Here is a 129,645-nt window from a genome sequence, read left to right as displayed (position 1 = left end):
TACCACAAACTTATCCAAATACTCCATAAAAACTTTATTCATCAGATACATAAAGTAAGCTGGAGCATTCGTCAATCCAAAAGACATAACTGTATACTCATAAAGTCCATATCTGGTGGTGAAAGCAGTCTTTGGAATATCACTAGGTTTAATCCTCAACTGGTGATAACCTGACCTCAGATCTATTTTGGAAAACACACAAGCTCCTTTCAACTGGTCAAACAAGTCCTCTATTCTAGGCAAAGGGTATTTATTCTTAATGGTGACCTCATTCAAAGATCTATAGTCTACACACATCCTCTGTGTCCCATCCTTCTTCTCTACAAAGATAACTGGAGCTCCCCAAGGTGAGGAACTAGGACGGATATACCCCTTAGACTGTAACTCCCTTAGTTGTTTCTTAAGTTCTTCTAACTCATTAACAGCCATTCTATAAGGTCTCTTAGATATGGGTGCAGTACCAGGTAATAAATCAATAACAAATTCAATCTCACGTTCAGGTGGCATACCTGGCAAATCCTCTGGGAACACATCAGGGAACTCTTTCACATTCTATTGACCCACTGCTCAGATGGTAAACTGTTCCTTCACTACTAGGTGACATAGAAACTCTGACCTCAATTCTGTTCCCACTAGGTGCGGTTAGAGCTACTGTCTTCTCAGCACACTGAATAGTACCCTTAAACTTGGACAACCATCTCATTCCCAATATCATATCTAAACCTTCTGAACCCAACACAATAGGATTGACAGGAAAATCTACCCCCCTTATTTTAATGCTCATTCCCGGACACAAAGTATTAGTATGCATCTTTCCCCCAGGTGATTTAACTATCATGGTGTTTTGCATGGTACAGGTGGCTATACTATGTTTCTCAACAAACTGTGCACTTATAAAAGTATGTGATGCTCCAGTATCAAACAAAACAGTAGCTGGGCAAGAGTTGACAAGAAACATACCAACTACCACATCTGGAGCCTCCTCCGCAGTTTCCAACTTCACATGATTCACCCTTCCATTGTTGTTGTTATTCCTCTGCCTCTGGGGGCACGCATTCGCGTAGTGTCCAAGCTGACCACACTTGAAGCAGGTATTTCCAGTGGGGGCGGGGTTGACATTGGGCTTCATTGGGACAGTGTTGGAGTTCTGGCGAGAGCCTGATGGTGCTGGGGCATTCTGGCGAGGCGCCTGACTAGCGGGGCGCTGCACTTGGTTGTTGTTGTAGCGCTGGCTCGTCTGCTGACTCTGGTTGCTGTACCTGACATTCTGTTGCTGTCCTTGGTTACCAGACTGATATGCAGGGCGAGACTGAGGGCCCTGCTGATTGTTGTAACGGGGACGACTGGCACCAGCCTGCTGCTGAGAGGAGTTATACTTCCTCTTCTTGTCCTCCATCTTACGGCGCTTGCTCTCAAGCACCAATGCCCTGTCCACCATCTCCTGGAAACTGGCATACTTGACATTCGACATCATGTAGGACAGACCATCATTCAAACCTTCCAGAAAGTGGTCTTGCTTGTCTTCATCATTCTCCACTTCATTGGGGCAATATCGCGACAACTGAGTGAACTTGTCACGGTACTCACAAACTGTCATGGAGCCCTGCTTCAGAGACAAAAACTCCTTCTTCTTCAGCTTCACCAATCCAGCAGGCACATGATGAGTCTTGAAGGCGACCTTGAACTCATCCCAAGTGATAGTATCCGGGTCCTGATGTGCAAAGCAGTATGAATCCCACCAGTCCTGTGCGGCTCCCTGAAGCTGCCCAGAGCCATACAGAACCTTCTCCCTGTCATTGCACTGAGCAATGACCAGCTGCTTCTCCACTGCCTTAAGCCAATCCTCAGCTTGCATAGGATCAGCTGAGTGGGAGAAGAACGGTGGACGTCCCTTCATGAACTCTCCACGCTTGTCCCTAGGTGGGGCAAACGCGTTGTTACCTCCTTGATGTTGGTTCTGATTCTGGTTTTGGTTCTGCTGCATGTGGTTCATAATATGAGCCATCCCTTGCATCAGTTGAGTCTGCATAGTCATCAACTGCTCTATGGTCATGGGCTGATTCCCAGGAGGAGGAGGGTTGGCATTAGTCCCGCTGTGATCATTGTTGTTGTTGTTGGACTGCCCATTGTTTCCTCCATTGGTGTTGCTCCTGGTGTGGACAGGCATCTGATATATAGAAATAATAAAATCAGATGTAGTTCATATGTGTAAACCTGAGCTGTAATGTAAACTGCAATGTAATAATCTTTCCTCAAAGTATGACCCAGCTGATAGTTACTTTCCTTTCTCAGTTGATAAACACAGTACTCACAACAGATGTAATATATAGATAATGAACTGATCATGATAGTGTAAGACTGATAAGATAAAGCGATGTGAAATATGATAAGGCACAAATAAAGGAGAGCGATGATAACCCAAACTATCTCAAATAAACTTAATACTTAATCTTATTCTTGATGCGTTGTGGACATAACCCACAACTCATCGCACTCATTACAAAGAACCAAATCACACCATTAACACAATAATAAATCAAGTTCTCACACAGACCAAGCAAAGCACACTAAGCAACGACTAAGCACTAAACTCGCATAGCTAAGATCGTGCTAACGTTCTAAGCGTGGCGCTATTTATTACTAAGCTGGGAATAGCTCCTATTCTATAGTAGTACGAGCGCTGGCATCTCCATAGGCTGGATCTTCACGAGGCGGAGAGAAAGCAGGCCACTTAGGTGAAGGCGGTGACACTCCAGTGATCTGAGCCTCCAGCTGTGCTATCCTCTTCCTGGCGTCGTCCAACTCCTTCCTGACTTGCTTCAACTCCACTAGTGAACTGTTGAGCTCGGTGTTAGTGACCGCCACCAGCTTGACAGTCCTGTGCATGCGGGGGTCTTGCTCATCAGTGGTGGAAGCAATAGTCATCGCCAACTCTCCACGGCGACGGCGAGGGTAGTAGCGACGCTCATCCTGGCTGATCTCCTCGAAGAAGTGATCACGGTATGCGTAGAAAGCCTGGCGAGCAGCATCATTAATGCCCGCCATCTGGGTAGACCTCTCAGCCACAGCCTCATGTATGGACATGATCCTCAGTGCCCTCAACGTCGGGTTAGGCCTGCCGACGTGTGCCCAGACCTTCCAGTATGCCGGGTAGTCTGGGTGACTCCAGTGCTCGCTGCGGTACTCCACTGAGAACATGCCATGTCCCAGCTGCTGGTCAAGGAGACACTTCAGCTCGCTGTGGAAGAAACACTCTCCACCATCCCTGGTGCAGACTGTCACAATCCACCCATCATCAGCAGCAAAAAGTCCATCTTGACCTCCAGGTCCTCCAGGTCCACCGGGTCCTCCGGGTCCTCCAGGTCCTCCAGGTGCATCCTCATCATCATCATCCTCATCATCATCATCCATGTCATCATCACCGAAGGGATCATCTCCTCCAGGTGCCCAGCAAGGCGCCCTTCCATGCACCACCAGAGCTTGAGGTGGTTGCTGTCCTTCATAGGGTTCCGCGTCTTGGAGGTTAGCACCGTCATCAAGATGCTGGTTAGGCTGGAACACGATGTTATCCACGCGACCAGTCAACGAGAACTCCACAGCTTGAACGGGGCGGAAACGAATAACGCTCTTGCGGCAGGTCAGGTGGCGAGTCATCTACTTATGCATAAGATCATAGACATGCAGGAAACGGTTAATAGATCATGACAATGATAGGTAAATGAATAACATAAATGAAGGTAAAAGTGTATGTGTAATGAAGATGAACCAAGATTATACAATGGATGGACAATATGAACTTTGTTGGTATTTATGGTAAGATATAAAAGCAAGTAATGAAGGTATAAAGTGAAAACAAGGTAATGGAATTTATTGTCAAGGCAGAAATAAAACATAACTCAAGTAATAAATGAAAAACAAGGAACAAGAAGGTAATGTGAGTAAAATGATATTAAATGACAAGGTATAAAAGAAAGGTTCAAATAACAAGTAGTAAAAGTTGAAACAAGAATATAAATGCAATATGAGAAATAGAAAGCAATAAATGATAACAAGGTAATAAATGCAGGAAGTAAGTGAATAAACCTAGCTGTTAGTAAAAGTAAGTAGATAAGGCCAATAGATAAAGTCTAATGAGACAGGTTAGTAAGGTAGTTAATAGATCCAATGGTGTATTCTACCCAAAAGGGACAATCTAAACGGCTGTTTCTAACTAGGCTGCGTGATCCTACGGTCAACACGGCTTTGGTACCACTTCTGTCACACCCGGATGTAAGAGAGCATTCGGGTGCCAAATCACATGTGCGCCAGGATCTCAAATTCACACACATGGACCGACATCATCAATGGTACAAAACACAGTGTTCAAACGAATTACATAAATGAGAGTAAATGTACCATTATTACAAGCCAAAAGTTTATCAAAGTGCGGAGGGGAAACATAAACTAAACTGTTCCATAAATAAAGGGGAAACTAAACGCCGACGTAGCAGGACCACCTTGCCACAGGAAGGTCGACGACAGAACCACACGAGCCTAACAACCAGGAGACTCAGGGTAGTCCTCAGGGAAATCGCAATTGTACTCCTGATCGTCCGAGCAACCTTTAATGATTATAGCAAGGGTGAGCTCATGTCGAACTCAGCAAGCACAGACGGAAAGTAATGACATGCAAGGCTTAAAACAAGGTAAAGCTGATTTGGTTTGACTGTGGTAGCATTTTAGTTGAACACTTTTAGTTATGACTATTATTAGAACAACCTATTACTAATTATGAGTAGCATAAACCCAACCCTTATTTAGTGTAAGTAGTAATTAACATCTTTTAGAAGACTATCCTAATTATTATAGTAATCCAGGGAATCACCCCAATTATTAACACAGGATAGCAATCCTGCCAACACGGAATAGCCATTCCGCCAAAATCACGAGGTAGCAACCTCGCCAAGGTCCATCTCCAAGTAACCAGTGAATCCAATTTGCTCATCAAGTGAGGGTCTGGGCCGCTCGTGACCGTGAGCACGGCTGATATATCAGTTTTACACTCTGCAGAGGTGTGCACGTTCACTCCAAGTCGTGATTCCCATTTGCCCGGGGTCGCGACTCCCCAAAACACTACCAAGGTGAGCAGGCAGGGTCTCACTACGAGACCTTTCACAGGGTCCAACTAATAGGATGCCACTCGCAAGTTTTCGCCGGGGCGCTCGATAGTCGATACCCATAGCCATGGCATACCGATCAACCGACAACTTAATATTCATTACCCAAGTTACTTCCTCACACCTACCCGGAAAGTAACACCCTACTAGTGGAGGTCCTGCTAATTAGTCAAGCCAGAGCCATATAGCTTGGAGCTGCACTGTAAGTCCCAGGGGGCCGCTCCCTGTCTAAGTCCTTACGGAGAGCAGAGACGGGTACGCCCGGCAAACCGGACCACCAATGGTACCCGCTCCCCCTGTCACCACCATCATCACGATGCTCATAAGCATCCAACATCGCCATCACCGCAGTGACCAAAGATTCAGCACAATTTAAGCATCAAGTTGAGTAGAGACTAATACTTGTTTAGGCATGTGTATAAGATGAGTAGAGCAGCTAAGCAAACCTAGTATAGCCTAGTCTACCCAAATACGTAACCCCAGGTGAGCAAGGAATATTAAGTAAAGCTAATCATGTCCTTAGGGTTTGCATTCATTGGACACATGCATATAAAGTAAATGACATTAATGAGTAGGTTCAAAATGATCAAATGGTGTCTGCACTTGCCTTGATCGAAGTCGGGTTGCTCGAACTCGGCGGGATCCTGTACCTCTTCCTTCACGAACGTCTCGTTGGCTAAACGCGACAATCATCAATCATAGGAACAATACATGCAAGCAAACAAACTTAATCAGAAACAGTACACCAAAGCATGCGAAAGCATAAAGCAACTGCACTACTGTATTCTACTCGATGGAACGAAACCATAGCGACCAGAATCACCTAAATCGGAGTTACGACGCAAAAGTTATGGCTAAAACAAGTTAAATGGCATTTCTGTAGATAAACTGAACTATTTTTCGTAATAAAACTAATTAAAAACTGAATTAAAAAGCATTTAGGATTAAATATATAAATTTTAACGGGTGCAGGGGCTAAACTGTAAAAGCAGGGGCATAAATTAAATAAATCTAAAACTAAATGGAGCGCGGGTTGATTTCAAAGAAACCCAGGGGGGTTTTTGCAAAAACGCAGGGGCTCGCGGGGACCGTGGCCGTCCTGGCCACGTGGCGGCCGGCGATTGGCCCGGTCCATGGCAGCGCTGTGGACCGGGGGGGCTCGGGGGGGACCACCGGTCCATGGTGGACCGGGGAGAGGCGCGGGGGCGGCGTGGACCTGGTCCACGTGGACCGGGCGTGCGGGCGGCAGAGCCGCGGTCCATGGTGGACCGCGCGCGGGCAGGCGAGCGGCGGGGCGGCGTCGGGCAGGCCGGTCCGCGGCGGCGCTCCATGGCCGGCCGCGGCGGGCTTGCTGCGGCGGCGCTGCGGGGCACGGCCGGCCGAGCCGAGGGTGCTGGTGGGGTCGGCACGACGAGGCGGATCCAGGGCGCTGCTCACCTTGGCGAACGGACGGCGGCGACGAGAAGTCGACGGCGGCGGCGCGGGTTCGGCGAGCTCAGCGGCGGCGCTGCGGAAGTCGGCGAGTCGGCTAGGGTTTCGGATGCGGCTAGGGCACGTGCGAGCGGCAGAGTGAGGCTATTTAAAGCGCGGGTGAACCTCGGGGCGCGGGTTTTGCGCGGAAGCCGAGGAGGAGGCGGCGCGGCGGTTGCTCCCGTCCGATTCGGACGGAGCTTGGGGATGACAGGTGGGTCCCACTTGCGGGACCCACTCGTCAGCGGGCGGCAGAGGGAGAGCAGGGCAGGGGGCGCTGCTGCCGTGCGGCTGGGCCGCGGCCCACTTGGGCGCGCAGGGGCGCGGGGTGCTGGGCCGATAGTCGGCCCAGGCGGGGGCAGGGGCAGGGGGCGCCGCGGGCTCTGCGGCTGGGCCGCTGCTGGGCCTTGCGGGGAGAAGGGGGGGGGAGGCGCGCGCGGGGGCTGGGCCGAGAATCGGCCCAGGTGAGAGCTCTCCCCTTTTCCTTTTTTTTTAATTTTCTTGCTCCAAAACAAAACAAAACAAGCATCAGCAAAATAAATAAAATCAAGAAAAATTATGCAGCAGCATGAATGCAAAAATCAAACACGTTTTCTACCTTATATTTATTTTAATTAATTTTGTAAATTATTTAATAATTCTCCAAAAATTCAAACTAAGCCAAAATTAAATCAAATTTAAACTAAATTTGAAATTCAAAAATTTGGAGTGTTATAATAGTTAAGAATTTCAGATGGAGAAGCGACCAAAAAAAAGTTATGCAACTTTGTAGTTCATAAGTCTTTTATTTGAAGGCGTTATGATGTTCTGCTATTTGATTTGCAAGATTTTATCGATGTTGATACCAACTAAAGCCATATTTTTCATAGTCATAAATGATCGTGTAGTGGTATTTAAGGATCTCGGATCAAGTGACCAAAACAAAACTTATAGATCTCGAAAAGTTATGCAACTTTGTATTGATAATTTTTTTATTTTAAATAATCTATCTAATGAAAATTACGTTTGATTTTTCAAAATTAAAATTTATTTTTTAAAATGACCTTAGATGGAGAAACGCCCAAAACAAAAGTTGTATATCTCGAATAGGTATGCAACTTTATAGTTATAACTTTTTTATTTGAAACCATCTATCCAAGAAAAATTACGATTGAATTTTCTCACATTTGAAATTAAATTATTCAAATAACCTCGGATGGTGAAATGAACGAAACCATAGTTGTAGATCTTGAAAAATTATAAAACAAGTCACAATGCTTCACAACCATTTCTTTTTTGGGTTTTCTAGAAACCACATCAGTGTTGGTTTATAAAAGCCGGCATTGTGAAGGTTCAAAATCCAACATTGAAGGTGTCTAGGGTAGTGGTATTTAGGCACTACGTAGGTAATGGAGAATTATCTTACCATAAACAAGTCACCTCTCTGCTAGTCTATTTACGCCATGGGATGTCGAGGCATGGCACACGATGTTGACGATGAATTCCAGGCTGCCAAAGGAAAAGAGCGTGGTCCATGGGGAAGTGGAAGTCCCATGAGCACAAACTGATCATTGGGCCAAGAGCAATGTCGTTGATGCCGTCGTTGTTGCAGAAGCCCATCCAGTATATTCAAATTGATGCCTGAATTCTCCTACCTTGCGCACTAATTCTTTTTTTTTTAACGCCGATCAGTAGTCACCGAGACACAGATTTACGATGGTTTAAACAAAGAGTGACCTACGTCTAGAGTAAGTGGATCTATATGCGTAGTATGCAGGGTTGCAGATGCATTGATTTAATGTGACGATTAGGGGATTTCTAGTCTGTTTGTAGAGTTGTGCTCCCTGATTCTGAGCTCCGATCATTGATTGTCTAATAGAGTGATTCTAGTTCATTCTAGTGAGGAGCAGATAAGAAATAATTCTAGAATTGATTTTGGCGAGGAGCGGTGAGGAACTCTTTGCTCACAACTCTTAGTGTAAACGGAGAAGTGATTTTTGTTTGCTTTCTATCAAAACTTGTGCGGAATTTGTTGTTTAGCTCAGGAGTAGTGATTCTTATAGAAAAGTTGCTCCAAAGAGGGCTGCCATGCCCCTTTATATAGTTGGGAGTTAGTGTTATATATAGAGTTTCAGCCTAATCGGTTTACAAAGGTAGATTTTCTAGTAGTTTATAATAGATTATATCAGTTTTTGTATATATCTTGGCTATGCCTTATTTGCCTAAGATTTGTTTAAATCGTCTCATCTAAATTTTAGAGCTTTAAAAACTTTATAACATTTTAGCTTATTTTTAACGTCTAAAGCTCTAATGTGAGCTAGGCTAAAATTTAGAGCTAACTTTAGATCATCTGTTGGAGCTTTAGGTCTAAAATTTAGAGAAGATAATCCAAACTGATGGGGAAGTATTCTAGGTTGGAGTTTTCCTCGGGCAGTTGCTCTAATCACCCCATTTGGAGATCAAGTTATAGGTTCGATGAGGATACCCAGTGCCCTGTAATCGACAACGGCTATATATATAGTGTGTCCTTAAAAACATTTTCAACAATCAGTTGTACATTTCATAAAGAAAGAAGATCGGTTGTACTCTTTTTTTTAACAATAAGATCGGTTGTACTCCTTCATTGCGCTGCAACAATAGGTTTGGGGCTTGTTTACTTCCAAAATTTTTTGCAAAATAGGAATAGTAGCACTTTCGTTTGTATTTGACAAATATTATTCAATTATGGCTTAAAAGATTCGTCTCGTCAATTCCGACCAAACTGTGCAATTAGTTTTTATTTTCATCTATATTTAATACTCCATGTATATGTCTAAAGATTCGATGTGACGGAGAATCTGAAAAATTTTGCAAAAATTTTTAGGAACCAAACAAGGCCTTGTTCACAAAATCAAACCTATATAAACGTAGGTTCGCAAGCCCACCTGTATTCTAGTTAGGGATGAGATGACGCCGGGATGCTGCGGCCTGCTTAGCTGCACTGCTGCACCACGCTTCGGCCTTTGGGGTGGACAACGGCCAACAGCGAGCCCGGCTGCCCGGGAGGTACTGTGTTCTTGTGTTGGGCTACATCTTTTTTCTGTTTGAGCCTGCCTTTGTGGGCCTGGGGCCCCAGTACGTCATGTGCAGTGAGCTTAGCGTGGCGAGTTTGGGTTGGTCTGTTGATCAAGTGTAACACTTGATTATGTGATTGCAAGTTTGCAACCAAAGTGATTAAAAAAAGAAGAAGTTTGCAACCAAAGATTGTCGTTGTCCTCACTCTGAGCCTCTCTCTCTCATCCAACTGATCGTTAAGTTGTCGTAAAAGAAGAGTGAAACATAAGGCAAATACATTGGTCTCTCATAGGCGGTTTTATGTAGCGTCACATAATTTTAAGACTTAACCGACATCATTTTTTTTGCGATGGTTGTTTTAAATCGGTATAATAGTTATTTTTTAAGTTATCTCGTAGTAACTTAAAATTCTTTAATTTATATACAAAATATAACCATGCATTGCTATGGGAGAATGATCGTATGGGTGGAAACTGCATGATCAATCTTCCTACTTACCGGCGCCGCCTCCAATCGTGCTCTCGTTTGCGTCCACTACCTCATACAATGCCTCCCTCTCCATTGAGCTTCTAGCACTCGCAGTTGACACCTCATACAGGATCACTGCCTCACCAACCTCCCACGACACCCTACCCTAATCATAAGGTTCCTGTCTATCATTCTAGCATGACGCTCCCGCCGCTAGACTTACGTAAACTCTTATAATTGTTTGCTAAGGATTAAAAAAGTAAAGAACGATTTTATTTATGTTCTTGATTTTCTAGTATCTAGGTAGATTTTGGTTCGTCAGGTGTTAGGTTCAAGTTCTCGGGCTTGCGTAATTTTTTTCCTAATTTGTTATTTATGGGCGGACAGAAAAAATAGACAGCCTGAAATTTTATGATTAAATATTAAGTAATTTGTTATTTATGGGCGGACAAAAAAGTGGACAGACTGAAATTTTCATGATTAAATATTAGATAAAGATTTACACGTTCTCTGTTACAACAGATTTTTATTAGCTGGATGCATTGCTGCCGTGATTAATTTGTTGCATCGTTGAATTTTGGAAACGGATTGGACTCCGTATTCTGCTCGAACTCGACCCGGCCGGGCTGTGTTCATATACTATGGACGGACTGAAAAAGCGGGCAGACTAAAATTTTTATGATTAAATATTAGGTAAAGAATCATAGTCCTATACAGTCGATTGGTGAACAGAATTTCATAGTGAACAAAATTTTATGGTGACCTAAAACTTTTACAATTTATTACTAGGTATAAATAAAAGTAAAGTTCTAAGTTACATTATAAAGACACTCACAATGCAGACTCTATCATAGAGTCTAAAGTTATTTATTACCTCGAACAATGTGGACTTGTAGTCTAAATAAGACTTGGAGTCTTATTTTTTCTACCTCTTTCTTCAATAAATATCCTGCCACATCAGCAAAATACCATAAATAATATGTAATTAAGTGTCTTGGACTCTGTGATAGAGTCTTGCATTATGAGTGTCCTAACAATGACTCATACAAATGGTAGAATAGTTATCTCGTAGTTCTAAAATTTAGTTCATGAGGCGGCGGTTGCTTCGCGAAACAATGGCCTTGTTCTTTCTTCTCTCTTTTCTCCCCATCAACAAAAATCTTACATGGCACTAAATGAGACGGCATACAAAACCATTGATATGTAGTCAACAAGTCAAATATTTTATAATTTAGCATGGACCCAGGCCTAGTTTAGTTCACCTCAAAAACAAAAAAAAAATTCAAAATTCTCTGTCACATCAAATATTACGGCATATGCATAAAACATTAGATATAGATAAAAACAAAAAATAATTACATAATTTACCTGTAAATCGCGAGACGAATCTTTTAAGTCTAGTTACTCCATGATTGGACAATATGTTTCAAATAAAAATAAAAAAGCTATAATATTAAAATCTAAAAACTTTATGATCTAAATAAGACCCGAGTAGTAGTGTACTAATGTACCTGCCCTTACGTAGAGTTTAGACTTGTCTCAATGCATGTTTTAAGGGAGTGTCATGCACATTAAATAGGATGTCATATAAGCAATATTACTGACTTGACAGGGTCATTAAATGAAGGAGTTTTATCATATAAAGAGAGAAGTTTCATCTCCATAAAACTCATATGGCTCGGTTACCTAGTTTATAGTTTTGTTAACTGTGTCATGAAATTATGTATTGAGACAGACCTTAAATAAGACCGGTCCATATCAGATTCTTGGGTGAAAATGGTGAAAGTACTACTCCAGCACTGCCTTGTTTAGTTCTTTGGCGAATTTTTTTCACGACACTGTAGCACTTTCGTTTGTTTGTGTTAATTATTGTCCAATTATGGACTAACTAGGCTCAAAAGATTTGTCTCATAAATTTCGACTAAACTGTGCAATTAGTTTTTATTTTCATTTATATTTAATACTCTATGCATGTGTCTAAAGATTCGATGTGACGGAGAATTTTGAAAAGTTTTTGGATTTTGGATGGAAGGAAAAGTCAGGACATCGACGTTCGCCTCACTAGTACTACTCCGGCAGACCAGTTATTAGTCGAGAAGTGACATACGAAGAGGTGATGTCGTACGTACGTGCATGAGCAAAGCCCGCGCTTCGAAGGGCCACATGTAATGTAACGAGCCATGACCCAAAGAGCAGTCACTGACGGATGGGCCTCCGGGGAAATATCTTTGACCTGGCTGGCTGGCTTGTTGTCTGGCAGTTGATGGCGGCTCCCCGGCCCGGAGCCCCGTAGAGTCGCCCATGCGGCCGGCGGCAGCCGGCAGCGGCGGCCCACCACCACCACCACCGGTGATCCCATCCTATGCATCCATCTCCGTCCAGCCCGCCCAACCAACCGCGCAGCCGTTTCGTTGAGTTCCGAGGTGGAGACTAGTCAGACGACGGCCCTCCGCCCTCCGAAAGGCGAAAGCCGCCGCCCCGCCCCCGCCCCTCGCCACCGCGCGCCTCGACACGCGTCCCGTGCCGGCACCGCGCGTGTCGTCCGCCCGCGCACCCCACGTAGTACGCGCGTCCACCCTCCAGCGTTGGCACCGGCAGCAGCCGCCGCCGCGGTTTCGCGGTCGCGCGGGGCGGGGGCGACCGGTTCTAGCTCTCCAGGTGGTGCGTGCGTCGAGACGGGCCCGCCGCCGTTTACGTGTGTGACATCACCACCGCTGCCGTGTACGTCCTCGGGCGGGCGGCTAGTAGCGCGCCTAGCGGCGGCAGCCTGCAGGGCATGGGTCAAACGCAGCGCGAGATGGCTCCTGAGCAATTGGAGGGGTACTCCTCTCCTGTGTAGCAGCGTGCATCTCGAATCTGGACGGGACCTGCTCTGCTGCACGCGCGGATGGATCCATCGTTTTCTTTAATTCTTATCACGGGCAGGAGAGGAATATACTGGAGTATATACAGTTGGAAGGTACTGTGCATGACTGCATTGCCCTTTAAGGGTATATGCCCTCGCTCTCTCACCTATTGGATTCGCATTGAGAAGTGTACAAACACACATTTCAAAGTAGTTTCGTATTGAGATGTGTGTTTCCACACTTCTCAAAACGAATTCAATGGATGATTGATCGAAGACATATGCCCTTGGGAGTCGGTGTACGTGTCCAAGAATAAGACCTAAGACCTTGGGTATATTTGCGCTTCCGGCGATCGGTTCTGGAGTACATGCAGGTTACGCGTACGCACGCGACTCCAGCGTTTGTATTTCACGACAATTGTAGCATAGTTCAACCTTTAATAGCACTATCTACTAGAAGAAACAAAAATGAGATTCAAGAGAGGAATCCGTGGTCAAATATGCCGGTTCGTATGGATTTGGGTACACCTTCATGCGCGTGAAAGGTCAAACACGAGTGGGTATGTCCTCCAAGCGTATATCCACGGTCCATAGATGATGGCATTTTTTTATTTTATTAGATACCATCATATTTGACCATTTGTCTTATTTAGCCTTTTTTAATAATTAAATTAATTAATTATTATTAAAGTATCTTTAATCATAAAATAAGTCATAACAAAATAAATAATATTTATATAAAAAAGTTGGATAAGACAAACAGTTATGTCTAAAAGTAAAAAACAAACATAATCTATTTTGTGAGAGAGGCGGTATTTAATTCAATCAACACGGCTCCGTTCGCTTGCCTTAGGTTTGTTTAGTTCACCCAAAAACTAAATTGTTTTCAAGATTCCTCGTTACATCAAATCTTACGATACATGTATAGATCACTAAATGTAATAAAAAAGTAACTAATTGCTAAGTTTATCTATAATTTGTGAAATAAATCTTTTGATTCTAGTTAGTCTATAGTTAGACAATAATTGCCACATACAAAAACAAGTGCTATAGCGGCCCAAAAAATTTCCCAGTGGAACTAAACAAGGCTTTATAAGTCGTATTTTTCCTGCGAGCCAACAGTGTTTTTCTCTCACAATAAATCAGCGAACAGTTTCAGCCGTGACTTTTTAGACAAGCGAACAATATAGGTGATTAATTATAGTTTATTTTTTGTGCTTGCTCTTATTAAATAGCCTATTAATTTAATACAAGGAGTATACGGAGTACATAAGTATTAAATGTGCTAACTGTCTATTCTCGAAAATGTATTCTTATATATCACAAACTAATTAAGTTGTTCACCGGTCACCACAGATCCATACCCTCCACGTTGGCTTCTAGTGCTCACTTGCTATGTTTGTTGTCTCCCCTCACAAATAGGATCTAGATAGTGAACTGGTTATAGATCAGCTAATTGGATTTTTTTATGGTGGAACATGCCTTGTATTTTTTTAAAAAACATATTCTAGAATTTAATGGCGCTATGTTTTCAGTGGTAGACAATGTCCCTCTTGATAACGAGACACTTGTGGTGACTTCGTGAATCTTGTGATATGCCGGCTCAGTCCTTCGGAGGTACTCATATGGGTAGGGTTTGCATATATGTGTTCATAGGGCTGAATGTGCGGGCGTTCTAAGTGTCTGTGTGGTACTATGTAATTCTAAAAAAAATCTAGATAATTCCAGTTCTAAACATATTATTATATTTTTAGAAAATATTATCTTCATCCCAAAGTAACTGTTGTTGTCATTTATCGAGAAATAACTTTAACTAATTTTATACAAAAAGTATTTACATTTATGGTACATAACTAATATCATTAAATACATCGTTGAATTTATTTTTATAACATATTTATTTGGAGATACAAATATTACACATATTTTCTATAAATCTAGTCAAACATACAACATGAAAACAAAAAACAACAATTATTTAGGAATAGAGGGAGTATATGGTAGTGATTTCCTATTTTTGATGTAAAATCTTTATAAAATAAAGCATTTTTAATTACAAAATAGAAATTTGTAACCACCCAGTGTGGATTTCTTGCTAAGCATTCTTATCATGTACATTTCAACATAATTTTTTTTTTGCAAAAGCTAGTGTTAAGTAGTGGTCTTTGTGCTCCAATGTGGACAACCAACGTCAACAGTCGGTGGAAATGGAAGCAATCAGACTTGCAGCGGATTAAAACACGGATAGGGGGGCTTCTGCAGCGGATTAAAACACGGATATTGAAATTTCCAGTCCCTAGCGGAATTTATGGAAAATTCCGATGGGGGACCAAATTTCTGAATCCCGAAGAAAAGTGAACTTAACTAATTATGAATTGAAAGGCTCAAAAACTAAATTGAGTTCACCAACGTATAGAGTAGTTTTGCTAAGTGAATTTATGCCTTTTCTTGCTCCATCACCTACACACAATATATATTGTACCACCACAGCAAGTAATACAATCACAAGGTCATAACACACACAGAGACACAATATTTCTCCCAAGATTCGGCCACACCAATAACTTGTGCCTATGTCACCATGATTCCACTAGAGCCCTTTACAATCACTTGATCGGAGCCGGCAACAATCACCAAAGCCACTCAATGATCCTCTATTGCCTTCAGCTATCTAGTTGATGGTAACCACCAAGAGTAACAAGAATCTCGTAGCTCAACTCCATCACTAGTGCCACTAGATGCAAGAACTTAATTCAAATGCACTAGAATCACTCCCAATCTATATTTAGATCAAGCAATAAGCAAAGAGATGAGTGGGAGGTATTTTCTTAGGCTCACGAGGGTATTCAATAGGTTAGTGTGACAAGAGAGCCACCTTAAGGGGCGGCCACCTTGTACTTATAAGCCCCCTTGGAGCAAATAGTCATTGGCTCCTCACTGCAGCAAAATTGGGGTCGTCAAACCGGTTGACACACCCGTTAGACCAATGGCCATGGGTCTGATGCCCTCACAAGCCACCGTGTGTTGGCGCCCAATGGCTATGGCATGTAGATGGATCCATCGAGGAGGAGAGGAATATACATAGTACATAATACCATATGGAAGCCAGAAGGTACTATGCATTGGGAGTCAGGTCGTGCTAGCGTCCGACCAATCGGATAGAAGCCGCACGCCAACATTGTTTCTCTTCCCGGCCTCACCCTCTCCCGCTCGGCCCATACATCCCTTCATAGCCCACCTGACGTCCGCTCGGCCTAGGTACTGATTATCTTCCTCGCCTCGCCCTTTCCCCTGCCCCCGCTGCGGGCATGGCTTTAGCACGTCGAAGCTCTAGCGAGCCCTAGCGCGCTCGCAATAGCCTCCTTCTTCTACTCCCCACACCTACTCCTATCGTCACCGCCATGGCCATGCTCATCGGCGACCTCGACACCCCTGCCCTAGACCTAGCCCGGCTGTCGCAACTGCTGCCATCTCCCCTAAACCGTCCAACCACCTATCCTCCCAGCCTCCCCCAACTCTCTTCCTTCTAAGCCCACTGGAGTTGGAGACAACCATACGAGGGAGGGAGAGAGCTGCCAGAGATGGAGCTGAGGGTGGCACCGACGAGCTCGACTAGGGTCGCATATAGATGGCTTCTGGGCTGCATCACTGTGGGCCATTTCGTGGGCTGCAGGCACGAGCACGATGCGTGAGGAAGAGAAACAATGCACATATGCTTCCCACGCGCTCTTTTCGGAGAACATATCGGGTCCAAACATTAGGACCCGATGATTTGCTTCGGGAGTCGGTGTATGAGTCTAAGAATAAGACCTTTTGTATATTTGCACTTCTGGTGATCGCTTCTGGAGTACATGCAGGTTACAGGGTATGCACATGAAGCTAACACAAGCGTTTGTTTAGTTTCACGACAATTGTATAGTTCAACCTTTCATAAGTCTACTACACAGGAAACAAAGATGAGATTCAAGAGAGAAATTTGTGGTCAAATACATCGGTTTGTGTGGATTTGGGTACATCTTCGATGCACGTGAAAGGTCAAGAGAGAGTGTGCAAGTCCTCTCGGCAGATATTTAATTTAGGCAACGTGATAGTGGTTCCATGATTAAATGTTGAAGCCAATTTATTTGCTAAATATATGCTCACCGGTCAATATATCAGGATGGTTATTATCTATGTAATGTAGTTTCTGATGTATTGTTTTTTAAATGTGTTGAAAATTCTAGTCACTATGATGTGTTTGCAATATATGATAAGGTATATCTCTAACCATGAAAATTTTTGTTTCATTAAGCTGCCTGTAAATTTTATATATTATTTAATTTGTTTAAAATTTTATTTATTATATGACATGTATGCATTTCTTTAAACAGCACCAACTTTGAGGACATTTGCATGCATGTTACACTATCCTAGAGCAAATTCGTGCTCATACTTACTATTCATTAGATAAACATTTTTATTGTCGTTGTACTCCCTCCATTGTAGTAATTCGAGTTATCTTGGGCAAGGCATGAGTTAAATACTAGAAATATAAACCACAAATAACTTTTAAGTTGTCGAGTTCGAAAATATGAAAACCATATAGATAGATTTGTCTTGAAAAGTTCTTTCATAAAAATATACATATATCACTTTGCAATAATTTTTTATAAAAATAAGAAGTCAAGGTTATGTTTTTGAGAACATGTTATCCAAAATGACTTGAATTACAAGTATGGACGAAGTATATAAGTTCTTAATTAGTCTGTTATTTTATACTTTGCAAACCAAACTACGTGACATTGCTAGGACACATCAAGAAAAGATTTCTTATATGACCATGCTAATAGTGGGACACTTTGCACTAGTTTCTTGTTTGAAAGCCAAACTATTTATGTGTTGTTGGCATTCGTGCCATAAACCGAGTGGCCAAGGAAAGGGTCAGATTTTAGGCACAAATCAAGGCTTCTAAATAGTGTGAAGCTGGGCTCGAGCACGTGCATATGCTACTGAGCAACATTGGAATGTTGGGTATCAATGATGGTCAAAACAAATACACAGTTACAAGAAGAACAACAATCCCAACATGATGAGCTTAATTAGTTCTTTGTGTCGAACAAAAAGTGGAGAAGTTAGTGATAGAGCAACTTGATCAACAAATAGCAGATTTCTTTGCACGCATTCATTCTGGTGCTTAGCCGTCTCCATCTTAGAGTTTAATACCAATAGTTGGATAAATTATTTGAGATTTGACGGTAGTGGGTGCGTTATTTTGAGAGTCTCAAGTATAATTAATTTTTGTATATTGCTTGATTGCAATATTTTTCATAGATAAAGAACTATTGAAATAAATATTATTGTTCTGCAGTTGAGAGAATTGTATTGCTACAATGTATATTTGTCGAGCTATTTTTTGTCACTACAATAGGGATGATATGATAAATTGTTTGCCACAACATTTATTGCTTTACACAATTGAGACTTTATCTTGTGACAAAATTGGTCATAACTAAGATTTTCACAAATGATATGTTTTTGCTGATGAAAGGAAAAATTTTTGTGTGAAAATTTTTCCTCTTCACAAAAGAATCAAATTGTGAGGAAAAATTTTGCCTTTGTAATATATAGGTGAGGATGAGTTACATCACAAATAAAATATATTTGTGTAGATAAGGTGTCACTTCTTCCCAAATAAATTGTAGCGATCAACTAGACACATATGGAACTAAAACAGTGAGAACAAATATTAACTCAATAAACTTTTATAATGATGAAACTTTGGTCACTGATATGTAGTCTATAGTGACCATATAATTCGTCACTTTTACATATAAACGTGATGATCAAATTGCTATAAATACTCTATAGTCGTGTCAACTATTATCACCAGTAAAACACTATTAGTGGCAGCTTTTTTTTGTCACTAATACATATGTTTTGTGACAACGAATGGGGCCACAAATGGCCATTTTACTAGCGACACCACAATTCATCACTAATGAGTAATGAGTATGGCAATTTATGGGGGAACAAAAAGTATCTTTAGAGTATTAGTGAGGCAGAGTACTTATGGTGACTAGTGGCGATTAAAGAAGTCGTCATAAATGTTGGTTTGTGGTGAAAAAATAATCTTTTATGATAAAAATTTTCACCACAAAAACCCTTTGCCCTTGTGGTCATCACCATAGGTTATATTACATTTTGAGGCATGCACTGAACACCTGTAGTAATTAATGGTGATGTTTTAAAATAAGTTAAGACCATAGGTTGTGTGTTGTTTCTAGTACGAGAGATCTACAAGAAGTATGACCTTCTATGATGATTTTCTCGTGACGACGCTAAATTTGTCGCTAAGCCATCTGTTTTACGATGTTGTTTGGTGGGAGTATGACTTTACGATGGAAATTATGTGTCCGTCACTAAGATCTAGAAGCAGTCGTCGTAAATGGAGGGATTTCCATACGACGAGCTACAATATGTCATGACATGGTAACAAACAATCATCACAATTTATGATTTGAATTTTGACGCTCAACTCCACGTATACTATTTTGAATTACAATTTTTTAAATTGTCCAAAATACCGGCCGGAAACAACCAAAACTAATGTTCTATATCTCGATGAGACCAATAATGTCTAGAAAAAGTCAATATACTAAGTTAAAATATCACCCATACAATCTCAAATGTCTTTGGGGTTTGAGTGGTTGGGAGAGCTACATGCGAGGCTACCAGTTGGAGTTTCAAATCCCATCAAGAATCTTGAGAATTGGGATTTCAATCATGTTTTTATTTTGAATCCTTAAGTTTTTATATTTTGAAAAACATTTTCAATTTTTTTAGAATTCAAGGGCAAAGAGCCCCAGTCTTTTGTATTAATCAAAAGACCAAGAGTCATTACAGCACAGGAAAGAAAACCTTCAAGTTTGTCCACCAGGACAGAGCAAGCCACGTTCACTAAAAAGCCTTGAGAACGTCCAGAACCAGCAGAGAAAGAAAACCTTTAGACTATTACCCAGACTAAACAATTGGAAAGCTACATCAGTCAGACCATATTAAGCGGCCAGTTCAGAGACCTCCACCAAGGCATGCCTCTATCAAGCACCAGATCTTCTGATTTCTGAAAGTCGCAGATCTCTTCACCACCATCTCCCTTTAGCATCTTCACGTGATGTTTAGCTGCTTGTAAGGTATCCAAAGAGTCTTGCCAGCTTCCAACTTGATCTTGTTGATGTACTCCATCAGTACCTCCTTCTTGTCTTCTAGACACAAGATTACCCAATTCAAAAGAAGCCCAGTAACCTTGAACAGAAGCATCTCCATGCTCCTCCACCCAATTCTCTGAAAATATAAATCATTCCTTAGTTTCCAAATAGACCAAATGACAGCAGAAGTCATCATATTCACCAGAACATGTTTCTTATTACTTAACCAAAACTTCCCTATCTCTAACATGTTCCCACCAACTTTGCAGTCTAGGATATCAGACATAATGACCCAACATTGCTTAGCAACCACACATTCAAAAAAGGTGCTGAATAGTTTCCTTTTCGGAACAAATTAAAAAAGACAACTCTCATCATCTAATTTCCTCCTTTTAGCCAAATTATCCCTAGTTAACGTTTTATTCTTAATGATTAACCAGAGGAAAAAATGTACTCTAGGGGGAATTTTAAGACACCAAACTGCAGAAACATGGACCGGTTTAATACCCCTAAAATTAATGATCTTATAAAGGGACTGAGAAGAGTAAATGCCTGACGATTTAAACTTCCAAAATCATCTCATCTTCCTCCGCAGAGAACTGCACAGTAGACACTAATTGTACAATCTCAAGCCAAGAGTTATATAACTCTTTAGAGACAGCCCTTCTAAAGGTACATTTTCAAATTTTTTAATCCTAAAAAACTTTTTTTCTTTTCCACCCCTAATGTTTTTCTATTCTAAAACAATCAACCCATTAGACCAGCTGTCTCATCGAACCCTTGTTAAATCCTGAAAATTTTCAATCAAGAACTATTTATTTTATGTGCGACATTAGTTTAAGGACCTAGATGGTCACGTTTTAACTGGAGGATCTAGGTGATAGTTAACAATAGATTGAGGACTTAGGGCCTGTTTAGATGTGAAAGAGCATCTAGGCCCCCTAATGATTTCGGTGATTAATGACATTGTTGATTACTATGACTAACGTGTGTTTTGCAGAGGCAAAGTCATAGGTAAGGTCATGGTAAATAGGTACTCGATGGACAGGGACGTATATGCCTACTTAATAGTGGAAATCGTTTCGGTTTTCAAATGATGGATGGACATCGTCAAGACTAGACTAGGTCTAAGTGCCATATGGTGAAGAAGGGCACTTAGAGTAGTTTAGGACTTGTTTTTCCTTTGACCGTACTATTAAGAGGGGCTTTGATCTAGTAGCTTGACTTAGGCAAGGCTTTAGGTTTAAGTGTGGTGCACACTTGGTAAACCTAGCACTAGGCAGCTCAGAGATAGTCCTTAGATCGAGAGTTTTAACTTCGTTTTGGAGCGATCGCGTTTTGACGAAGTTAGGGTGCCCAAGGGGGCACCGGACGCTGCACCAGACGCTCAGTGAGTGCGTCTAGTGAGGTCCTTAGCCGTTGGAACAGTGCCGTGCTTAGGGTTAGGCACCGGACGCTGGCACCGGACTCACCGGGCAGTGTCCGGTCCCTTACCCATGGAGGTTGCAAACCTGCCCTGTGCACCAGACGCTAGCACCGGACGCACCGGGTAGCGTCCGGTCCCATGCGCAGGGAGCATGTAAGTTTCCCCGGAGCACCGGACGGTGCACCGGACGCTGGAAGTTAGCGTCCGGTGACCTGTCAGAAGCAAGTACAGTTAGCCGTTATGGAGCACCGGACGCTCGGTGCAGTGCGTCCGGTGCAACATAATGTGCGTCCGGTGACCCCGTTTTCAGTGGAAAACGGCTGGCCGACCTTTGGACTTCGTGGGTAGTATTTATACTCCTCCACCTCGTCCATGAGAGGTCTCTTGCCCATTTGAACATCAGAGAAACTTGTTGTGGAGCAAGAGAGTAGCAAGAACCTAGAGAGGATTGAGGTTTGAGTGATTTCTTGAGAGAATCCTTCTCTAGTGAGTTCCAAGAGTCAAGTGTGCATCCACCACTCTCTAGAGCCTTGTTTGGGTCAAGTGAGAGTTCTTTGCTTGTTACTCTTGGTGATCGCCATCACCTAGACGGTTCGGTGGTGATTGGAGGCACGAAGACCGCTCGGAGGTCTTGTGGGTGGCTCGTGTCAAGCTTGTGAGCGGTTTTGGGCGATTCACCGCGACGGAGTGTCAAAGAATCAGCCCGTAGAGAGCACTTGGTCCTTGCGCGGACCAAGGGAGAGCAAGACCCTTGCGCGGGTGCTCCAACGAGGAGTAGTGGAGAGTGGCGACTCTCCGATACCTCGGCAAAACATCGCCGAGCACTTTCTTCCACTACTCCTTTACATTCTAGCATTTACTTTGTGTTTTTACATTCTTAGAATTGCCATGCTAGAATAGGATTGGAACTAGGTTGCAAAACTTTTATCCGGCAGCTCTCTAGATCACACTAGGCACAAGGGGTTGAATTGAAGCTTATAGGATGCTTAAATTTTTAGAGAAGCCCAATTCACCCCCCTCTTGGGCATCTTGATCCTTTCAAGATGCACTCAAAAATCCAAAAGTTTACAAGATTCTCAGTCACATAAAATCTTGTGGCTCATGAGCATTAAATATATATTAAAAATATGCACAGTTTACTTGTAAACTGCGAGACGAATCTTTTAAATCTATTTAGTCCATAATTAAATAATATTTATCAAATACAAAAGAAAATGTTACTGTGTCAAAATCTTAAAAAAAATTGCATCTAAACAAGATCTTAGATTATCACTTTTTTAGTTCGAGGATCCAAGTAAGAATCTATAAAAAGTTTAAGGACTCATGCATGTCATTGATGAAGCTGTGTGCGCGTGTGTCATCTGCTTGTTTAGAGTTGACCATTAGAGATGTTTCTAGTGAGATAGTGGAGTGCTTGTTGTTTAGCGAGACGTGTTTATTGATTATTCAGTTGACAAAAGCATGTAGTGTATATATATATATATATATATATATATATACGACTGCGACTGTGCAAACTTTGCGTCATATAGATAGGTAGTTGCCCTGCTAGCCCTACCTAAAGCCGTCACTATCAACTAAAATTCCTATATATCTCCAGGTGATGAAAACGACATCATCACGAAAATTAGGCCACCAGAGTAGCTGTTGCCGTTGCCGGTTTCTCAGGATTTGGAAGCCGCTGGATCACATACATGCATGCATTCACGTACTACGTACAAATCGTCTCCCAAGCCACGGTCGTCGAGATGTTTTCTTCCCTGACGATCCACGGATCGGATCCGCCGTAAATTTCTCTTCAACTCTGCAGCAGCTGAAATAATGCTCCAAGGTGTTGGCGCGTAAAAAGTGTTGGATCTCGCGGTCTCGCCGCCTGTGTGCAAGTTGGCAAAAGCTGCGCAGGGCGGCCGGGCGGGGGGCATGCGAACTCGATGGCGCTCGCGGCGCGCGCGCGGGGAGGGCCGGCGCGAGCAGCGGCCCGGTCGCACGGGCGAGCGAGCGGCGCAACGCGGCACGCCGGGGGGCCAGCGCAGGCGGGCGCGTGGCCGGGGCGTCCGCCACGTCGCGGCGTGGGGGCCACGTGTTGCGGTGCGGGCCCGGGATGTGGCGGGCGCGGCGAGGACACGGGCGCTGGGCGCGTGCGAGGTGTCCCCCGCGGCGTGCGTGGCGCGTGCATGCATTCCTGCATGGCCGCTGCTCCCACGTACGCACGCGCACTTGCAGACTCCTCGCCGCCGTCGTTCCCGCCCTTGGCCTTCGCGTTGCATGCGAACGCGTCACCTGCAGTGCAGGTCAGTCTTATTTAAGAGTGGCCTCAGCCTCGTACCACCCAGCGGCGATCTCTCTCTCTCTATTCCTTCTCCTCTGATACCTGTGTCTCCCCCCTCCCCTCTCCCTTGCTTTGCAGCAATACCTGAAGCTTTCTTCTACATCGCGTCAAGATCTCAGCGAGCTGGGTAGACGTGTTACCTTCAAGCAAGGAAAAAGACCCTCTCGATCGTGGGTAAGCACTAAACAGTAGTATAAACATTAACAGTGGTCTTCTAATCTATACTGTTAACGTGTACAAGGGTCCAGGGCATGCATGATCGATCATGCAAAATATCTGAGAAAAAATAAATATCTGTGTATAGATACCCGCTTGCCAGACGTACGCCAGCTAAATAGTCGATCGAACTCGTATCTTGGGAAGTGCAGCATGCACACGTCGTGCGGAATCGGCGGCCGGTCGACGTCGTGCGTGCATGTTTCTTCCGTTCCATGCATGCATGCATCCCAGCTAGCGCATCACTTGCTCGTCGTGGAACCACGGCAACGTGCGGTGTTAGTTCTGATCTGTGTTTCCAACGAGCAGCATTGCCAACCGGCCGGGTGCGGATGGCGTCTCGGGAGGGAGGAGGAGGAGGTGCTGCGGCGGCGGGCCGGCCGGCGCTGCGGGTGGGGCGGACGCGTGAGTACCGGACGGGCATGGAGACGGAGCTGCTGTCCATCGACGCCGGCGCGTCGGGCGGCGGCGCGGCGGTGCGCCTCTTCGTGCTGTGCGGCGACCGCTTCGAGGCCGCGCACCTGTTCCGGTCGGGGGGCCTGTCCCTGAGCATGGCCCGCGTGGAGGGCCTCCCGGTGTCCATGGCCACCTGCACCGTCGGCGACCACCAGTGGATGCTGGCGCGCGACGCCCTCGTGGCGCGGATCGACGCGCGCGCCTTCGTCTTCGAGCTCCCAGGCTTCTTCTACGCCGTCGTCGTGCCGCCCGACGCCGCGGGTGGCGCCGCGGACAGGAAGTGCGCCACCATGGCGGACATCTTCTCGCGGTTCTGCGCGTACCACGACCTTGCCGCCGCCGCCGCCGATGGTACGAATTGAATGTTCAAGTCCACGGCCACGATCGGTACTTTGGAATTATGCCATCAATGCATCTGACAAATTTCGTTCTTCTAGGTGTAGACGAACCTGCTGGTGACCTGAACACGAACCCGTGGGTCCGTGCCCACGCCAGGATACAGCGCCTCAAGACGCACGCCTCGCCGGCGGGACAGGCCGCCGCCGACGCGCCGTCCGACCGCGCCAGGCAGATGGAGCGCGCCGTCCGCACGTCGGCGGTCGTCAAGCTGCTTACACGATCCCTGCTAGCCGGCGTGCTCCAGCCCGGCCGGCACCTGACCATCACTACCGGCGGCGGCGCCGCCAATGCCGGCACCAGCTCGCGGCCCTCCACGGCAGCGCTGCCAAGCAAATCGGTCGTGTCGGACCTCCTCGACGCCATCGAGACGAACCGGGCGGCGCCACGGCGCGACGCCGCCCGCCGTGGATCCGGTGGCAGCGCTGGACTCGGGTGGTGGAACCTCAACGTGGAGGGCATAATGCTGCTGCTCAGGGTCGTCCAGGCGGTCCGGGGAAGGAGGCATCTAGCGGCGCCGGCGGCAGGGGAGAAGAGGCCACGGGATGAGGGACCCGGTCGCGACACCATGAGAGGCGGCGTTATGGGAGGCGGCGGCGCGGCACGGCGGTGGTGCGGCGGGAGGTCGAGGAAGATTGGGAATACCGTTGGCGCCTGCGGGAGCTCTTAAGAGTCTTCAGCGCTCAAGGAGTAGTGAGAAATTACTACTGGTAATTAGCTAGGGGTTTAGGGAAATTATTAGGGAACGGTTTGATTTGTTGATCTGCTCTGTTGTACGCATCAAATAGATGCATGCTTGACGATCGGTATGCTTTCAGAATTCAATTATTTATATGAGTAGTTCTCGTCTAGACCATCATCAATGCTTGCTTGACTATCTTTCACAATACTCACACCGTCTCAAAATAAATTAAAGAAATAGACTTGTTTTAAGTCAAAACTTTTTTGAATTTGACCAAATTTATAAAAAGTACTAATATTTATGAATCTCAGAATAAATTAACTTCTAGACTTCTAAGTTAACTATTCCAGATTTAACCATTTTTTGTAAAAAAAGCACCAAATTAATGTGATTTTTAGATAGATCATAGAAAGTCATAGATGGTATTACATTTTTCTTATAAAGTTAAAGATAATCAGACTTAAGTTAGTTTGACTTTTGGTAATTTTAGAAAATAGTTATTTTTAGATGACGATAGTATCCAATTATTTATGATCTCATCGAGAACTATCGTTTAGCCCTTATCAAGACGGTTGAAATGCATATGCATATATTATTTATAGTCTAAGAAAATTAGCTTTTGAGAAAATCTATACCCGTGGAAACTAAACAGGATGGTTTAAAATTGGCCAACGCGATATTGACAACCTAAAAACTGAGTTAAGGATTGTATTTTGTCAGATTTTTTAAGTTTTGACTTTTAATAGGGTAAGTCCATGACATCCTATCTCTATCTAGTATTAACGAGTTGTTAATGGTCACTAAATGTTTCAATATCAACATTCCACCAAAGTCGAGATAAATCAATATCACAAGTAGCAAATCTTGTTTATAAGTGATCTAATCCTGCTTGTACTTGGAAAGATATTTAAATGCAGAAATTTTGGTGAAAACTCATCGTATAAAAGGCAAGTGCATATAGCAGGGGCTCCAGGTCCATTTGGTAGGGTTGACTAACCACCATTTGGTGGGGTTGACTGACCACACCTAGTGTCGCCTGATGCCGCCTGGGCCCTGCCACATCACTGATTTATGAAGAGGAAGAGGCCAAGAAACACGCCTTGGAGCATACTCTGACATGTTGATCTAATGTTGGTTGCATCCAAAGTCAAGGTAAATCAACATCACAAGTAGCAAATGTTGTTTATAAATGACCTAGTTTCGCTTATACTTAGAAAGATATTTAAATGCAGAATTTTGGTGAAAACTCATCATATAAAAGGCAAGTGGATATAGCATGGGCTCCAGGCCCATTTGGTGTGTTTGGCTAACCCCACCAGGCGGTCTCCCGGCGCCCCCTGGGCGCTGCCACATCACTGATTGAAGAAGCCAAGAAACACACCTTAGAGCACACTCTGACATGTTGATCTAACATCGGTTGCATCTAAAGATCTTGGTGGAGTACTGGAGTGTTACATTGATTGATGGCCCACCTTCAAAAATAGTGTGAAAACCTTTTGTGAAATGGTTTGTGAAAAATCTAACATGGACATAAGGTGGTGTTTTCTCGTGGGGCAACACTTGAGGCTAGCATGTTTTCAAATGTTTGCAAAACGTCTTGAGAATGACTAAAATTGGTTGTGAAGATGGTGGTGCAAAAATAAGCACTTGGCTAGTTGCTATAGTGTTGGGCGGTGGAATTGCTAACCGTGGCGGTAGGACCGCCAGGTGCACTCGACGAGCACTATGTGGCGGCCAGTGTACAGAAAGAGGTGTGTGTGCCGTGGACCTTAGCCTACTATCTAGGGTGGTTGGACCCCTAGTCCTACGGTGGACCACGGTTGGGCCAGAAGCATGGAAAGCTAGGCCGTTTGAAAGAAGGTGCACTATGGGCCACCGGCTTGGCCACTGTGATATTCTACCAGAGAGGTTGTTTTTTTGACGTATTGGACTTAAATCCCACTAGAAGTGTCCTGTTTTGGGCCGGATGGCCACATCGAACGGGCAGCATAGATTTGTTTGTGTGCTGGTTGCACTAGGCATTCGGACCGAGGTGAAGCCCGGTGTGGTTGCCAGGTGGTAACGCTGGCTGGTGGAGCCTTCGAGGTAGGTGGCAGAATGGGAATTTAGATGCATATTTTGGTGGTTACTTTATGTTGTTTCACATAATAACATATATGAGTAACTATTTAGAAAAAAAGTAGATAGATCTAATGTTATTATTATCATGATGATTATTAGAGTCTACCAATGAATGTTTATACCTCTTCGATTTCTATGTGGATTTCTAGTATCTCTCTTTTTTCCTGGTTAGTGTACCTAAGGACGATTAAGAAAGAGGTTCCTTTGGGGCTTCCAATTAGCTATTATCAATATCAATGATGATTAGGTTCTGCCAATACCAATTGATATCCATATCTTTTGTATTTTTATGCTGAATTTCAGGACTCATATTTTTTTCTATGAGCCTTGCTAAGTTACAAACAGTACTCTATAGGAGATAAGATTTCAAATAAAGCTTAGCCCTTGATTTTTGATGAAATACATGCAATAATTAAGTAACTAGTAATTAATTAAAATATTTAGAAAAATAAAACAAAAAATGCAACCAAATAACAAATGTGTACAGGATATCTATTTTAAGAATTGCTTGTTTCTTGCCATATGCGGGTGCACGTGTACAATATGAGCATATACGCATGCAACAGCACCATACTCCAAACTGGTGTAGCAGCCTTGCCAGACGTGGCACCGTATAGTAGAGGTATGTCATGTACATGAACATGTGACATGAACATATCTGATGGTATAAATCTAATAAGTGTCAAAAGCTAATGACTAATCATAAAAATACCAGTGTCGGGATTATAAAAATAATAATGCCAGGATTATATAAAATACTAATATTGGGATTATAAAAATACTAATGTTTACATTTGCAAAATACTAAGTCATAGAAATACTAATGTCAGGATTATAAAAATAAATAAATAAATAATTTAAATACCAACATGTCCTAATTTTTTTAAATAAACAACTATGTCTCGCGAAAAAAATACACCTCCATTTTTGTTACATTTGTACAAAAAAAAGGCTAACATTTAGATACAACTAACCTTGACATCAATTACAACTACAGATAGGTCAATTTAATTAAAGAAACATCACATGTCATGTTATGACTTCAAGGAACTAAGACCAGTTTCAATGGAGTTTCATTATAATTTAATGCATATTAAATATACTGATGTGACACTGTATTAGTGAAGAGAGAGATGATTATAGTTTTATGAGAGTAGAGAGAGTTTCATGAGAATAAAACTCTTCTGCACTATTTCTAAAATATAGATACGTTGGAAAATAAGTCATGAAACCTTCAGGCCCTAACCATACAATTAAACTCACACGGTTGCATGTATGATAGATCCAATTGATAGATATTTTTACCTAAAATTTGCTTACTTTCTTATTTCTTAAAATAAAAATATATATTTATGTATAAGAGGTAATATGTGATTGTAGCCATCAAGATCGACGGTCCACAATTATTTAGAGATACCATAATAAAACTCTTTTTCTATATCATGTCTTGTGATCAGACTTACGTGGAGTTTTTTTTTTTTGAGAAACCTGGAGGGGCAGAGACCCTACAGTAAAATTACATTATAAAGATTAGAACAGATTTTGGCGCCATGTATCAAAGCTGTTGATAAACTGGACTTGATTCTGAGAGAAACCAGACCTATCTCCTTTGCAAAAGTTCTCTTGCAGTCCATGAGGCTTGATTATTGTGTTCCTTTAAAAATCAAATCACATTTCTTGCGCCCCAGATTACCCAACACATGGTAATGATTGCCATCATGAAGAAGGTCATGTGTGTTTGGTCTTTTACAGTCTGAACCACTGGGAATTATTATCTTGGTGCGGTGAAATCAACACATAGAAGTCCCCAGCAGGCAATTGCAAAGGGACAATTGAGAAAGAGGTGATCCCGTGTCTCTTCAACATCATTTTGGTAGAGTACACAACTATAGGACTCAAGAAACTTACTTTTCCTTCTCAGAATATTTCTTTTGCTTGATCTGTCTTTCAAGAGCAGCCAAAAAGACACTGTGCTTGGGCTGGCAAGAGGATTTCCACAGCCATTTGAAGGAAATGTGGTGCTGATGCTGTCCCACCAAGGCCCCATAAGCTTTTGTTGCTGTGTAGGTATTGTTGTTCCCCAGATGTCATTAGCATCTTCAAGCTGTATGTCAGAGAGGAGTTCCAGGTTCTGGAATTGCTGAAAGTCAACTTCTGACAAAGGCAGATTGAAAAAATGAGAAAGATGTTCACAGCTGCTAGGTTTGTTCACAGAGATCTGATCATTCTTATTAAAGGAATGGAGCTCAGGGAACTTCAGCTTAGCAGTACCATCTAGCCAGTTGTCCTTCCATAGCAGATAGGTTTTTCCATTTTTGATCTGTATCTTAGTTAGACTTCTGTATTTTCTTAAAATTTTCAGATTTGCTTTCCACCAAAAGCTTTCTTTCTTCTGATCTGAGGGTAATTTTCCATTGGGATAGTGTTCCTCCCAAACCAGAGAGACAACACGGAGGTTCTATTGAGGCCTCTAATTAGTAATAGCAAGATAAAATAATTTTCAGAAAACAGAAAGCAATAACTCTGTTTTTAGATAAGATAGCAGTAAAGCAGTCTATTACTCTCTCCTTAGACTGTCTCCAACAGCTCATGCAAAACCAGAAGCAAACGCAAAATAGGTCACGCATAATGTATTTAGGTGTCAAAAACAGCCTCCAACTCAATCAAAGCATGCATTTTGGGTACCGCACGAACCGGTAGGCATATTTGCGTTGTCTCTCTCCGCGACGCAAAGCTCCGACGCCTGTAGTGGTGGGCCGTAGGAGGCGATGGGGTGGACAGAGCTGTAGTGGTTGGTCGCAGAGGTCCTGACAAGATAGGAGCTCAATGCTGAGTTGGGGCGGCTGTTGGAAACCGGAAAGTTTAGGTTCGTGACCCTTTTTTCAACTGAGACCCAAACAGGTGAATGCATGTCGTATTTGGGTAAGGACGGTCGGAGACAGTCTTAGGCATCCATTGTACAGATGCACAATTTGCTTAATGGAGATAGGCTTCGAACCATGTGTCACCTCAAGATTTAGGCTGACAAGCGCCCATGGAGGACAAGACGAGTAAAATCACTCGCTGGCGTGCAAGAGTGAAGACCCCTATAAAGTAGCACTTCAATTTGGTGACGGGATGGATAAAATTATTTTGCTGAAAAGATGGATAGATCTGATTTAGATGCGCTGCTTTCCCAACAGATTGATAATGTGAGCCCGTCATCAGATAGCTAAGATGATAGCAATTGGCACACACTGTAGCAGTGATTCGTCGATCATGCCATTTAAGGGATAGATTGCCAAGCTTCTGTATACACCGATCTTGGAGTTGAAGATGACTAGAACCGTACCAATCCAAACTCCAGCACCCCCCTCCATCTTCCCGGCGGACATTGGACGACATGATTGGAAGCACGACGGCGAATGGCCAGAGCGTCTCCATCGATCACCGACGTGGAGTCCAACTGGATCTCCTTGCCTGATGAGCCGCGCTTCATCATCACGCGTACGTCCACGGATAGATTCCTCTTGGCTTGGCTAGCTAGCTACTCCGATGGGCGATGGCTTCTCCAATCCGATGCCGATATCCAGCCACCAGGAGGTAGCTATTAGTGGGTGGGGGTGCCTCCGCCTCCGATATGATATGACCCGGCCCCTTTCAACTTTTCATGGCTTGGCTCCAAAGCAGCACACAAAGTGCGCGCACAACAGCATTATCCTCAAAATGGTAAAAATCGTGTGCGCCCTCGCTCTCGTGGCAGGCGTTATCCAAGATTCCATCGCCGTGTTCATCATTGGTGGCTTCTTCGTCTTTTGATGTGGTGGTGGCCAATGGTGTTGCAAAGCTGGATCACTTCAACATCAGGTTTCAGCTTTGAATCAAATCAGCAAATAGTGTGCAGTGGATTAAAATATCATCAGCATATTTTAAATCAATCCCACGCACTGATAAGTGATGAATGAAAAAGACTTGGCATTGGAACACACACATATACTCCTATATGTTTATCGAAATTTGTCTAGTGCCAGTGTGCCACTGATATTCTGATATTTACTAGTAGTATATTAGGACGTAGGCCAGCTCTCTTATAGTTAATTGCATCGGGATTTATTGGACCCGGATTATTTCAGTGCAGGTTGTTGCGAGACTTGCTTTTCTGCGCACACACACATCAGTTCCTACGTGTACCTGAGACTAGCCTGGTGAAAGGTAAATGCAGAACACTCCTACCTCTAATCCCTTTACGATGCATGCTTGGTTAAAAAAGAGAAACATTCTAGTAGTTCCTCTTCCTGGCCTGTAGTTTGTTGGCAAATATCAAGCCTAATGATTGTTGCTTTGGTTGTAGCTTAGTGCGGTTAGGAAGAACCAACCAACAGATTGAATCATGGTAATAATGGACGATAGATGCAGTGCATAGTGCTGGATTGTATTGGCTGCACTAATCATTGCTTAGTGTGTGTCGTCCCACAACTCAATCATCTACTGTGGACGATGCAGTGCATAGTGCTGGATTCAGATATGTTTTGGCACCCAGCAAACTGTTCAGGTACGAGGTTCCTAGGTAGCATGATAACTTAATTTTTGGACCCTTCATGTGGGAGGAGGAATTATTTGTAGGTCATGTGGGGGGAGATATAACTTATTTTGTTGTCCATGTCGTGACTTGAGTGAGAAGGTACATAAGTGCATATGTCTCCAAGGACAAAAGAGTCCCTTCAAGATGATTCAGCTGCAGCAAGCTGTGAATGAACTGAAAAACATTTGGAATTGGTGCTACTGACTCTCTGGCCTATATGAACGACACACACACACCACTACCTAGTGTCTGCAAATTCATAATGTTCTTTTCTTTTCCTGTATATCGTTATGTGTCACTTATCAGTAGTAGTTATTAGCATGTGGCTACTGATCGAAGGAGCAATGATAATGACCGACACATGGATTTGGTCCTATTGATGCAAACAAATTAGTCGTCAGACCATCAGAGAACCGAACGGCTCCTACAGTGACCGCCCGTACGCAATGAAGCTTCACTCCCACTGTCGTACACACAAGAACTGGACAAGTCTGCAGATGGCACTTCGGGGACCATGAGAGGGACATGACAAGAAGACAAAACCGAGTACACGTTAGATCCATCAGAAAGGGCGGCGCAGGCCGTAGTGTCACGGACATGTGAGCCAGCGTACTAGCTGTCCTAACTCCTAACAAGGTCAATTATGTAGTCTAGTGGATCGGTAACCAATTAGTCATCACGCACTATTTATTTTCTTCCACATCTAAAAGCAGATCATCTATGTTGTTCGCAGAAAACTAGACACATACATAATCTAGTTAGTGTTTGTCATGGTCTCGACTATCCTATCTTGTGGTATGTTGTCTGTCGTTTTAGCTTTATTCTAAGTCAAATAACACTTGTCTAACTTTAACAAAGTGTATAGATAAATATATTAACAACTAATATCTGATAAATACACCATCAAAATATCGTTTCATATTGTATCTACTGAACTAGAATATTATTGTAGTTGTGTGTATTTTTTGTAAACTTGGTCAAGGAGAATACAATGTAACTCCCTGATAAACTGTCCAACACGGAACTTTCCCTCCCATATGCTGCTACTCTTCGAGACAAAACCCACAGGCCTAGGGCCGCCACCCCACCCCTCTCTCTTCTCCCATCTAGCTAGAGCATGAGCAAGATCCGACAACCATGGTGGTGGTGGTGGTGGTTGGCTCAGCGGCTTCGATGTGTAGATTCATCTTTTCCCTGACAGGATCTATAAGGGGAGGTCGGATCTGGTGGATCGATGTCTGATTCCCGCCATTTTGGCCAGGGCAGTGGTTGTGGAGGTGCCAACGCAACAGCTCAACATCGGGCATATATATGCAAGAAGATGTTGTTGTGGCATGACGACCCTATGGCAGCGGCACAGAGGCAGTGCAAAAGCCACGTGGCTTTGAGGCTGTGTGCGGGGCACTATGACCACCAACCACTTCTTCTCCAGAGGAGTCTACTTGTTGGGTGGATTTGAGTTTGTCCTAAGATGCAACATCGCACCGGTACTATAAGCGGGTGGTGAGTGGCACTTTCTAGATCTTTGGCCAATGGCAATGGCAAGGTAGGGTTGTCAAGGCATGCACAAGGGCAGTTGTGGCTTGTAAAAAAAACAACTGCAAGGCATCGCGTTGGAGCTCCTCTCTAGAGAGGGTGTACAATCGGGTGGTGCTCCGGGTAAATTCCGTATGTGGGGGGGGGGGGTAGAGGATGGTGGTGTCGTCATTAGCAACATATTTAGAGGCAGATGCCAGAAGAGTATGGTGGTGGATTGTTTGGCGGCAATGACGGTGCTTCAATGGTGTTGATGGTCCCTCTAGAGGCTGGAATTGAATCGAGAAGGGTGGAGGTCAAGTTGAGGACTCGAAGGATGGATGTTCATAATAATGGAAGGTTGTCGTTAGAAGGTGTTGTCGTAGAAATAGGAGGGTAAGACTTCTACATGGCAATTGAGGGAGACTATTTGGTGGGTCCATACGCTAGTGGTGTCTGCAAGGTTACCAAGGAGGGCGGCGTTGGAAGAGGTGGGCAGTAGAGGTGCGCTGTCGAAGTGACCTTTGTGGTGTAGCGGTGGGTGGTCCGATGCAAGGAGACCTCCTAATGTCTTTTGGACAACCCCATGTGCATCTAATGCTTTTTTTGCAAGGCGGCATGGCTATGAGAGCCACTATATATGTATCAGATCTCGGTGGAAATGGACGGCATGATTATAGGTAGATGCAAAGCTCATGTATCTGTGTGGCAGCTTGCAATGAACCATGTTGGCTAGCCATTCATGGCAAGGGCTACACCGATGTGTGACAACATCGAGAGATAGCAGAAGCTGTTCCAATGGCATGACTCTACACAATTTGCAGCAAACTATGATGAACATCGTCGAAAATGATAGTGCAAGCGATGGCAGTGGCTTTTTGACTCCCTACTTTTTGCCATCTGGTGATGGTGATGCAGTGTGGCCACCGGTTGTTATTGGTATGGGGCTAATGGAGTGGCAAGACGGTGTTGTGCACGCATGTTTAGACCCTTGTCCAACCATCTATTGCGTGTTGAGACTTCTCCGAGGGTGATTATTGACTTGTTGTACCGCTCAATATGAGCTTTCTCTCGTTTTTAATATAATTGATAGTTTTTATGCTGGATTCGTTTTAAAAACTCTATGATGAACTAAGTTAATGGGAAGGGTTGTAAGGTTTCTATCGGTAGAATCTATAATTTTGCACTTTTAATAACTTTGATCGAGTGTGATCTATTATATTACTATAGGAGGACCAATTTGGTCCATGCCAAATATTGCGAAGCGTAGAGAGTAGCTTGGGCAAGTTTTGCATAGTAAGCCTAACATTTGGTCCCTTGGTTTGGTCAAGCATTACAAACTTTTTCTTAGCTTGGTTCCTCGTTCTACCAAGAAGCGTTTAGTATTTTTGAAACAACTTACCGAGGCAGGAGCTCTGCCTCTGCGTGTGGTCATGTCAACAGAGAAGATAGCTATTCTAAGCCCTTATGGCCATGTACAAGATGTGGCAAGACCCTTTAGCAGCAGTTGCATACTTGCATGTCTGGTTGAGAAATGTAGGCAGAGTACAAATCCGCATTGCAGGTTTCGATGCTTCATCAGGAAGCTAAGGCTCGTATATACCCTATTTATTCTCTTATAGATACGTCTCTTTCAGCGTCTGCATTGTACTTGTACATGGCCTTAATTAGTTCTGCTTGTATGCATCCACATCAGGGAAGAAACTGGCTTTTCACAACAGTACAACACATTCACAGAAGCAAACTGATGAATAATGAATTGGAACGAGACCATAGTTTTAAATATCCCGTTATTGCTGCCGCTATAGCCCGCTATAGCCTTTTGAGGCAGGGTACCGCTATTTGTGTTCATGTACAATTTAGCCGCTATATCCCGCTATAGTCCGATTTAGCTCCGCTATTAGCTGTTTTAGATATAAACCGCTAAACACCTTAGCCCGCTATTTAAAACCTTGAACGAGACATAATTTTTTCGGTCTTCGTTGCTTCATATATTCTTCCCTCTTGTATATACTGTACTACATATATATATATATATATGTAGCATATAAGTTAACTACTATTAGGTAATACTAATGTACATGCATGCTTGTTAAACACTTACACACACGCCTAGCAGAGGCCAGAGAGGTTCCCAGGGAACACGTACAGAGAAGGGAGAGGAAAACAGATGACTACGGGACAGTAGAGAAGACACAATACAGTGCCAGATTCTCTGCCATTCACGATTTCACGTAGCAGGATCTCTTAATTAGCACCTGACAGTTAGCTTGATCCGTTGCGTCGTCCATCTCAATCTCATTGCAGCCTGATGAGCCTTGCCCTGGAGAGTTGCTTCCACTCGACGAGCCGCAGCAAGAACTCCATCACCTGCGCATCATCCACAAGCAAACAATCAAGCAAAATCAGCGGCGGCGTAGTAGTTAGGCGACGCGCTTTTCTCACCAGCACCCACGGGAAGGCCGTGTCCGTGTGAGAAATTCAAAAGCGTCCGGAGAGAAAGCACAGGCGCAGCATGGTTCGTCACTGACCTCGGCGGGCTCTTGGAGGGAGTAGGAGGCGGACGTCTCCTTGGGGTGCTTGGACACGAGGATCCCGACGCCGTGGCCCTGGCCCCGGCGCCGCAGCACCTTGAAGGCGTCCTCGTCGGTGCGGTCGTCGCCGATGTACACGGGCAGGACGTTGCTGCAGTCCGCGAAGCCGAGCGACTCGAGCAGGAACTCGAGGGCCTTGCCCTTGTCCCATTTGATGGTGGGACGCACCTCGAACACCATCCGCCCCTGTGTCAGCCGCAGCTTCGGGTACTCCCGCAGCACGCCCTTCACCGACTCTGACAGCTCGCCCCACATCTGAGTGAATGAATCAATACGATAACATCATCATCATCATCACCATCTCAGTTTACGTACTACAGTATTAGCTATGACGATGCGTGGAGGCTACTAGCTAGTGCTGGATTTGGAGTTGCCGTTATACACTGTACTACTAATCTGCCGATAATCTACAATGCAGCGGGGTTGGGCACGGGCGACGACAGATAAAAGCTGAAAACGGCAAGAGATCGAAAAACGACGGCCACTAATTAGTAATTACTGGGTGGCGAGCGAACCTTTTCGTCGACGCATCTGAAGTGGACGGAGACGCAGAACTTGTTGTTCTCCACCTTGGCCCCCGGGATGCAGCGCGTCGTCTCGACAAGGCGGTCGTGCACCTCCTCGATCATGGGCAGGAACTCGCTCGCCGGCTGGAACAGAACGCCTTTTGCCTTGGCCTTTGCGTGCCGGGAAGAGGCCTTGGCTGGGCCTCTGATGTCCATGCCGTGGCTGCCGGCGTAGTACAGCTCCGCCAGCTTCACGAACTCGAACACCTTGTCCCGGCACCGCCCGCTCACGATCGCCGTCGGGAAATGCTTGGCGACGCTACGCACGGCCATCCGCATCTGCTTGTAGTAGTAATTAAGAGATAAGTAATGGCCACTTATACGCAACTAGCGCTTAATAGTCAGTTCGTTCGTCTATCTAGCAGCTCTGCTCACCGTCTCGCTCATGAAGGCGGCGTCGGGGTCGTCCACGATGGGCGACAGCGTGCCGTCGTAGTCGAGGAACATGACGATCCGCTTGCCCTCGGACGCCGCCACGATCTGCTCGAACTTGCCCAGCGCCGACGGGTGCCGCACCGTCCAGGCGGCGCGGCGCTCCTCGTCGACGCCGGCGGCGAGCGCGGCGGCGGCCTTGGCGTGCGTGGGGGACGACGCGCGCATCGACTCCACGCCCCAGCACGCGCCGCCCAGCAGCGGCCCGGCCGCCCCCGCGCCGAGCTCCACCTGCAGGCACTTGCGGCGCACGACGGCGGCTGTGATCCCGGCGCCACGCGGTGGCGGGTACGGGAACAGCGTCGTCGCCTGCGCTGCTGCTGGCACGCCAACAACCTCCGGCACCGCCGCCACGCTAGGCTTCGCCATCCCGATCGCGATCGGTCGACTGATGATTATCAAGAACAACGCGATCGATCAGTTTATTAGCAGCAGCAGAGGCTGGAGATTTGTTGGAAAGAAATGATTGGTGTGGAGTGCGTTGAGGAGGCGGGAGGAGGGCACCTCGCATTTATTAGCTGCGGCTACCGGCTGCGGGCTGCGGGGGACAAGCTTGGAGGCGAGTAGGCGACGACGGGGGGGTGACGCGGATCCGGCGTGGGCCACTGCGGGCGGCCTGGCCGCGTCCAGCGCGCGCGGCCCAGCTCGGCGCCAGGTGCCCCGCGCGCGTGCACGTGCCGGGCCCGCCGCGGCGCATACGTGTGGGCCTCACGCGCGTGACACCTTTGGCGTTTGCTTCCACGACAACGCTCTTTCACTCGTTATTACGCGAGCTGTTTGTTATTGTGCAAGTCGAGCTTTACAGCCCCGTTTTCTTTTGTCTCGTTGGGCTGAAACCCGTGCCTTAAATTATTCGTCCTGCGAGAGGTTTCTGCTCCAGGTTTTGTTTGCGAATCGCCAGTTTCTTGACCTATAAATAAGATTTTGTCGGTAAAGTTTGCTTGGTTAAAAAAACATCAATAGAATTTTGAAGTTCCGGAGGTTCATTCATTACTCGATCCTTTTGATACCAAATTTGGGTCCATACTACGGGACATCCATGCTTTGCCGAGTGCCACACTCGACAAAGACCACACGACAAAATTTCAGCCGGCAAAGCGGTCTTTACCGAGTGTTATTTTTTGGCACTCGACAAAAGCTTTGCCGAGTGCTATAAAAACGAAAAAATTCAAAAAAAATTCAAAAAAATCCGAAAAAAAAAGAAAAAAAATCTTTTTTTTCAGGAGGCCAACGCCCACCGCCCACCGGCCTCTTCTTACCAGCCAAGTTCTGAAATTTCCTCTCGCTCGCGTGTACTCGCTCTTAACCACTGCACCACACTATGACTTGTGCTTATATTGCATTTCGGTCCCTCAAATATTATACCAAATTATGTGTAAAATGATTATTTAAGGTCCTAAATGATTTCAAATCAAAAAGTTGTCAACTACAAAGTTTCATAACTTTTTAGGATCTACAATTTTTATTTAGGGAGTTTCTCCGTTCGAGGTCGTTTACAAATTTTGAATTTTAAATTTAAAAAATTCAAACATAGTTTTTGCATGACAAGATGATTCCAAAACAAAAAGTTGTCAACTACAAAGTTTCATAACTTTTTGAGATCTACAAAGTTTATTTAGAGATCTTTTCCATCCGAGATTGTTTAAAAAATTCAAATTTTAAAATTTTCAATTAAAAACGCGGTTTTGCATGACAAGATGAACTCAAATGAAAAGGTTGCCAAATACAAAATTTCATAACTTCTCAAGATCTACAGAGTTTATTTTGGTTATTTTGTCATATATTTATCTGACATGGCGAATCTTATATATCTCTCTTGTAATTTCATTTCATAAACTATAAGAGAGAGATGTAAAATTTGCAAACAAATTTATTTTTGCTTTGTCAAATAAAGAAATGATCAAAATAAATGTTGTAGATCTTGAGAAGTTATACAACTTTGTAGTTAAAACCTTTTTGATTTGAATTCGTTTAGGGCTTCAAAATTCGATTTAAAATTTTTTTGCCGAGTGTTTATTTTTTGACACTCGGCAAAGAAGCGCTTTGCCGAGTGTCAAAAGAATACACTCGCAAAAGAAGCTCTTTGCCGAGTGTCAAAAGAATACACTCGGCAAAGAGTCTTCTTTGCCGAGTGTCAAAAAAACACTCGGCAAAGTCTTTGCCGAGTGTTTTTTTTTACACTCGGCAAAGAGCTTCTTTGCCGAGTGCCCGAAAATAAACACTCGGCAAAAGTATTTAACACTCGGCAAAGATGCGGATTCCGGTAGGAAATTTAGATTAGATAATCCAAAAGCTCAATTGGACTTTCCCTTTGTTGATGACTAAATGTAGACTTGGATGTATATATGGAATTGAAATCCATATGTAAATAGGTAATTGGATATACCGTTGTGCTTGACAATCTGACGACATACCGTTGTGGGTTTTAGTTTAGTAGTGAAGGGTCATGAATCACTCTGATGAGAATCCATACTCTAGATTGTTGTCATCGACTCGCTCTAGATTGTTATGTCCCAGCGTGACTTTAGGGGTTTTGAGTCTATACAATATGCTCATGTTGGAGTGAGATCCACGACATGGCAAATTGTAGTGTTGTGTTTCATTCTCTTTCGATGGTTGCTAGCAACAAGGTGACCAACCACCTCAATCTAGCATCCTTTCACGCGTCTCTACATGTTCATGACGGTTGAAACACATTCAAGCCTAATTTGGGTGATATAGTTTTAAGAAACCGTGGTATCAAGAACCTACAGTTTCAAAGACATGCAGGAGTGTGGTTTAGAAAAAGAATAGATTGAAGTTTCACAAGAAATAATTCAATTTCACATGAAAGACATAGAAATATGTAAAACCTATTTTTTTTGAAACATGAGTGCTGTTTTTAGAACTTCAAAAAGACTACAGCTTGAATAATGTTGTAGTTTCAAAACAATGAATTTTGTTACATCAAAAACTTCGTGATGCCCCAAAACCCAAATATTTTTGTAAAACCACAAAAACATTTAAAATGGGCCGACCGACCAACATGAATAATTAGGATAAGTAGCAATTGGCTTACCATCCTTTGTCTTATGTTGTTCCCTTAGTTGGATCGTTGCATGAACCTTGGACTTGTGGTGGGCGGATAGGATTGGTTCAGAATGGACTTTCTTCAACTTAAATCGGATGGGATTGGAAGTGGACTTCACATCTTTTTTATTTGGTTTCCAATCTTTTAATTTGTTGCCTCTAGTCGATTTGGACCTAGGCACAAAAAAAACAGAAATAATTACTTTGACGTTAATGTTCGTGACCTACTAATGACTACTCCCTCCATTTCAAATTATAAGTCATTCCAAGAATCTTGGAGAGTCAAACTTTTCTAAGTTTGACCAAATTTATATGATAAAATAATAATTATCATGATACTAACTAAATATCATTAGATTCTTACTTAATTATATTTTCATAGTATACTCACTTTACGTTATAAATTTTAGTATTTCTCTCTATAATTTTGGTCAAACATGAAAATGCTTTGACTTTCTAAGATTCTTGGAATAACTTACAATTTGGGATGGAGGGAGTACATATTTGATTCACATTTGCATTCCGACTTGTACACATATTCAAATTCAGGCCTTGTTTAGTTCGAAATTTTTTTGTTTTTGGCTACTGTAGCATTTCGTTTTTATTTGACAAATATTGTCCAATCATGAAGTAACTAGGCTCAAAAGATTCATCTCACAAATTACAGATAAACTGTGCAGTTAGTTTTATTTTTGTCTATATTTAATGCTCCATGCATGCGATTAAAGATTCGATGTGACGGGGAACAAGGCCTCATTTAAGCGCAGAAACATGAACAGTTTGGCCGTTCCATCTGACCCATTTCTCAGCCGTTTTAGGGCCTGTTTAGATTGGTAACGAAAATTTTTTGGATGTCACATCGGATATGTCGGAAGGATGTCGGGAGGGGTTTTTAGAAACTAATAAAAAAACAAATTACATAGCTCGTCAGGAAACTGCAAGACAAATTTATTAAACATAATTAATCTGTCATTAGCATATGTGGGTTACTGTAGCACTTAAGGCTAATCATGGAGTAACTAGGCTTAAAAGATTCGTCTCGCGATTCTCAACTAAACTGTGTAATTAGTTTATTTTTTTATCTACATTTAATGTTCCATACATGTGTCCAAAGATTCGATGGGATGGATGAAAAATTTTTAGGTGGGAAACTAAACAGGGCCTTAGTGGTTGTTCAATAGGGTGGCGGTAGTACTAGACTACTAGTAGTAGGCTAGTATATAGCATATTTCGTAGGCTGGTACCATCGTTGTGTTGGTCCGTTGGTGGAGAGAAGAACCATATTCAGGAACAGGAACCGTGCGCGCGGGTGCATGCATCTCGGGGCGCCAATTGGCCGGTCCAGGTCCATCCCTACGCGACCTGCTGGCTGCCCCTGCTGCCCTCGACCGTGCCAGGACAGGAGTCGAGTCTCCCTTTCCACGTCGAAGCTGCGCGGAATTGGTTGGCGCATCGATCGCATGATTAGGTGCCCCCAGCCCCAGCCCCAGCCCCAGCCCAGGCCAAATAATTTAGCGGCCGTGGGGGGGCACATGCTGCCGTCGTTTTCCGCCCTAGGTAGGGAACCCGCGGTCGCCGCCGCCGAATTGCTTGGTGCCCGACGAAACAGAGGGCGCGCGTGCGCGCGCTCGCTCGCACCGGCCGCTGAAAACCGCGCGCCGAGAAAGCGGCGGAACCAGCTGCCTGAGCACGTATACACTGCCAAGGACGGTCGTACTACGAATAATACATAATGTTAACATTAACAAACCGGACGAGGAATCGTTGACGGCCCGTCGGACACGGCGTAGCCGAGCAACAACACATCCTGCCTGTTTGTTTGCTTACAGCCCCATACACTTGGCTGCAAAATCATAATAGAAAATATGTTCACCGTACTGCTGAATGACTGATAGCCTCTGCAGCGAATGATAGCCCACAATGTTTTGCACCAACTGACAAAACATTGTGTGATGTGGCTGCAGTAGCGCTTATTTAAAGGTGAAGCTTTGTTTTTTTATCTTAGAATAACTAGAGTAAATTTCTTTTTAAAGACGATCTTACAGCTCTCTACCGAGAGTGGAATGTTGGTGAAAATGGCATCATAGCTTACGGAGAGAGTAAGACAAGCGAACCAGGTTTTCCGAAAACTTGTTTTGCACAGATGCACAATCTGCATATATGTACTCCAGGTCCCTTAGCTAGCTAGGTGGCTATATATATACAGTATAGGAGACTAGTAGTAGTAGTATATTTCTTTCATGATTTGAGTGGCAATCATCGCAAAGCAAATTCAAGGAATACAAATCATGGTACTGATTCTCTGGAACCTTTCTCCCCCATACATAAGCCGTCCAGGTGAAGGCTCTGTTTCTTCTGGACTGAATTAATCTCGTACGAGATACGGTTACCGGTGCGCGGAAAGGAGCTCCATCACCCAACACTCATCACTCGTGCAAGTTGCTCAGGTCAGGCAGATTTGTGGTAGTATAGGCTCGACCGCTGAGATATTATAGAGAAAGAAGATTCTTTTCACCGATATTCAGAGAGGACAGGCTCAGCGCTGTCTGCTCACACAGTCATACAGATGCAAGCTGTGCATCTATCCATCATGAGCGTTTATGTCGCTGATCGTAGATCGAACTGGACATAAGCTGAGCGTTTATGTGACCAGCTGAGGGGGCGGCGGCGTTGGTGTTGGAGTTGGTGAATCGCCGGTGATCGCAGGACCCTAACAACAGGTCCGATCCATCACTGTTCAATGGCCTATAACTGAGCGCACAGTACTGATACTGATACGAGTACAAGACAGTACATACAATGGCCACATAAATGGCATGATGCGTCGTTTCTCAGGACCAGAAAGAACGACCAATTCGTGAGCTCGTGTCCTCTGTGATGGATGATCTATTGTACCGCCAGTACCTTCTGCATGCCTAACCTTGATGAAACCTGATCTGTTTGCTCTTCATCATGGAACGGCGGGACACAAGCACAACTGTATAAGTAGCGTCAATTCCACTGACCGTGGCAGCTGTCTGAATTGACCTACATACATGGACTTCGACTCCATATCTAAGGCCTTGTTTAGTTCCCAAAAATTTTCCCCGTCACATCGAATCTTGCGGCACATGCATGGAACATTAAATATACATGAAAACAAAAACTATTTGCACAGTTCATCTGTAAACCGCGAGATGAATCTTTTGAGCCTAGTTACTCTATAATTGGACAATGTTTGTCAAATAAAAACGAAAGTGCTACAGTACCGTTTTTCACAAGTTTTTGCGAACTAAACAAGGCCTAAAACAATCTCGGGCCATGTTTAGTTCCATCACGAAATTTTTTCACGATACCGTAGCACTTTCGTTTGTTTATGACAATTATTGTCCAATCATAGATTAACTAGGTTCAAAAGATTCGTCTATTAAATTTTGACCAAACTGTGCAATTAATTTTTATTTTCGTTTATATTTAATACTCCATACATGCATCTAAAGATTCGATGTGACAGAAAATTTTGAAATTTTTTTGGATTTTGGATGGAAGTAAACAAGGCCTCGATACTCAGGCCTTGTTTAGTCCACCTAAAAAATCAAAAACTTTTTTAAGATTTTCTATCACATTGAATTTTACGGCACATGTATGGAGCATTAAATATAGATGAAAACAAAAATTAATTACACAGTTTATCTGTAAATTACGAGACGAATCTTTTAAGCATAGTTACTCTATAATTAGATAATGTTTGTCAAATAAAAACGAAAGTATAAAATCTAAAAACTTTTTGATCTAAATAAGGCTTAATTTCCACCGGAAGCGTCGAGCTATCGGGAAGTATATATGCGATTTTCACATTCCTATTCACCTTTTTGTCTCGTGCACGATGAAAAAGGAACCTTAATCAACGCGGAATATTTTTTTTCATGCAATGCACAACCTTAATCCTAACCAAATCAGCTGATCTTGTATGATTGATGCCACTGCGCATAAAACTAAACTTTCTGTGACTGAGCGATGGATCTCCATAAACACATTCTCTGATGCCCAAATCTTTAGGATTCCTGACTTTAACCAAGAAAGAGGAAAATTAGCCCTGCAACTTGTACTTCGTCCAGATGTATGATGGAGTACCAACTAGCAAGTGGGAATAACCTAAAGGATACTTTTGATGAAAAAACAGTAAAGACAGTCTCAATGGACGAAACTACACACGTTTTCTATAGTTGCCACGTCAACAAGAAATTATCTATAGAAACTATCTCATACAGTAGAGGTTTTCTCGTCTAATAAATGCTGCCTTTTTTGCTTCTCTTTCTATGGTCTTTTTCCTAGCCACCATGTGTGAGCTCGTGCTCATGATGAAGCAGCCTGCGTGGATGACGAGCATAAAAGGAGACTAGACGACGAGCATAGAGGATAGCAGTCTACACGGACAACAAGCATACATAAGCCTCATGATGGAGCAGCCTGCACATGGACGACGAGCATGGAGGGTTGCGTGCTCGCTCCTGTCATCACCGTGGAGCTAGACCTCGGCTAGAGAGTAGCATCGAGTGCGGCGGTCAGCGTTAAGAGCGGTGGCGTGGGCGAGCGAGCGCAGCAGTCGGCAAGCCAGCGCGACGGCCGGCACGGGTGAGCGAGCGCAGTGTGCAATGGCTGGTTGCCTGGTAGGCTAGCGCGGCAGCACCGGCAAGCGAGCAGTGCGGATGTGCGCAGCGGCCAGCAAGCAAGCTAGCAGTGACGATGAGCGTGGCGGCGCATGCGATGCGGGTATGCAACTACGTGAGCGCGGCTAGCGCAAGCAAGCGTGGTTGGTGCGGTTGAACTCGGCGGTTACGCGAGCGCAGCGGCACAGGCAAACGCATGCGGGACCATCACATAGACACGGGCGGTTTCTTCCCAACGCAGAACTGGTGGTTTCTTCGTTCATCGGGTTTAGTGAAGACGTGGTTTCTTGTATAGGAAACGATTTCTTCATTTTCTCTTCTCTTTCCTCACTTATTAGACTGCCACATCCGCATTTTGCTTAGTTGGTAAGTTATTCAATAGAGATAGAAACCATCATTAATACCCCATTGGACTGCCCTAATAATATAATAATAGACCGAGAGAGCTTGAGTGTTTGTGCCCCACAACACGGCCGCTGCCGGCCAGCAAAACACAAGTTAAAACAACAAATTAGACACAGCACATCAAAATTTGTCCGAGCCAGTTTACGCAGTGAGTGCTTTGCTGGCAGCCAAAACTATCATGGGCCAATTTCGTAAATCGGTCTGGGCTTCAATTGGTTCGGTTCTTTGTAGTGGAATCTGTCCATCACATTTAAATTTTCAATTTGGTATAAGTGCTCGTATGTTTCTAGATCTATTTCAGAATTTATCGGCGCTATGCTTTTGGTGGTAGACGATGTCTACGTCGACAATGAGGTGTCTATGGTGACTTCGTGAATCTTGAGATCTACTGACTCAGTCTTTTGGAGGTGCTCAGGGCACTCACAATGCAGACTCTATCATAGAGTCTAAAGTTATTTATTATCTTGAACAATGTGGACTTAGAGTCTGAATAAGACTTGGAGTCTTATTTTTTCTACCTCTTTCTTCAATAAATATGCTGCCACATCAGCAAAATATCATAAATAATATATAATTAATTGTCTTGGACTCTGTGATAGAGTCTTGCATTGTGAGTGCCCTCATAGGAGTATAGTTGTTCGTACGTGTGTTCATATGGGTGAGTGTACGTGCATATTTAAGCGTTTGTGTTGTACTCTGTAATTTTAAAAAAAATCAGCCTAGGCTGATTTTTCATCACCTGCACAAAAACGCTCCACGTTGCTTGTTTCTTCCCTCTCGAAACCAATGCCTTCGGTGTGGTTCAAGTATTTTTAGCTTATCTATTGTTAACACCCAAAAATCTCTAAAATATATAGTGGACTCGGTCATCATGTTTCTATCGTCGAGATGGTCAGAAAGCATATTTGGATCATCACATTTGAAGCCCAAACGAGAAGAAAACAACTTTTCAGGGTTGGGGGGGGGGGGGGGGGGGGGGCTGGCCCATTCGACACCATCTAGGTCTTGTTTAGTTCATCCCGAAATCCAAAAAGGTTTTAAGATTTCCTGCCACATCGAATCTTATGACACATGCATGAAGCATTAAATATAAACGAAAACAAAAACTAATTACACAGTTTGTCTGTAAATCGCGAGACGAATCTTTTGATCCTAGTTAGTTAATGATTGGACAATATTTATCAAATAAAAACGAAAGTGCTACAGTAGCGAAATCTGATTTTTTTTTCGGAACTAAACAAGGCCCTAGCATGATTCCCAAAACTGGCCAGACCAGTTTTCACAACTTTCTCAAACACAAGAATGTGCTGCACCATTTTATTCCTCTCATCGAGCTAATCGAAAAGTATATATGGATCACCTTGTTTTGGAGTTCGGATGAATTAATTGTAATTTTTGAAACATTTTCTATGCTGACCCGCAAGAAAACAGGCCAGGCCGGTTTTTATGGACCAGTTCAAATCTAACCCGTGTTTTGTAAAGGGTTTTCGACCTCTTGCAGGATACTCCACCCCCTCCTTATTAATATAAGGGCCACAGCCCATTGAGATGTCCAACACACACAATTTGGACACAAAAATCAATCTACTACCTCTTTTTACCCTCTTTTCCCATCCAACCTTTCAAGTATATATTGATCTCATGTAAGGCATAAAATATTATTAGTGTTCATCTTTATGAGAGTGAAGCCTTGTAGCTCAAAAACTTTAAAGATATGTTTATGTGCCCTCATAATCTTTGGTGAACTGAAACACGAGAGACCTTGCTGACCATGGGTGACATCAGACCCTTTCACCTTACATGGGCCCCTTGAGCGGTTGCATTTTTTTGTTTGAAGAGAGTATAGCTTAATAATGTATGTTCGTTTATCTGAAAAGTTATAGTTGAAAGTATTGTTCGCTGATTTATTTGAGAGAAAAACACCGTTGAATGGCTACAGATTCGACAGATAAGTTCAAGCAAACAGATGAGTAGAACCATGGCGACTAAAAACAGATATTGTGTGATGTGGATGTATCCAACAAAAACAGAGCATCTTAGCCAAGGTAAACCTAACATTTAGGTCTTGTTTAGTTCGTGATTTTTTTTGGATTTAGCTACTGTAGCATTTTCGTTTTATTTAGTAATTAGTGTCAAATCATGGACTAATTAGATTCAAAAGATTCGTTTCACAAAATTACATATAAATTGTGTAATTAGTTATTTTTTATCTATATTTAATACTCCATGCATACACCTAAAGATTTGATGTGATGAAACAAAAAGAAAATTTTTTGGAACTAAACAGGGCTTAGAGATGCAAACAGTTTTTACTTGCTTTTCTATCTCCTCTGGTGGAATTGTGAGTTCCCTGCATGGAAGGTGAGCACATCTGGCATGTTTGGTAGCGCTGTCAGTTGCTGCAGGAGTGGTTTCACCCTGTCGCGTGGAGCTCCGCAATTTGTGTTGATTGGAGCTGAATGCGGGAGGGTATTGAAGAAATAATCTTCACATAGTTCTATCATCCTTTCTTGCAGCATAGCCCCCAAATACCCCTCCTCTGCCCACATGGGATGAGGTGCGGCAGCAGGAACACACATTCTCCTGAGTTTATGAGTCCCGGTTATTTAGTAGTATTTTTTTAATAATAATTAGTATAATACTTTCAACCAAAGCTTATGGTTCAAGCGAACAGAACGTGCCTGGCATACAACAGTGAGGAGGTGTAGGAGCACGGCAGTAGGACAGGTCACATGCGAGTAGTAAATGGACGAGACACACAGGATGGATGGGAGAAAAATAAAAAAACTAAAGTTATTAAAGGAGAAATAGATAAAGGAAGAAAATAGAAAACAAAATAAAAAAAGACAAGAAGGATGTTATGAAGGCCTCACCATTTTTATGTACCATGACTACGTGAAATGTTGTTTTACCAAATATTTTTTTTGTAAAAAATCTAGAAGCAAGAAAAGTTATTCCACAATAGAAGCAAGAACACTCTGTTTTGGTTGCACCCAAAGTTCTACCATACGCACCTTAAATTAGTGGAGGAAAAATGGATTTCACGTCATAGCTGCCCTAAGTGTAGGGATGAGAAGGGATGAAAACGAGTTTGAAAAATCGTCTCTCATAAACAGGATTGGGTTCACAAAAGCTTGGATTAGAAATGGGATCGGTATATTCAGGCATGCAGAAATAAATAGATACGACCAAAAAGCCAGAAAAATAAGTTATGCATGTATAAAGTCACACATCAATAAACACATATGGACATATTTACCTACATACTGCGTTAACACATTAACATGCATAATTGACGATTAGTAGGGTTACTAACATAACATAAAGGCTGATAATTGTTAGGTGAATAAATGAAAAACATGATAAATATCAGTTCTTCCCTGATGAAAACAAGATCCATAAAAGTAGGTAGAAAACACAATCTTCCATTTTCGTATTTATAGAAAGGAGATTTCATAAATATGAAAACCGACGGGACAAAAGTAGAAAAAGGGTTAGAATTGGATGGGATTTTTTCTATCTATTTTCATCCCTACCTAAGTGACAGAGATAGAGGCGGTTCTAGCACTAGGACAGCCAGGGCTCGAGTCACTCCTACCACTGTTGAAAATATAGAGCCATTGTTAAATCCTCAATACAAAAGTTTATAGCCATTGAAGTTTTTAAAAAATAGTTATATGCACATGAAAATAAAAGGAGAACGAGTCTCCTCCAGTACATATGAGTGTGTTTGGTTGGGTGGCCAACAATCGGACTAGGCTCCACAAAACCACCTTAGAGTTGTTTAATTCTCCAAATGGACCATTTAGCCAGATCCAACTCAGCCACCGACCACTCCTTGCCCTGGCCAGCTGGAAATGGATTGCCACATCGTTTTGTCTATGCGCAGCAATTGTTCTTAAAGATGTGCATGCAGCCCGTGGGCCCGAGGCACGATAATTTGGCCTGGTCCGAGCACGGCCCGACACGGTGGGAAACGGGCGCGTGCCGGTCCGTGGCACGTAGCAGGCCGTGCCTGGGCCGATGCCTCGACATGGCGAGCGGCACAGCCCGGCCCGCTAACAACGGCCGGCCCGTTAGCGGCCTAGGCCAGTATATAAGCCAAGGGGAGGGGGTGCCCTAACCCTAATCCCATTCGGCGCCGCTCCCCCTCTCGGCCTCCCCGCCCGCGCCGCTGCTGCCCCCTGCCCCAAACCCTAATATCCGCCTACACCGTCGCTCCCCACCGGGCACCAGCCGTCTTCATGCACTCCGGCGAGGTCTCCACCTCCAGATCTACAAGATCCTCGTTCGTCTTCCACTCTTCCCCGTCTCCGCCACTCGTCTGCTCTATTTCTTCATCACCGACCTTCATCTCTAGCTATCCACCACTCTTCTTCTCCATTTCTCCAGCGCCGGGCTCCGTCTCCGAGCAGGTAAGCACCTCGTCTCCGCCGCTCGTCTTCTTCTTATCCTTCTCCACCTAAACCCTAGATCCATCTAACCCTATTCTTCTTCTCTGTTCGCAGGTCATCGGCGTCAAGCCGGTGCCGCCGGAGGCGTTGAGGAACGGTGCCGGGAGGTGAAGGAGACGCTGTGGTGGCCATGGCGAACAATGATGGTGAGGACGGCTACTCGTACTTGCCAACCTTGGCCGATGAGCTCAGGGGCTGTGGGTTGCCCGGAGAAGACGACGACGACATGACAGATGTTGCTGACCTTTTGTTCGGTGCAGTGCCATCGGCTACCTTTGGTGCTAGTCGTGCTTCTGCTACGACTAGTGCTGGCCGCGGTCGCACCTGTGGCCGTGGCCGTGGCAGTTGAAAGGTCCAAATGGCTAGAGGGGGGGTGAATAGCCTATTAAAATTTCTACAAACTTCACTAAGCAAGTGAGTTAGTAAAACAAATGGCGAAGCAATTCTAGCACTAGCTCAACTAAGCTATGCAAGCCACCTATATAAACTAGTACAAGGCTAAACACGAAAGCACAACAACAAGAGAAGGCTAGTTACACTCCTAAAAACAAGAAGACTAAACTAAACAAGCTAAACAACTAGCAAGGTATACAAATAAGTAAAGGAGTGGAGAGTGATTGTTATACCAAAATTGTAGAGTAGAGATATATCCAATCAATCACTCACAATCACAAGAGAATCCTCGGCAAGAGATGACACAAGATTTTTTACCGAGGTTCACTTGCTTCCCGGCAAGCTAGTTCTCGTTGTGGCGATACACCCACTTGATGGATCACGAGCTAATTGGCAATCCAAAGCCAAACCCTCAGCGAGCGTCGCACATCCACTCACAAGATGGGGATCCTCTAAGTCACGAGCAATCCACTAGAGTAGCCAATTGCGATCTCCCGCGGGGAAGGCTCAAGAACCCCTCACAAATCACTTGGTGAGGCTCGAAACAATCTCCAATCACGAGCTCAACACCACCACTACTCCAAGCCGTCTAGGGCGTCGGGAAACACCCAAGAGTAAGAAGAAATCCACAGCAAACTCAAGAATCAAGTGCCACTAGATGCAACTCTCAATGCAAAGCACTTGAATCTCACTCAATCTCACAAAGATTAGCAATCATGCAAGGAGATGAGTGAAGGGAGTGTTCTCTAGCTCAATGTATGTCTCAAGTAATCAAATGTGCAAGGTTGACCTCCCAAAGCCGGCCACTTCCTATTTATAAGCCCCCTCAAAGAAACTAGCCGTTGGTTGTTTTCACTAGGCTGAAAACGGGGGCACCGGACGCTACTAAGTGATCACTGGACGCTCGACCCCCAGCGTCCGGGGCTTAGGCAATGACCACGTGTCCTACTTGGTTCCCGCGTGTCAGTTTCTAACGGCTACCTGCAACACACCGGACGCTCTGCAGGTCCACATCGGACTCATGCGCAGAGAGTTCGGCAAAACTGCAGGGTCACCGGACGTGAGCCACCGGACGCACCGTGAGCGTCCGGTGCTCACCGGACTTAAACACAGGGAGGGTTGCAAAACGCCCTCACACCGGACGCTAACCACCGGACGCTCTCAGAGTGCGTCCGGTGCTCAACCCTACCAGGGTCAAGCACACCGGACTCTGAGGCCAGCGTCCGGTGCCTCCGCACTCAGCGTCTGGTGAGTGTTTCTTAGTGAAAACCACTCCTGTGACTTCTCCAAATTTCCCACCGGCGCAATAGAAAATATACACTTATTTTTCTCAAAAGCGCCGAATACTGCCTCGCAAGCTCGGCGGGAGGGAGAGAGGAACCCACACCCCTCTCAACCATAGGAACTCCACCTTGTTTGTAAATGTGCTAACACCAACAAGTGTCCACCAAAGTGCATGTGTGTTAGCTTTTCACAAACATTTCACCAAAGGAGTTAAGTTAGCACTTTACTAGATCCTAATGCATATGCTCAAGATATGGACCTAGTAGCACTTGATTCGAGAGAAGACCGTGATTTCCCCTCTTGATAGTCGGCTATCTATCCTAAACCCGGTCAATCACTTCTCTACTCATCTTAGACCGGCAAAAGTAAAACCCTATGATTATACCTTTGCCTTGATAACTTTGCTCCTCGTCTATCGCCATGATCTTCACTTCATGCTTCATCCCTTTGTGATCATGTGGCCACCTTTCCATGCCACCATGCACCTTCATCACATGTGTTGCTATGCCTAACTCAAAACACTTAAACACAAGGCATTAGCAACTTGGTGTCATTAATTACCAAAACCAAACTTGGGCTTTCAGCAGTGGCAGCGGCAATGCTGCTGGCCGAGGCCGTGGTGCTCCTGCAGTTGCCGCGCTCGGCGCTCCTGCAGTGGCAGCGTCTGACACTCCTGTAGTGGAAGCACCCAGCGCTCCTGCACCTGCAGTGGCAGCGCCTGGTGCTCTTGCTCCTACTGCCCCTGCTCTTAGCGACGCTGCTTTTCTGGCATCATCGGCCAGCAACAGTAAGCGTAGATCTCCTGTGTGGGAACACTATGATGAAGTTCATGATACTGTTGATGGTGAGGATTGTTGTTTTGCTGTTTGCAAGCTCTGTAAGTCTTGTTTGTCTGCTAAAAAAATATATCATGTTGTGCATCAGCGCGTGCTTGCTACATAATTAATTTGATTGTCAAATCTGGCTTGAAAAGACTTAAAACTTACATAGAAGTTTTTAGAACTGCAATTAATTTTCTAAATTCATCTAATCATCGCGTTGCTCAATTCAAGAACTACTGTCTTGCTAAGGATATCAGACCTCGTAAATTCTGTTTGGACATGGATGTTAGATGGAACTCCACCTATCTTATGCTTAAACATGTGATGCCATAAAGATTTGTCTTTTCTGCTTTCATCAACTCTCAATCTGGATATGCACTCTTGAATGAACAACACTGGTACATTGCTGAAAAGGTGTTGGAGTTTCTTGAATTGTTCTATGATTCAACTGTTGCACTTTCTGGTGTGTACTACCCCACTAGTCCACTAGTACTGCATCACATTCTTGAGATTGCTACCCACCTGGTAAATTATGAAAATAATAACCAGTTTGGTGATGTTGCTGTGCCAATGAAGACTAAATTTCTTAAGTACTGGAAAAAATACCTTTGTTATATTCTTTTGTATTTGTTCTGGACCCAAGGGCTAAGATCAGAGGTTTGTAAAATGTGCTTGACTTGCTTTCTTAGTGTAACAATATCAGTTACATTGCTTATCTTGTTGAGGTTAAATTTGAGTTGCATGCACTGTATGACAAGTATGAATCTAGATTTGGTGCAGCTAGGCCAGCTAGGACTACACATCCATCTGGCCTGACAGGTAAGAGAAAGCAGGCATGGGGCAGATTTTTCGTAGCCTCTGACACACGGTTGGCCGGGAGCCTGATGGTGTTTCAAAAACACCCAAAAATCAACTGAAAGAGCCATCTTCTCCCATCTCCATCTCCCGATCCAATTATCAAAAATCTAAAGCAATTGCATCGTGTTCTGGAGCTACATGAGTGCTACAACATTGCTTAAAAGCTTCAGAGTTTAACTCGGATCAGAGTAGGAGGTAGAGAGCTCAAGAGTAGGGTACTTGGGGTACTTGCAAACTTACAGTTTAAGGGGCTTTACTGAATCATCTCAGGTTAAGTGATAATCACGATGAGTTTAGGGGCAAGTTGCTTGCATCCTCCATTGGGCACGTGATCTGATTACAGTGATAATTAAGCATTAGATGCTTGCACTCCTGGCCTTCTCTGGTTTTGAAGCAAAGATTTTTGCCTGATGCAGGCTTTTGCCTATTTATCAGTGTTCGTTAGCAATCTATTTTTTTCTCCTAAACCCTTCTTTGCCTAGTTTGTTACAGACAGGGAGGTTGCTTTTGGATGTGCCCCTCTTTTGCAGATTGTTAGAATGTGTGTCTCAGCTCATCACCTATCCTACCGTCTTTCTCGCACCTCTGTTACTTGTCTTAAAGGTGGTAACTTACTTTCTTAAAAAAGAGGTGACTCCATCCAAGCTAAACCAATCAATCAAACACACTAGATACTAGTCAAGCTTAGGTAGTTGCCAGCCACGCGTTTTAGACAGTGTAGGCAATCAAATAACTCTATCTTGACTTGCTGGAGACAGTCTTAATATTCCTAGACAGACTAGAAGGGAGCCAGGCAACCAAAACAGACCCTATATACTTTTAGATCCTGGGTGGCACTAGTATCATATCAGCATGGTTCTCCAACGCTACCGACGGACGACATAGAGTGAACGTACGCACTGAACCCAGCTGTTGGCGCCGCGGCGCCACGATGCACGTTCGTCGGGAGAGCCGGCAGGGTGGCGTCCCGGGACTGCAGCACGTTCAGAGCGTGCACGATGGACGGGCGCTCCCTGGGCACCGGATGCGAGCACCAGAGCCCTACTACCAGCATGCGCTCCATCTCCCACACGTCGAACTGACCGTCCAGCCTACCGTCGGCGGCCTCCAGCACGGCGCCGCGGTCGTAGAGCTCCCACACCCACTCCGGTAGCGCCAGCGTCTCCCCGTCGGGCATCTCCTCCGTGGCCGGCCTGCCGCAGGCGACCTCCAGCAGCACGACGCCGAAGCTGTACACGTCGGAGGCCCTGCTGGGCTTGTGCGTGGTCACCAGGTCCGGATCCATGTAGCCCATGGTACCCATCACGACCCTGGTGGTGCGCGGCACGACGCCGTGGTCGAGGAGCCTCGCCAGGCCGAAGTCGCCGAGCTTGGCGGTGTGCGAGGAGTCCAGCATGACGTTGCTGGGCTTGACGTCGCCGTGCACCACGCACTGCTCCCACTCCTCGTGCAGGTACGCCAGCGCGGCGCCGAGCCCCGCCGCGATCCTGTACCTCTCCGGCCACGCCAGGAGGCGCTCCGCGACGCCGTAGAGGTGCTGGTCAAGGCTGCCCTCCGCGACGAGCTCGTAGACGAGCAGGAGGCCGCCCCTGCGGTTGCGGCGGCTCTCGCACCAGCCGACGAGCTGGACGAGGTTGCGGTGCCGCAGCTGGCTGATGATCCGGACCTCGGCCTCGAACTGCCTGCGGCCCTGTGTGGAGGTCTCCGGCGAGAGCACCTTGACGGCGACGTGGCGGTCCTGCGCCGCGAGGTAGCCGCGGTAGACAGGGCCGAAGCCGCCACTCCCGAGCTTGTTCTCCTCGTCGAAGTTGCCGGTCGCCGCCGCCAGCTCGCGGTAGTGGTACCTTCTAGGCCCGACCACCCCTTTTTCGAAATCTGCTTGGTCACGGTCGTCGTCGTCTTCCTCGTCATCGGAGTGATCACCAGTTGCGTCGACACTGCCCGGCAGACGCCGCTGCCTGCTCCTCCTCTTTTGTCGCCGGAACAGGAGCATCACTGCCGCACCGCAGGCGAGCAAGGCCGAGAGCGGCGCAACCGTGGCGACGACTGGCGTCACCCACCTCCGCGACCTTGTTGTTGACGTTGACGGTGGCGGTGTGTTCATTTGCACAACGGAGCTGATCGAAATGAAGATGATGAACATACAACATGTCGATGTGGCAATAATTCAACTACCAATAACATCATACTACACAGTTGATCGACCTGGCAATCGTGAGAGCAGGCTGCAGGCACGTACCTGTTCTCCCATATTGCGAAATCGCTTCCACTGGTGGTCACCAGGAACCCGTCAGGAACGTACTTGCTGACATCATACCTAGGTCCGACCTTGGTTAGCACACTGCCGTCGATCTCCGCGACGTATGCGTCGTTTTCAGCGAGGAGAATCCGCAACTTGCTGGCCGGCCCAATCTTGTTCCGCGTCCTTATCTTCATCATCGTAGTGATCTGGTCTTTCATGCTCGGATCGAAGAAATGGTCGTAAAACTGCAATGTAAGAATATGCTCCTATACATAAACATTGATAGATAGAGGTTGGAAGGGTGATATAAATTGCTGTGTTTGTGACACTGTTGAAACCATCAATCATATGTTATTTAGTTGTCACTTGCCTCGGTTAGTTTGGGAGGTTTTACAGGATATCTTTGAACTAGATTTTTTACCTAGATCCATAGAAGATATGTCTGTGACCTGGTTACATGGCACGGAGCCTCTACCTAAGCGGTTGATGATGTTTTTCTTCGCGGGTTTTGTCTGGGCGTTATGGATTACGCGGAACAAGATGATATTTGAGAAAACTTTTATTAAAATGCCATGATGTGATATATATGGCGATATCATTTTTGCAGAGATGGAGTATCCTTTTGAAGGAGAAAGACAAGGAGCGCGTGTGGCAGGTGCTGGAGGCAATTAGACGCTGGCTGAAGAACTTTAAACCCAAAATTTCCATTGCTACTGATGTCTTCGAGATTTAACAGCTTTGGTTTCGTTGTGCTCTACATGTCGTCTTTACCTTCCTGTTTTTGGCTGATATAGCCGTGAATTGTAATGTGGCCGGTAACCCCAGCGAACATGTTACGTTGTGCTTTCTTAAAAGCAGAGTTGATTCTCTTTAAAAAAAAATAAACATTGATAGATCGATATATAGAGATAGAAGAGTAAAAAGTATATATACTAAAAGTACGTACGATGCAAGGGGTCCCTGGATGCGTGAGGATGTAGGCGTAGCCCTGCAAGATGTTGGCCGGCGGGAACGGCCAGAGCTGATGCGTCTTTGAACCGGTGTCGTGGTTGTCGACGAACGTGACGGCCTGCTGTGGGCGCAGGCCGACCAGACCGGGCGCCCTCCCCTGGGCGTCCTTCATCCACGACAGCTGGCTGTAGTTGAGCGCGGCCTGGAGGATGCCCTTGGTGGTGTAGTCGAACGCCGCGGCGGGGCCGCCGACGGCGTCCACCCAGTCCGCGAGGACCTGCCGGTGCGCGTCCTGGTCGGCGCGCGGCCTCCCGTCCTGCTCGTACGCCAAGTCCGTCCATATCTCCGCCACCGCGACGTCGGGCGCCGTGCTGTTGATGTACCCGCCGGCGACGGCCGGGGAGTAGCCGTTGGCGAAGTCGAGGCGCCAGCCGTCGAAGCCGACGGCGTCGCTCTTCAGCCACTCGAGCCACCCCGTGAGGTCGCTCCGGACGACGTCGTTCAGGTGGTCGAGGTCCGGCGCCGGCTCGTAGTCCAGGCCGGTGTCGGCGTTGCCCGTGCCGTCGGAGTAGCTGTCGTTGCGGCAGATCATGTGGGGGCCCCAGTCGAGGCGGCCGTCCGGCGTGCCGCCCTCGAAGATGCAGTAGACGCCGCGGCCGTCCTTGCTCTCCGCCGTGCGGTGGTTGAGGACGATGTCGGCGATGCACTTGACGCCCTTACCGTGGAACGCCGCGATGAGGGCCCTCAGCTGCGTCTCGTTCCCGTACTGGGACACGTTCAGGTCGTACAGCCGCCCCGGAAGATAACCCTGCGCGTCGACGGAGTGCGACGGCGGTGGTAGCCACACATGGGTGATCCCGGCGGCGGCGATGTCGTCGACCTGGCTCTGCAGGTAGTCGTACCATCCGGATCCTCCCTTGTTCCATGACTCCCAATCGAAGGCCTACCATTACCAACGCATGGATCGATCATCGGAGTCAATTCAAGTACTAGCTAGCAAACTCGATCTTTTGGGATTGATTGCAAATTAATATATACAGAAGAATTACTAAATAATAAGTAATATTGATAATCTTTGCTTTTACCTGCAGCAGGATTTGGCTGAGTGCAGCTTGGGACGACAAGCCCAGCAGGATTACCACAAGAATCAAGTTACCTGTTCCCACACGCATATTTACGAAACAAGAAACAAGTGCAAGCTACCTTCTTTGAATCGAGAATATTAAATATAGATGTATATATATAGTAGGAGTATAAACTTGTGGAAGCCGCAACTCACAAGTGGGGTGGGGGCGGCTAATGACTTCTGCTGGTCAAAGCGATGCGAAATGGGCAGACTAAGAACAGATTTTGCACATACGCACTACTTAAATGACATAACAATTGTTGCACTTGACCAGTCTGGAGCACGAGCGAATAGGATGAGACACGGTCGTTTGCTCGACAGTATATTTTCGGTTGAGTCAGTCTATCCAACATTCTGTTGTTGGATGTACTGTTCATCTTCTTCCTCTCTATGTCGCCGCTCACCGCCCCGCCTTTGGCACAAATCACAAATCACAAGTAATAATTTTTTTCTATAAAAGAGTAAGGACAAAATTTGGTGGGCGGCATTGGGGTTGGGGAAGAAGAAGCTCGCCGGAGCTGGGAAGATGCCAAGCGGGTGCGAGCATTTGGCGGCGCGCGGCCAAAATAATCGAGTGTCCAAAGCTGCTTTGCTAAAAATAAAATGCACCGTTGTTGTATAGCTTTTCTGTTTAAGTTTGGTTATATTGCGACTCGGTGAAAATCTTTTCCTCCGTATCAAAAAGGGATTTGTTACTATTCTTTCTTCTCAAAAGAATTATTGCTATCCGTTGATCAACCAAAAATAATTAAGGATATTGTAGTACTTGTACTCTGCTAATTTTTTATCACACTTTTACGCTTTAGATCGAATTTGGGGTTAAGGAAATTACATCTTTATTGTTCAGTCCGATTGATTACGAGAACCTATTAGGGGACGCTATCAAGTTTGGTGAGATGAGAAAAAAGAGGCTTGACGTCAAGTCTGGGCCATTTATGCAGATAGAGAGGTATATACAATGAAAGACGGGCGAATAAAAGAAAATATGCCTGAGAGGCCGGCTGAGAGGACCACGTGCCAGGCAACTTTTCTTTCAAGCTTATACTGTGTGCCTAATATATGATCTTTGTAGTTAAACTGAGTCTGTACTCTTTGATGGTTTTATAATTACAGAGGAACTAGGAAGCTAAGATATTCCTGCATGCATGCGTTGACAACCAAATAATTGGTGATGGCTTTCTATTTGGACAATCAGCAGATCAGCCAAGAGGATACTTCTAGCCTCTTCAGTTTACATGTAGCGAAAGTCTGTTGATGCAGTATCTATAGTCTGCAGTGTGTAATCACCCAGTCGCACGAGTTTGTAGATCCTTTTAGCCACACACCCATCAGAATGTGTGCAGTTTTTGGACGTGGTGTATATATATATATATATATATATATATATATATATATATATATATATATACTCCCTCCGTCCCTGAAAGAATCAATTCCTAGGATCCGTGGCAGTCAAACTTTTTAAAAAAGAGTAACAACATCTATAATATAAAATACACATTATATGAAAATATATTCTATGATGAATCTAATAATACTAATTTGATACTATAAATCTTAGCATTTTTTTCTAGAAATTTGGTCAAAGTTTAAAAAGTTTGACTTAGGACAACTCTAGAAATTGACTCTTTCGTGTACGGAGGGAGTATATATATATATATATATATATATATATATATATATATATATATATATATATATATATATATATATATATATATATATATAAGTCATAAGGGGATTTCTCAATGCAAAAGTTTGGGACACAAGGGCTGGCCCATTGGAGTCCAGGAAGACCTGACATTTATCGGCCGCGGCGGAGCCCATGGAGGCCATTGAGACGGTTTATATCTCCGCAACCCAGTGCTGCTGCTCTGTTCGGCTGTACGGTCCCGATTACGATTAGCATGGAACTCCATCTCAATGCCTCGTCGGCTCGTCGTGTGGCGCCGTGTCTGTTAGCATGCTCGTTTTGTTTACACTCTCTGAATTTATGCACAATGAGCTATATCAGATCAAAGCACAACTTCAGTGTTCTCTTTCACGCCACCAGTGTTCAGGTTAGCAAAATGCGAGCGCACTGCACGTCTGCACGTACAAAGACCATAGCGAGATGGGTTTTTCTTCACCAAACAAAAAAACGGGTGGGATTCTTTCTCTAATTTCCTTTCCTCGACGGTGCATGTGTACAATAGTCGAGTTATAATTCATTTCGATTTCATATCGACAAGTTGTATAAAATGATATCAGTATTTATATCTCTAAATAAATTTATAGTAAAAATATATTTTATAACTAATTTAATGGTATTTATTTTTTTCATGAGTGTTAATACTTTCTCGTATAATCTTAGTCAAAGTTTAAATTGTTTGACTCCTCGAAATTTAATAATTACATTCTTTTACAGATAGAGAAAGTTACTCTTACCACACACAGTTGAGGGTACACATGGTTGATGGTCCTCGGTCAGACCATGCTCTCAAGGGCCATGGCGCTGTCCTTGACCATCCCCGGCTTGTGCGAGTGCAGCACCTAGCCGCATGATGCCACCACCTCGCCCACCATTGGGAAGATCCACTCGTCGCCGATCTGCTACAACACCTTGGGACTGTCTTCTTCATAATCTCGCTACTTGGGTTCGCCAGCATGATCTGAATGAAAAACACATAGAAGAGCACAACTAAATCGGTCGAGGTTCATACATGCCATGACGATTTCAGAACTTTGTTGGAGTGGATAACAAATAAAACATTGAATCAGCTGAAGAGATTGGAATGTGTCATTGGTTGATGTTACCAACACCTGCAGGAGAGAAAGAGGCGAAGCTACAAAAAATTAGAAGATGGTGTACTTGCATTGTGGATACATAGACGTCTTATACGGGATATATATATATGGTGAAATTCTAATCAAACTCATATTTTTTGCAATTTTTTAGGGTGCATGTGCCCCCTATACAGAAGGCAGCTTAGCGCCGTGTTTCTGATGCACATCGATCAAGTTTCAAAGTTAAGAAAACTGTTGATAGCCCTTAACACACCTTTTTGCCATCAACATAACATCAAATAAGTGGTCAAAATCAACATATGCATGATGTTTTATGTCATATTTCACTTGGTTTCACTTGTACATGGAGGATTGTGAGTGCAGGGGCAGAACAGGTATTTTCAAGGCAAAACAAGGCGAATTCAACTAGAACGGAGACACCTGGCATACTTGGCACCTTAGTCACCGCGTTCCCGGGTCGATCGGGTCGAGGAACGGGGACAAGGAACGTGGTACGCCAATTTTTAATACTATTCGGAACGGCGAGTATACAGCTTCAGCACGTTCCAAATTAACATGGACCGTGATCCAAGTTAATTTGGGACGACGTTCCCGGAACGACGAGAAGGAACGAGGGACGCGTAACCCATGTTGTATGGATCGATACTGTTTGAAATTATACTTCAAATAAAAATTAACCAAATATCTTGGCTGACAGGTCACAACGACATACTCTTAGTTCATACATAACATATGGAATTAACTGACTTAATTGTCTAATACTCATAGCTAGAAAAAAACTAGCAGCATGATCCATGAGCCATGACTGAAGACTGATCACCGATGGACTCCTTAGTGACTTGAACTCCTGATGAACTCCTCCTGATTCCAGCTGACGTCCTGATACAAGAACAAGATCACAAGCACATGATTAACATTTCATCAACTGAACTTAAATCTCACTGACATACTGATACAATTAAAGACAAGAGAGTGAATATGCATTCAGCTACACACAAATTGAGTTCTATTCTACCTTTCAGTTCTTAGATGGTTGAATCGCTGGGATCTATGTCCCACTTAGAATGTGGCCCTTTTTTGTAACTCTCAGTGGCTCTTGACAGAAGGCGCAAATTGGAGTAAATATAGACAAGCTTATCTGCATTCTTAGCATTCAGTTTGTTCCTCTTTGCACTGTGGACATATTCATAAGTGCTCCAAATCCTTTCTGCTGATGAGCTACTGATGGGTTGAGACAAAATTTTTATTGCGATTGTTGCTAGATCTGGAGTTTCAGAGCCATAAGTTTCCCACCAATCAATTGCATCCATGTTGTATGCATCTTGTTTCACAGAGGACAGTGCATACATTCCCTTCTTGGAAATAAAATGAGTGAATTGCTCACGGAGGATCTTCTGCTCACTTGCATCATCTCCTATTTTTTTAATAGCTTCTAACACTCCTTTCATGACATCTGGATCTTTGTTTGGTGCCTTTCTTACAAAACCCCAAGGAGCTGGCTTTTCAATATACCTCTGATCATACTATTTTGGATTGAGAGCAAATGCCAGACTGTGAAGAGGAATATTCATCTTCTCCCAGCGGTCCATGTAACATCCTAAAAATTGCTTCTTTTTAAATAGTTGAATTTGATTTTTATAGTCAATTTTGTGAGCATTAAAATATAGGAAAAAAATAATAATAATAATTTTTGGGAAGTTAAAATTTAAATAAGGTTAGAAACTTATTTTGATGCATACATGCTGGTGCATTTTATTGTGATGATTGTTTTAAAAATAAAGTGTCAAATTACTCAAAAATTCAATTGGAAAATGTATTTGGAAAATTTGGTATAAAAAAAAATAAATGGAAGTTGGAATTTCCCCCTCCCTTTCGGCCTTTGGCCCAGAAACCCCCACCCGCGCCCCTTGCTTCTTCTTGGGCCAGGCCCAGCCAGCAGCCACCCTCCTTTCCTCCCTCCTCTCTCTGACGCGTGGGGCCCGATTGTCAGCTTCTCCCCTCTCCTCCCGCAACCGCCTCCTCCCCTCTCTCTCTCTGCAGTCGAACTGCCGGCCGCATGCCGCGCCCCCCGCTCCCACGCTCCCATTTCCCCTCCCCCCGTGTCTTGCCTTTTGGACGCGCCCAAGCCAGTCCCGCTGCTCCCACTCTTCATTCCGCTCCTCTCCACCTCAGTTTCCGTGCGCAAGCGCCGAGAGCCGTCGCCGGAGCGCCGCCGCGATTCACCGAGCGCCAACGGGCCAAACCGAGCCTCCTCTGACCCAGTTCTTCGCGCTGGTGAGCTCCCCTCCCCTTCCGCTCTCTCCCGGTCCAATTCCCGAGCATTTTGGGGCTTCCTAGCGCCCTGGCCACGCGCACCGCAGAGGTCCATGGCCGCCGGCCATGACGCGAGCCACGCGGGCTCGCCCCCGGCCACGCAAGGGTCAGGGATGGACTCGCCATCTCCTTATCTCTCTTCCGGTGCTCTCGGATTTGAAAACCTCGCACCATAGCGCCTGAACGGCCTTCGCCGGTGAGCTCAGCGCGGCAGCAATGGCTGCGCCGCCGTCTCCCTCCTCCCCTCCGGCGGCCGACCCCTCTCTCTCTTCCCCCTTCTTCTAATCGTGGCCGTCCATCGCGAGATCGATGGCCAGAAACGGATGATACCCCTTCGGCTGGCAGTTTTCCTAAAGAGACCCCCTGGTTTTCTATATTACAACCCGCGGTCCTAAAACGCCCTTTAGGAATACGTTTTCTGATTTCAAACACGTACTTCGTCTCGGTTTAGATCAAAATACGCTTTTCGAAATTTACAGATTTGCCACTGAGTTTGGTTTGGCCATCAAATATTTGTTTTAACTCCGATTTGACTCATTCAAATTGCGTTAGATTCGTTTTCGTGAGATCTACATGTTAGTAACCTTGTTTCACCAATTTTAAACATTTTAATTTCGTGACCCTATTTAATTAATTACTTTTCTAAAGAAAATGTTAGAAAATTCATATCTTCTCCGATTTAGCTCCGATTCGATCCGTTCAAGTTGCGTTAGTTTTATAATTTCATAAGCTTCGCGTTGGTACCTTTGTTGGCTAGATTCACCACTGTTAGATTCCCTAGTTAATTACAAGTCCGTAAACTGCTGTTGAAATCCCGTTAAAGCATAACTTTCGCGTCGTAACTCCGTTTTCCGTGAGTTTCTCGTTGACATGATCGTAGCAGCGTGTAGATGATTTTGGAAAACTTTTATTTACATTTATTTACTGCTGGTGTACTGTTCTAATTAAAGGATTGTTTGCTTCGTGTATGTCTGTCTCCGATTGTTGTGTGTTGATGATCGATGATCGAGTCTAGTCGGTGAGCTTTACTTCGGTAATCAAGATCAGAGCCTTGGAAGCAAGTAAGATCAGCAGGACCAGCAGGAGCAATTGGATTCAAGGCAAGTATAGCATTTGGGTTTTAATTCTATGACCATGATCTTGTGACTAGATCGATATAAAGCAACAAATGATAATAATGACTTTTTAGCAACTTGAGGATTTATTCGTAAGTGATAACCGGGATGAAAGTGCAACCATGAGGGCTATAATGGCTCTGGCTTTAGTCAAGTATGAGTAATTTTTCTAGCTTGTTAGAGGTTACCCGTGTGGCGCAAATGGGGGATAGCAGACCGTGGATTCCCTGCGAGTGGTAGAATCACACGGACTGACTAACGAAACCAAGCGGCCCTAACTTGTTAGACGAACCTTTGAAAGACTTCATAGTGATCCCTGCCGACCTACCTTGGCAGTGGGTTACGAGGCTGATCACCTCAGGCGAAAGGGTAAATCATTACTCATGGGTAAAGATGTACAACCTCTGCAGAGTGTTAAAAAAAAAACTGGTATACTAGCCGTGCTCACGGTCACGAGCGGCCTTGGGAACTCTTACATTAAGGGTGATGAATCTTGTGTTAAGAAACTCATTGATTATTGTTTAATGCTCTATATTATTTATGTCACATTGATCATGAGATTGTGGGATCTATACAATCTAGTTGTTATACTTGCGGAGTTCGTCTTGGACTCACTCTTGCTATCTCCCCCACACCTCAGGAGAAGTATTGGGCTTGTGATCAACCAGTCAGTTGGATCCTGTAGAGTGACGTTAACACCCGAAGTTTGGAGTTCTCTTCCGTGTTTGCTGCCCAAGGTTGTTTCTAATTCATTACCCAAGCTATATAACTTATGCATTGTCCTTTGATATTACCCCTTATTTGTAGCTATATGTGAGGTTTGTCTTCTAAAACTCACATATGGTGCATATCTGATTTTGTTCTTAAAATCGGGTGTTACAGTCCATAATTATTTCTTCGACCTCTGGATAGTCCAACTTGTGAGGGTTGTCACCTGGGTCATGATGTCTTTGATCTCTCCAACCATGTTGTCCATTCTCTCATATATTTCTCCCATTTTTGGACCTTCTCCATCACTGAACCTCAATACTGAGTATATAGGCTCTATGAAGGCAAGGATGTTGTCAACCTCATTCCAAAAGTTTTCATCATTGATTGTATCAACAATGGCCTTTGCTTGTTGCTGCTGATCACTACTGCAGGTTTTCACCCAATCTTTCCATTGTCTGGTTACTACAGTGGTGGTAAGCCCATCTCTCACCGTACGGAGCCTTTCCAATAAAATGTGATGGCTGGCAAATCGAGTTTTTGCCACCTTCAGTAGGTCCAAACGAGAATTATTTCTGAACATGGCTAGACAATGACAATGGCTCTGGAAAAAGTTGACAATAGCTTTACCCGCCTTGTAGGTATCTTCCATCCATGGGAATTTGCTCGCAAAATCCTTGAATATGAGATTCAAGGTGTGCACTACACATGGACTCCAAAAGATGTGCTCATGAACCTGAAAAAGATGTTTCAAAACTCTTACTTTCTGACAAAGATGTGCTTATATGGGAAAGTAAGAAACAAACAACAAATCAAATGATCTTACTTTCTGAATTTCCCTGCCTGCGGCTTTACAGTTTGATGCATTGTCGGTCACCACTTGAATGACATTTTTGGGTCCAATTTCTTCAATGGCTTTCAGTAAAAACTCAGCAATTGCTTCACTAGTTTTTTCAATTCCAGAGAAATCTTCTGCATATAAGAAGCATGAACCGACTCTATTTGAGGCAAGCACATTTAACAGTGGTTGGCCTTTAAAATTAGTCCATCCATCAGACACAACAGAGACTCCTTGTGTTAACCTAACTTTTATTAAAAAAAGATAAGAGATTGATAGTTAGAAAATATATCAGTAGCTTGTAAAAGAATTGAAAACTTAAAACTTACCAAGTATCTCTCACTGTTGATAAATCATTTTCTACATTCCTCTTGAGTGCATCTAAGAGAGTGGTTCTGGCCTTCTCACTGCCAGGACCTTTATATCCCTTTGGAGCATTATTTATAGCTGTAACCATCTCAGAATAATGAGGGATTCTTAAGACGTTGAAAGAGATACTGTTAGCTGCAATGAACTGGATTATTTTCAAATCAACAGCATCCCTTTGCTGCACCAAAGGCTTGTGCTAATGAATTGTTCAACAGCCTCCCTTTCTGCTGCACTGATTCTGAAGATGGTTCAGCTTCTTTAACCTGTTAACACCAACGAAAAAAATACATCTCTGAAGTCTGAAACTCTGATTCTAACAACAGGTACTATCTATTATGTACAGAAAAAGACTATCTACCTTATCCCGTAATTCCCAGGTCTTGGCTGCATCATTTAGGAGAATAGGACAACGTTGAATCTGTGGTTTCTTGTCTAGTTGAGCACCAAGAAGATGAACACGAACCCTAGTTAAGGTACTTTTGAATGCCTTCTTGCAATGGTTGCATCTCCAATGCTTTGTTCCACCATCATTCTTTGAGGCTTTTACCTATATGCCATTACAAAAGATTGACCAAACCAGGAGGCCACTAAAAAGATGTTTCGCACCGATGTGCCCAACTTCATCTTCGGCTATACTCGTATGCCATTCCGTCCTCATTCCGTTTGTTTTCTTCCATTTAAGGGCTCTGACACGTGGGTCCCGGATAGCACAATGTCTTTCTTGCCCTTCCAGTCATGGGAGTAGTAGTAGCGGAGGGTGGCTGTGTCGCTGCCGATGAGCAGCAGGATCTCGGCGACCACGTAGCGGCCGCCGCCGCCGGGGCAGGCGAAGAGGCCGAGGAGCGCCTGGGGCTCGACGTGCTCCTGCGAGGCTAGTACCACCGCAATGATGTTCTGCTGGAAGAAGACGAAGAGGAGGAGGAAGAAGACAATGATGCCACCGCACGGCGCCGTGGCGCGGGGAAGAAGCACCACCAGCTGCACGACGAGGAGTTGCGCAGGTGGTGGCGCGAGATCTACGGCTGCGGTCGGAGCTGATCCAGTACGGCGAGCTGGCATAGGCCTGCTACGACGCCTTCGACAATGACCCATCCTCCCGGTACTGCGGCAGCTGCAAGTACCCTCGGCGGGTATGCGGGTGCACTTCCGGTGCGTGGAGGAGGCAGCCTGGGCGCCGCTCTTCGAGCAGGTCCACGCCGTGCTCAGAGACTACCCGGGCCTGTGCCTCACGCAGGGCCGCAAGGTGCTCGAGGTCCGCCCCATGATCCGTTGGGACAAGGGCAAGGCGCTCGAGTTCCTCCTCACCGCCCTCAGCTTCGCCAACGCCGCCGACAAAGACGTCTTCCTCATCTACGTCGGCGACGACCGCACCGACGAGGACGCGTTCCGGGTGCTACGCGCGCAAGAGCAGGGCGCCGAGATCCTCGTGTCCAGGTTCCCTGGGTTCTGCAAGTACTCGGCGCGACGCCGCCGCCGTGAGCGTGGGTAGGAGGAGAATGGCGAGGAGGAGCAGTGGAGAGGTGGAGGCCTCGAGGGTGGCCGGTGATGGAGGGGAAAAGTTGGAGCCCGTCGCGGTCAATGGCACTGGGACATTAAAATTTTGTTCGGACCAAGTAGCCTAGGGGTATTAAAGTCTACTGCCAGGCCACTTAACTGCTGTTAGGCTTCAAAATGGACGGAATGGCATACGGGTATAGCCAAAGATGAAGTTGGGCACAGCGGTACGAAACAACTTTTTAGTGGCTTCCTGGTTTGGTCAATATTTTATAATGGCATACAGGTAAAAGCCTCTCATTCTTTCCTTTTCTCCTCCAAGCATAGTACTTTCAGCGATGAGAGGATTTATCTTACCAGCTGCTTGAGCTTGTTCTTTCTTTTCATCGTTGAGTTCGATGACCCCTTCCTCACCGGCGTCTATGTCTTCACCATCGGCCTTGACGTGTATGTCTTCATCATCCTCGGACCGCCTACGCTTCCTAGACCCCGATCCGAACGCCATTACAGATGAGAGGGAGAAGTGTAGGGACTAGGGACTGGGTACTGGAAAGTGGAAACTGGAGCAGATAAGAGGGACGAGGGAGACGGAGAAGTGCAGGAGTATATCAACCGACTCACCGCTTGATTAATGGGGGCTACTGACTGCTTGCGCTTCGCCTCCCTCACCTTGCCTCGATGCAGCAGACGCGCCGCGTGACTTCTTGTTCTTCCCAATGCGGCACTTGGCCTTCGGTTCCCGCGGCGGCGCGGTCGAGTTCCCCACGGTGGCGCGGTTGAGTTCCCGCGGGCGGCGGGGTCAAGTTCCGCCGGTGTTCCGGCAGCCGTCCCGGCGCGTTCCCATTCCGTGATTTGGGACGACGTTCCCGGGAATGAGGATCGCCGCATCGACCCGCGATCCCGGTGACTAAGCTTGGCACGCTGCCAAGTGGCGCCCGCCAGCCAGGAGGTGGCGCCCGTCTAAACCATCAGTATCTGAAAGATTTAAGATCGGAATTCCTTCCTCCCTTGGAGAATTTTGAGGTATTGATGGTTTAGGATCGATAGCTAAAGTTTGGGATTGAAGTGGTTGTGACCTGGCTATAGAAACTTCTTCTTCTTGTTTAGGAACGGGTTCTTTCTCTTTCTCAGGGATATAAATGCTAGGAAACTTTACACTCAATGAATCAATTAAATCCCTAGCTTCACTAGCAGGTAGGTGATAGAAGGATCCTCTAGAGGCTGTATTCAAGGTTTGCTTATTTTCCCTACTAAGGCCCTCAAAAAGTGAATTAGAAGAACTTCTTCTGGAATAGAAAGCTTTGGGCCAGTGAGAGTAAGGTTAATAAAGCGGTCCCATGATTTGCCAAGAGATTCTTCTTCCAGTTGTCTAAAAGAAGTAATCTCACGCCAAAGTTCCACCACTTTGGAGATTGGAAAATATTTTAAAAGAAAACTATTATATAACTCCTTCCAATCTCCATGAACACTCCCTACTTTAAGTTTATACCAATGTCTAGCTTTTCCTGTTAAAGAGAACAGAAAGAGATTCCATTTAAGGGTCTCATCGGACATGCCTTCTATGCGAAGGAGGTCATAGACTCGATAAAACTCTCTTAGTTGTGTATGGGTTTTCTTCACCTTCTCCTGAGAAAGGTTGTTTTTGAACAAATTCTATGTATTCGGGATCTATCTCAAAACTAGATGCTATGATAGGCTTTGAAGATTTTGGTGGTTCGAGATGTGTGCACGTAGGTCTATGAAATTCATAGATAGACATGTTTGAATTCATGATAGACCAGAGATCAAGGATTAGATATGAAGAAAGAATAGCAGAGATAAGGCAAAGGATAAAAGGAAATATATATGTATATTTTATTTTTACCTGGTTAAAGGTTTTATCGTATCCACAGGGAAATGGGAGAACTGATCTACGCTCTAACTTAACCTAGATAGATAGGTAGATGTAAATAGGAGAGATGGTAGAATTGAATAAGAACAATATTAAAGGTAAGATAACAATGGGTGATAATAGGGGAATAGAGAGTAGAGCAATCTAGTATATAGGCGATGGTAGGAGAATAGAGAGGATAACTAGGGTTTCTCTACTTCAAAGGGGTATGTCTATGTCTGGGATGAACCACGTGATAAGAATACACCGGAAAGGATGCTTATCCATAGGCCGATAAACCCTACCAGTCCTGCTAACGGGAGGTGGACTACAGAGGACCAACGTAGCTGTCACCTACATGGCCTACCACACGATCCGGCTAGATAGGGGATATCCACAAGTAATCTAGGTCTAAGCACCACGCTTACACCTATACTACAACTCTAACCTATAGGGTCCGATAGATTAAAAGTACTCAAAAGAGTTGTGAACCAGAACATACATGGATAGTAATTGCATAATGAAATAGAAATAGATTACGAGAGTCATCCCATGAGCAAGCTTGATTAGAGCTTGATCATGGCGAAGTACAACTGGAGAAAGAACCGACAGGCTGGCCTATCCTCCAATCCTCCCTCGCTCTCCATCTCGCTACTATCTAGATCTACTCTAGTTTAGAGAAGAGAGGAGAGCTCTCATCTCCAAACCCTAGCTTTTGCTCTATCTATGAATAATGAATAGGGATGTCTCCTCTAGGGGCCAGGGGCCCTGCTTATATAGCCCCCTCAAATGAATGTGGGTCGTTGGATCAAACCGATCTTAATCGCACGGTTTTCTTTGATCCTCAAAGGCGGTGGAGCATAATCCTCGAGGCGGAGCCTGATTGGTTCCTGTAGCAGGGCGAGCGCCTTAGGGGGAGGGCGCACGCCCTGCCCCCGGGCCCGCTCGGCCTCCTGTTCGTTCCCGTGGCTTCTGGAGTCTTCTAGATGATAGAAAATTGCCGCACACATTAATATCTCTATGTAAACCCGACGTGCGGGCCTTTCCTCCATATTTCCTGATAACCCCCTACAGAAATAGACAAACAACAAAACTCAAGGAATTCTGTCAGATAAAACCCTAAGTCTCTGTATTGGTTGCATTTGGATCCTTTTATTTGTTTATTTGATGATTAAATTTGATACTTAAGGACCGTCAACAAACTCCCCCAAGCTTACCTCTTGCTCGTCCCTGAGCAAGGATAGACTTAGTGATGGATCAGAAATTGCTGCAATGCCTTAGAAAGTTGACGGTACACATGCTTTCAAACAAGGTCTTATCTCTGAGTTAGAGTAAACTGTTAAGACTTAAAACTTACTCATTTTACCTTTCACCATGGGGCTTGCAACCGTCACTTATGTCTTGAGCAGTTAAAAGATAGAATGGTCAAGTCAAGCATCATGTCTCTTGTTCTTTGATCAACTATAGCTCTGGAGTTTTTGTAGATTTTCAAAATAAAACTCAGAGATTCCTTGTATGACTATCTCAATTCTTTTGTGGTATTTCTGGATCCTTACCAAGCAGTGATGGTATATGCATTCTCTCCAAGTATGTAGTATTTGTGGTATGAGGCATAGTGACATTGCCTTCTCTCTCATTCTACTCTAATAAGGCTTTGATATCTAGAGCTCATAGGTGGGAGATAAAGTATACATACTTACAAGACATTTATTGCATAGTCAAACCATGGATCCAGAGAAACAAGTCAATAAGTCAATATCTAGATGTGCATGTGTGGTGAATGAATGGTGTGTGGTGATTATGGTGAAAACAATGGTGAAAGTCTAATTCTATTTTTGCTCTTTTGAGGGGATACATACCTTTCTTGCACTTTGAAGCTTTTTGAGTAGAATGAGATGCTTTATATTTTCTTTTTTCTTTTCTCTCAGGTGGGTATCTTGTACCCCTAACTTTACTGTCGGACACTTGTCCATTTTTACCTCTTGTCTCACTTTTTCTTTACTTTGAGGTTCCGGGCACTTGCCCCTTTTTATTTCCTCGTATTCATTTTTTTCAGAGCACTCACCCTCCTGGAATAATGTAGCAAGTGGTAGTAACCAAAATATCTCGAGCATTTATTTCACAGGGAATAACAGGGATAGGATAATGTTTTTGGCTATTCTCTCATGGATAGTGTCGGTGTTTTCCCCCCGGGGGGTCACACCAACTAGTAAAACTTGTATGCGTGCTCCCTTTCCCAGATGGTGATGCAAAAAGACACAAAGATTTATCCTGGTTCGGGCAAGAGAAGGCCCTACGTCCAGCGGGGGAGGAGAGTTTGTATTATTCTGCACCTAAGTGCTTGTACAGGGGTGAATACAAGCGGGGTATGAATGGAGATGGAGTGAGTTCGCTCTACTACGTATGGCTTGTGCGTTGTGTTGTCTCGCGTCCCCCGTATCCGCTCCCAGGCCTCCCCTTTTATAGCTCCAAGGAGGGGCCTAGGGTACATGTATAGGAGTCAGAGTAGGGATCAATAGAGGTATGGCGCGTTGACCTACTCGAGGCTTCCGTACCGGCGTGGTCTCGAGCCATCTTGTCTTGGTAGCTTGATGATGATTACGCGTGCCCCTGTATCCCGCTCTGTGCGCCATCCTGGACTGGTTCATACGTCGCACGCTTGTACGTCGTGATAGCAGCTACGTCGGAGCGGTTGAAGTGTTGTCAGTCGACGCCCGACCCTTCCTTAGGAAGGAAACATGCATACTCGAGGGTCTGGTGCCGTATAACGCCTGGATAGCTAGAGCGCTGACCTTGGGCGTCTCGAGGGGGATCTTGATTAGACATCTCGACCCATTCCCTGCAACCTGCCACGCTCTGGCTTATTTGGTGGGGAAGGCTGCATAAAGAACGACGGGATGGATGCCTGTTCCCAATCACGCTTCCCGTGACCGACGGTTTAGGTGGGAATACGGCAGGTGCATTAAATGCCCTGGTTCCAATGCCCGCGTCAGGCGGCGTCCTTGCGCTCGACGCCTCCCGATTCGTTCAAACCTGTTTCTGTATTCGACGGTAGCCGGCGCTCGAGCCCTGGTTGATTCGTAGGACGCTCTTTCTGTATTCGAGGCCATGGTCGTCGAGGACCACGCGTATGACTGGGTAGGGCGTCGAGTTGAAGGCCTCGACTGGCGTACGGATATTCTCGTTATGCACATCAGTTGGGCTACCCCTTAGTAGCCCCCGAGTCTCCACTCGAGCGATTGCGCTCGAGTGGAGGCTATACTTTTTGTGGTTGAGTTTCTGAGGGGGCGCGCGAGCGACCCCGCGGGGGTAGCCCCCGAGCCCTTGGAGGATTTTTTGACTCCTTCGAGGGTTATGTTACCTGGTCTGTGGAGACGCTCTTGATGTCTATCATGAGGATGGGCTGAAAACCGGGATTGGTTTGTTTTACGCAGGGGTCTCGACGTACTCTCGATAGAGCGAGCTTCATCTACCCCGGATCGAGTTCCTAACGGGTAATCCAAGTGAGGACCCGTGCCCCGTTCGAGGGGGTCGGCTGTAGCCCTGAGGCGTCCTCATAAAGCAGGGTCGACATGGTCGGGGTTACTGGTCTCGTTCGATAAAGTCCAGCGGCTCGATGCCTCCCTTCAGGGGGATTCCTCTCGACTGTCTCAACCCTATCTCAGACATCCCCTGCTAGTTCTCGAGGCGGGCCTCGATTTTCGACCACTCACTGGGCATCCCTGACTCTGGTACTCGAGATCGGCTGTCGAACCCATTCGGTGGGTCAACCTGCGACCTCTCGAGATTTTAGCTATGACGAACGCGTACCTTGGCTTACGAGGGAAGGAAAGGGCAGCGGCGGTTCGCCTTTTTGGCAGGAGCTGTTGCTGTACTGAACCGGCGTGGAATTCGTAGCGTCTCACTTGTGAGAGAGGTGAGCACCGTTAGACGGCGCATTTATGGGAGGAGTTACCGTGTTTATCGGATCTGTCCGTTGGTGGGCTGCCGTCTATAAATGCTTCGTGGTCTCGTTGCTATCGCTCCTTCCGCGTCCTGCATTCGTCCTTGCCCCAACTTCCTTGCCGTTCCTCACACGTGCGCACCCTCGAGTAGTAGCAAGTTCGCCTTCCTCTCACCCGAAAATGCCTGTGAGACTCATCGCCGCCGACGAATGGCGCCCGTCATCGATGACGGAGCGTCGGCTGTTGGAGCTTGAGAGGGAGGGGTTCCTGCGCCCCCGCACTTCGTCATCGCGGCCGTAGTGGATCACGCCGGCGGTGGACCACCGGGAGCCAAGGCCGCCCAAGGGCTACGTGGTCTCCTTCGCCAAGTTCCACCGCCACGGCTTGGGCGCTCCTCCGAGTCGCTTCATGCGAGCGCTCTGCCATCACTACGGGGTGGAGCTTCAGCACTTCGCTCCAAACGCCATCACCGTCACGGCGCTCTTTGCCGCGGTGTGTGAGGGCTACATGGGGATGATGCCCCACTGGGATCTGTGGCTCCACCTGTACCGGGGCGAGCTTTTCAACGCTCCCACCGGAACTACTGGCGTGAGGAAACCCGTGCGAGCCGGGTGCCTCAATCTGGTGCTGAAGACCGGCAAAACGGAGAGGCCGCGCGAGTACATCCCGGTGGGATTGTCATCGAACCATGCCGGATGGGACTCCCAGTGGTTCTTCCTGCGGAACGATGATGGCCTCTTTCCTGCCTACACCGGCCGCTTGATCTCGGAGCGCCCAGAGAACTGGACGTACGGCGTCATCCAAGTCCACCAATCGTGACTCGACCCCCTCCTCGACGCCTTGAAGAAATTACGCATGGAGGGTCTGACTGCCGCTCTCGTCCTCTCGGCCGTCCATCATCGGAGGGTTCTCCCGTTGATATCTCGGCCGCTGAGGATGGACGAGATGGGTCCTGGCGTTTCGTCCTGGGATCTCGAGGCGTGCCGGATGTCCAACAAGGCTCCGGCGGACGATGAGGTCGCGGCCCGGGTCAGGGCGGCTGTCGCTGGTAACTTCAAGGCGGAGCATGTCAATGGCTTCACCATGAGGCCTGACGTGGGGTCAATTGACCTGGTAAGTCTTTTTTCTACTTACGACTTCAATCCTCGATTTTCTTCGGTCCTTCTTAAGGCTTGTCCTTATCTACGCAGGGATCGATCGACGTTCGATCCTCGAGGCCTCCAGTGAAGGAGGATGAGGTCGATCGTGACAAGCGGTGAGAGTCTGCAGAAAAGCAGAAGTCCGCATTGGACTTAAAAAAGAACAAGGAGAAGAAGAAGAACCTCGAGCGCCAAGCGCTGGAGACGCGCCGAGCGAAATCCAGGCAGAGGGGGGAACCTGAGGAAGAGTCCCCTGATGAGGACGATGGTTGCGATGGTGACGACGATAGCGACGACTCCGAGGGGATGGCGTCCCGTCTTGACAGGATCCTCATGGGTCCGCCTCGAGCCAACGCCGACGCCCCGCAGACGGGAGCACCAAAGGAGGGACCAAGCGGGTCTCTTGAGGGGCAACAGAGGGAGCCGTCCCCCCACCGCTCCCGTGTTGATACCCCTCCCGCGCCTGCGCAAAGTCGGTCCGTCCCGCGCCCCCAACCTCCCCATGCGCCAAAGGCGGACGGCCAGGCTAAGCCCCAGGCGACGGGGCCATTGACCCGTGGCCGTGCCGCGGCTTCCAGCAAGGGGGAAACAAGCCTCAGGAGCGTTAGCCCTGACGCTTGCCAGGTGGGAGATGCCGCTCCGAGGCCTGCGCCCGTTCGTGAGGGGCCTGGAGCCTTGACGCGGGGCGGTTCGAGGCCTGTCGGTCGGGGTACCGGCAGGCGGGCCATTCTCCCTGTGGGGTAAGGTCTTCGACGCTATGATTCTCATTTTCCTATATCTTTGTGTTCTCTCGTGTAACGGCCTCTCTCATGCCCGCTCTTCTTTCTTCAGGTTGAAGCGGACGCTCGAGCAGGCCCAGCCCTCGATGGCCAAAAGGCTTAAAGTAGGAGCGGCCTCTAAAGATTCAGGTTAGCGGTTTATCTCCGTCGCTATGAGAGTCGTGTTGTTCTTACATCGATCATCGTGTTGACTGACCTTTGCTTTTGTGTGTTTTATAGGCTCCTCCGACCCTCGACCGCCAACTGGTGCTGAGAGCGCCCCGCCCCGTCCCCTGGTGGGTGAGTTCGCCCCACCGTCGCCGAAGCGGGTCGAGGCACCTCGCCCCCAAGAGCAGGAGGGAGCCCCAGAGCCTTCCTGATCTGGGATCGAGGGGGATCCTATCACTATAAGTGACGGGTCCGACGGCGATGGGTCTTCGAAGGACGCCCGTCCTATGGACGAAGAGGTCGAAGCCTCCCCCGTCGCGAAGCGGACGCCCTGGCCTGCCGGGCTTCGCTCCGTCGAGGAGCAGAGGAAGAAATAGGAAGAGGAGCACAAGCAGGAGACGCGGCAACAGTCGTTGGAGGAGCAGCGGCTGCAGTCGAAAGAAGGAGAGGAAGGGCAGCCGCCAGTAGGCCCTCAACTCGAGGAGCTGCTGGAGCAGGACCATCAACAAGAGCTTCAGGAGCTCTAGGAGAAGCTGCAGCTGAGGGGCCATCAGTTGGAGGAACTGCTCAAGCCTCCTTCTCACAGTCCGCCCCAACTAGTGCCACCAGCACCGCAAGAGCCTGGAAACCGGGAGGAGGGTTTGCCAGTTTACGGTCCTCTGACCCCGGCGTGGCTCCATCCAGGGGCGCCCGCCTCAATCCCAGCAGAGTCGGGGCGGGCGGACGGCGTGGTGGCGCTCGCCTGTATGATGCGCACCCCCGTTGACCCTCAGTCCGAGATCAGGCGCACGATCTACGACATGGACGGAATTGCTCCGGGAACGTCGGTCGTGGGCGGATCGCATTCCCGCCGAGGAGGACGAGATCGGGACGTCGGGCGGCGGTGGCGGCAGCGAGACCGGGACCTGGAAGACGGTGGACGACGACGGGCGGTTCCCCTCCCTCGTTGACTTGTTCCTGTGCCACGGGGGGTCTTTCGAGACCGTCGAGGAGCTCATCCGGGGCGTCAAGGCGCGCGCCGACCAGGAGATGGAGAATTTGTGCCCCGACCGGATCCGCATCCGGGCTTCCACCGATCCGTCCGAACCCAACATTTTCCTAGACGACCGGAAGGAGGCCGAAAAGTGGGAGCACGTCGAGGAGCTTCGCCTCTGGATGAAGCATACGGTGGGGCTCCTGTCCGACGTTGTCAACAACGGGCTCGGACTAGCCTACTTTGTAAGTGTTTTTTCGGGCCTTAATCCTTATAGAATGTTTGGTTCTGTGTTCTGACTACCCAATCGCTGGCTCGCAGGACCTGAAAGAGACCTCCCGCATCAAATCGAGCTTCATCCACGCAACAAGGGGTGGATGGGAGCAACTCCCTCTCCTCAAGGATCAACTCCTGGAATCGCAGGAGAAGCTCCTGAAGGCTTATAAGGAGCTCTTGGCGCTTGAGGAGGAGAAGAAGGAGAGGGAGGCCGCTCTGTCAGAAGCTCAGGAGGCCTCGAGGAAGGCGGTGAAGGAGGCCACGCTGTTGAGGGAGCGGGCCATGATGGTCGAGGGAGTCACGTCCAAGGCCCGGGAGGAGGCCTTATCTTACAAGAACGCCGTTGCTAATCTGGACAAGGAGAAGGGCCTCCTCCAGACTGAACTTGCCTCCGCCCGAGAAACCTTTCAAAGGATGAAGGTGGGGTGTGTGAATGGCGAGATCGCTCGGAGCGCCGCAGAGGAGGCCAAGAAGAAGGCCCTTCAAGATCTCGAGGCAGAGCAGGCTCGATCCCGCAGCCTCTCTAACGACATCGATCGTCTGAAGAGAGCGCTGTTGGAAAAAGATGGGGCCATCGCGCAAGCCGGCAAGGTCATCGAGGATCTGCGCGTCGCCAACACCGAGCTAGTGCGCTCCAACAGAGAGATCGAGAGGGCCAACACTAACTTGGTTGGCGTGAATACGGCTCTGGAGGAGAGCATTCGTGGTACGTTTCTACTATCGAGTCTCTTTTCTGAGGTGTGCTTGGTGTTATCTAATTTTTTGGTCTTTGCGGGGCTTAAAGATGAGCTGCTGGCCGCCCAAGTCGAGGCCCGTTCCACCAAGGCTCAGCTCGAGGGGGAGGTCGCTTTGAATGGTCGGCTACGGACCGCAATAAGCGACCTCTCGGCCTCCTGGGAGCTCGAGCCTGTTGACGAGTCGAGGGAGGAGGCTCGAGGCGACGTACAAGTCGATCAGCTGTGCTACCTAGGCGCAACGCTGAGGGATCGAGTGCGGGACGCTCTTCATGTCGGGGTGAAGCGGGCGATGGCGGTAGTCTGCTCAGGCTTTTCATACGACATGGAGGTGGTGTCCCACGGCTTCGTCACCGACATCTCCAAGACTGACGTGGAGAACGAGGAGAGGCTCCACGCCTTGATCGACGATGCAGAGGTCCCTAGGGAGAGGTTGGCCAAGCTGTTCGAGCCGGAAGTGCTTCCTCCCGAGACTAGCTCGGGTGCGGACGAGGGTGGTGAGGGCCGAGATGCGGACTGAGGCCTGTGAGCCTGCTCTGGGTGCCTAGGCCCCTTGTATAGTACTTTGTCGTTCTATCTTATGTAATATTGTGTTTTTAAGTGACTTATAACATCTGTGAATGTTTGCCCGTCTTTCCGCTCGAGGCTCCTTTGTTTCCCTTTGCGCCTATGTTTGTATTCCTCGAGGTCTTTTGTTTAAGGCGATCTCGATTGCCTCAAGGGTAAGAAAGCGAGTAGAGTTTCCGTAGCCCAGGGGCGTAGGAGTTCTCAGGCTCGTTGTCTCTCGGCCCTTAAGGGGCTCGAGGTGCCTCTACTACTCGACCTTACGAGGTTTATTGATAGGAACGAAAGAATTATTTGGTTTTTTCGACACTTGGGGGGCCACCCCCCTGCTAGCCCCCGAGGGGGTATTGACTATGATGTGTCATAGTTGGTACTCCCTTCTAACGTCGAGATTTTGATTCGTGAAAAAGTAAATTACTCGAGGGAAAGATCTTATTCATTCATGCATTCATTCGTAAGGCCTTGGTACAGAATATACATGGGAACATAAAGCTTTGAAATTCTAGGGGTAGAATCGACGTAGCTGTTCGATGTTTCACGCGTTGGTGAAGGTTGCCCCTTTTTCGTCCGCAAGCTTGTATGTTCCCGGCTTCTGGACTTCGGCCACCACGTATGGGCCCTCCCAAGGTGGAGTCAGCTTGTGGCGTCCTTGGTTGCTTTGCCGCCGTTGTAGGACGAGGTCGCCCACATTCAGATCTCTCTTGCGCACGTGCTTGTCGTGGTAGCGTCGAAGCTTCTGCTGGTATCTGGCGGAGTTGAGGAGGGCCGTGTCTCGAGCCTCCTCGAGTTGGTCGACCGCATTCTCTCGAGTCTCCTTATTTGATTGCTCGTTGTATGCTTTGAGTCGAGGTCCATTGGGAGCACGACCTCAGAGCCATAGACCATGAAGAACGGGGTGTATTTTGTGGCCCTGCTTGGCGTCGTTCTTAGGCTCCATAGGACCGAGGGAAGCTCCTCGACCCATTTCTTGCCGAATTTCTTCAAACAGTTGTAGATCCTCGGTTTGAGCCCCTGCAAAATCATGCCGTTGGCACGCTCGACCTGGCCGTTAGTTCGAGGGTGGGCCACTGCAGACCAGTTCACACGGATGTGATGCCGATCGCAGAAGTCCAAGAACTTTTTGCCGGTGAACTGAGTGTCGTTGTCGGTGATGATGACGTTGGGAACCCCGAATCGGTGGATGATGTCGGTGAAGAAAAGGACGGCTTGCTCGGAGCGGATGTTTGTGATGGGTCGAACCTCGATCCATTTGGAAAATTTGTCGATGGCAACCAACACGTGGGTGTACCCCCCTACTGCCTTCTGTAGAGGTCCTACTAAGTCGAGCCCCCACACCGCAAACGGCCACGTGATGGGGATCATCTGGAGAGCGTGGGCGGGCAGATGCGTCTGCTTGGCGTAGAATTGGCACCCATGGCACGAGCGCACGAGCTCGATGGCGTCAGCTACGGCCGTTGGCCAGTAGAAGCCTTGTCGGAAAGCATTCCCTACGAGGGTCCGCGGAGCAGCATGGTGGCCACAAGCCCCCGAGTGTAGATCCTCAAGGAGTTTTCGGCCTTCCTCTATGGTGATGCAGCGCTGCAAGATCCCCGTCGGGCTTCGTCGGTATAGCACGTTGCCTTCGCCGTAGATTACGTACGATTTGGCCCGTCGAGCGATACGGCAGGCCTCGGATTGATCTTCTGGTAACTCGCAACGGATTAGGCAGTCGAGGAACGGTGTGCGCCAGTCGAACGGTCGACTAGGCCGTTGTTCCACCTCCATTACTTTGGCTGCCGCTAGCAGTGCCTTGATGGTGTCCGTTTGCTGGGTGGGGGAGGCTTCGACGCCAGCCCCCGAGCCCAAGTCGATGGACGGCATGTGTAGATCTCTTGAGAATGCGTCGGATGGGATCGTGCTTCAAGTCGACGTGATCTTTGTGAGTTCGTCGGCTGCCTCGTTGTAGCGACGGGCGATGTGGATGAGCTCGAGGCCGTGGAATTTATCCTCGAGTCGACGGACCTCCTTGCAGTACGCCTCCATTTTCAGGTCGTGGCAGTTCGAAGCCTTCATCACTTGGTCGATGACGAGTTGGGAGTCGCCTCGAACGTCGAGGCGTCGGACTCCTAGCTCGATGGCGATCTTCAGACCGTTGACAAGGGCCTCGTACTCCGCGACTTTGTTAGATGCGGCAAAATGTATCCTGATGACATACCTCATATGAACGCCCAGGGGCGAGATGAATAGCAGGCCCGCCCCAACTCCCGTCTTCATGAGAGACCCATCAAAATACATCGTCCACGGCTCTGCCTGAACTTGAGCCAGGGGGAGCTGGGAGTCTGTCCATTCCGCGACGAAATCTACCAGGGCTTGTGACTTGATAGCTTTGCAGGGCGCATAAGTGAGGGTCTCACTCATGAGCTCGACCGACCACTCAGCGATTCTTCTCGTGGCCTCCCGACTCTGGATGATCTCACCCAAAGGGAAGGACGAGACCACCGTGATAGGGTGGCCGAGGAAGTAATGTTGCAACTTGCGTCGGGCGAGGATCACGGCGTAGATTAGCTTTTGGATCTGCGGATACCGTGCCTTGGTCTCCGAGAGCACCTCGCTGATGAAATAGACTGGCCTCTGGACCAGCAGCGCATGCCCCTCCTCCTGCCTCTCGACCACCACCGCCGCACTGACGACCTGAGTCGTCGAGGCAACGTACAGAAGCTGAGGCTCTGCGGGTTGGGGTGGGACCAGGACCGGGGCAGAGTTTAGTGTTTTCTTCAGATTATCGAGGGCTTCCTCGGCTTCGGGGGTCCAGGATAAACGCTCCGCTTTTTTCAAGAGCCGATATAGTGGCAACGCCTTTTCTCCCAACTTCGAGATAAAACGACTCAGCGGCGCCAAACATCCCGTGACCTTTTGCACTCCCTTGACGTCTCGGATCGGCCCCATTCTTGTGATTGCCGAGACATTCTCGGGGTTGGCCTCGATGCCGCGTTGGGAGACTATGTATCCCAGGAGCATGTCTCGGGGGACACCAAAGACACACTTCTCGGGTTTGAGCTTGATCTTGTTGGCGCGTAAGCAACTGAAAGCGATCTCGAGGTCCTAAATCAGGTATCCCCGTTGTTTTGACTTGACGACGATGTCGTCGACGTAGGCCTCGACTGTCGACCCTATGTGTTTGCCAAACACATGGAGCATGCAGTGCTGATATGTGGCTCCCGCGTTTCGAAGCCCGAACAGCATGGTTATATAGCAATACATCCCAAAAGGCGTGATGAAAGATGTCACGAGCTAATCGGACTCTTTCATTTTTATTTGGTGGTAACCAGAATACGCATCAAGGAAAGAAAGGGTTTCACATCCCGCAGTAGAATCAATGATTTGATCGATACGTGGTAATGGAAAAGGAACTTTTGGACATGCTTTATTTAAACTTGTATAATCGACACACATCCTCATTTTCCCATTCTTTTTCTTAACTAATACAGGGTTTGCTAACCAGTCGGGATGGTGAACCTCCTTGATGAATCTGGCCGTCAAAAGCTTGTGGATCTCCTCGCCAATGATCTTGCGCTTTTCCTCGTCGAAGCGGCGCAACCGTTGCTTCACTGGCTTGGAACCGGCTCGAATTTCCAAGTAGTGCTCGGCGACTTCCCTCGGTATGCCTGGCATGTCCGAGGGACTCCATGCAAACATGTCGGCGTTTGCACGAAGAAAGTCGACGAGCACGGCTTCCTATTTGGGGTCGAGGTCGGCACTGATCGTCAGCACCTTGCCGTCGGAGCCGTTGGGGTCGAGCGGGATCTTCTTTGTTCCTTCTGCCGGCTTGAAACTGCCCGCGTGGCGCTTGGGCTCCGGAGCCTCTACGGCCAGGGCCTCGAGCTTCGAGGCAAGCTTGGTGGATCTCTCGACAGCTTCCCCATATTCGACGCACTCGACGTCGCATTCGTACGTGTGCTCGTAGGAGGAGCTGAAGGTGATGACCCCCTTTGGCCCGGGCATCTTCAGCTTTAGGTAGGTGTAGTTGGGGATAGCCATGAATTTGGCGTAACCCGGGCGCGCGATGATGGCGTGGTACGTTCCTTAGAACCCCACCACTTCAAAGGTGAGGGTCTCCTTTCTGAAGTTGGCCGTCATGCTAAAGCAGACCGGTAGGTCCATTCGACCTACCGGTAACGCCTTCTTCCCAGGTACGACACCATGGAAGCCACCGGCGCTTGGTTGGAGCTGCGCCCTGTTGATGCCGAGGAGGTCGAGGGTCTCGAGGTAGATGATGTTCAGGCTGCTGCCGCCGTCCATCAGCACCTTTGAGAGTCTCGTGTTGACGATGATGGGGTCGATGACGAGCGGGTAGACGCCAGGAGTGACTACCTTGTCGGGGTGGTCGTCTCGGTCGAAGGTGATGGGGGTGCTCGACCAGCTGAGGTACTGGGGCACTGCCATTCTTGCCGCAAAGACTTCACAATGTTCCCTCTTGTGTTGCCTCGCGGTCAGCTGCGTCGAGGGACCACCGTAGATCATGTAGCAGTCGTGGACGGCAGGGAAACCGTCGTCGTCTTTACTGTCCCCCTTGTCGCCGCTCTTTTCTTTCTTCAAGTCATCACGCGCGTCCTTCTTGAACCCCAGACCATCGAAATGCTTTTTTAGCATACGACAGTCCTCGAGCTTGTGGGTTGCCCCTCCCTTATGGTAAGGGCAGGGCTCCTTTAGCATCTTGTCGAAGATGGCCCCCTCTGGGGGGCCTCGAGGCCTTTTGCGCTCCATGGCAGCGACGAGATCATCGTCGAGGTCCTCCCGCTGGAACGGCCATGTTTTCTTCTTCTTTTTGTGCTTCTTCTGTCCTCGACTGGGGCCGTCGTCATCATCGGCTGACGGTTTGCCTTTCTTTCCCTCGTAGCTGAAGAAGGCGCCGACTGCTTCTTCCCCTACAGCGTAGTTTGCCACTACGTCCATCAGCTCGTCGACGGTCTGAGGACGATTCCTGCCTAATTCCCACACCAAATCTCGACTGGTGGTGCCTGAGATAAAGGCCAGGATGACATCGTGGTCGGGGATGTGCGGCAGCTCGGTGCACTGCTTCGAGAAGCGTCGAGCGTACTCTCGGAGAGTTTCTCCTGACTTCTGCTTGCACTTGCTGAGGTCCCATGAGTTGTCGGGCCGTATGTAGGTCCCTTTAAAGTTACCCTCGAACACCCTGACCAAATCGACCCAATCATAGATCTGGTTGGCCGGGAGCTCCTCGAGCCATCTGCGGGCGGTGTCGGAGAGGAAGAGTGGCAGCTGTCGGATGATAGCTCGATCGTCCCCTCGAGCGCCTCCCAGCTGACAGGCTAACCTGAAATCTGCCAGCCATAGCTCTGGCTTGGTCTCGCCGTTGTATTTTGCAATGCTGGTCGGGGGTCAGAACGGGCTAGGCAGCGGCGTGCTGCGGATTGCCCTGCTGAACACCCGGGGACCCGGTGGTTCCGGGGCCATCCGGTCCTCGTCGCTGTCGTATCTCCCGCCGCGGTGGGCGCTGTAACCGCGCTCTTCTGCGTCCCCATACCGACGACGATGATTCTCGTTGATGTCGCGTCGTGCGTCGTGTCGTCGTTGGTTGTCGATGGGGAGGACGAGCGTGCTCTTTTTCCCTCGAGGGGGGCTGCTGATGGACTGACACCTCCTTTTCGTTGTGGGCTGCCTCATCGCGCTTTTCTATGGCCGCTCCTCGACGTCGAGAGGTCGAGCTTTCGGCCTGCTGAACCGCTGCCACTTGGAGCAGAGTCTGCACCTCATCTCGAATGCGTCACGCTTGGGAATTCGACAGTTCAGGCATATTACGCAGCAGCATTGTCGCCGCCACGACGTTCTGGCCTGCTCGAGGGAAACGACTAACGGGCTGCTCAGGCTCTTCATCTCTGATGATCTGCCTATGTACCTCTCGAGCCCGTCTGCGGACACATCCGCTAGGCGGGTAGGGCAGGTCCTGCTCGAGGATCTGTTCAAGCAGAACAAGGCGCTCGCGATCCTCGTCGAGCTTTGCTTTGAGCTCGCGTAGCTGCGCAATTTGCGCGGCTCTGTCTTCTTGTGGAGGGGGGTCGACCTGACCGTCGTTCCCAGGCATCCTGGGGTCTTCCCTTGCTGGTGGGACTCGACCGCCAGCAACAGCGTCTTGTGTCTCGACGGTGGTTTCCACCGCCCCGTCGATATGGAAGCATTCCCTAGTAGGGTCGTAGCTGTCGGTTTCAGAGTCGGAGTCCGGCTCGGCGGCGTAAAAGCATCCGCGTCCTTCCTCCAACGGTCGCTGCCTGAGGGAGGTAATCGTGTACCGCCCAGGGCCTAGGCGGCGGAGGCCTCGTACCTGCGAGAAGTCTGGCAGCTCGGACATCTGCGGATGTGCTCCATTGTCGCGTGGGAGGACCATTGGTCTTTCCACGTATGTCTGGGCGTTTGGACATATCGTCCTGGCGAGCGATGCTACGGCGTTGTCTAGCCCGAACGGCAGCGCTCTTCTTGTGGCGAACAACCCATGTGGAAGTAGCGTAGCGGTGGGGGAAAGCGCGCGGGGCGCGTCACCTCCTCTCGTCGTGCGATCCTCGTGGCGTTGGGCCGTCATACACGCAGTTTCGGCGTGCGGGGCTGTCGGCTCCTGTGCCATCTCCTGCCTGGCACGAACTTTCGGTTGTGACGAGGCAGAAGGGCGATGGTGGTGCTGTCCACGCCTCTTCTTGGGCGGGGAGGCGTGGTGGCGAGGACGTCTCGGGGCCCTCAACCGTGTAGGCGCAACGCGAGCTCCTCCCGGTCCTTTGATCGAGAGCAAAATCATGTCATAGCCGAAGCCAGTAAACATGAACTCGAGACTCCCAAACCAAATCACCGTGGAATCGGCGAAATGAGAGTGGCCATCTGGAAAGGAATGGGAAATCAGCGAAAAACACGCAGGACCCCTACCTGGCGCGCCAAGTGTCGGTGTTTTCCCCCCGGGGGGTCACACCAACTAGTAAAACTTGTATGCGTGCTCCCTTTCCCAGATGGTGATACAAAAAGACACAAAGATTTATCCTGGTTCGGGCAAGAGAAGGCCCTACGTCCAGCGGGGGAGGAGAGTTTGTTTATTCTGCACCTAAGTGCTTGTACAGGGGTGAATACAAGCGGGGTATGAATGGAGATGGAGTGAGTTCGCTCTACTATGTATGGCTTGTGTGTTGTGTTGTCTCGCGTCCCCCATATCCGCTCCCAGGCCTCCCCTTTATAGCTCCAAGGAGGGGCCTAGGGTACATGTATAGGAGTCAGAGTAGGGATCGATAGAGGTATGGCGCGCTGACCTACTCGAGGCTTCCGTACATGCGTGGTCTCGAGCCATCTTGTCTTGGTAGCTTGATGATGATTACGTGTGCCCCTGTATCCCACTCTGTGCGCCGTCCTGGACTGGTTCATACGTCGCACGCTTGTACGTCGTGATAGCAGCTACGTCGGAGCGGTTGAAGTGCTGTCAGTCGACGCCTGACCCTTCCTTAGGAAGGAAACATGCATACTCGAGGGTCTGGTGCCGTATAACGCCTGGATAGCTAGAGCGCTGACCTTGGGCGTCTCGAGGGGGATCTTGATTAGACATCTCGACCCATTCCCTGCAACCTGCCGTGCTCTAGCTTATTTGGTGGGGAAGGCTGCATAAAGAACGACGGGATGGATGCCTGTTCCCTATCACGCTTCCCGTGACCGACGGGTTAGGTGGGAATGCGGCAGGCGCATTAAATGCCCTAGTTCTTGTGCCCGCATCAGGCGGCGGGCGGCGTCCTTGTGCTCGACGCCTCCCGATTCGTTCGAGCCTCTTTCCGTATTCGATGGTAGCCGCACTCGAGCCATGGTTGATTTGTAGGACGCTCTTTCCGTATTTGAGGCCATGGTCGTCGAGGACCGCGCGTATGACTGGGTAGGGCATCGAGTTGAAGGCCTCGACTGGCGTACGGATATTCTCGTTATGCACATCAGTTGGGCTACCCCTTACTGATATCCTCGACAGATAGGAGTAGAATAATTTTGGGTGAATCTGGAGATGGAAATGATTAGATGTATATGGATGCGTACTTCCGGAGTAGAAGCAGCATGTATGAGTGAACGTGCAAGTGAATCTTGATTTTAACCGCATGACAAGCTCCTAAGGGTCTACACACCTTGACCACACTCAATGCTCATAAGTAGTAAAAAGTAAATGTATGGTTCATAGTCTAATAAGTATGTATATATGGCTGTGGTAGGATTTTAAACTCTCATCATACAGGAATTCATCATACAATATTTTAAAGATTTTCAAAGATAAAATTCTCCAGAATTCTAGTATCTCTAGGAACACATAAACAGCAGCTCAACCTTCCCATATCATATCCGTTAACGACTTAGACTTTTGATCAGGTACTCTTCCTACAAGTTTAGGTTTAGAGCAATCTTTAAATTATAATAATTATGTCTAAACTTGAGAGAGAGCTCAAATTTGAAAACTAGGTACTTGGCAGAGCAACTATTCATCATATCCATGTAAGAGTTTATCATTGGAGTTCAATTTGGCGTAGACACTTTATTTATTTACATAGCAAACTAAGCAAACATATAAGCACAAAATCTTTATTTGGGTTTTTTTGATTATGCATCTTTTTATTGTTTGAGTAAAGTATAAACGCAAATATAAACACTTAGCTAGATAAATGGGGGTGTTCTCCCCCAAGCTGGATTTTGACGTAATTTTTTCTGATGTAGCTAGCAGGTGGCGGAGGTGTATTTGAATGTCGGTAGCACCCTGACAACGATTAGGATGTCCTCCGTGTGCTAGTCTTCTTTGATCCTTGAATTATGTGGAGCTCAAATAGACAACAAAGCTTTGTGGAACTGGTTAAGTGTTAGCATAAAATCTCTTTACCTTTATCATGTTGAGTTTCCTCTAATAAATATTACACTCTTTGGTAGGATCATAAATTTATTTTTATATTTTCATTTGTATAGGACAGGAATATATTTATTTTATTTTTACGCCACCACACTGAATGTACTTATGGGTTTTATGCCACGAGCATACTCACATGGGGTATTATTTTTAATATTTTTATTTTCTTTTCAAGATAGCATGATTAACTAACAAGCCATTTAAGGAAAGTAAATAATTTAAGGGAAAAGGGAATGCAGAAAGGATAAATATGGATAACTACCGATTTGACTTTTCGGCGAGGGTTCAATGTTTTAAGTCTTCTGAACAAGACTGCTCACCGTGTTCATTCTTTAGGTGCGTCATTTGATTCAGATATGGATCTTGACGTCTGCTCCTCTTGATACGGTGTCACCCATGTTCTTCGTTTGCCCAGCAGTTCGAAGTGCGGCGTTGGCAGCATCCTGTTCAGTGTGTTTGTGCTCGTAGATCTAGGTCCTTCACTTGGTAGAGTCTAGGAGTTGGAAAACTCCTCCATGTTTTGCTCGAAGTGTAGCTGTTCATAGAGACAAGGAAGAGATCAAGTGCATGGGTCCTGTTGGCGGAAAACACCAACAGAAGCAAAAGTATATTTATTCTTCTCTATCCTTAAGCATAGGGAGGAAGACAAAGTTGATGGGTGATAAGTTCATGAGTGTAGCACTTAAAACTTTTGTCGGATCAGATCGCTCAACCTTATGGAAAGATAATCTATCTATGTATATGTCTTTTTCTTTATATCTTCCCAAAGATTGAATGTGCAACATTTTAGCCTATATGATTAGGAGTGTGGGATCATGGAGGTAGTACTAGGAACAAAGATTAAAGGACTAAACATGCTGAATCAGTTGGGTTGGTTAATTTGGAGTTATAAATCATACATGTTTGTCTCTTTATTTATGTGAACGCCAGAACCAAGGTGAAGCTTATAAAAGTGATAGTCACATATCTTAAGATGTTACCTTAATTGAAGAGTGATGGTACCATCTCACCTTGTGGAAGCTTCCCGTTCGTAGTGGTTGTGTATCTTGTTTATGTACTTTCTCTCCTTCCATGGATCATCTCTCTATGATGAATGAGCTATGTCTTTCTTGTGCACATTGTTACACTTCATGTGTCTCTCTCTTCATCTCCGATGTGAGTTTATCTCAGGACTTCCCAAATTGATATTGAAAGTTTTTCTGCAGGGGTTAGTCCGACAAAATATATCAATGTCTACACAAGCAGTTTTTAGTTCAATAACCAAACTAGACTTCATGTCTAATCAGATTAAGGAAGGCTGTTTAACCTAAGCACCATGCTTAATTTAAAAACCAATAGAAGTATGTGCAGTACTTCCAAACTAACACTTACTACGATAAACAAAGGTAGCATGATGGCATTTATAGAGATCTACTCAAGTGGAGATGAAGTAGTGTGATTAGTATTTAGCAAATTGAGCATGTCTCAAAGGTAGGGACAACCAACATAGCAACATGGCAAAGGATGTTTTTATGTAAGGTACTCCCCCAAGCTTGAATTTTGCAAAATTCAAGTTTGGATGAATTTAATTCAGTGTTGCATGATGATTGGTTGGACATACCTTGTGCTTGTCGTTCATCCGATCTTCTTGCTCCAATCATGGAAAGGTTAGTGACAAGAATACCCGAAGGAATATTTTCACAATTATCTTTATATGCTCAATACACAAGGCAATATGGCAAGGTCATGTTACGCTCTGATAAGTGCTTATTTTAGGACACTAAGCTTGTCCTTGGGAAACCATCAGTTTATGTTGGCGAAGTGGTTTCCCCTCTGACGCCAACCTTTGTATATCAAGATTAGCTCAACGAGATCTGCAATATTTATTATAGACATATGCATCGACAACCACCCTTTTAAAGTTTTTGTAAATAGAAAGGAAGAGGGGGTTGGAGATCTCAAATGTGGTGATGTTGGAGAGACCAATAGATTGGGAAGATGTTTCTTATGAGCATAGAGTAAACAAAGTGGCTATGAAATAAATTCCATGCTCATTAATGTTATCTTCGTCTCTAATCTGAATGTTCAGAGTTTCTCTTGGATTGGTCCCGTCTATGTCCTCTTCTATAGATGGATGAATCTCATATTCAAGGGGGGTTAAAGACTTAACATCTGAAATTGAGCCAAGGTCAGAATCCATTAAGGCTTCTTCCTTGTCCATCCATTCTACACATTCTAGCCATTTAGAACTTGTGATCAAGATAGGGGAGCTGATAGAATCTTTTATATGGCTTAGCTCTCCTTCTATGGCATTACTTGACATGCCATCCTTATGGTCTTCATGACTCCTATGGTTTGGTCGTCTTGGTGAATTGCTAGGATCCTCATGAGACTGGAAAGGAGAGGGATAAGAGGGATCTCTAAGGTCAAGGATGGATTTAGAACTTGTGAACATGGAAGGGGAGCATATAGAATTTTCTATATGGCTTAGCTCTCCTTTAGTTGATATGTCATCCTTGACTTCTTCATAACAGGAACCAGGACATTCTCTAAGAGAACCATCATTGCAAGGATTTGAATTATCTATGCTTGAAAGTCTCTTATGGAACCAGAAGTTTAAACCATCAGTATCTGAAAGATTTAAGGTCGGAATTCCTTCCTCCCTTGGAGAATTTTGGGGTATTGATGGTTTAGGATCGATAGCTAAAGTTTGGGATTGAAGTGGTTGTGATCTGGCTATCGGAACTTCTTCTTCTTGTCTAGGAACTGGTTCTTTCTCTTTCTCAGGGATATAAATGCTAGGAAACTTTCCACTCAATGAATCAATTAAATCCCTAGCTTCACTAGCAGGTAGGTGATAGAAGGATTCTCTAGAGGCTGTATTCAAGGTTTGCTTATTTTCCCTACTAAGGCCCTCAAAAAAGTGAATTAGAAGAACTTCTTCTAGAATAGAAAGCTTTGGGCCAGTGAGAGTAAGGTTAATAAAGCGGTCCCATGATTTGCCAAGAGATTCTTCTTCCAGTTGTCTAAAAGAAGTAATCACACACCAAAGTTCCGCCACTTTGGAGATTGGAAAATATTTAAAAAGAAAACTATTATATAACTCCTTCCAATCTCCATGAACACTCCCTACTTTGTGTTTATACCAATGTCTAGCTTTTCCTGTTACAGAGAACGGAAAGAACTTCCATTTAAGGGTCTCATTGGACATGGCTTCTATGCGAAGGAGGTCACAGACTCGATAAAACTCTCTTAGGTGTGTGTATGGGTTTTCTTCACCTTCTCCTGAGAAAGGTTGTTTTTGAACAAATTATATGTATTCGGGGTCTATCTCAAAACTAGATGCTATGATAGGATTTGAAGATTTTGGTGGTTTGAGATGTGTGCCCGTAGGTCTATGAAATTCATAGATAGACATGTTTGAATTCATGATGGACCAGAGATCAAGGATTAGATAAGAAGAAAGAATAGCAGAGATAAGGCAACGGATAAAAGGAAAAATATATATTTTTTATTTTTTTAGAAAATGATTAAGCTAGTTCGTAGTCAACTCAACAACCGTTTCCCCAGCAACGGTGCCAAAAAGCTTGTTGACACTTGCTAACACCACTTGAATACTAGGTTGTCATCCCCAGCATGGCACTAGTGTGTACTATGGTATTTATATGCACATAGATAAATCCGCAAGCTCACGGATACCATTGTAGCTTTTACTCGATTAAAGGTTTTATAGTATCCATAGAAAAATGGGAGAACTGATCTACGCTCTAACTTAACCTAGATAGATAGGTAGGTGTAAAGAGGAGAGATGGTAGAATTGAATAAGAACAATATTAAAGGTAAGATAACAATGGGTGATAATAGGGGAATAGCGAGTAGAGCAATCTAATATATGGGCGATGGTAGGAGAATACAGAGGATAACTAGGGTTTCTCTACTTCAAAGGGGTATGTCTATGTCTGGGACGAACCACGTGATAAGAATACACCACAAAGGATGCTTATCCATAGGCCGATAAACCCTACCAGTCCTGCTAACGGGAGGTGGACTACAGAGAACCAACGTAGCTGTCACCTACGCGGCCTACCACACGATCCAGCTAGACAAGGGATATCCACAAGTAATCTAGGCTAAGCACCACGCTTACACCTATACTACAACTCTAACCTATAGGGTCCTATAGATTAAAAGTACTCAAAAGAGTTGTGAACCAGAACATACATGGATAGTAATTGCATAATGAAATAGAAGTAGATTACCATGAGCAAGCTTGATTAGAGCTTGATCATGGCGAAGTACAACTGGAGGAAGAACCGACAGGCTGGCCTCTCCTCCAATCCTCCCTCGCTCTCCATCTCGCTACTATCTAGATCTACTCTAGTTTAGAGAAGAGAGGAGAGCTCTCGTCTCCAAACCCTAGCTTTTGCTCTATCTATGAATAATGAATAGGGGTGCCTCCTCCAGGGCCAAGGGGCCCTGCTTATATAGCCCCCTCAAATGAACGTGGGCCGTCGGATCAAACCGACCTTAATCGCACGATTTTCCTTGATCCTCAAAGGCGGTGGAGCATAATCCTCGAGGCGAAGCCTGATTAGTTCCTGTAGCAGGGCGGGCGCCTAGGGGGGAGGGCGGGCGCACTGCCCCCGAGCCTGCTCGGCCTCCCATTTGTTCCCGTGGCTTCTGGAGTCTTCTAGATGATAGAAAATTGCCGCACACGTTAATATCTATATGTAAACCCGACGTGTGGGCCTTTCCTCCATATTTCCTGATAACCCCCTGCAGAAATAGACAAACACCAAAACTTGTGGAATTCTATCAGATAAAACCCTAAGTCTAGGTGTTGGTTGCATTTGGATCCTTTTCTTTCTTTATTTGATGATTAAATTTGATATACTTAAGGACCTTCAACAGTTGGCACATGAAAAACGTTACACCGACTTGGGGAACTGCCTCCAGGAGCAAGCAGGAGCCGTCGGATTGAAAGGCGGTTGCATCGAGTGGCGCCCGCCACTAGGGAGTGGCACCCGCCACTCCACTCTGGCGCCTGCCACTCCTTAGAGCTCCTGTAGCGCTCCCATCACCTCCAGCCTATAACCCCCCCCCCTTTGGGTCACTTCAGGGAGGAGGCAGGCTCATGTGATAGTTAGACTCCTAGAATTAGTGAGTGGCTAGCTAGTGCCTCCCCAAGAAGAGTGTTAGAGAGGAGAAGAGGAGAAGTCAGGAGCTGGGCTTGTCAGCGACCTCTGCTTCCCTCTACTCTGCGCTTCTTCTTTGGTAATCCTATCAACCTTTATTATTTCTAAGTATTTATTTATTCCTATTTGTGTGCCCATTTCATTGCTTGGTTAGAGTGCTCTAGTTCTAGGATCCAGATTAGAGTAGTAAGTGTGTAGATTAAGTGCGGTGCTTAGGCTATAGCTTACCCTTGAATAAGGATTTCATTCACACCCCTACTCTCGATCCAATCTTGCTACAAGAAACAGGTATGGATACTGAATTCGACTTAATTTTCCAGATGTTAGGCTGGACAAATTTTTGGAACATAACTGAGCCGGGTTCTCGTCTTCTCACCCTTGAATTTCTTTGCACTTTACAATATTATGAGGGGGGAATTGTTTTTCGGATGTTCAAACAGGAGATTATGTTGTCTTGGAGAGAATTGAGCGACCATCTTGGTTTCTCTTCAAGATGCATCCTGAACATTGACTCCGACTTACCCAATTTTGAGAGACACCAGTTCTGGAGACAGATATCTAGAGATAATTTTTATAGTCAAGCCCGAACCAGTGACATGGAACACCCCACTCTTAGGATGTTCCACAAATGGCTTGGGTACAATCTTTTCTATCGTGATGATATTAGGAAAGTAAGAGTAGGAGATTTACAACTTCTATATGCTGCTATTAATAAAGTACCCACTTCACCTGTTACACTTTTAGTTTCTCATTGGCTTAGTATACCTAGTCTTCAGGGACCTGTAGGATGTACTTCACTTATCACTCGTCTAGCCTCTAGTCTTCATTTACTAGAAAACTCGTCATTAGAATTCATTGACGAGTTACGAATTTATCATGGCTATGACACATTTAGGCAAGCTCAGATGTTAAAGAAAGAGGAGAACATAATGTATATGCTATATGACAATAAAGGCAAGATTCGGTTACCTAACCCGAACCTTGGCCTCTACGTTGTTCAAAATTACTTGATTGAGATTGCAGTGACACCGGTAAACCAGAGAGCTCCACAATGAGTGGCATCTGAAAGGATGACCACCCATCAAGAACGCACCTGGTATGGAGCTGATCCCGGGCCAGAAGAAGCAGCGCACCTACATTATTGCGACTACAACCCCTGAGTCCTTCGGGACCCATGGGTTCGACATGCTCAACCACAAGAGCCAACACAGGAGACATGGCCGGAGAGCCAAGATCAGCAGTGGACAAACCCGCCTTTCCGTATGGGCAGGTACTCCACTGATCCATATGGAGCTTCAGGGTCCAGACCTCCACCCCAATTCAATGTAGGACGATACTCCAACGCCTCTTACGCTTTCACGAACGACTACTACCAAGAGGCCGGCGCTTTCTTCACCCGTACCGACAACACCCTCCTCGACATCCAGAACACGCAAGCAAAACATGCACGACTCCTGGAAGAACAGCAGAAATGGAACCAGGACCACGCCGTTGCAGTACAAGAACTGAGACAACACACCACGACAATAAACGACAACATCACCACCATGATGCGATTCTGGAACATTGGGTAAGACCGACAACCACATCCAGCTTGGGGGAGTTACTCCCTGTTTTATCAGGTAAGTTTTTATTTTCTCTTCTTATTTATTCTTTTTTATTTTAGTGTTTTATTTATCTTAAGGAGAAAAAACTTAGAAAACCCAATAAATATTTTCTTGCTTTAATTTACTGCATTCTATAAACATGAAAACAAAATAAAAAGAGTGTGTCGATAAGTGTGCTTTATTTTCATGCTAAGTTTAAATCTCTAGAAAAATAAAAAGACCAAAAAGATGTATGATGGAAATGATGAACAGTTGCTCTGTTTGCTTACTTTCAAGTACCTAGCTTCCATATTAAAGTTCTTCCACGAATCATTAAAACTAAAATTATTATCTATGGGAAACATAAAACTAAAGTCTAGGTAAGAGAAAGGCATGATATAAAGTTTGAGCTACTGTTTATCTTGTTCCTACTACACTAAGTTCTGGAGATTTATTTTTGAAAACTTGCAAATCACATGATGAGTTCCTAGCATGACAAACTTCCTACCACAGCCATACTTGCTATAACATCTTTTACTATATTTACATTGAGTTTGATCAAACTGTGTAGACCCTTAGGAGCTTTTCATGTGGTTAAATTAAGATATTCACTTGCACACATCTACTACATCCACCACCATTCACTAAAATTGCTAAAAATATTATCACTCACTGTCCCAAGTGTTGTTATTCTCTCTCTCCAAAAAGATTCAATGCAGAAGAGGCATGGGTTATGCAAAAATATGCGAGGAAATAAAAAGGGGCAAGTGCCCGGAACCTCGAAAAGAAAGAAAAAGAGTGAGACGAGAGGTAAAAATGGACAAGTGTCCGAAGTAGAATTAGGGGTACAAAGATGCCCACTTGAGGGGAAAAAATGGACAAGTGTCCGATAGTAGAATTAGGGGTATCTACTACCCACCTGAAAAAAAGGAGAAAAAGATAGCCCATGTTCTCCCAAAGCAAAGATCAAAGAAGAGGAGAGATAGCAATATGAGGAGCAATGAGAAGTAAGTTTTATTATCACCTATACATTTTTACCATCACTATCATGTAGTCCACCACACATGCACATCTTGATTTAATTATATGCTGAGTTCCTTTGGATCCATGGCTCGATTAGACAACATATGTATGAGCCGTTTTTCACTCCTATGAGCTCCACTTAAATATTCCATTAGCTATAGGTAAGTGACATTTTTGGTAAGGATCCACAAATACCACATATAGAGATACTTGAGAGAATCATAGCTGGGAACTCTAAGTTTTATTTTGAAAACTTATGAAAAACTCTGGAATAAAGGTGAAGTATAGATAGGAATAGTGCTTGACTTAATTATTTTGTCTTTCAATTTCTCAAGACTTAAGTGCAGGTACTAAGCTCCATGACACTTCACTCTAATCTGGAAGAATTTTTATATGAAAGCATGTGTGCCTGTCAGGAAAGAAAACATCGAAGCAACCCCTGATCCATCTGAGTTCAGCTCTTGTGTCATCTCTTGCCGAGGATTCTCTTGTGATTGTGATTGATTGATTGGTTATATTTCTACTCTACAACGTTGGTATAACAATCACTCTCCACTCCTTTACATACTTGTTTATCTTGCTAGTTGTTTAGCTTGTATAGCGTAACTCTTGTTTAGAGTAAAGTTGTTGTGTAGCCTTCTCTTGTTGTTGTGGTTTAGTGTTTAGCCTTGTACTAGATTGTATAGGTGGCTTGCATAGCTTAGTTGAGCTAGTGCTAGAATTGCTCCGCCATTTGTTTTACTAACTCACTTGATTAGTGAAGTTTGTAGAAAATTTAAATAGGCTATTCACCCCCCCCTCTAGCCATTTGGACCTTTCGGATAGCCAATAGTGTCAGGTGATGTCTGTGTGGGGAATGAGTGGTCTTAGAAAAACCACACAGTTGGTGGTGTTTATGAGCCCAGAGCTAAGTGAAAGGTTTTGAGAAGTGTGTCTTTGTCACTATCACACATTATTAATGTTGTAGAGCACCTTAATGGAAAAAGAAGAAGCAATGACTAGAAACACATAGAAAAGATCTAGAGCTCCAACAAGTAGGGTCAAATATAATGGTGAGGTACTTGGGGAGGGGGGGCTTGAGCCCCCTATTGCCATTGAGCCCATAGAGATTCACCCAGGGAGGGGGGCTTGAGCCCCCTAGTGCCATTGAGCCCTTAGAGATTCAATGAGTATGGTCAATTTTTTGCATTAGCTACTTATAAAATGGAAGAATTAATGAAAAAGGAGTCACCAATAAGAACTCAATAGTATCTATCAACACTGAAGAGTTCTATGATAAAATAGAATGTGACATGATAAAACTGATGTTTCATTGGATGAAAGACACAGCTGAATTATCATGGCTACAGAGGAACATAATATTGTCAACCATTCCTCAGGGAAAGATGGAACTATTACAACCTCCATGTAGTGGATTTATTGAAGCTAGTGTGCAACTTAGATGATGAAGTAACAAAGGTTCAACCAACGAATGCAGATGGAACGAATGTGGTCAGGAGGAGTCTTACTTGTACTAAGACGGTGATGGTGCTTATTGGGCAAAAGAAACAAATGAACGACACAATGAAAATATAGAGTTAATATTAAACAAGGATAGCCAACAGTGTTAGGTGATGTCTCGGTGGGGAATGGGTGGTCTTAAAAAAACCACACAGTTGGTGGTGTTTATGAAAGCCCAGAGCTAAGTGAAGGGTTTGAGAAATGTGTCTTTGTCAATATCACACATCATCAATCTTGCAGAGCTCCCTAGTCGAAAAAGCAGAAGCAATGACTTAACACGTAAAAAAGAGCTAGAGCTCCAACAAGTAGGGTCAAATCTAATGGTGAGGTGCCTATGGAGGGGGGCTTGAGCCCCCTAGTGCCACCGAGATCATAGAGCTTCAACGAGTAGGGTCAATTTTTCTGCATTTGCTACTTATAAGATGGAAGAACTGACGAAAAAGGAGTCATCAATAAGAACTCAATAACATTTATCGACACTGAAGAGTTGTTTGATAGAATAGAATGTGACATGATAAAACCAATGTTCCATTAGATGAAAGGCACAAGCCAAATTATCATGGCTACAGAGGAACATAATATTGTCAACCATTGCTTAGGGAAGATGGAATTATTACAACCTCTATGTATGTTCTTGAACTGCAGTTGCACACCTCTTCAGCGAGAAGGTATACTAATGTCCTTCATCTTACTTGGTATCATAGGTAATCATGCTACTTCACCTATGATACATGTAGAGGCAGAGTTCTTATATACTTTGTTGAACTCATTTGCTTTTGTTGTAAACTCATAAATTATGGTGTATGAAGTATTTGAAAAACTCTATGATGTTTGAGATATTTAGTGAATATTGTAAGCTTACTTCTAAGCCTGGACGAAAAACTTAAATCTCGCTAGCTAACGAGTCGAGCCGAGCCAAGATTTTAGCTCGTTAGCTATACCAAGCCAACTCGAGCCAAGTTGCGAGCCGCTCGCGAGATAAACGAGCTACCATTTTAGAGAAAAAATCATTATAACTTATATTAGTTTTGTATTATTTCATATCTTATTTGAAAAATATGAGTTAACATATTATTTCAATATTTTATTCGATTTAAGACTATTGGATATATTATTTTTATATTGTTACTATTTTTAGATAAATATAAATATTATATTTTGTATACTTTTTATACCTGTCTTATAAGCTTAACAAGTCAGCTTGAGCTTGTAACGAGCCGAGCTGAGCCGGTTTTCTGGCAAGTTAAGATAACGAGTCGAACCGAGCTAACTCGTTATCCTAACGAGCCAGAACAAGTTGAGTTGAGCCGAGCCAGTTTTCTGGCAAGTTAAGATAACGAGCCGAACCGAGCTAACTCGTTATCCTAACGAGCCAGAACAAGTTGAGTTGAGCCGAGCCAGCTCAGCTCGTTATCCAACCTTACTTCTTATTGTGAATTCTGAAAAAAGTGGATCGCTTCGAGTTCTCCCATGTGGTGCACTTGAGAGACTATCAAACTTAACATGGTTTCTTGGGTACTTAGTGTCTAAAATGGACAAGTACGCTTGGGATTAGGTTTAGTTGGGCAGTTCTAACTTCTAACACATCCGGTCACCTCCAAAGAAAATTTATGTGCCTAAGAAAGAAGTAGTCTTGCTGCACCTTTGGAGGGCATTGAGCAAGCTCTACTATGATTGGCTCTATGGAAGTGCCGATCAGCGAGATTAAAGGGCTGATTGTCATTAAGAATTGGGCTCAATCCACTATACTAGAAGTGAAGCAAAGTGCTGCAATAAGTAAAGATAAAGCCAAAAGCAGCAAGCTAGAGTCCAAATACTTTCAACTGGCGTGCTTCAGGCTTGACCAAGACACAATGATGTAAGTTTTAACACATATCAACCTTAGAACAGCATGCCCGATACATGTATCACCCTCCGACCAAACATAGCCGATGAACTCATCACAACGTTGCTATGGATGTCATATATTTTGAACTCGCATATGCTTAACTTAAAAACTATAGAGCATATGTTGACAGCCAAAACATGACCAGGAAGTCGAAGATGAAACAAGAAAATCTCATACAAAGATCAAAGGGAGCTGATCTCAGAATTTCCTACAGAAACAGGCTTAGCCGTGTTTTCCCAAACTAGTTTTGACACCATGTCAAAATACATAACAGCTCCACCATTGTGTTCCTCTTGTCAAGGCGATCAAAAAACATCTATGGATTATATAGTTTGGAGTCCATATAAAGGAAATATGAATTTTAGGAAACTATTCAACGGAAAATGACTTAGCCGGTTTCCAAAACCAGCTAAGCCAGATTTTTTTAGTTCTCCGGATCGAAGAATGGAGCCACTATTGCATTCATGTTGTCGAGATGATCAAAAAAATATATAAATCGTCCAATTAAGGTTTTTGGAAGTTTTTACCTCCGACCCAAAAAAATAGCTAGACATTTTTCTGAGTTCAAACCCAAATTATGATTTTATTGTGAGAGAATCACTGTTGAATGGTTTGCAGATTGGGCTCATAAGTTAAAATAAACATATCATCAGCCTGCTAATCGGCTGTGTTAGGCTTGTAGCGGCCCCGTGTGTCACAGCGGCACGGCAAAACGCGTGCTCGCTGCTCCATAGGAGAGACCATTGACAGGTATAGGTAGGTAGTAAGTGGGACCAGCACTAGGTAGGGTTGGACCCACATGGTAGTAGCACCGGTAGCGGCATCAGTAGGCCTTGTGCAGTGGGTTGGTGTGCCTGCCTGCCTTTCGCAATTAAGGCATTGTTTAGTTCACCCTAAAATCCAAAAAGTTTTCAAGATTCTCCGTCACATCGAATCTTGCGGCACATGCATGAAGTATTTAATATAGACAAAAACAAAAAATAATTACACAGTTTGTCTGTAAATTATGAGACGAATCTTTTGATCCTAGTTAGTTCATGATTGGACAATATTTGTTAAATAAAAACGAAAGTGCTACAGTAGCGAAATCCGAAATTTTTTCGGAACTAAACAAGGCCTAAGGCCTTGTATTTTTCCAGATTCCCCGTCACATCGAATCTTGCGGCACATGCATGAAGCATTAAATATAGATAAAAACAAAAACTAATTATACAGTTTACCTGTAAATCGCGAGACTAATCTTTTGATCCTAGTTAGTCTATGATTGAATAATATTTGCCACAAACAAACGAAAATGCTACAGTAGCGAAATCCAAAAATTTTCCAAAACTAAACAAGGCCTAACAAGGCGCAGCAGACAGTGCTACGGACGGACGAGACCTCTCCAGTGGGCGCAAGCGCCGCAAGGACAGACCGCGCTCGCCGTAGGCCGCAGCACTGCTACTGCCAGTGGCCACATGCCAAAGCAAAGAGCGAAAGGTGACACCGGTGCTCCGTTGTTCCGGCTTTTTCCATACACAAACACAACCCTTTTGACACATGCATAGTCCTGTTTAGTTATGACAAGTTTTTGAATTTTGCTACTGTATTATTTTCGTTTTTATTTAAAAAACATTGTTCAATTATAAAGTAAATAGGTTTAAAAGATTTATTTCATAATTTATAGACAAACTGTGCAATTAATTTTTATTTTTATTTATATTTAATGCTTTTCATACATGTCTTCGATGTGACGAGAAATTTTGAAAAAAAAAATTTGGTTTTTGGTAACACGCCCGCTATTGATGAAGAGTGGTCGTTGTGTCGTGTCGCACACGCCGGCGAGCGGCGATCGGACGGCGGCGAGCATGCACGGCACGGCACGCGCGGTCCAGACGGGGCAGGAAGGGTCCCGGCGCCGTGAATCTCTCGTCTCGTCTCGTGTCACGTCGGAACCCGGAAGAGAGGGCCACCGCTATCCGTTTCCATGGGGTTTAACGTTCTGTGGCGGGAAATCCACTCCCGCGCCTTGGGTTGCGTCCTCACTCCTCCGGCTCAAACTTGAAAACTTGAACTGTCCAGAGTGTAAAGACGAATAACCAAACCCTAAGGACTTGTTTAGTTCGCAAAAAATTTTAAGATTTCCCGTCACATCGAATTTTACGGCATATGTATGGTGTATTAAATATATATATAAAAATAAAAATTAATTACACAATTTATCTTTAAATCACAAGACGAACCTTTTAAGTCTAGTTACTCCATGATTGGATAATGTTTATAAAATAAAAACGAAATACTACAGTGTTAAAATCTAAAAATTTTCGCGAACTGAACGAGGCCTAACTTTTGATTGGCCAACTACGATTCTGCTCGTGCTCAGGGCGTCCCCAACGGCCTGGGTAGCCCAACTTGTCAGGTACAAACAATAAAAAAATAAATCAAGGAATATGGGAATAGTAGGCTTAATTTTCAAAAATTTTATAACTTTTTTCAAGATTTTCCATGATCTTGCTGCCGAAGTATTAAATATAGATAAAAAATAATTAATTGTAAAATTTATCTATAATTTGTAAGAAAAATCTTTTATACCTAGTTAGTTAATAATTGTAAAATATTTATCAAATACAAATTAGATACAATAGTCTGTTCGTTTTTTTTCAGCCATACTTTTTCTGCCAACCAGCAGTATTTTTCTCTCACAATAAATTAGACAACAGTAATTTTAGCCATGACTTTGCTGAACAAAAACAGGCCCAAACAAAAATTCTATATTGTTCATTTGGCAAAGCGCCGTCGCAACTCGGGAGGAACGTCGCTTTTTCTCCGCTCACTCCACAGTTGACAGTGTTGGCACGCCTTCTCAGATCACGCTCTTCTGGACGGACGGGATGCATGCATGCATTGCCGCGAGATCCTACCATGTGAACAGGATCCGCCGGAAAAAGGACGCGCCACGTACGTACGCACGTACATCACCCGCACGTACTAGTATTCAGGAGACTTGGTTGGCGCACGGTGCCGAAGAGAGGAACTCACGGGCTGACCAGACCAGTGACCAGCAAAGCGCTGTCTATCACTCTCCCTCGGTCTCGGATGATAATGAAGAGTCGTCCAACCACGAAGCTTCGCCTCTTGCTGGGGATCGCTTGCAGACAAGTCTGCAGTCGACGACGTACGTACGTGCACCAACACGTTACAAGTGATGTGAGGTTGTGTGCTTTGTGTTTCTTGTCATTTTTTCGAGGGAAGAACCAAGGCCGGCCGAGAATATACGGATATACAACTGTACTACTGGGTGCCAGCAGTGGTGTACTATCCCGTAGTGTTACCGGTCAGATCACAGCATCACGCATACTGCGTGTTCATGAACGATGCATGCTCCGTGATGTTCAGGTGATCAGGTCACACAACTCGCGTCCCCTGGGTAAACATCGATGCTCCGTAGTGGTACGCATTACGCAACCAACGCCTCACTTGGGGTTGGGTACAACCATCACCCATGTTCAGTCCATGATACGCAACCACCGCAACATGATGGTCGCCGCGTGATAAAACTAAAATAAAACAAACATGGAGCTTTCGAGCTCATGAATGAAGGGAGCTTTCGAGCTCATGAATGAAGATTGCTCAAGATACTAATAAATCTTTACAGCGCAGAAAGTGCAAAGCTATGCTCATCTTGTCCATCAGATCAGTTCATCTCATCTCGAGGTTCAGACATTGCTCACAGATAGATGAACAAGAGGCGAGGAAAAACTGGGGACAACAATCAGCTCGCACAGACTGTTTATACAACAATAATTTATAATAGTAGCACTAACAATAGCAGTTCTTCAGATTACAAGTCCGGGACACAGCTAAGCTGATTTTACAACATACGGAGTACCACTACTTAACTTAATAACATCACATCACACCGTGCTGTTCTTACAACCTGTAGAGCAGCACCATCTTCTAGCGAGAAACAGCTACCAGAACAATGGACACCTGAACAGCCGGGGTCACTGACCAGTGACCGACCGACCACCGGAGACGCCGGACACAAAAACGCCGGCTTCCCGTCGGTTGTGGTTCTCTCCTCCGGGAACCAAACCCTAAATAACATAAGAGATCTACAACCTGACTTGACCAGTGACAGCAACAAAAACGAATTGAACATCTACACAAAACGAACGAACGGGATTAGCACTAATAATCCACTAGTGCCCGCGCAGGATGTCTAAAATACCATTCTGCGCGACGGCCGTTAACCTTAACCCTCTGCTGCAGCCTGCAGTAGTAGTAGCAGTCGGAAGGAGCCAAGAAGGAAAGAACAATGTCGGTCGGTGGTTAATTGGCGGCGAGGAGGGAGTCCCAGTCGATCTCGTACGACGGGTACTTGGTGAGCGCGAAGCCGGCGGCCTCGTCCCACGGCGCCTCGCTGAAGTCCAGCTGCTGCATCTCCGGCACCGTCGACGACTCGGGGGAGGCGGACGGGGACGGGGACGGGCACGAGGACTCGGCGGCGGACTCGAGGCAGCAGGACGAGGACGCGTCGTCGGAGGACGGCGACGAGGAGCAGTTGCTGGTGGGGGCGGACGACGACGTGGCGGCAGCAGCTGCGGCGGAGGCGGAGGCGTGCTTCTTGGCGCCCTTCTTGGACGCGGCGATGTTCTGGCAGAGCGTCTGGAGCTTGGCGTCGACGGAGGCGTGGAGCGGGCCCCGGGAGGCGGCGTTGTCGGGGAAGTTGAGGCGCGCCGCGTCGCCGCGGAGGCGGTAGGCGGCCTGGTCGTAGGCGAGCGCCGCTTCCTCGGCGGTGTCGAAGGTGCCGAGCCAGAGGCGGGTGCGGTTCCGCGGGAGGCGGATCTCGGCGACCCACTTGCCCCAGTGCCGCTGCCGCACGCCGCGGTACAGCTTCTGCGGACGCGGCGGGGTCGGGGCCGCCGCCGCGGACGCCTTCATGGGCTGGGCCCGCGGGCCCAGCACGGAGGACTGCTGCGACTGGCGCTGCAGGTGGAGGCGGGCCTGGATGTACTGCATCTGGGCTGGGCTCAGCTGGCCCGCCCCCTCGGCCGCGGCGGCGGCGAACGGGTACCCGCCGTAGGCGGCGGCGTGGTGGAAGGAGAACGGCGACGAGGGACTGAGAGGCTGGTGGTGGGGGTGGAGGAGCGGACTGGATCCGTGAGGAGCAGAGGAGGCATCCCGGATAAAAGGCTCGAGTGCTCTCATCAGCTCCTCCCCTGACAGATCTATAGCGGCGGCCATCTAGACTGATTTTTTTTTGTTTTTTTTTCTCTCTAGCAAATAGCAAACCAAGAACAAAATGAAGAAACTGGCACAACCCAACAGCCACAGTAAAAACAGATGGCACTGGTGGGTAGATCTGCTCAGCAGGAACTTACTTGCACAAGGGAGGTGTGGAAAAAGAACCCCTCTTGGCTACCAACCTACTAACAACCCTAGACTGCTAAAACCAAACCGAAGAAGAAGAAGAAGAAGAAATCGCAGATCTGAAGCCCAGGATCTAAAAGGCCCCGGGTCTCTCGCTGTCTGCTCGAGGAAGACGAAACCAAAGCAAGAAGGAGATGAGATTAGCAGGGAAAAAGATGAGAGGGTCGAGTGAACTTTACCTGCGACGCGCGAGAACTCGCTCAGATCTAAGCTTACCTCGCTCAAACTCACTGGAAACCGTGGTGGGTGGGCGCTGGATCGGAGGCGGATTTGGCTGGCTGTGGACGGGTGGGTGGGTGGGTGGGTGACGGGATGGTGGCTGTGGGAGTGTTGGTGGGGCGGGGAGGAGCAAAGGGGGGCGAAAGGAGCTCTTTTATAGCGACGCGGCGTCACCGCATTTGATTATCACCCTAATCCTCTCTCAGCCTCGTTTAGTTCCAAAAAATTTCAAGATCCCTATCCCATCGAATTTTGTAGCGCATGCATGGAGTACTAAATTTAGACGAAAACAAAAACTAATTATACAGTTTGCCTGTAAATCGCGAGATGAATCTTTTGACCTTAATTAGTCTATGATTGGACAATATTTGTCACAAACAAACGAAAGTGCTACAGTACCCAAAAGGCAAAAATTTTGCCAACTAAGGCCTTGTTTAGTTCGCAAAAATTTTCAAGATTCTCCGTCACATCGAATCTTTGGTCTCATGCATGGAGCATTAAATAAAGATAAAAATAAAAATAATTACACAGTTTATCTAAAATTTATGAAATGAATCTCTCCGTGTTTGTCAAATAAAAACGAACATGCTACGGTAGCAAAAAAAAACTAAAATTTTGTGAACTAAACAAGGCCTCAGTGTCTTCGCCGTAATTTTGGCCGCGGTGATTCCTGATTTAGGGATTACTTCGCGCTTACTCCTGCTCCGAGAAAAGCCCTTTTTCCTCACTGCGGCGTGTCCTGTCAGCGATGATATCGGTGGCATGGCAGAGCAAGGAGAGAGTGACTCACTGACGAGTGGGCCAGGGACCCGCGGGCGCCACGCGGTGGCATAATTGCACGGGCGTTTCCGTCGAGTTGGGATCGGATGCGTCGGAGCTGCGACGGGGGTGCTGCTGCCACAGCGGATTGAGCCGCTAGCAGGGCGCCACGTACTGGGTGTCACTGGCACGTTATGGTCCGGCTCAACCGCTTGGTGTCGGTGGTACCACACGTGGCGGGTTCCTGTTTGTTACGCCGGTGTTTGCTGCTCGAGGCAGGCAGCTGTGGAGCTGTACGATCGAATATGCTAGAGCATCTTTTTTTTTCTCCGCCTGGAACTTGCAGTCATCAGCATCAGCAACTTGTGAGGCCGATTTCTAGGCGTTGAACCGAACGGTCTCACCAAACAGTCTTGGGTGATTTCCTCATGCGCCCACGGTGTACTACTGCTCACATCGAATTTAGGCCTTGTTTAGTTCGCAATTTTTTTTTGTTTCTAACTACTGTAGCATTTTATTTTTATTTGACAAACATTGTACAATTACGAAGTAACTAGGCTCAAAAGATTCATCTCACAAATTACAGATAAACTGTGCACTTAGTTTTTATTTTCGTCTATATTTAATGCTCCATGCATGCGACCAAAGATTTGATGTGACGAGAAATCTTGAAAATTTTTGCGAACTAAACAAAGGCCTTAGATCGCCCTGCTTCAGGCCTTGTTTAGTTCGCAAAAATTTTTAAGATTCTCCGTCACATCGAATCTTACGGCACATGCATGAAGTATTAAATATAGACGAAAACAAAAATTAATTACACAGTTTGTCTGTAAATCGTGAGACGAATCTTTTGACTCTAGTTAGTCTATGATTGGACAATATTTACCACAAACAAACGAAAATGCTACAGTAACGAAATTCAAAAATTTTTGCCAACTGAACCAGGCCTCGCCTCAATAATACGTTTCAACGTAAACATCAACATAAGCTAAATGATCGATAGATTTAACTGATAAATCATAACAAAAAGTGTTATTGATTGATTTATTATAAAAGAAAAAAAACACTACTAAATAACTACTAAATAACTAATAAATTCGACTAATAATTTTAAGTGAACAAGCTCAAGTTTTTGTACGGCAAGTCCGTTCACCGGTGCTACTTGCTTGCAAACTTGATACATCTATAGGACTTTGGAAAACGCTCCATCGAATCCAGAGTGTCACATAATATCGTCGAGGACTAGAAAAGAAAAAAAAAACAAATTAATCCTTTTTTGCGTCATGTATTCTGCGGCCTTATTAGTTATTTTCTAAAATTTTTTAGATTCTTGATCACATTAAATCTTACGACACATACATAAAATATTAATTACATAATTTATCTGTAATTTATGAGACAAGTTTTTTTAAACATAATTAGTTTATAATTAAATAATATTTGTTAAATATAAACAAAAACAGTATAATATCTATTTTTCAAAAAAATTTGAACTAAACAAAACCTGCGTTGCGTCGTTGGATAGGCACATGCCGGCATCATGGCCACTTCGTTTGGCGTCGCTCTCACCGCGCACCACCCTTCTCGTGCCGACGTGCCGTATGCCGCCGTCGCCGTTGCCCTACATGACGCCATTACCGCGCTGGCTGTTCGCAGTGCGTACAGTCACGCCCGCTGCTGCGTGTGCCCATGCATCGCCTTTTGCCGTGTCACGCGCCCGGCGCCCGCGCATGCATGGGTTCACAAATTGTGCGTGCACATGTGTGTGTGCCGCGTGTGCTAGCTCGCGAAATCGGTTGTCATATAGTACGTTCTTTTTTATGAAGGAAAATTAGAATAAGCCAACTACTTTTTCCCATGCCCCTTGGTGGTCTTAACCTTCTTGGGTAGTTGTTGAGGCAGGCAGCCAGGTCAACGATCATAAGCTGGGATTTGAACCAATGATTGAGTTGTAAAACTTTTTTGCCTCCATGTGCAAATTCTGCTTTTGCTACCTCCGAAAATGCAGGGGGGATTGACCAAAGCTCTAGATCTACGACGACCATCAACTTGGGCTATCGGAAGAATCAAGAACCAGGTGCGCCTTGCCTGGATACAGATTTAGATTCAGATTAGTTCTACTCCCTCCATTTAGTGTTATAGGTCATTTTAGTTTTATCATAAAGATCGGTCACACCCCCGCTCGATAGATTGTTTGGGTAGTCACAGATCGAAGAATGTAGCGAAGATCAAACTTACGTGATAAAGAATGGAGAGGTTACGAGCAAACAACCAAGGGATAAGTATCACACTTACTTGGCGAAGAACGGCTAGTTTAATTTTCATGCTAACAAATTGTGCTTACATGACGAAGAACATAGTTTTTGAACAAACTAGCAAAGGAACTGACAAAACTCTCACCCTAAAGGGGCCCCATGGGAGTAATAATGTCGCCCTAGGTCTGCCAGGAAGCCTAGAACACCATCCTTGATCGTCAGATGCAGAGATGAACGACAGCGGGGTTAGAAAAAAGAATTTGAAAAACAGTATTTTTATATTTGTATTATTAAATGTAAAAGATCAATTGGATGTGGGGGGGTGTTTCAATCAGCCATGTACCCTCTATTTTATAGGGTGTAGGGTAGTCTTCACATCTTAAAAAAAAATCAATATGGTACTATTACTATGTCGTTTTATAGAGTTTTTCTTATATGTGGCTAAAGCTAATCCAACCTCTTAAAATTGGGCTAGGCCTAGTTTAAGTGTCAACAATAAATTATATATCTCGAGTTTTGATCAATTTCATAAAAAGTATATTAACATTTACAACAGACACAACGCAAGCACACTCACTCCTATGAACACAGCTATACCCAAATCCTGCCCCTATGAGCATTTTTTATGGACTGAGTTGACAGATCTCGAGATTTACAAAGTCACCATAGACATCTCGTTGTCGACGGAGACGGGAACAACGATTACCACTGAAAAGCATGGCGCTTAAATCCAGAAAAATATGAGAACCCGTGTCAAGTCAATGGCTTGAACCCGGATAGATAGGTTCTACCACAAGTAACTCAATCATCTGATCTATGATCAGTTCGCAAACCTTAGTTAAATTTGTCTTGTTAAATTTGACTTAGAGTAAAGTTTAAGTGATTTATAATTTCCAATAGAGATAGTAATTAAGAATTTCTCATTTATAAAATACCAAAAATATAGGTAGAGGACTCCTCTGCTGGCCCTTCAAAAAGAATTTCTCATTTAAGGCTTCGTTTGGATGGCGTATACTTCAGTTGCCTAAAGCTAAGAGCTAAATTTTAAACTTGACTCACATTTGTGTGGTCCAATGAACTAGTAGTTATTCTATAAAGTTAGCTAAATTTTATATAGCACTATAGACCGTCTGCTCAAAAAATAAATTGTTCTAAAATTTAAGGCCTAGCAACCAAATAGTACTAATTAGTTCACAGAATCCTAATGATGTAACTCTTCTTATCTGTCACAGAGTGCAAGGGCGTTGACTGAACGCATCTAGATCCGCAACAAGCAACAGCAACACCAACGCACTTTCCCCCCGAAAAGAAAAGAAGCTGGAACATGCCTACGCAGTCTACTATCTGGAAGTGATTAATCAAATGTATAGATCCAACCTTCACGAGTTTGGTGGCGTTCTAGTGAAATGACTCGAGCAAACTGTAGGACAACACCGGTAATGTGAGTCTTGCATTGTGACTGGACAGTGTTGAGTGGCTAACGCTTCCTGCACCGATAGTCTGGAGGGTAGTTGGGGCCGAGCAGCAGCAAAGCTGCGTGCGCCTTGAATGCGCTAGTGGCAGTTGCCCGGGCGCTGGGCTGCGGGAGCGGGGCTTGGCCTGCGTCGTCAGTTGGGGTCCCGGCCGTATTTGCACCCATCTCGGCGCGCCGGAGACTTTTGAGCCAGCGGCTCCGCGTCGCAAGCCATGTGCGCAGTGCGCGGCCTGTGGGCGTGGCCGCGGGCTCTGGCCTGTGGGCGAGGACCCAAGTGGCCAAGCCACATGCGCGCTGCTTCCTCAGCCGTTGGGCTCGCCATGTGACGCTGCCTGCCGCAGCTGGGCGCGCTGGATCCTGCAGCGCGCATCCTGGTGCTCTGTGAAGGAAAAACCAGCGTGCGCTCGTGATTGCTCCTGGGAAATCGCGGTTCTTTTTGTGCGTTTGTAGCGTGCGCGCACCGTGCGCGGGTGGGTGGTTCGAGGCCCTCGGCGCTGCGCGTGTGCGTGTTGCCGATCCTCCATCGACCTGCGGGGGCGTGCTTGTAGTTGTAGGCCTTGCCCATTTCTGTTTAGGTCTTGTTTAGTTTTCCAAATATTTTGTAAAATTTTTTAGATTTTCTGTCATATCGAATCTTATGGTATATGTATGAAATATTCTTAAATTTTTAATTTTTAGATTTTTAGATTTTGTAAAGGAGCTATATATGGCAGCTAAACTGTCGCCTTCTACTCCGCCTCTTTGGGATCGAGTGTAGCATTGTCTTCGTGCTATTGCCGCTAGAAATGACGCCTCATTGTCATGATTAGGTTATTGCTAAAAGAGAACCAGTTCTCCCTCTCGTCATTGTGCAAACAGGGAACTGCTAATTTGAAGTAGGAAAGTGTAAAGGAACCACAAATCTACTAGTTGTTGCTTGAAGGTAACGAGTAAAGGAGGCCCGGAGGAACCAAACACAACAACCACACAAAAAAAAAACTTGTCATACTTAGGAAAGCAAGGCTATCCTAGCTAAGATATATGGCCTTTTGTAACACTCACAATTTGTCACAAAGTGGGACTCTTTTTTATCATAGTACGAATGCAAAATCAATGATACTCCTATGATGATACGTTTATCAGAGAAGGTGTGTCTCTAAACACCTATGACAAACACTTCATTGACACACATGAGTATTATGCTATTGATCATTGTTATTTGAGACAAATAAAACATCATAAGTTGGCAACTAGGGTGCTACACATGGTAGATTGTAATTTATACAAGGGTCCATGCACTTGGTGGGCCTATATTGATTCTTGAGCGCATGTATTGGGCCCAATTTAGTTTCATACAAGGGCTGATTTTAGGGCCAATGTTGATGAGAGAAAACCGTTTTACATATACTATTTTGGGCCTCAAATTATCTATGAATTAAGCCTATGATCATAACAATTTCAATCCTATCTAGAAAAATATACATTACTTATATATATGTCACGGCTTAAGGCTCAAGATTAGGTTTTCCAGATTCTTTTGCTAAACCTTAGTTAAAATCCCAAACATCATTTCTCAAAATTGGTTGACCTCAAGTGTTCATCCCAAATGCACCCTAAAGATACATTTCGTGGTTCTTGTGGGCCATAAACCACATGAACCATCATTCTCACTTGGAGTTGGTTTTGAGAGCGTAAAATAACCCATAGACTAAAGCATTCTCACTTGCAACATAACTTAAGAGCGCACCATGTGTATAGAAATTGTACTTCACATTACTTAACCAAATATACAATGTTCATATGTATTTGGCTTTAGCAAGGTGATGTGCCGCAAAATGCACCCCATAAAAGGATGAGTGCTACTATATAACGTCGAGTGTTGTGTTCTCCACATGGACTAGAGTACCAGCTAAACACACTCAAATAAAAGCAAAGTCAATTAATTTGTTAGAAAGAGACTTTAAACTCAAACTGATAGAAACCAAAAGGATAGACCTTTTAAAAATTTCTTAGAGCTAGCACAACCAAAATAGAATGTGACTAATATAAGTACCAAGAGCCAAATAGTGCTATTGCAAAGATATAAGTTAATACACTTAACTGCAAAGATATAAATTAGTATTGAGATATAATAAGTCAATCAATTAAAGTTACAAGTACTGAGATCAAATCATTGGTGATCCTATAGCAACACATATGATATCCTTCAAATTGTTAATGACATAGGGCACAAGATTACCGATCAACAGGTGTCCACACAAGTAGATTGCTGAAGCTGCATGCATGGGGACTCTTAACTATCATGTGAGCACTTATACACAAACACACGACTTCCCTTTTTATTTCTCTTGCACTATTCATCTTCTTTTTTATAAAGAGGGGACTTTATTACTAGATAGAGAGGTATAATTACAATTCATTTGGATTAGAACTTCAACGCACACAGACGTCTGGCCTACCCAAGTCATGTATCTATATTTATTCTAGCTAAATAAGTTTAACTCATGTACAACTCTATTACATTCATTCTTAATCTAGACTATATTCCACTTTGGTAGGATCTGAGCATACTCTTTTACTTATTAGATAACAAAACTATATTATGAAACATCTCTCTTGGTGCTAAGGCTGAGACTCATCTAGAGCAGTCTGACTTGATGATCACCAACTCCCGACATGGTTCTAAAGCCAAGCTAACGCCTAACATGCATGCCGCGAACTCTAAGTCCTCTGCACTTGCACATCCAAAAAAAGAACACACTAGGATGTAGAACCACTAATTCATTCTAATATCTTAGAAATAATCCTAGCACCATCTTCACCCCAATTGCACTAATGTTGACACCTAAAGTGGCAAGCGGGTAGACCGCAAGTGTACAACTTAGAGAAGATAGCTTGGCTCTTCTCCACACTCCCCTCACTCTCTCCCTATTTGCATAGCACTACTACTAAAGCTTGGAAGCTATATAAAGAGTGGATCAACCTTTATAAGCACTAGCAAATATGCCCGTGCATTGCAACGGGAGAAAAACATCAAATAGATGTTACATATCTATTTATATTTATCTTTTTTTTATAAAATTTAAAGTCTATAATTTATTTTATTGATAACCATGACATCTATGGTATTAGATAGTTAATATTTACAATAATATGTAGCTCGGAGATATATTTATTTAATAATAAAAATAAAAATAGAAATTAGTCAAACCTTTATCTTACTCTAATATTATCTCTTAATATACCTTAGTATTATACTAAAATATGAGAAGTTTGTTGCTAGCTTTATTTTTTTTATTTAGATTAGGATTCTTATAAAATATAATATATCAGTTAAATGTATGTAGATTATGAATACATGGGCTTATGAAGTGTTCATATGACAGTGGAAGCATCTTCAAGCATAAATTTAGGTAAATTAGTAAATCAGTAAGATATGCAGAAATAGTACTAAAACTTTTACCACAAATCAAGCATCACATTAAATAGGCTACCATAAAATTTTCATAATAATTAGAGCAGATAACTATAATTTAAATTTTACACTAAAAACATAGGCAAGGATCTCTAGCAAAAAAATGTACTACAGTTTATGATTTTTTTGTTTACTGCATGGATCTACGTATGTGGAACTGAACAAAATTTATTTTGTAATTTTTAGATTTTTTCTATGAATTACTATGCATTTATCAGTTTTCAACCGATCAATTTTATGCTACAAAGTATAGGCAAGCATCTCCAGCAAAAAATATACTAAAATTTGTGATATTTTTCGTTTACTGCATGGATCTACATATGCGGAGCTGAACAAATTTTTTGTATAAATTTTAGATTTTTTATGAATTACTACGTAGTATTTATCAATTTTTAACCGATTTAAAGAATAAAATAAAAGTAAACTAATAAGACAAATATTTTGTACGCCCCTGTACTTTCTTTATTCTCAATATGTTTTGATGTGTATAGAAGATTTTATATTGGGAACCTTGGAAATTTTTTTATTTTATTTTCTTCTTGACCAGTTCGAAACGGAAGGAGTCGAAACGGAGGCGGGGGAGGGCGGACAGATTTTCATAGGGCAGACTGAAATTTCTACGATTAAGTATTAGGATAGATGAATGAGAGAGGGGGTATATATAATGTAAAGGAGGAGTAGAGGCTACTCCAAGTGTGGCCCATGAATCCACGTGACCTCCCTTCTCTTCCGTTGGATAAAACTACCTCAAAATCAAGGGCCAAGATCACTTGATGTTGTGCTTCTTTGCATGCACCCATGCAGAGAGGCGTTGGGTGAAATGAGAGGTCGGCCGAGGGGCGGTCAGCCGACCCCCTTATGGCAGGTGGGGCCACCCTCCTTCTTCTAGAAGCTTGGTTCATATGCCATGTTGGTTGAATGATGGGTTATTGTGCATTTTTGATAGTCAGCGACCATGATAAGAGGGGTCAGCCGACCCCTACACTGGCTTGTGAGCCCTATCCTCTAGTGTGGCTCCTCTTGGCTTGCTTATTACCAAGTTTGAGTTGATTTGGTCCAAAATTTCCATTTGGCCAATTAGGCTCATTGTTTGCACAAAACATGGAGAAGCATTGCCCATCATAATGATGTATTTGGATGGTGAATTGGCCATACTCACTACAGGAATCTGGATGTTCGCCGACAGCCCAGGCGTTTGCCGACAGCCAGGATCTGGGCTGTCGGCGAACCATCTGTTTGCCGACAGCCGAAGACCACTGTCGGCAAAGTCCACGGTTTGCCGACAGCCACTGTTGGCTGTCGGCAAACTACGCTCTTTGCCGACAGCCACTCGATGCTGTCGGCAAACAAATTTTTTTTTTGAATTGTGACTTCAAAAATTTTTTGTTGCCTAGATACATTGTTTACAATCACATGTTTGAATTTGAGCCTTTTTGGAAATATTTACCTATATTTCGTTAATTTTTTCCTTCACTTGAATTTTCCCGCATTTTTCAAATTTGAATTGCAGGTACATGAAATAATGAAACTTTGGCCTTTGAAATATGATATTCATGGTGGGGAATGTGTTTTAAGGCCGTGTACCAAAGCTCACCAAAAGTTTCAAGTCCTTGTACACGTAACACGACCATCCAGGAGTAGCAAATGTGTTTTTTAATTATATAAAATCTAAACGAAGTTGAAAAATTACGAAACTTGGCGGGGTGTCGTGTTATCGCATGTGAAGGCTATGAAAAAAAATTGAAAAAGTTTGGAGCAAGTTGCGGCGTAACATGCTCAAAACCCAGACATCTCCACACATCTCACTTGTGATCACATGTGGACTTGTGTGTCTTTTGAGCATTTGACGTCGCAACTTGCTCCAATTTTTTTTAAATTTTTTCCATAGCCTCCACATGCTATAACACGACACCCCGTCAATTTTCGTGATTTTTCAACTTCGATTGAATTTTATATAATTAAAAAACACTTTTACCAATCCTGGATGGTCGTGTTACGTGGACAAGGACTTGAAACTTTTGGGTGAGCTCTAGGACACGACCTTAAAACACACTCCCCATCATGAATATCATTTTTTCAAGGCCAAAGTTTCACTATTTCATGCACCTGCAGTTCAAACTTAAAAAATGCGGGAAAATTGTAGTGAGCGAAAAGAACTAAGAAAATATAGCTAAATAACTCAAAACAGCCCCAAATTTTGAATTTGAGATTTAATTGTGTTACCTAGGGCCTAGAAAAAAAATAGATTATTGAGTGGAAAAATCAATTTAAAGAAATTAATTAATGAAATATAGAAAAAAAGTCAAAAAATCACTAAACTTTTTGAGGTGTCATGTTATCACATGTGGACCCTATAGAAAAAAATTTGAGAAATTTTGGAGCAGTTACAGTATCAGATGGACAAAAACCAGACATTTCTAATATGAGAAAAAAAGTGCTTTGCCGACTGCCATGGATCGAGGCAGTCGGCAAAGGATTTTCGTAATTAAAATATTTCGAGCCTTTGCCGACTGCCTTGCCTAGTGGCAGTCGGCAAAGGACTTAACCCTAAAAGGCCCCATCCCACCGTGACTTGTAAAAAAAAAACAAACGCGCCTCATCCTGTCCGCACCCGCAGGCCAAGCTCCCCTACGCCGCCGCCGCCCAACTCCCCTGCCTGGAGCTCCGCCGCCCTCTCCCCTGCCCGCAGCGCCGCCGCCCAGCTCCCCTACGCCGCGCCCCGCCCCTCTCCCCTGCGCCACACTCCTCTCCCCCGCGCCCCGCTCCTGTCGCCTGCGCAATACGGCGAGTCATCTTCTTCCTGCCCAATACGGCGAGCGGCGGCGCCCCGACCAGGGGTCGGCACCGGCCACCGGACAGCACTGCGCGCCGATCCAGTTCCTGCGGTGAGTTATCATGTTTCTGCACCCCTCCCGGCTTCGGTTCGCGGCGTCGTGTTGTGTCGGGGCTGCTCGGGAGTGGATTTGGGATTGAGTTCGTGAGCGTTGGTTTGTGATCGGCGGAGATGGGAGACCGTGGGAGTCGTTGTCGAAGCGCAACCAGCTGTGCGATTCACTTCTGTTTACTGTTTGGTTTCCAACCAAATCCGATTAGCTTACATGGAACCAGACAGAGCAGGAGCCAGGAGGGATACATCATCCGGCCATACGCCTGAAAATGGACTTGATACTAAATTACCAGTTACACTGAGCGCGATTAGCACACCCCATACTCAGCTACATAGAAATGGAATTCCTGTACTGTTCAGTGTTCACTCCCCGGCAACGCCCCTGCCCCCTGCATTTCTTAACTTAGATAAATGTGGCTTGTTATTTTCATCTTATTGTTTCTGATCAATTTCTGGTTGCTCATGATGAATGCAGATGGTAATGGAATGTGAACTTAGATAAATGTGGCTTGTTATTTTGATCTTATTATTTTTGGCTCCGCTTGTCATTTTCTCGTGTGTTGCTGATGATCAGTTGATGCTTATTGGGGTTTAATTCCCCTGGTTGGTACTTGGTAGGAGTAGTTCAATTTTCATGTATATTACTGTAACGTGAGTCTAATTTCATCTTTAGTGTGTCCTATCTCCTCGTAGCTAGCTTAATATTCCCCTGCATTTATCACAGAAAGCCTGTCATCTCTTTCCTGTTTGTCTGGAATTTATAAATGCGAACCTTAATGAAGTGTTGACGTAGTTAGTTTCAGTTGTTGGAAATAAAAATTCGTATTGAAAACTGAAACCAGTAAAGTTTGAATTAGCAGCTGTTTATACTGTAGTAGTAGTAGTAGTAGTAATAATAATAATAATAATAATAATAATAATAATAATAATAATAATAATAATAATAATAATAATAATAATAATAATAAAGTATGACAAGCTCTCTGAAAAAAGTTTATCTATCCATGTTGCATTTGAGCAGGTGTGGTAATTAATGCTTCTAATTGTTGGCCTTCGTGCCATTGTGATGTCGGCCTTCGTGCCACTATGGTTATTGGCCTTCGTGCCGTTGTGGTTATCGGTCTTCGCGCCATTGTTTTTTGCAGGTTTTGGAACCTCCCCGTTTAGGAGAGGTGCTGCCGAAATTTTGAGTGGATACTAACCTTTTTTTGTCCTTTTTGTAGGATCACCTGTGGGAGGTACTTGGTGACTCCGATCGTGTTCGTGGGTGCTGTGGGTCTTCCTACACCGCGTCGACTCTCCATCGCCCTGCTACTCGCCTTTGTGTCGCTATCCTAGGTATAATTCACCTCTCATCCTTATAGTAGTTATAGATTACGCAGCCAAGTTAGGCGTCTCCCGTCCGAAAGAGATTCGCGGTCGTTGGTATGCGGATCAGTGCATATCTGCGACGGTAATATTGCGGGTGTAATATTGCAGGCTAGGATGGAGGAGCTGGAGGCCAACCAGGCGGCCCAGGACTTGGCCCACAAGGCGCAGCTGGCGGCGGTGGAGGCGGCCCACCAGGCGCACCTGGCGGCACTGACGGAGCACCACCAGCGTCAGATGGCGGACCTGGCGAGCTTCCTCCGGACCCAGCACCAGCAGGATCTTCCTCCCTCGCTCTTTGCTCCACCACCAGTCCCAGTGCCTGCTCCTGTTCAGCGTCCGGTGAGTATAATACTAATTGCCTCACTTGCTTTAGCTTGTGCGGCCATCCTGCAGGTACATTACTAATTACCTCACTTGTCCTTTGTGCAGGCTCCGTCGGCGGGTTCGAACCCGACTCCCAGCCCTCCACTGGGTGCCAGCCCTACACAGCAAGGCTGGCCAGGGTACCCGACCTACCCGACCTACCCCACGCAGCCGTTCACGTGGGGGCCTCCTCCTCCACAGTCGCAGGGCTACTCCTCGTGGCCGGGGGCGCAGACGCAGCAGGGGCCTAGCGCAGGACTATGGCGCTACGACGCCGCGCCGTCAGGGTGGACTCAGGCACCACCACAGGCAGGGTGGGGTTCGTGGGGCGATGGGACCCCTGGGGACGGCGCCACGAGCTAGGTACGTTTGCCTCCCTTAACTACTTGTTGGCCTTCGTGCCGCGATGGTTGTCGGCCTTCGTGCCGCTGTGGTTATCGGCCTTCGTGCCGTGGTCGTTGTTGGCCTTCGTGCCATGTTTTTTGCAGGTCTTGGAACCTCCCCGTGCAGGGGAGGTGCTGCCGAATTTTTGAGTGGATACTAATCTTTTTCTCTCCTTTTGTAGGAGGAGGACCTGTGGGGGGTACTCGGTGACGAGCAAAGTACCTTTGCCTCCATCTTCTCGACTAGGACGCATGTTAGACCCTTTTGCCCTCATGTTGGACTTGTAGGACTTGTTGGACATGTATGTTGGACATGTATGCACTACTACAGAATGAGGCATTGGTCGATGCCCAAAATGGCCAAAAACCTCGGCCTGTTTGCGGCCCGGGGTTAAAGACCCCTTTAGCACCGGTTCGTGTGACAAACCGGTGCTAAAGGGTCCTGCCCAACGGCTACTGACATGTGCTGTCGGGGCAGGGACCCTTTAGCACCGGTTTTTAACAAGAACCGGTGCTAAAGGGGTCCCTTTAGCACCGGCCAGAGCCACGGGCCGAGGCAAACCCTTTAGCACCGGTTTGTGTTACAAACCGGTGCTAAAAGGTAACCCTTTAGCACCGGTTTTTGCTCTGAACCGGTGCTAAAGGTCTGGTTTATAGGCCGGCTCCCTCCTCCCCTCTGCCCATTTGAAACCGAGAGCACCATTGTTGTTCTTGGAGCTTCTTCTTGCTTGTTCTTCATTTGTTCTTCATCTCCAACGCCCATCGTTGATCTTCTTCGACTCCGTCATCGTCTCTTCGCGCTTAGAGGTGACTAACTTCAGCCTTTCTTGTCTTTTTCATGTTGTTTTTGGCTTGTGATGTTCCCATCATTTTTTAGCTCAAATCCACTTTGTTATTTTGAATCATTCACATGAATTAGTATCCATATATATATATATATCATATTTCATGGTTGACCTAGTTTTAATATATTTTGCAAGAATGAATTATAGTATATTTTTATGATCATAGAAAGTAGGATAGTTCAAATTAATTGGTTTGTTAATATCACTTGATTTATTTTTATTACTACATATAATGTCCATTGTATCATACATGTTTACTAGTAAATGTGGAATTTATAATTGTTTTAAAATTGAGTATGGATAGTAGATGGCAACCGTGACCGGGTCTTCCGTCTCTCAACGGGTTCAAAAGCGATACCGTCCGGAACTCCCTCTCATTACTTGTGGCAAGTGTGGGCAGAAGATTTTGATGGAGTACAAAGTGTCGAAAGAGGGAGTAAACAAGGGTCGTATATTCTACAAGTGTTCAGATCGTAATGTGAGTTATTTCCAGACATTTGCTTATATATGTGCATATTTTTTTAAATGATATTAATTAAACTTTTGATTCTCTCTTTTAATTTCAGTGGGACGGTACCGGCGGATGTACAGGTTGGTACTGGGAGGAAGAATACATTGAACACATTAAGAAATCTTTTGCACAGGTGGTTGAGGCTGAAGGTGGTGAGGCAGTGAGCCGACGAAAGAAGTTCAATGAAGTTGATCAAGCGAATGATCTATCTATTATAGTTGGGATCGGACGCGAACTAATTATGTTGCTTAAGTGCATTTTAGTTTTATTTTTTTTAATGCTAGTTGCGATTGTATTTGTTGTAGCCAAGCTTTTCTAAATTAATCAACTATGTATCTTAGACATGTTGTGCAATAAGATGAGAAACTATATGTGTGCATGGTTTTCATAATATATATGTTATCTTTAATGCAGATGGTAACACGTAATTGGATGTATAATGCCGATCGGCGCTCCGAAGAGTTCATTAATGGCGTGCACTATTTCTTAAGTGTGGCCGAGTCAAATAAGAGGGACGGTTTCATGTGCTGTCCATGTGCCGTGTGCAAGAATTTGACGGAATATTCTAACTCAAGAACTCTTCATTCACACTTATTAAAGTCTGGTTTCGTACCAAACTATATTTGTTGGACCAAACATGGAGAAAGCGGGATTATAATGGATGAAGGTGAAGAAGAAGAAGAAGAAGAATTGGACCATGCCAATATTATTGCTCAGTACGGTGGCTTCAATGATGTTGCAATGGGGGGAGATAATGAAGAAGAGGTGGCGGCAGAAGATGATCGGGGCGATGATGCTTTTGGTGATGCCATCCGTGATGCACAAAGAGAATGTGAAAGTGATAAAGAGAAAGCCAAGTTCGAGCGCATGCTAGAGGACCACAGGAAATCGCTATATCCCACCGCTGAAGAGGGGCAAAAAAAGCTGGGTACCACACTAGAATTGCTGCAATGGAAGGCAAAGAATGGTACATCTGACAAGGCATTTGGGCAGTTATTGAAGATCATAAAAGGAGCACCAACCAAAATAGTGGTGTACGCGTGGATGCCACGGATCCAAATGGGAACAGGCAAACATATTATGGACGCATAGAAGACATATGGGAACTAGTCTATGCAGCTAATTTTAAAGTTCCTTTGTTCCGGTGCCAATGGGTGAAGATGACCGGAGGTGGGGTAACAGTCGACAAGGAGTATGGGATGACAACCGTGGACCTTAACAATAGTGGGTTCAAAGACGAACCATTCGTCCTTGCTGCAGACGTGAGTCAGGTGTTCTATGTCAAAGATATGTCTACGAAACCAAAGAGAGGAAAAAATGATGACCACTCAATCATCAATGAGCCAAAGCGCCACATTGTCCTTTCTGGGAAAAGAAACATTGTCGGAATTGAGGACAAGTCAGACATGTCAGGCGATTACGAAAGGGATGATCGAATTCCGCCCTTCATAGTCAACAAAGACCCAAGCATTCTGTTAAACAATGAGGATACTCCATGGTTACGGCAGGATCATAACCAAGGGTCATACGTCAAGAAGAAGTTCACTGTTGTGTCGGCTTGACTGTTCCATTTGGGACAATCTAGGGTTCGGTCAAAGGGTGTGTTTGTAAAAACCAATGCTTTGACTTTGGTCAAACTTGGTCAAATAGCCCATTTGATGACTTGAAATGAAAAAAGTTTGAATACAAAGTTGTTAGAGATCATCAAAATCTATATTTTATATATTGTCCATTTTTCCATTTGGATAATTTTGAGCCAATTCTAGTTACATTTCTATAAAATCCAAGACGGGTTTCGGTCAAACTTGGTCAAATGACAAACTAAATTACTTCAAATGAAAATATTTTGAATACCAAGTTGTTAGATATCTTCAAGATCTAAACTTTTTATATACACAACTTTTCCATTTGAGAAAATCTAAGTTAACAATACCCACCAATTCTAAGTTCTCACACAAACTATATGAAACTATATGTGTCAATTGTGGATTTTCAACTACACCTTCCCAAAACTTTGTCAAATGCAAAAATAGTCTATATATGAAATGTAGATTTTGATGAGTGGAACAATATTGGTATTCATGACTTTTCCATTCGAGACCATGTAGGGTTCCGAAACCGCTGCGTGGCTATGAGTTCCATGAAAATTCAAAATTCAGTGGTTCAAACTTTTCCAAATGAAAAGTTGACCATTAGACAAAATGTAGAACTTGATGAGTGTAGCAAACTTTGTATTCATGACTGTTCCATTTGGGACAATCTAGGGTTCGGTCAAAGGGTGTGTTTGTAAAAACCAATGCTTTGACTTTGGTCAAACTTGGTCAAATAGCCCATTTGATGACTTGAAATGAAAAAAGTTTGAATACAAAGTTGTTAGAGATCATCAAAATCTATATTTTATATATTGTCATTTTTCCATTTGGATAATTTTGAGCCAATTCTAGTTACATTTCTATAAAATCCAAGACGGGTTTCGGTCAAACTTGGTCAAATGACAAACTAAATTACTTCAAATGAAAATATTTTGAATACCAAGTTGTTAGATATCTTCAAGATCTAAACTTTTTATATACACAACTTTTCCATTTGAGAAAATCTAAGTTAACAATACCCACCAATTCTAAGTTCTCACACAAACTATATGAAACTATATGTGTCAATTGTGGATTTTCAACTACACCTTCCCAAAACTTTGTCAAATGCAAAAATGGTCTATATATGAAATGTAGATTTTGATGAGTGGAACAATATTGGTATTCATGACTTTTCCATTCGAGACCATGTAGGGTTCCGAAACCGCTGCGTGGCTATGAGTTCCATGAAAATTCAAAATTCAGTGGTTCAAATTTTTCCAAATGAAAAGTTGACCATTAGACAAAATGTAGAACTTGATGAGTGTAGCAAACTTTGTATTCATGACTGTTCCATTTGGGACAATCTAGGGTTCGGTCAAAGGGTGTGTTCATCAAGATATATATTTTTATATGATTTTTTATTTGATGAAAATTATACCCAAGTAGCATTCCTAGTAATAAATAACAAAAATAAAAAGTTTTACGTCAATATGATGTGAAAATAAATTTCCAGTTCATTGGATATAGTTTTTGTAAATTTATTGGAATAATATATTTTTGCATTAACAAAATACTAAACATTTCTTACAAAATCATTGTAAATTATAAAAATACAATAAGATATTTAAGTTTAAAAATTTTCATGTGTACATTAAAACAAATTACAATATATGTCACTATTTAAAAAACATTATGCAAAATATTTAATTTACTATACAATTTATAATATAAACTGTATATATAAAACAATTGAAAAACCCTAAACTAAAAAAATGGGCCTTTAGCACCGGCCCATAGTGGGAACCGGTGCTAAAGGGTCCTGAAATTTTCAGGACCCCGCCCGAGCCCGCCTAGGACCCTTTAGCACCGGTCCGTGGCTGGAACCGGTGCTAAAGGGTCCCTTTAGCACCGGCTGGTAACACGAGCCGGTGCTAAAGGGTGACCCTTTAACACCGGCTCTTTTTACCAGCCGGTGTTAAAGACCCTTTAGCACCGGTTCCAGCCACGGACCGGTGCTAAAGGGTCCGCCCCTATAAATGTGTGCAGGAGCCCTGGATCTGGGCAGTTCCCTTCGTCTTCGTCTTCGTCGAGCAGAGATCTCCGCGCCGCCGTCGTCCAGCGCCGCCCATTCGTCTCCCAGCGCCGCCGTTCGTCTCCAGCGCCGCCGCCGCCATCTACAGCGCCGCCGCCGCCATCTACAGCGCCGCCGTTCGTCTCCAGCGTCGCTGCAGCGGCTCTCCACAGATCTACGTATATTTCTTCATGTGTATCGATCGCTCGTGTGTATATATATATATATATGGATGAATGTCAAAACAGTTTATATGTATAGACTAAAATTGTATATATGAATTGTATAGATATATATGAATACCAACAGTTTATATATATATATACACACACACACACACATATATATATATATATATATATATATATATATATATATATATATATATGAATACCAACAGTTTATATATATATATATATATATCTCTTATATATATATAAGATATATATATATATATATGTGTATGTATGTATATATATATACTATTATTCTTGTATCATTTTGTTCTTGTATCATTATTTTATATTATTAATATATTTTGTATCATTATGTATATATACTATTATTTTATATGCACTTAATTATGTACTATTATTTTGTATCATTATATATGCACTTATATTTCATACCGAATAGTTTATATACTATTATTTTGTATTATTATGTATATATATGCACTTATATTATTCTTGTATCATTTTGTAGTATTATTAATTTTTTAGTACATTATTCTATGTGCAAGTGTGTATTAGTTTATATACTATTATTTTAGTATTATTTTTTAGTATTATATTTTAGTATATTATTCTAGTATATTACTTGGCTTAAAAGACTTTGTAGTATGTTATTCTAGTATATTATGAATTGTAGTGTTTTGAATTGTTATGAAATATATTTTGTGCTAGTGTTTTGAATTATTATGAAATATATTGTGTGCTAGTATATTATTCTAGTGTTATTGTCTGTATTATTTTTTTAGTATTACTTTTTAGTTTGGAGCACTCTAGCACTTCTATTATTCTAGTGTATTTCTTATTATGTATATATATGCACTTATATTATTCTTGTATCAATTTGTAGTAGTATGAATTTTTTAGTACATTATTCTATGTGCAAGTGTATTACTTGGCTTAAAACATATACTATTAGTTTATACTATTATTATAGTATTATTTTTTAGTATTATATTTTAGTATATTATTCTAGTATATTACTTGGCTTAAAAGACTTTTTAGTATGTTATTCTAGTATATTATGAATTGTAGTGTTTTGAATTGTAGTGTATTATGAATTGTAGTGTATTTCTTATTAATGTATTACTTGGCTTAAAAGATCCTAGTATTATTTTTAGAGCACTCCAACACTTTCATTTGTAGTAGTATTAGTGTATTTCTTATCTTATATAGAATATATATATGTATGGTTGCAGACATAGAAATGGCTGACCGTCCTCATGATGATCCTGATTATATGGAAGCTGCCATTCAAAATATGATCGACGACGGTAGTCAGTACTTTGTTGATTACCACGACATCATGCAAGGCAATCGTACTGAGCAACAAGAGGGCAATGCCCCTGAGCAACAAGAGGGCAATGCCCCTGAGCAACAACTTGTCGTGCAACAAGAAGAAAATACTGGCGAGGTATGTAAATGTAAACATATATAAATAATGCATCTCTTACATTAGGTTTTAGACTTATTACTTGGTTATTAATTTAGTATTTTTGTTTCTATATGTACGTGTAGCCTTCTGGATCGACCTCTACGGGGAGAAGCGTACCTCCACGAGGACCAAAGAAGCCGTTGGAGGGCCGCTATGTAATCTCTGAGTTTGAGATAGCTACAGGCAGACCACTTGGTGAGCATGCAAATAAATATGTTAATCACTGTGGATATCTTGTGAGAGATCAAATACCGATCATTTGTCGTGAATGGAGAGAGAAGCGAGGTGCTCCTGAGATCAGTTTTGTCTCTGATCGTGACAAGGAGTTAGTTTGGAAAGCCGTCACAGACGTTTTCACCTTCGACACCAACGATGAAGAGTTGAAGGTGCGAATTTATGACTGGACTATGAAGAAGATGGCAGTACTCTTCCAGAATTGGAAGAAGTCTTTGTACAATAAATATGTCAAGAAAAACGAGACTCCAGATTTCAACCTCAAGCAATATGTAAAGCTGAGGGCCTTCTGGGATGACTTTGTGCAGTACAAAACATCAGAAGAGGGCGAGGAACGAGCCAATAGAAACAAAGAGAATGCCAGTAAAAAGGCATACCACCATCATATGGGATCAGGTGGTTATAAGAGTGCTGCTCCCAAGTGGGACCGAATGGAACAGGAGATGCTTGCTAGGGGGGTCACACCCGAGACAATAGCAAAGAATTGGAGCGAGCGCTCCAAGCATTGGTTCTACGGTCATGGGGGAAGCGTGGACCCAGACACCGGGGCGCTAGTTTGGGGCCAAGAAATCTCTAGAGCAGCAGAGAGACTAGTCCGTGCACGTGAGGCGGTTCAGTCTGGTGAGTTCAGGCCTAACAGGGAGAAGGATGAACTCACCTATGCGCTTGAAAATCCTGAGCACGGTGGGCGTACGAGAGGCTATGGGGCAGTTCCGTGGCTGCAATCATTCCAAGCCGATCAAGATACCTACAGAAGCCGCCAGAGAAAGAAGGATGAGGAGGCAGAGCGGATCCGCCGCCTGGAAGCTTTTGTTCTGCAGTCACAAGAGCGCGAGAAAGCTCGTGAAGAATGGATGCAGGCAGAGATTCAAAGGCAAGTGCAAGCAGCACTTAGTCAAATGACGAAAGGGCAAGGTACATCACAGCCTGAGGTCAATGTTAGCCCCCCAGGCCAGTTGAAAAGCAGCTGCGCATCCACGGAAGTACCAACCATTCAGGATGACACGAAGCTACACTTCCCCGTGGATGATGTCACAGAGGCTTTTACTACCTGTGAGCTGCATGTACCAGATGGGAATGCCACCAAAAAGGTGGCTATCGCTGTTGTCAACCCTATCGACCGAACGGGCACTCCAAGAATCCATAATCGACCAGTACCTGGTGGATATGCTAGCGTCTCGGTTGATAGGGTTGAGAAAGGTTGTGGCAATGTGCCACTAGACATAGAAGGGGGAGACGGAGAGAAGACCTTAGGTGAAGCTGAGAAGACATTTATTTGTTGGCGCAAGCGCTTCATAATTATTCCTCAGCATAGGTTTGTGTGTGATTTTACTTCTTATATTATTTATTATGTATTGAAATTTAAAAAAAGTTTACTCACAAAACTTGTAATTGTTTTCTTTGCAGGGACTCCTCCAACCTAAGTCCAGTTCTCTCCCTAGCGCATCATAGTGCTGCGGGCGGTGACAATGCTGGATCTCCTCCAACACCTGCGGCGGCCACACCGACCCCGCCACCGCCTCCACCACGGTCTCCACCTCCTCCACCGAGGTCTCCAACTCCTCCACCGCGTTCTCCAACTCCTCCACCGCGTTCTCCAACGCCAAAAAGATCGGCCCCACCCCCTCCACCGCCTGCACCGCCCTCTCCAAAGAGTGCACGGTCGGTCCCCTCGCCTCCAAAGCGAGGTAGTAAGAAGCGGTCCGTCCAAGAAGGACCGAAGTCATCGGTCCCACCTCCAAAGAAGGCTGCCTCAGCAAAGAGAGCTAAGACGCCAGAAAAATTACCTTACGAAAAGAGTGAAGAGGAGGTAATTGCTACATCTAAAGCTGAGGTCCAACAATTTTTTGATAAAATAAAGGAGGAAAGGAAAAAACGGCTTAACCCAGAAAAGCCGTACTTTTATGTGAAGCCATCGGAACTGAGGCAGAAGGTGGCGGACCATCAAAAGAAGCAACGCAAAGCTCAGAAAAAGCCAGCACTTTCGGACTATGAGCGGTCTCTGGTCAAGTCTTCACAGCCTACTAAGAAGAGAGTAGGAAAGGGGGTCCCACAGCTCGGAGAAGTATCAAAATCGGTGCCCCCTTTGATTGTGCCAAATCAATACGGCTCAAATGAAGACTTGATGCCAAAGAAATCCTTAGCGTTGTCTGAGCTAGACTCGCTTGAGAGTTACTTTGGACAGAGCGGTTTAAATATAGAAGAAATTACCGCCATTCTTGGATGTCATACATTTGAAAAAGCCGAGGTAGTTGATCAATGGAGGGCAAGATATGAACCGGGCAGGAGTCTATTCGACCCTAAGCGTTTACACGAGCTCGGCACACAAATGTTTGCAATAAACAAATGGTGCATTGAGGCGTCTAAAAGGGGAGAGAATTGGATTTCTGTTCGTATTAGACAACATCACTACTTCCGTGGAGATGACCTCATATACGTGCAGTTCGAAGAATTGCACCAATTATGCCACCTCGACGCTCTTGACAAATCTCTTGTCAGCTGCTTTTGTCTGTAAGTATTTTTCCTTTTTATTATACTTCTAACTTCTTTAATTACATGTATATAATCCTTACACACTTAGGATTTGTATGTATATATGCAGGCACCAAATGAGAGAGCTCAGAATGAGAAATGACAATAGTATTGGGTTCGTTGACCCTTATATTGTTTTCAAGGCTCCGCAGGCAGTGTGGACAGCAGATTATGAGACAGAAATCTGCACCAATCTTATGAGGTTCTTTGTAAACCAAAAAGAAAAACAAAAAATACTCTTCCCCTTCAACTTCGAGTGAGTTATATAGTTATTAAGTGCATGCATATTTTATTTTACATTATAGGACTGACCCTATATATGTGTGTGTAAACAGCTTTCACTGGATACTCATGGTCATTGAAATTCCCAAGAACCGATTGATAATCTTTGACTCAATGAGAAAACCACAAGAAAATTATCAACAAATGGTAAACATTATTCAAAGGTACGTAATGTCGATCTCAGCTACAAAAATATCATAATATGACTCTGTAATTATTAGTTCACGATCCACAATGGCTGTGTATAGGGTTTGGGAAAGATTCATTGACCGTGAACATCTCAGTGGATGTAAAGCGCCGCTTAACATAATACATCCACAAGTAAGTTCTACTAGCTAACAAACTTTCGCTAACTTTTAGCCTTCTTATTGTCGTGGTTATGAATATTTTTATATATATATACATCGTACAGTGGTGTTTAAGACAAGAAGGAGGGAACAATCTATGTGCATATTACGTGTGCAAATTCATGATGGCACAAGTCAATCAAACACCCACAGAGACGCTCAGAGTACGTTACATGTCTCTTTTCATTATCTCCTGAATTATATTGAATAACTTAGATAACTAATACCTTTTTTATTTATTTCAAATTAAAGACGGAATGGCTGAGGGAAAAGGTCCTACAACAAGACCGAATCAAAGCTATTCAAGAGACGATAGCAGGATTTCTCCGCGACCAAGTGATCAATCCAAACGGCGAGTTTCACTTCAACGGCAACGAAACTCTTATACCAAACAACGATGATCATTTGTATCGTTTGTAGACATTGGGAGAACAAACTCTATGTATATATGTGTTACGAATTTTGTACATATAAAACTATATATATATAAAGCTTTTTACATATCTATTTAATTTTTGATGTGGTCTATTCATTTTATTATAGGCAAAGCTTAACTATTAAGCTTAGCCTATAATTTTCATTTATATATGCTTAATATGCGTGTAATATAAATATATTATTGTATCAGCAAAACATGTATTGAAAAACCTATTATTATATATTATATATAAACAATAAACAGAACCGAAGAAGTGAACTAAAAAAAAAGAAAAAGAAACCCTTTAACACCGGTTGGCCGAACCGGGACTAAAGGGTGGGCCTTTAGTCCCGGAAGGGCAGCACCGGCTCGGGAACCGGGGCAACAGGCCCTTCCCGACCGGTGCTAATGCCCGATCATGCAGCAGTGATGCACTTGTTACGCGACGTTATGTGTATTTCGGACATGTATCGATGGATTTGATGATGTTCATGTGTGGATTCATGTTGAGATCGAATCCGATGATGAAATGCGGTTTATATGCTATATTGTTATTATAAACGTGATCTGTGGTATATATATATGCTATAAATGTGATTCGAATGCAATGAAACAGCAAAAAAAAAATCCCAGCTTTGCCGACAGCTTTGACCATAGCTGTCGGCAAAGCTGTGTATTTTTTGCCGACAGCAGATGTTTGCCGACAGCCTTGGTAGGGACTTTGCCGACAGCCCTGTTTACCTGGCTGTCGGCAAAAAATTGGACTTTGCCGACAGCTATCTTGGCCTGGTTGTCGGCAAACCCTGACTTTGCCAACAGCCCTGGCTGTCGGCAAACCTGGCTTTGCCAACAGCCCTGGCTGTCGGCGATGCCGTTCACTTCGCCGACAGACCACGTGGCTGTCGGCGAAAGGACGCCGACAGCGCCCTAATTGCTGTCGGCAAAGTCCTGTTTGCCGACAGGATTTTTTCCGACAGGGGTTTGCCGACAGGAATAGAGAAATCCTGTCGGCAAACTCTTTGCCGACTGTAAAAGGGGCTTCGCCGACAGCTTTCAGCTGTCGGCAAACCCGCGAATTCTTGTAGTGACTTGGGTGCTCAGCCAACCACCCATGTTGGGCCGACTTGGTTTTTCTTCCATTTTGTCCCTATATTTAAATAGAGGACATATACATGTAGAACTAAGTTATTTAAACCAAGATTATTTATGGTTGTCTTATCTCCTCATATGTGACACTTATGTGACATTTTTTACTATCCAAAATAGTGACAAAATCATCGTCAACTAAAAAGGAGCTATCTACATGATATTATACCATCCTGGCGGTGGCCTAGACCAGCCCCCAGCGTGATCCTTCCCAAAACGTTGTTTTGGTGGCCCAGCTTCATGTCTATCACAAGTGTTTGCTTTACCCTTATCATCCCTTCCTACACCGGATTGTGTCTGATTTCCGTCAGAGAAGGCAAGAGATTTATTAAGTAGAGAAGAAACTCAACAATCATGCATGCGCCTAAATATTGATGAGTTATATTGTTATGTACTGACCAAGAATGCCATAGCTTGAGCATGCCCATGGCATTGGTCCAAAGAAGCAGCAACCAATCTGGACCGCTATAGTGGAACTGCTCCTCATTCGGTAAAGGCCAGGATCTCTCAGCTGAGCGCAGGTTCCTGGCACGAGGGCACTCGACAGTGGCGTGGAAGCTTGTTTCTACCATTGAATCACAGATGGGGAACGTATCATTATCTTCCACATTTCTTAGGAATTTGTTCCTCTGTGTCGAGATGGCATGATGGGCAAGCTTCCATGTGAATATTTTGACCTTCAGAGGAATATTGTTGTTCTAGACATTGTTCCAATTTTCCAAAGTCGTCCGGCTCCATCAGGTGCACTGCTAGAGTGCTAGTAGACTGCATGTTTGGCGCTTGCTCCAGCTTCAAGGCAAGATTGTGTCCACTCCGAACTGTGAAAATCCCTGTTTTCTCCAAATGCCAAGCCACAAAATCCTTCGCCTGTTGAGGAGGTAGAATGCGACTTATTGCATCCGCGTCACCCGGATTGGACAAGCCAGTTATAAGCTTCTAAAGTCCCAATTTTGACCCGAGGAATCTAGTAATTTTTGAACCCAGTGGAATCTGTGTCTACCTCCTCTTGTAGTAACTTTCATAGAATGCTCCCGAGGAATCCATGGATCCCTCCAGATCCTCACCTTTGACCCGTTGTCAGTGCCTGCCAATACGCCATATGATCCCTTTCTTGAGGTAAGCCTTGTTTAGTTCCCAAAATTTTTCAAGATTCCCCGTCACATCGAATCTTTATACACATGTATGAAGCATTAAATGTAGATAAAAATAAAAACTAATTGCACAGTTTATCTGTAATTTGCGAGACGAATCTTTTGAGCCTAGTTACTCCATAATTGGATAATAATTGTCACAAACAAACGAAAGTGCTACAGTAGCCAAAACCAAAAATTTTCGCGAACTGAACAAGGCCGTAATTCCAGGCCGTGCAACACAGAGTGCCAAGTAGCTGAAGGGTTAGAGCAAAAAACAGTGTCAATAAGATCACCTCTTGGGTAGTAATGTGCTTTCAGCAATTGTGCGCACAGACTGCTGCATGGAAATTGTGCGATCACTTGGCCATCACTTGTGCAATACGTACTTACTAGTATACAGTCTGTGCGCACAAACGTCATTGCTGATCATTTGGCAATCACTTGCAATACTTATTACTCCCTGCATCTCAAATTATAAGTTATTCCAAGAT

The 129,645-nt window shown here is 45.0% G+C and overlaps 7 protein-coding genes across 7 annotated transcripts; 4 read left to right on the top strand and 3 right to left on the bottom strand.

Moving 5' to 3' along the window:
- On the top strand, positions 23,920–25,816 carry LOC8065372. Its single transcript, XM_021454790.1, has 3 exons — positions 23,920–24,085; positions 24,437–24,934; positions 25,021–25,816. Exons 2-3 carry the CDS (start codon positions 24,460–24,462, stop codon positions 25,647–25,649), a joined length of 1,104 nt encoding a protein of 367 aa, XP_021310465.1. The 5' UTR covers positions 23,920–24,085; positions 24,437–24,459; the 3' UTR covers positions 25,650–25,816.
- Positions 35,614–37,955, bottom strand: LOC8065371 (probable trehalose-phosphate phosphatase 6). Its single transcript, XM_002460095.2, has 4 exons — positions 37,394–37,955; positions 36,968–37,297; positions 36,390–36,707; positions 35,614–36,228 (listed from the first exon to the last, which is right to left on the bottom strand). The coding sequence occupies exons 1-4, from the start codon at positions 37,817–37,819 to the stop codon at positions 36,157–36,159; spliced, it is 1,146 nt and encodes a 381-aa protein (XP_002460140.1). The 5' UTR covers positions 37,820–37,955; the 3' UTR covers positions 35,614–36,156.
- On the bottom strand, positions 54,102–57,775 carry LOC8065370 (alpha-amylase isozyme 2A). The gene is made up of 4 exons (XM_021452853.1): positions 57,662–57,775; positions 56,572–57,519; positions 55,623–55,870; positions 54,102–55,500 (listed from the first exon to the last, which is right to left on the bottom strand). Exons 1-4 carry the CDS (start codon positions 57,746–57,748, stop codon positions 54,231–54,233), a joined length of 2,553 nt encoding a protein of 850 aa, XP_021308528.1. The 5' UTR covers positions 57,749–57,775; the 3' UTR covers positions 54,102–54,230.
- LOC110432735 (probable trehalose-phosphate phosphatase H) lies at positions 66,965–67,321 on the top strand. Its single transcript, XM_021453527.1, has one exon. The coding sequence runs from the start codon at positions 66,965–66,967 to the stop codon at positions 67,319–67,321; it is 357 nt and encodes a 118-aa protein (XP_021309202.1).
- Positions 74,586–77,242, top strand: LOC110432734 (translation initiation factor IF-2-like). The gene is made up of 5 exons (XM_021453526.1): positions 74,586–75,019; positions 75,111–75,187; positions 75,278–75,333; positions 76,602–77,008; positions 77,239–77,242. The coding sequence occupies exons 1-5, from the start codon at positions 74,586–74,588 to the stop codon at positions 77,240–77,242; spliced, it is 978 nt and encodes a 325-aa protein (XP_021309201.1).
- On the bottom strand, positions 101,559–103,569 carry LOC8065368 (ethylene-responsive transcription factor RAP2-4). Its single transcript, XM_002460092.2, has one exon. It carries the CDS (start codon positions 103,043–103,045, stop codon positions 102,131–102,133), a length of 915 nt encoding a protein of 304 aa, XP_002460137.2. The 5' UTR covers positions 103,046–103,569; the 3' UTR covers positions 101,559–102,130.
- On the top strand, positions 114,095–116,715 carry LOC110432453 (extensin-like). Its single transcript, XM_021452907.1, has 5 exons — positions 114,095–114,277; positions 115,503–115,617; positions 115,759–115,989; positions 116,080–116,376; positions 116,582–116,715. Exons 3-4 carry the CDS (start codon positions 115,765–115,767, stop codon positions 116,374–116,376), a joined length of 522 nt encoding a protein of 173 aa, XP_021308582.1. The 5' UTR covers positions 114,095–114,277; positions 115,503–115,617; positions 115,759–115,764; the 3' UTR covers positions 116,582–116,715.

This window comes from Sorghum bicolor, chromosome 2, assembly GCF_000003195.3.
Source record: "Sorghum bicolor cultivar BTx623 chromosome 2, Sorghum_bicolor_NCBIv3, whole genome shotgun sequence".
Taxonomy (NCBI): Eukaryota; Viridiplantae; Streptophyta; class Magnoliopsida; order Poales; family Poaceae; genus Sorghum; species Sorghum bicolor.
This window is presented reverse-complemented; position numbering and strand designations above follow the sequence as displayed.

What these genes read in the sequence shown, in the direction of transcription:
- LOC110432734 (XM_021453526.1), top strand. Translation starts at nt 74,586, where the DNA reads ATGGCGTCCCGTCTTGACAGGATCCTCATGGGTCCGCCTCGAGCCAAC. An exon ending in CGGGCCATTCTCCCTGTGGG is followed by an intron (nt 75,020 to 75,110) that starts GTAAGGTCTTCG and finishes TTCTTTCTTCAG; the next exon opens with GTTGAAGCGGACGCTCGAGC. An exon ending in GCGCCCCGCCCCGTCCCCTG is followed by an intron (nt 75,334 to 76,601) that starts GTGGGTGAGTTC and finishes CTGGAATCGCAG; the next exon opens with GAGAAGCTCCTGAAGGCTTA.
- LOC8065370 (XM_021452853.1), bottom strand. Translation starts at nt 57,748, where the DNA reads ATGCGTGTGGGAACAGGTAACTTGATTCTTGTGGTAATCCTGCTGGGC. An exon ending in TCAGCCAAATCCTGCTGCAG is followed by an intron (nt 57,520 to 57,661) that starts GTAAAAGCAAAG and finishes TGGTAATGGTAG; the next exon opens with GCCTTCGATTGGGAGTCATG. An exon ending in ATCCAGGGACCCCTTGCATC is followed by an intron (nt 55,871 to 56,571) that starts GTACGTACTTTT and finishes CTTACATTGCAG; the next exon opens with TTTTACGACCATTTCTTCGA.
- LOC8065372 (XM_021454790.1), top strand. Translation starts at nt 24,460, where the DNA reads ATGGCGTCTCGGGAGGGAGGAGGAGGAGGTGCTGCGGCGGCGGGCCGG. An exon ending in TGCCGCCGCCGCCGCCGATG is followed by an intron (nt 24,935 to 25,020) that starts GTACGAATTGAA and finishes TCGTTCTTCTAG; the next exon opens with GTGTAGACGAACCTGCTGGT.
- LOC110432453 (XM_021452907.1), top strand. Translation starts at nt 115,765, where the DNA reads ATGGAGGAGCTGGAGGCCAACCAGGCGGCCCAGGACTTGGCCCACAAG. An exon ending in CTGCTCCTGTTCAGCGTCCG is followed by an intron (nt 115,990 to 116,079) that starts GTGAGTATAATA and finishes TCCTTTGTGCAG; the next exon opens with GCTCCGTCGGCGGGTTCGAA.
- LOC8065371 (XM_002460095.2), bottom strand. Translation starts at nt 37,819, where the DNA reads ATGGCGAAGCCTAGCGTGGCGGCGGTGCCGGAGGTTGTTGGCGTGCCA. An exon ending in CCGCCTTCATGAGCGAGACG is followed by an intron (nt 37,298 to 37,393) that starts GTGAGCAGAGCT and finishes TACTACAAGCAG; the next exon opens with ATGCGGATGGCCGTGCGTAG. An exon ending in CCCTCCAAGAGCCCGCCGAG is followed by an intron (nt 36,229 to 36,389) that starts GTCAGTGACGAA and finishes GATGATGCGCAG; the next exon opens with GTGATGGAGTTCTTGCTGCG.
- LOC110432735 (XM_021453527.1), top strand. Translation starts at nt 66,965, where the DNA reads ATGCGGGTGCACTTCCGGTGCGTGGAGGAGGCAGCCTGGGCGCCGCTC.
- LOC8065368 (XM_002460092.2), bottom strand. Translation starts at nt 103,045, where the DNA reads ATGGCCGCCGCTATAGATCTGTCAGGGGAGGAGCTGATGAGAGCACTC.